Raw genomic sequence first — 144,179 nt, 5'->3', positions numbered from 1 at the left:
CACCTGTCAGAAGCATTCTCCCTTAAAAAATGAGTGCCTCAAAACCCACAGAGCTCAGTGTTTGGAGGATTCTCCAAGTAGGTCATTGGGAGTGATGGCTGGCAGAGACACTCCCATTTCCACTCCTTGGTTCCTGGACTCATGTACTTTACCCGTGTGAACACAGTGCCATATAAAGGTCTTTGCTTTAAGATGTATTCTGCCTGCTGGAGAATGGTGCTCCATCCTGACAAAGCATCACTTTTGAGCTGGTATATTGGCTAAGCCCCAACAGTTCTGTCAATACCATTGCTTTATGTGGCTTGAAGCCCCTGGGTGTCGTAGCATGTGCTAGAACCATTCAGTGGAGTCCATGGGCATGCGCCCATTCTAACAACTCCTTTGCTGAGAAGTGGGCTCCTTGCCCTGATGTGATATTATACAGATCCCATGAAAGTGGATTTAACACTATAGAAGCCCTTGAATAGTGGTGCTGGCCAAAGTGCTAAGGGCAGGAAATGTGAACCCATGCCCAGGATATGGATATGTGCCCGTTCAGGTTAAAATGAATTGCTGTCTTCCAGGGTGGAAGGTATCCAGTGTAGTGAATTTGCCAGAGTGTCCGGTTGGTCTCCTTGAGGGATAGGCTCTACTGGGACCCCAGTATCACTCTCTGCTGCTAGAATGTTAGATATTTGGCAGTAGCAGTGGCTAGTAAAGCTTTGGTAAGTGGGAGCCAATACTGGTGGGCCTATGCATAGCTTCCATACCTGCCACCATGGCTATTCTATTCAGCGCCAGCCCTGGAGTGGATGATGACAGAGACTGCTGTCAACTGGTTAATCATTTTGTCTACCTGTATGTTTAGTGCCTCTCTCGTGGGTGTTAACATGTGATACAAAGACCTTCAACACTCCTGTAGTCCATGCACGTGTCTCTACTTCAGACCTCCTTGTGGCCAATCTGCCAATCTGTCTCCTTCTAGGCCCCTGCCCATTCGGTCAAGCCATTTGGTACTGCCCATGAGTCTGCATATATCATGACCCCAGGCCACTTCTCTTTCAAAACAAAGTGTATGACCAGGGACACCACCATCCACTGTCTTTTAAGACCACCCTTGAATGGGGCTGTAGCACAGTTCCCATTCAGTTTCAGCTTGCATGGATGTACAGAGCTGGCCCATCCATGAAGCAAGCTTGAGCTCCTTCCTCTTCAATCAGCTAATCATAAGGGTCTTACATATGGCCGTGGGTGTGAGCTGAGAGGGAAGTGCTGGCATAGTAATAGTGGATGGCTATTGTGCAGCTTGACTGTGCCCTCTGGTCCTGCTTAGGTCTAATCCCAGACGTACCAGTCCAGTCTTAAAATGGATTGTTCCAGGGCCTATCCGATGACATGACATAGTGGTTCTGACAGAACCCAGCTCCTGATGGGCTGCTTTGGCCACATGGTCACTTTGTGTCCCATGGTCAGACACTGTGTCTCTACGAGGTCCCCATAGCATGCCAGAACTGTTGTTCAAAGTTGTATAATTCTCTGCTGTGGATGGCATAGTCTTGTTCCAGGCTTGTTAGTGATTAAACAAATTCAATAAATCATCTCCAAATGACAACAGTAAAGTTTTTTCACTTTTATTTTTCAAAACCACAATTTTCTCATCATTTTAAAAAAGCTACATCATATATTAAGAGTATTCAATGTGACTTTGGGACTTTTAGACATGATTTTTTAAAAAGGTCTACTCACACCAGTCTTTGCTTATCTATATCAAATCCACAAATACAGTAGGATGAAATGAACAAATAAAAAAACTTAGCAGGAAGTTAAAAATATGGCTTGGAAAAATAACACAGGGCCAAGTTAAAGTTAGCAGACAGAAGCACAGGGTCAGAGTTCCCAACCAATTGCTGGATCTGCACTGTAAACTCCATTCTGGGTCCTGCTGTGACTGTTGCCAAGACATCATGACTCAGCACTCTCCCTGAGACCCACCACATGAAATGCAAGGAGACAGGTTACCCCATCACCCATTTCACGCACACACCAGGATACAGATGCACTCGGTGAAAAGAGGGCTGAGCTTTCTGCATTTGGAAAACTGCCTGAGATGGTGGAGGTGTGTGAAGATAGCCTAGACAGTGTAACTCAATTTAGTTAAAAAAAAAAAAAAAAAAATGGCAACTGGGCGCAGTGGCTCACGCCTGTAATCCCAGCACTTTGGGAGGCCGAGGCGGGCAGATCACGAGGTCAGGAGTTTGAGACCAGCCTGACCAACGTGGTGAAACCCTATCTCTACTAAAAATACAAAAATTAGCTGGGTGTGGTGGCGTGCACCTGTAATCCCAGCTACTCATGAGGCTGAGGCAGGAGAATCACTTGAACCCAGGAGGCGGACGTTGCAGTGAGTCAAAATCATGCCACTGCACTCCAACCTGGGCAACAGAATGAGATTCCATCTCAAAAAAAAAAAAAAATGACTTGAACTTAGTCTTGGTCCTCCGGACAGCAGATCCTGAGACAAAGGCTTGAGTGCAAAAATTTATTGGGATGTGTGATCCAGCAAGTAGGAGTAAAAGACAAGACGGATGAAGGACAGAGGATGGAAACCAATACAAGGATGAATAATTAAGTTGGCCACAGCTCCTGGCGAATGGTTCCTGGCTGTTTCTGGGCTGCCTGAGGAGTTGCATGAAAGATGTTTCAGGGCTGTCCATCTGGGGGAAGAAAGGAAAACATTTATCCACTAGCACTTAGACTCCATTGGTCACTCCTGGGTTGGGCAAAATGCATGGGCCCCCGATGGCTTAGAGAAGCTCCAGGGCAGACTCTGGAAGCTCCAGCAGAGGTGTGAGGCAAAGGCATGAGGCAAGGCCCCAGCAGGAAGCTGCTCAGAACCTGCATCAGTAGCTGGAATGAGGGACAAGGGACACCAAAGGCACTGAGGTCATACCCAAGAGGTGCATGATTGCACAGTCCAATTTAAAATAGGTTGTTGCTTGAAAATCATCTTCTTAGAATCTGTTCATCTTTAGCAAATTGCTGATCCCTAAGTAATGACCCCTGTAAGAGTTAAGTAATGTCAGCAGGATACTTGTTTCAAGCACCATTCCATCCATGAACAGAGCCAGCATTTGCAAGTATGTTCTTTGCTTCCTGTGTCAAAATATGAAGTTTTCATGAATTCTCCAGAGATTATATCTGAAAACAGATTTCCTCCAGACGTCTAGTCTAGCACATGCGGCCCAACTTAATGTCCTACAGAGATAATAAAGAGTTGAAAGAATAAAACTGTTCATTTTATACACATGGGTAAGAAACCATATCTCTACTCATTTTCAGAGCATCTTTGACTTTCCAGAAGCAACTTCCTTTTAGGCTGGGTAGTTTAAATACAGTTTAAAAATAATGTGAATTTTCACACTGTGTTCTCATATATGGCCCCTGAAAATTTTTCTTCTCCGAAAATACAGTATTGATTCTTTTATGGCCAAATTAAGCTACAACAAATAAGGTATGATTCTATTTTCTTTTTCATTGTAAACAGTCTCTATTGTTTAAAATAATATGGTCCTCTGGAGGCCAAGGTGGGAGGGTTGCTTGAGGCCAAGAGTTTAAACCCAGCCAGGGCAACATAGCAAGACCCCTGTCTCTATAAAATGTTAAAAAATTAGCCAAGCGTGGTGGTGTACACCTGTAGTCCCAGCTAATCAGGAGGCTGAGGAAGAAGAATCACTTGAGCCCAGGAGTTCAAGGCTGCACTGAGTTATGATTGCACCACTGCACTCCAGCCTGGGCAACACAGCCAGAACCTGTGTCCAAAAAAAAAAAAAAAAATGCTTCTCTGGCTCATAAACCTATGGCTAAGAAACTTGCCACTGGCTACTAAGCCAATCCTTGGAAAACTGATTGTAAACAAAGTGTTTTGGATCTTGCTACACAGCTGCTCAACTCTTCTATTTGAGAATGAAGTGTAATGAAATTACAACTTAAACTTATTGAGAGGAAGAGCTCAGTAATGCTGTTGAAGACTTGGAATCCTTCTAGCTGGAAAAGCAACAAATGGCCAAGGCGCAGAAGGCTTCACTCAAGCTCAAAAGCAGCAAGCAGAGAAAACCTAGTCCCTCGGGCTATCAGCCACTGTGATCCCTCTCCATTAATACACCAGGCTTAATTAGTTAAATTAACCTATTAGTGGTTGGATATTTATTTTTTAATTAACCAATTATTAGCAATTTAAATAAAATTTATATCTACCATGAGAATTCTACATGCCTATAAGAGCTTTTAACGTCTTAACAAGACTGTAAATTAGCAACTATTATCTCTATGTACAAATAAAGTACCTGGGCACAGAGATGCTAAGGAAGTCCTCCAAAGTCATACAGCTAAGTAGTGCCAGAGCTGGATTTAAACTCAGGTGACACTATAGAGTACCCTCTATGCCTCTTTAATCTACATCTTCAATGCTCTTTTTTTTTTTTTTTTTTTTTTGAGATGGAATCTGGCTCTGTTGCCCAGGCTGGAGTGCAATGGTGTAATCTTGGCTCACTGCAGCCTCTACATCCCAGGTTAAAGTGATTCTCCTTCCTCAGTCTCCCAAGCAGCTGGGACTATAGACTCATGCCACCATGCCTGGCTAATTTTTGTATTTTTAGTAGAGATGGGATTTCACCATGTTGGCCAGGCTGGACTCGAACTCCTGACCTCAGCTGATCTGTCCACCTCAGCCTCCCTTGATGCTCTGTTTGTCAAAAACAACAATTTGTCACAGGGCATAACAAAGAAATCAAGGGGAAGGAGTAGACCTTCATTATGGCAAATTAATCTTGTGCAGATCCCTTGATCCCAGCTCCTTCCATCTCTCAGAGCCTAGGAGGAGTTGGGGGGAAACGGTGCCGCAAAGTTAAGATTGAGCTTCATCAATATCCCCCAGCTGCAAATGTTACTAGATGCTTCTTCAACAAACTATCTGCCTGAGGACAGTGCACATGAGCGCATCACGGGCTCTGTGAAATCCTGTGGCAAAGAAACCTGTTTGCCCCAGGATCCCTTTTTAAGGAGCATCTACTTGACACTCATTTGGAAGAAGGCAGTTTCAAAATCACTGAGGTGCAGAATATCACTAAATAATAAATTTGAAACCACAGCCCCTTGGTACCAGGCAGTTCCCACTGGTACTGGGAGTGGAGCTGTCACAGCTTGTCCTGGCATCCCAAACAGAAAATGTATGTATGGATTTCTCACTAACTTAAGAGAAGTCTGACTATTCATTGGCTCAACAAGTATTTATGGGGCATGAGGAGCCAGGCCCAGTGCTGGCTCATGAAACTTACAGTCCAGTGGGGAGGGTGAACTTTGCCCAGTTGTACATTTGATGAGTATTACAAAAGAGAAGACGAAAGAGCTACAGGATCCTGTAACTGGAGGACCTGATCTGGCCCAGGCACCAGGGAAGTGACATTTCACCTGAGGCCTGAGGAATAAGTGGGAGGGGAATGGGTTGGGGGTGGGCTATGCAGGGAGACCTATGTGGGCAAAGGGCCTTTCTCCTGGTAAGTTTCTACTCACCCAGCCTCCACCTGGACATCCTCCCTCCCTCCCTCCCCAGGAGCTGGGCTGAGGGCTGCCCTACTGCTATCCACGGCACTTGTCACCCAGAGCCCTGGTGAACTGTTTGCTTGTATGCAGCACCCCTCACCACATGAAGAGCATGTCAAGGGCTAGGAGTCTCGTTTCTTGTATCCCTGGTCCACTGCCTGATCTCCAGCACACATGGGGCACCCATCAAAATGTTAGTGAAAGGAAAGAAGGAAGGGAGGGAGGGAGGGAGGAAAAGAGGGAACAAAGTAATTAACGAATCCCTAGCTGCAGGCACAGGTTGATTCTCTGCAATGTCTCCTTTTCTGTCAGAGAGAAAAAGAGCACAGTTAGAGTTCACAGGGACCGTGCCCCGCCACACATTAATTTATTCTCCAAACATTTGTGGAAGATGCTAGAGACACAGATGCAACGTGTTTTCAAGGAGCTTATGATCTAGCAGTGGAAGCGCAACAGAAGTGCGCTTCTTTCATCCTTTTGCCCACAAAAAGCAGCCAAGGCACGACGAATTTTCATGTCAACTGCCCAGGCAGGACTTTGTCCCAGCCCAGGGACCCTCACGAGGCCAAGGGCAGAGACGAATCCCCCTCTCCACTGTAGTTGCAATATACTCTTCTGTCCATTCCCTTTATCTTCTCCTCAAGGGGCGGGGGGCGCCTGAAATCCATCTGCCCCGAGGAGAAGGGCCTCCCGGGCCAGCGCAGCTTGCTCCTCCGCAGACCCAGATGCATTTGTGCGTGCCAGGCGTGGAAGGCCCGGCGCCCACTCCGCCCTCCCGCCCCTCCCCCGCACCACGTCACCCGGGTCACGTGAGTGACCAGGCTCCGCACCCCAACCCCCCTCCCTACTCCCGCCAGACTCAGCTGCTCTCCCCGGGAGCTAGGGAGCCGGGGGCGGGCAGCCGTGTCTGTCCTGCCCCTCCTCGCCCCCTCCCCCGCAGCCTGAGGAGGGCGTTAAGCAAGGGGCTTCGGAGAAATTAGAACCGGTGTTCTAAATTAAGGGGAGCAGATGTCCCTGTTTTGCTCGCGAGGCCTGGGTGGCCTGCTGTTCAGACAGAAATCGTTGAGGCGCTGACCTTCCGGGGCTGCTGTCAATCTCCGCGTGCAGATGGCCAGCCCGGAGCCTCGCCGCTCCCCTGCATTGGAAATGCGGCAGCCGGGGGTGCCGGCAGCTTGAGAGAAAAGTCTGCGTGGAGGGGGGGTGGGGGTGGTGAGGGGAGGCCCGGGGAGACAGAGGGCAGGAGAAAAAGGCCGGCCCCGCTCACAATGGAGCCCCTGTGGCGGCCCCTTCGAGACAATGCCGTCCCCCGGGACCCGCGGTGGGTTGCGCCAGGCCAGTCCGCGCTCCAGCTGCCTCTTCAGAACAAGGCAGTGCAAATGTGCCCACTTGATTCTAAATCCTCTTAGGCGCTGTCCATGTGAACAAGGAAAGGGGTGGCCCTACGATCCTTTACAATCTGAGGCCTGGGGAGGCCTGGGAGCCCTGGAGCTCCGGAAAATGTCTGCACCACGCATGCAAATGGGTCATTCGCTTGGAGAGAGGCATCTGGCGACATCGGCAGGAAGGCGCTCTGCCCCGTAGACGGTGAACAAAACCCACAAAACCAGCCAGCCAACAGCGTGCAGTAAAACACCCCTCTCTGGTCCTTCAATGCCACCCACCCGGAGTCCTGAAAAATTTTCAGGGTGTTTCCCCTGGAGAGATGTCCCATGAAATGTTCAGAAAAGCCAGCTGAGCTGTGCAAAGTCATTAGTCACCCAGATATTTACACTGTTTTTCCTATTTCCTTTCTCTTTTGGCCTCTGTGGTCAGTGGTATAAAATTCCTAGGAACTCCCACCTAAACACCAGCTTCCTGTTTATTCTCGCAGTGGCTTTAATGTTTCGCTGTTAAAAGCGGTTGACCAAGACTCTGAAACAATCAGTAGAGGTTCGCAGGTGAATGGAAAAAAAAGTTTTTAATTAAAAAATATATCTATTGGTCAGGTCAAAAGTCCAGGTTCATTTTTACTGCTTATGTCAGAATCGCAGAGGGGAAAAGGTAAAATTAAAATGTAACTTAATGCCTAAGATCTTGGTTCAGTTTCATTTGGCCCCTGTGTCTACATGAACCTATAAAATACGATACACTAAAGTATGAAAGTTTTCATTTCTAGCAGGGGAAGGCCTTTTTTTTTCAATGTGGCGTGACATTCTTTTGTTAGAGAAGGTTAAAGTTCACGCATTAGCACAATCTGTGTGCTCCTGCGTGTGCCTTACACCTCGCTATGCCTGTTCCGCCTTAAGTTCCTGCAGCAAAACCTTGCATTTACAGAGCTATCTGAATTGCAGCCTCCCTGGCGTGGAAAAGGACCCTTGAAGTCACTTCATTCAACCCTTTTCCAATACCGAATTCCCTGTATGGCCCCTAGGGAGTGCATAACTATTCTCTGATAGGATCCCTCTAGTGATGGGACCCTTTCTACCTTAGATTTAAAAATTTTTTTTTTAATTAATTTATTTTTTAGAGACAAGGATCCACTCTGTCTCCCAGGCTGGAGTGCAGTTGTACCATCACAGATCACTGCAGTCTCTAATTCCTCGGCTCAAGTGGATCCTCCCACCTCAGCCTCCTGAGTAGCTGGGACTACAGGCATGTGCCACCATACCTGGCTGATTTTTTAATTTTTTTTTGCAAAGACGGGTTCTTGCTATGTTGCCCAGGCTGTTTTTTGTTTGTTTGTTTGTTTTGTTTTTTGGTGTTTTGTTTTGTTTTGTTTTTTTGAGAGGGAGTCTTGCTCTGTCACCAAGGCTGGAGTGCAGTGATGAGATCTCAGCTCACTGAAAGCACTGCCTCCCGGGTTCGAGCTATTCTCCTGCCTCAGCCTTCCAATAGGTGGGACTACCAGTGTGTGCCACCACACCTGGCTAATTTTTGTATTTTTAGTAGAGATGAGATTTCACCACCTTGGCCAGGCTGGTCTCGAATTGATCCACCCGCTTAGGCCTCCCAAAGTGCTGAGATTACAGGCATGAGCCACTGCACCCAGCCCCAGGCTAGTTTTGAACTCCTGGCTTTCAGTGATTCTCCTGCCTCGGCCTCCCAAAGTGCTGGGATTACAGATGGGAGCCACCGTGCCTAGGTAACAATCTTATTTTTCATAAATGTCTTCTATCTATAAAACCAAAATATGTCTCCACTTATGGAATCATGCAGAATAAATCTAATTTCTTTTGCACATGATATTACCCTACAAATGTTTTGGAGATAGCTCTGCTGTCTCCACACAGTCTTCTCCCTGCTAAACATCCTGAGATCCTGCAGCAATTTCTCTCATGGGTATGAGTCTCTTGCATCGCCCTGTTATCTAGCGATGCTCTAGTTAGTGTAAATCCTTTAGAAACTAAAGACAGAAATTCAACTCATGCCTCAGCTTCTCAGGCAGCACGGGGGAACATGGGTTAAAACCTAAAGAAAGATCGGTCGGACCATGTTCGAGTTACTCAGACAAAACTACATTTCAGTTTCTCATTTTAGTCCTTTTCGCCTGTAGGTCAGTTATGCCACACTCAGTTATGAAGCCTAGGAAAGAAGAAAAGAGACCTACTGTGTGCTAGTTCATGTGCTTGCAATTTATCCTCACAGAGACCCTCCGAGCGGGTACTATGGTTATTCCCCTTTTATAGGCTCAAAGGTTAATTCATCCACTCAAGGCCACACAGCTAATAGGTAGGAGGGTTCATACATCTGACCTGCAACTTACTCTTTACATTATACAAAGCTGCTGCTGCAGACGTTTCCAGCTAAAACTTATATCCCAAATTTGTTTTTCAGCATATTCTATGGCATACAGTTTTTATTCAAGGCCAGCTTGTATATATCATATTTATACAGCGACAAGGACTTTTGAAATACAAGTTAAGAACTTTAAGGAGAAAAAAAAGTTCTTTCTGGAAGCAAATGAAACAGAAATTCCAAGTTAAAGCCAAAAGTCATCCTGAACATGCTTTTATTCCAATGGCATTACTTAACAGCAAAGCGTTATATTACCCTTGAATTTCCTGCCTAAGCTAAGGGTAGGCCAGGCCCTTGATGCTGTTTAAATTGTTCCATGTATCCCAACTATATCACAAGCAATGCCATCACACTTTGCTTGTGCCTGATCTCCAACTTGTCAGTTAGTCAAGAAGGAGGAAAGAATGTGTTTCCCGTGCACACACTGTAATTTTTTTTTCCAGTGTTGCTAAGCCTGCCAGAACAAAAGTAAAACCACAAAACAAGATTTAGATCAGTGTCTTGATCACCCTGCTGCTATGTTACAGTTTTAGGAGGGTTGGACATCAAACACTTGAAACTGTCATTTACATATTCCTTCTCAGAATAAAGAAGCACTGGCATGTACCCCTGCTAAATTATTCTCTACCCCCAAATGCTGGAAACTTTCTCTCCAGGAAAATGCTCTACAGAAGGCACGTTGAATTAATGGAGTTAGTTCTGAGAAAGGTTCTTACTGTCTAAGATGAACTGTCACATGCTGACTTCCGGCCAGGTGGACTCGACGCCTTAGCAGGAATGTTGCTTAGACATTCAGCTTTTTCTAATTTGTTTGCTATTATAAACAGTGCTTGAGAAACCTAAAGTACACCCCCACCTAAAATTACTATCACGTCAATCTGTTTATCTTCTTTATAATTGCTTATCCCAACTGAATGTCTCATTGCTGCATGCTTGTTTATGTTCTACTTTCTTTCTCGGGATCATGACTTGGGCATGACACAAGTGACCTCCTCTATCTTGTTTATTACCACGTAGTAAGGATTCGGGAAATATTTTTGAATGAACGAGTATATCTTTCATGCACACGTATTTTACTGTTGTACAATTATCTTCTTAAGATAAATCTTTTGAGTAGTCAAATTCATAGACACAGAAAGTAGGATGGTGGTTGACAGGGGCTCGGGTGGTGGGGGGAATGAGAAATTAGTTTTTGATTATTTAGTTTTATTTTATTACTATTGTTACTTTTGAGAGAGGGTCTCACTCTGTTGTCCAAGCTGGAATACAATGGTGTGATCATGGTTCACTGCAACCTCGAACTCCTGGACTCAAGCAATCCTCCTGTCTCAGTCTGCCAAGTAGCTGGGACTATAGATGCACACCACCACACCTGGCTAATATTTTTAAAATTATTTTTTGTAGAGACAGGGTCTCACTATGTTGCCCAGGCTGGTCTCAAACCTCTGGTCTCAAGGGATCCCCTGCCTTGGCCTCCCAAAGTACTGGGATCACAGGCATGAACCACTGCACCTGGCTGAGAGTTAGTGTTTAATAGGTGCAAAGTTTCAGTTGGGGAAGGTTAAATAAAAGTTCTGGAGATGGACGGTGATGATGATTGCACAATGTGAATCTACTTTATGCCACTGAGCTGCACACTTACAAATGGTTAAAATGTTAGTTGCCTCACAGCTTGAACAAGTAAAATTGAAGCTGTAATTAACCTTAAAAAATATATCTGTGTCCGAGATATAATTGTATATAAGTATATGTATACAGACATGTACACTATTTTTTAAAAAAGAAACTAGAACAAAAATATTTTACATTTACCTGTAAAATGGTTAAAATGGTAAATGTTATAGTATATATATTTTACTACAATAAAAATAAATAAATTTGTTGAATTGCCATTCTTGGGCTAAGGGTAAGTGTGCATATTTTAAGCTGTGGTATATATTTCCAGACTGCCCTTCAGAAGAATGATGCCAATTTACATAAAAAACAACTATAAGGGCATGAGAGTACCCATTTCAATGGCAGGGTTTCTCAGTCTCTTTATTCTTTGTATTTGATAGGGAAAGACAAAGACACACACACAGACACATACACACACACTTTACTGTTTTATTTATTATTTTATGTGTGAATATTAATATAGTTGAAACTTAAGGTTGAATATTGTTTTATATGTTTGGCATTTCTTCTTTTATAAGCAGCCTACATGTATCTTTTCCCATTTTTATTGGGCTCTTTAATTCTTTTTATTCATTTGTAGGAGTTCTGTGTATAGTAAAGGTATTAATTCGGTCCATCATATCATTTGCAAATAATTTTTCTCCAGTTCTTTATTTATGTTTAAATGTCATTTGTGATCTTTTGCCATAGGAAATTTAAAATTATATATTGTATCAAGATAATCTTTAGGTAAGAAAACTCCTCGTTCCAAGATTATAAAAATGTTCATCTGTGTTTTCACCTAGTACATTTCTGGCTGCTTTGTCTGATGCGTCTGTATGTTGATAATAAGGAATCAGGTAAAGATATAACTGAATTGTTCTTCTTGCAAATCCATTATTTTATCATAATTTGTTATATAATCCATGCTTTCTATCGGTTATTTGATATGTCATCTTTTCTTTATAACAAGTAACCATATTCTTAGGTCTATTTCACTGATCTGTCTATTCCAGCACCTAGGCCATGCTGTTTTACTTACAGTGAAAGCTATTATACCAATCTATCTAAATGGTATTTGTTGCCATAAATCCTCCATTAGTGAGTCACCTATGTGTTTGGGAATTAATGGATGATTGGAAAATTTTTGTTATAGTCATAAATTGGAAAGGCCAAGTGAGATCAAGAATTTTCTGTAAATGGGAATAGGCAAGCATGTTAGAGGTGGCTCCCTAGAAGGACCAGCAATGATAGGTAAGGAGAACCATCACTTCTTGGCAGATCAGGACACCTGGCACAATGTCAGGCTTCGTACTTAGATCCAACGTATTTCCCCCAGCTAGATTCACTTAGCAACCAGTGTGTTGGATGGCAAGCTGGTGGGCTTTGCCCTCTTGATAGTGAATGCTGTCTTTGCCACCTACTAGGTGTGCGATCTTAGGTAAGTCACTTAACCAATCTGCTAATTCCGAGACTAATAGCAGCTATCCAATATGATTGTTACAAAGATTAAACAATACATTTAAATGCACTCTGAAAGTGATCATATTGAAATATTGATCGTCATTATTTTTACTACTACTACTGTTGGGGAGGGATGCTTCCCTCCCATGTCTTCATGCTCGTGCCCATTCACCTGCCTCCTGGCCTTGCTGCTTCTCATGAGACAGAGTCCTCCAAGGAAGCACTGCTATCAGGACGGTCAGACTCAGAGGCCATCTGTTGGCCTCCTTTGATGATGGATGGGATTGCTCCTTGCAATGTGATGGACACTCCAGGAGTCTCTCTTGCGATCCGCCTCATTCGAGATACTGCGGGCTTCCACAGTTAGGTCAGGGTTGTGCTCTACCTAACAAGACTTCCTTCATCCTCTCTTTTTCCTCTAAAAACATTCTTCATGTGTTAGTACCATGATTTTTATTTTCTTGCAAGGGATGTCTTGGTGGTGGATTAGTAGGTCTGTTTGGCCTTAAGTCTCAACCACAGGCTCCAACGCAGCTTAACCAGTGAGCATCTGTTGGGGGCAATTGGGAAATAACAATACAGTGATAATTTGATTGCTATTCCTTGTGTTTTTAGACTCATTCCCCTTGTGTGTTATTACACACAATCAAACCTCATGGGAGGAGGACTGATTGACAGGGGATTTGGGCATTCCTAGTTCTCCAGCACAAATACCATCCTGACCTTCAAACTCTCACCTCTTTAACCTCTGACCTCTATCAATGACCAATCCTTAGCACGGATCAGTTACTCCCATAAGGAGGATATTCTGCACATTACCCATAGTAAGAGTTCATAATAACAAACATGGGTTTGTTATTATGATTTCTACTGCTTTTAGTTACTACTGCCCATACAGAAAGCATAGAAGTGGTGTGCTCTGTGAAAGAGGGTAGCTCAGTGCCCAGGTCTCTGTCACTGTAACCTTGGCCTTCTGCCTGACTCCTTGCCCTTCATATGGTCTTCTGTCTGGCCTCTCAGGCCTGGGACTGCATACCTGGCTCTCCCTTGATCATCTGCCCTCTAAATCCAGCCCATTTTTAAACCAGTCCCTGCCTTTCCTTCTTGGATTTGCCTGTGTGCCTCTGCCTTTTATCTCCATTTCTCAGGCAGCTTGCTCTGGTCAATAAAAGAAAGCTGAATGACTGTTCAAGGCATCCTGGGTCAGAACAGAAAGGTGAGAGCTTCAAGCCATCAGGGAGTTCTGTGAGGTGCAGGCATGCTATAAACGGTAGGCCTGGGGACACTGAAAACTCCGTGGCCTGCTCTTATTATAGGAAGGCTGCCACAATCCTCAGGCAATGTCCAATCATTAGTTTAATGAGCATTTACATTTATTGAATATATGTGCCACATACTGGGAATAAGAGGTGGGCAAGACAGACATGATTCTTTCTTTCTTTCTTTCTTTTTTTTTTTTTGAGTCAGGGTCCTGCTGTGTCACCTAGGCTGGAGGGCCGTGGCATGCTCTTGCGGCTCACTGCAGCCTCAACCTCCTGGGCTCAAGCGATCCTCCCACCTCAGCCTCCCAAGTAGCTGGGACTACAGGCCTTTACCACCATGCCCAGGTATGTTTTGTATTTTTTGTAGAGACGGGGTTTTGCCATGTTGTCCAGGATGGTCTTGAACTCCTAGGCTCAAGCAATCTGCTCGTATCTGCCTCCCAAAGTGCTGGGAATATAGGTGTGAGCCACTGTGCCCAGCCCAGACATGATTCTTAGGAACTTAAGAATGATTCAAGGAACTTGCAGTCCAATGAGAGAGACAAATGCCATCAAAACTCATGAATGAAATGGCCCACTGTGGCCACTCCCGTCCAGGTAAAACAGAGTGCTGAGATCAAGACCCGAGGGGCTGGCATGGAAGCCCACTTTAGATTCGATATCAGGGATGGCCTGAATCTGAATCTCTTAATCCAACTTTCAATATGAACAGTTTTTTCTCATCTCATAAATATTTGCAAAGATTCCCACCAGCTTTTCCTACATTTGTGAGTTTTCTCATGACAAAAGAAAAAAAAATCACGAGTCGGAGAAACCTGAAAAATAAAGCGTCACTGCTCCCAGTCATATTTCCCTCTTCTTTTGCCCTTTGACACCTTTTACTTGATTGCTTTTAGGCCTAGATTAATTTTGTCTGGCCTGAGACCCATGCTAATTTGCATGGCTATTCTGTATACGGGTCAGATGCACGAAGACAGCAGGCCAGCCTGAATTCACAAACCGATTCACATCCATCAAGCGGCCCTGAGCTCAATGTACTCACTGCAGAAGAATGGAGGATAATGAAAAATCCTACCACGACCTAAAATCCTGACTCACCAGGGTTGCCCTGTGGTCAAGCTTATGGGTAAACCACTCCATCATCCTTATGTTCTACTTGTCAAACACTTGTGGGATTCCATTTTGGGCTGTGGACGTGTAATTATGGTTCCCATTGTCTCCAAAGCCAGACTTAAGCCTCAGATTATATAATTAATTGTGAATGGGTGGAGTGCCTTCTTGTATTTTACACTCTCGTCTATGATGTTAACACAAATCCTTGTTTCCTTCCTTAATAACACATATTGCTGAGCCACACGACTAGATAAAATGCACGTTAGTGTTGTCGTATTTGTTGATGTTGTGAATGGGTGACTGGAAGACTTGCACTGGAAAGTCTGTTTTTTCCCTGTATTTGTTGACATAGTCCACAATTCTTTTAGTCTCCAGAAGTGTCCGTTTATTCATTCATTCATTCATTCATTCATTCAACAAATATTTATTTTAGGCCTATCATGAATGAGGAACTACGCTAAGTGCAAGGTAAAAAAGTCCCTAGCCTCAAAATCACACAACAAAGATGGTGCCCATCTTGAGATGCGACGCGATGTGGTGGGTTGCTGTATCTGAATCACCTGGACAGCATTCTAAAGTCATTAGTAAGCCAGGCACAGTGGCTCACATCTGTAATCCCAATGCTTTGGAGGCCAAGGCACGAGGGTCACTTGAGGCCAGGAGTTTGAAATCAGCATGGGCAACATAGCAAGACCCTGTCTCTACAAAACATTTTATTTTAAAATTAGCCAGGCATGGTGGCATACACCTGTAGTCCCAGCTACTCAGGAGGCTGAGGCAGGAGGATAACTTGAACCCAGGAGTTTGAGGCTGCAGTGAGCTGTGACCATACCACTACACTCCAGCCTGGGTGACAAAGTGAGAACTTGTCTCTAAATAATAACAATAATAATAATAAAAGTCATATATGCCTGCCCATCCCACCCCAAACTCATCATCTGAGATTCTGATCTGACAGGTCCAGAGGGAAGTCCTGGCATGTGGATTTTGACAAAGCTGTAATCAGAATTACATCCTTGGGTTATGAACCACAGGTCTAGTCGTCTTCCCAGAACTCTGCAGAACTCAGCTGCTCGCTGGGGATGTACAGCCATGAGCTTCTTTGAACCAAGCTGGACAGTCAGAAGGCTGACAGTGCCTGAGTTGGGCTGGTGGTAATCCTGGGCTCCTGGCCTCGAGAACCTGCCCTGTGTGAGAGACTGGGCCCAGTCCTAGGGTCAGGCCTGCTCTGGTCACCTATTCTGATACAGTTTCGATCTTCATGCCCACCAAATCTCATGTTGAAATATGATCTCTGGTGTTGGAGGTGGGGCCTGGTGGGAGGTGTTTGGGTCATGGGAACAGATCCCTTATGAATGTCTTGGTACTCCCTTTGCGGTAATGAGTGAGTTCTTGCTTTGTTAGTTTCTGTGAAGTCTGATTGTTACAAAGGGCCTGGCAGCTCCCTCCCCTCTCTCTCTTGCTCTCTCTCTCACCATGTGACACACCAGCTCCCCTTTCTCTTCTGCCAGGATTGGATGCTCCACGAAGACCTCACCAGAACAGACGCTGGCGCCATGCTTCCTGTACAGCCCGCAAACTGCGAGCCAAATAAACTTCTTTTCCTTGTAAATTACCCAGCTTCAGTATTCCTTTATAGCAATGCAAACAGACTAGTACAATTCCCACACCAACTCTAGACAGGAGCATCTTTGCTGTTCTTCATCCTGGGCTGTTTTGGGCCCCCTGTGCTCAACTTACCTGACCTCTGAACTTAACTCATGACCTTTACTTTGGCCTCTAATACCCCACCTTCTGGTGTCGTCTCTGCAGTGACACCTCATGCCTGTCTTGTTCTCCTTCTTAGCTAAGTGAGCCCAGGCCATAGATGTCAGACATTGGGCTGAGCAGTTACTTTTCTGAGGGACCCAGTGTGGGGAGTTGACAAAGCAGTCAGAAAAGTAGCATTTAGGAAAGTGTTGAATCCCAAAGGAGGGGATGGATGGGAGGGCTCAGCTACCCCAAGGGGCTGGACAGAGCGGGAGAACTCAGCATGGTGTCCCAGACAAAGAGAAAGCATCTTCTCTGGCGACAGAGGAAGGCCAAAGTAGACAGTGGGGAGAGTAGGGGGTTCTTTGCATCAAGTGCCCACTGGGGGTGGGAGGGGGCGCGACAGGACAGTGAAAGCCCTGAGCAGAAAGCCCATCTCAGAAGGGATACAGCCCTGCCTGCAGCTGCCTCTCCAGCTTGCTCTCCATGAGAGCTGTGCCCTCGCTGCCATCCTCCTTCAAGTCCCTGTCCGGATCCATTCGGCTTGGCCCTGTCCTGGAGTGCACAGGAGGAAGATCTGGTGACCCCTGGAAGCATCCCCAGGAGCAGGGCCAAAAGACCACTATTTTTTCCTTTTTTTTTAAATTTACTTTAATTTCCAGGATACATGTGCAGAACGTGCAGGTTTGTTACATAGGTATACGTGTGCCATAGTGGTTTGCTGCACCTATTGACCCGTCCTCTAAGTTCCCTCCCCTTGCCCCCCACCCCCCAACAGACCCTATTTGTGTGTTGTTCCCCTCCCTGTGTCCACGTGTTCTCATTGTTTAACTCCCACTTATGAGTGAGAACATGTGGTGTTTGGTTTTCTGTTCCTGTGTTAGTTTGCTGAGAACGATGGCTTCCAGCTTCATCCATGTCCCTCCAAAAAATATGATCTCATTTCTTTTTATGGCTGTGTAGCATTCCATGGTGTATATGTACCACATTTTCTTTATCCAGTCTATCATTGATGGGCATTTGGGCTGGTTCCAAGTCTTTGCTATTGTAAATAGTGCTACAGTAAACATACATGTGCATGTGTCTTTATAGTAGAATGATTTATATTCCTTTGGGTATATACCCAGTAATGGGATGGCTGGGTCAAATGGTATGTCTGGTTCTAGATCCTTGAGGAATTGCCATACTGTCTTCCACAATGGTTGAACTAATTTACATTCCCACCAACAGTGTAAAAGCGTTCCTATTTTTCCAAAATAATTGCCATTCTGACTGGAGTGAGATGGTATCTCATTGTGGTTTTGATTTGCATTTCTCTAATGATCAGTGATGATGAGCTGTTTTCCATATGTTTGTTGACTGGCCCTGGTTTACCTCATGCAAAGGCCATCACCAGCTTGTGAATTCTGGTTCTTTTTTTAAAAATGTCTACTGTCAAGTCTATGATTTCAGATATGATATTCTGCCTGCACATGGCCCATATTGGTGACAAGTCAGAGAAGGTATTTTCAGCATTTTACAAATATGATCATTTTGCATGTATAGCATTTGGCCCAACCAACCCAGGTTTAGGTACCATCAGTCTCTTGAATGGATAAACAGAGTGAATTCATAAACTCTTACTGAAACTAACATGCTTTGTAAGTAGAAAACAAAATCAGGATCATGAATTGGCTAGTTTTATTTTTTTCTAGTGGCTATTTGCTGATGCTTGGTCTTAAATGATAACATCTTTTTGTTGCATGTCATTTGATCATTCATTCGTTCAGCTTTCACCGAACACTTGTTATGTGGGGTTTCCTGTGACGCTTTACAAGCTGGCCCCAAACTGTGCCTCCAGCCTGGTCTCCCACACATCCCTGTCATGTCCCTGCACCCACCTAGCACATTTAATCTCTGGCACACCTGCAGTATACAGATGAATAAGATATGGTCCCTGTCCCTCAACTTCTCCCAGTCCGGTGACAGCAACAGCCAGGCATCGGTCTTTTTGAGGTGATAAAGGGTATGGTGACATTTGACTTAGGTCTTGAAGGACACAGAGCAGGTAAGTGACAGGTGCAAAGCCCTGAGTTGGGTGAGCGGGGAGGTCAGGGAGATCAAGGAGGGAGTGCTTGCCTCATGGGGACTAACTGGCAAGAAGTGGGGCTGGAGAGATAGCTCCCTGCCCAGGCCTGCCTAAGTGCTCTGTGATCAGCTGTTAGAGGTCCTAGTTACTGCCTGTGACATTCCTGCCATGCTGCCTCTTCAATGTGCCCAGATTCCCAGGTCACGCTCCCTCAGCCACCTTTCATGACTTGCTGCTAAGGTGGAAGGGAAAACCCAGAACTTTGTTCTTGGGGGGTAGCGAGGGAGTTGCCAAAGGCTGTTTATTTCTCTTCCTTTTGACTTTCAATCAAACCACATGTAACTGCTCCCTGGATCCCTGCTCAGGTGTGCAGCAGACCTTGCAGTGCATGAGTCTCATGCCTGGCGTGGACTAGCCGCGCCGGAGACTCCTGTCTGAGCCCTCAGAAAAGTCTGCAGCACACATCTAAAAATAGGTAAGCGAAGAAGCCCAGACTCAGGGAGAAATGCTCTTACCAGGCCCCAGAAAAGCCAGCTGTATCAAGTTCAGGCCTCTTCCCCGCCAAGCCACAGGGTCGTGAGAGACTTCCCATCTTGGCTTTCGGAGTTGGGAAAGAAGGGGAGGAAGTGGAGAGGCAGGATGTGGTGGAGGGGCTGGTGCTGCCTGCAGGGCTGGAGTCTCAAAGCAGAAATCCTCTGAAGGACTTTTTGAACAGCCAGTTAGGCGCACATGCGCGTACACACACACACGCACGCACGCACACACACGCACGCACACACACACGCACGCGCACACCCACACGCACGCACACACACCCACATGCATGCACGCGTGCAGAGCCCCCAAACAGCCTATTGGCTTTGGTTTCCTTCAGTGAAAGCTGGGATCAAGAATAATCTCATCTGGGGTGGCCAGCCACTCTGGACTCATGGTTTCCAGGGTCTTCCGAGTATATACGACAATCCTTCAGACCGCAAAAACACGAGATTTACTCTGATAAAGCCACAAGAGCCCCAGGTTTATGTCCATGAAAGATCAGACAAAATCCAGAGCAGCAACTCATCAGTGGTGACTGACAAATAACCTGATGTGCAACTAATGTATGAGTCCCTTTTCTGACCCTCCTGTGTCAGTATGTCTTTCCTCTGCCCTTCCATCTGTTTAATGGGTCCACTGGGGGATGAGACATTTTTGTTGCAGGGGACTTGAGTCCAGGTGGCTGGAATTATCATAGGTTTCAATCCCGATTTGGTGTGTTCTAGGATGGAAAAGACACTTCCTCTTTGCTTCTGACCTCTTTCCAGAGCAAATAAAAAACGCACACCAAAAAGCCACTCCTGGGAAGATGAAACAACATAGTCACCCCTGGATCCCCAGGGGCAACTTCAGAGGGCTTCCATTAGCAGGGTGGATGAGCTATTTTCCCAGGATATTAAATGTGAGAAGCTTTGAGCATGTATCTGGTGAGTCACACTGAGGGGGATGACCAGTGTTTTAGAGTCTGACAAGGATCGTTACTGAAATACATAATGCAACCATCATCAGCATTTGGGGACTCATACATTGTAGAGATACTGATATGCTCTACCCTTTTAAGTCTTCATGCAACTAAAGGGGAAGATCCTCTCAAATAGGTTGTTCTCTTTCCTAACTCTAAGAAGAGTCTTTCTTTAAAATAAGTTCTCCTGTATGACTGCAAGATAGGATTGATGGAAAAGGAAGGGAAAAGGAATTAGTATTTTCTGAGTGACTACTGGATTCCAGCTCATGAATGGCTAGGGTAATGGCATTCTCACCTGAGCAGGGCTCCTCCATTAGATTAGTGTAGGAAGCCCAAGGGGAGGATGGCACATGGTTAGGACTCGCCAGAGACCAGGCACTGTGGCTCAGGTCTGTAATCATAACAACTATGGGAGGCTGAGGCAGAAGAATTATATGAGCCTAGGAGTTCGAGACCAGCCTGGGCAACATAGTGAGACCCTGCCTCTACAAAAAATAGAAAACTAGCTGGGCGTGGTGGCACGTGCCTGTAGTCCCGTTACTTGTGGGGCTGAAGTGGGAGGATCGTTTGAGCCCAGGAGGTAAAGACTGCAGTGAGCAGTGATAACACCATTGCACTCCAGCGTGGGTGACAGAGTGAGAACTTTTTTCAAAAGAAAAAAAAAGCTAGGGGTAGTGGTAGTGGCTCATGCCTGTAATCCCAGTACTTTGAGAGGCCAAGGCAGAAAGATCACTTGAGTTCAGGAGTTCGAGACCAGCCTGGGCATCATGGTGAGACCTCATCTCTAAAAAAAAAAAAAAAAAAAAAAAAGACAAGCCTAAAGTTACACCGCCCAGTTCATATTCTAGTTCTGTCACCTACAAGTAATGTGGCTTTGGGAAAATTGTTTAATCTCTTTGCAACTCAAAGTCTTCTCTAAAATGGGAGAATTGAATGGAGATTTCTCAAAACTAAAAATAGGACTACCATTCAATCCAGCAATCTCACTACTGGGTATCTACCCAGAGGAAAATAAATCAATATATCAAATAAATACCTGCACTCGCATGTTTATTGCAGCACTATTCAAAACTGCAAAGACATCAAATCAACCTAACAGCCCATCACTGGACAAATGGATAAAGAAAATGTGCTGTATATATATATATATATAATTGAATATTATTCAGCCATAAAAAAGAATGAAATCCTGACATTTGCAGCAACATGGCTGGAAGTGAAGGTCATTATCTTAAGTGAAATAAGCCAGTCACAAAAAGATTGATACCACATGTTCTCACTGACACGTGGGAGCTAAAAAATCTGATCACATGGAGATAGAGAATGAAAAGACGGAGAACAGAGACCAGGTGGGGTGAGTGGCAGGGTCAGGGAGAGGATGAAGATAAGTGGGTTAAAGGCTACAAGCCTACAGTTAGAGAGAAGGAGTAAATCCAGCCTTTGATAGCAGTAGAGTAGGGTGGCTATAGTTTAACAAAAGTATATTATACTTGGGCGATGGACGCCCTAAACACCCTGTCTTGATCACTCCACATTATATACATGTAACAAAATTTCACATGTACCCCGCAAATGTGTACAAATAATGTAAAAAATTAAAAAAAATAAAATAAAATGGGAGGACTGAATTCCCTGCCCCATGGGTTCCTGTGAATTGAATGAGCTCACACACTAGCACTTGGCACAGTGCCTGGCATAGAATAAGGGCTCAATGAACGCTAACTCCCCCTCCTACTGTCATCATCATTTACAACCAATAGACCTGAAAATGTCTGATGTTAAACACCTTGATTCATTTGGAAAGATTGATCTGGCATTAATCGGAACTACGGTACAAAAACGATGACTTCTTTGGATGCATATTTTTTGGGAAAAGCCCCAAAGTGTGGGCCGTAAAACAAACTGAGAGTTTGCCTTTTGGGAGCGTAGAAACATGTCACGAGTTCTAACACTTCTGCACTCACAGAACTAAAGCCTCCCAAGTAGAAAAAACTCCACTCCCAGAGGGTACTTAACTCTCTATTTGGACCAAGCTATTACTTGAAGCTTCCCCCTTTTGTTTCAGAAACTTCTTGCATTTATTCGATTTAGTTCTAAAGACGTGAAGTGTTATGGAATAAATTTGCTTACGGTGATGGATGGGCATTTTCACAACCCAGGGCCTTGCTTCTAAAGCATTTTTATGACCACTTGATATCACCAAACAGTGGACACCAATCAATGAGGTGCATATTCTTCTCAGGTGGCAGAGAGATTAGGTGGCCTGTTTAAAAGTGCCCAACAGGCTGGATGCAGTAATCCCAGCACTTTGGGAGGCCGAGGTGGGCGATCACCAGAGGTCAGGAGTTTGAGACCAGCCTGGCCAACATGGCAAAACCCCGTCTGTACTAAAAATACAAAAATTAGCTGGGTGTGTTGGCAGCTGCCTGTAATCCCAGCTACTTGAGAGGCTGAGGCATGAGAATCGCTTGAACCCGGGAGGCGGATGTTGCAGTGAGCCAAGATTGCGCAAGCCTGGGCAACAGAGCAAGACTCCATCTCAGAAAAAAAAAAAAAAAAACCTGCTCAGCAAACCAGTGACAGGCAAATTGAGATGCCACTGGGCCAAACTCCTTCACACAGAGGTCAAAGGAAGGAGCTGGCCATCTTCTGCCCATAGGTCTTTAATTAGAAACAGAGGAAGTCAGGATTTTTTAGCCACTTGAGAAAAACTTGAAACTTTACCAGCTAAATTGAAGAATCCCTGTTACTAAAAGTCTGCGTCATTGCACTTTCGGAGGGCGGGCCCAGGGGCAGACGTTTGTGACATGGCTGTCCAGTCACAGTGATTGTGAAGAGTAGGAGCTACTGGAGAACCATGATGCATGACCCAGAGGATCAGGAGCAGGGCCCTGGCCATGTCTTTCTCAGCCGTCCTGGGAGCTTTCAGGATGGTCATCCTTCTTCTGTTCTTTCCCCCTAAGGCAAAAATTTTATACCACTTTTATTTTCCCCAATCCAGATGCAAAACCAAAAACTCAAATCCAACTGTTCTCAGTCAAGTGAAAGCATCCCAAGACCTCAGAAATGCTCACTCACCAAAGACCATTTTCCTGACTTGTAATTTGGTCAGTTATCACTGGTTTTAGGAAGGTTCCGGGTGGTCCAGTTTCCTCTGGGAACTCCGTAGCTTTCATGGCTTCTGTTTCCAGAGTTTTCTGCTTGCCTAGGAGTTCCAGGGCAACTGAATTTGCGGAGAAGGTGAGCACCCACTGCTCAGCTGCGGAAGGTAGTTTGGAAAACCTAATTAGGGTTCCTCCCCTTTTTTTTAACACCAGGAGTTGGCCCTAGCAGGCCAGTGTGGAGGTGGAGGCAGTTACATTTTGATCCCTAGTATATCTGCCTTAGAAAGATGCTGGACTTAAAATTTCAAACCATTTCATAATGATTTATACATTTTTTAATAAGTGCCATTAGATCTCCTTCCACCTTTCAGGTGTCGGAACTGCTAAGCCTCATATAGCTTCTTCCCTAAGGGCCCAAGTAGGTTGTTAGTTGGGTGGGTTGAGTCTCCGATTCCTGCATACTTTAATGCATTCTTCTAATTTGAAGTATGCAAACTAGGTTTGCTCCCTTCAAAACGATTCCATGCAATTTGGTTGAGGAGCTGAGCACTTTTCACAGCAAGAAAATAGGGACCGTCCAAAAGGGATAGAAATTGCTCAAATGAACAATTTGCATTTACTGTCCTCCTGGGGAAAAATAAATTCAAAAACATCTGTTGTGAAAGTTAAGGTATAATCTTCAATTCCTCCAACTTTCTCCGTCCTTGTTTTGTACAGCACAGCACTAACTAAAGGCAGAGTTTTTTTTTTTTTTTTTTTTTTTTTAAAAAAGAAGCACACACAGAGAGGCTAATTCACCATAAATGGTCCAGGCCACCACTGTGGTGACTGAGAATGTGAAAGTGAAAAGCAGGCCAGTCAGCTTGTAGAACAAGTCAGTGGAAAGTTCCTCTGACAATGGAACTGGTTGAGAAGTGTCAGCGATCACACCTGGGCATCCCAGGGCTGTCCCCTACCCAGAGAAGGCCATTATCCTGCTGTCTGTAATAATAAACCTCAGAAAGCACAGCCTGGTTGTCTAAATGAGCAGGAATCTTTTCACACATTTCCACCCCAGTCTAATATTTCTCCTTTCAGAGGTAAGAAGAACCTGTATTCATTGAAGCTAAGAAGAAGATAGTTTTTTTTCAACTATATATACACATATATAATTTTTTTTTTTTTGAGATGGAGTTTCACTGCTGTTGCCCAGGTTGGAGTGCAATGGCGCTATCTCAGCTCACCACAATCTTTGCCTCCTGGGTTCAAGCAATTCTCCTGCCTCAGCCTCCCAAGTAGCCGGGACTACAGGCATGCACCACTATGCCTGGCTAATTTTGTACTTTTAGTAGAGACAGGATTTCTCCATGTTGGTCAGGCTAGTCTCGAACTCCCGACCTCAGGTGATCTGCCCGCCTCGGCCTCCCAAAGTGCTGGGATTATAGGCGTGAGCCACTGCACCCGGCCTAAAAAATATATATATTGAAGGAGCACAAGGCCAGATTTCTTACATTCATATATTGTGTAATGAAGTAATGAAGTCTGGACTTTTAGTGTATCCATTCCACCTGAATAGTGAACATTGTACCCAACAGGTAATTTGTCAACCAATAAGAAGACAGTTTGCGATGCCAAGTGGAAAGCCACCTCTTGGAGATTACTAGATTCCGTCTTTACTGTCAGTTCTTGGGGAGCCCAGGGAGCTCACGTGGGTATCAGATGGGATTTTACTCCACACAGCTGCATAGCAATTGTGAGAAGATCAGGCAATACCAGATCTAGAGCTCCGTATTCAATTAGGGCAGGTATTTTATCAAATGTCAGTGTACAAGTCAGTTTTCTTCCTTCCCTTCAGAATTGCTCTTTCTAATTTCATTATGTCCCCAGGCTTGGCATTAAGACCAATTAGAAGAGAATAAAGATAATGTCTGGCAGTGTGTGGGCTGAAGAGATAAAAGCTGTCACTTGCAGATCACAGTGGAGCTTTCCTGCAGGAGTGACTCTCCTGAATCCAAACCACTTGGAGCTTATCTATAGGCTGCCTTGACTTTCCAGGACAGCTGATAGACCTGCTTCAGTCTGATTTGCAAAAGTATGCAATGCTTTTCAGCTATGACCTTGACTTGTCTCTTCCTGTCTCTCCAAGCAGGCCACTCTCCAAATGCAGTTTAGTTCCATTGACCAAGGATGTTAGAAGCAAGCTCTGGATTCAGACCTGTCACTGGGTCCTGTCTCCTTGCCCCTCAGGATGGAGGAATTCTGTGCCAAGATTTTATCTTTGCTGATCTTGGCACATTCTGACATCCTGCATGTGTGGGCCCCAGACGAGCCCCAACTGTGTCCAGCTGGATAGATGTCACCAGGGAAAACCTCTCATCACAGCAGGTCACTTCCTTTCTCAGGCTACAGCCACCAGAGCTGGGTCAATTGGGGCTAGGGAAAGTAGGCCAACACAGAACTGGCTGGAGAAGGAAATCATGCAGGGTTTATTTAGAAGTGTCTATGATCCACAATGAGATTGATACCTCATCTCTGTGTAGGGAGATTTTGGAATGATCTCCATTTCCCTTCTAATTCTGAAAGCTGTGTACTGTGGTTCCAACCACGTAATTCACCCAAATTAGCACTGATGAACTAGCTTTTCACATACAAATATCTTTTCCAAGCATCAGCGTATTTTTATTTTGTGTCTCCAAATATTGCCAACGATGTGTGCCCAGGGTGTGGATATAGCAGGGCCGAACTTGGGTTGCCATCTGCACAAGGAGATGTTCCTCATATGTGCTCCTTCGCCAGTTTGCTGCCTGAAATCCCTAAACGGGAAACTCAATCTTTAATTCTACCATCTGATATAAGAACTCTATGCCAATGTGATGGGAGAAGACGCTCATTGAAAATTTCCCACCAAGATTTCAATGAATCATACAGATTCTTGCTTGAAGCTAAGCTTTTTAGGCAGTTGTTATTGGGGATGGGGAAGGATGGTTGAAGCAGGAGGTCCTGGGGTCCCTGAAACGGAAGAGGGTGCCTGGAAGGCACTAAAAGGAGCATATAGAGAAAAGGAGGACAATTTCACCCACTCCACAAAGTGCTGAGTCTCTCAGTTGATGATTCTCCTGTCAGCAGAGTCTGCCTGTGGGCCAGGCATCTTGGAAGGAGAGAGGCTGCTTTGCTCCTCTCAGGCCATGGTAACAGAGGCTTAGCCTCCCAAGCTTCCTTGGACACCAAGACCAGCAGCAGCCAGAGCTGGGTTTATGTTCGGTTCACCCTGAACTGTACTGACTCACCCCCAGCAGAACTGGGAGGAGCTGACCTCGTCGTGAGGCGTAGTTCTCATTCACCTGGTTATAGGCACAGTGACTCGGCCCTGTGGTTTTCAAGCCTTCGCCAATGATGCACCTTCATGGGCAGGAATCCATGGGCCCACCCGGGTCTCTGTCTTAGTTCATTTGTGTTGCTATAAAGGAATACATGAGGCTGGGGGGGTTTGTAAAGAAAAGAGGTTTATTTCACTTACAGTTCTTCTGGCTGTACAGAAAGCATGGTGCTGGCATCTGTATCTGGAGAGGGCCTTAGGCTGCTTCCACTCATGGCAGAGGGTGAAGGGGAGGTGAAAGGGACCTGGTGTGTAGAGACCATGTGGCAAGAGACAGGAAGAGGCCGGGCGTGGTGGCTCAAGCCTGTAATCCCAGCACTTTGGGAGGCCGAGATGGGCAGATCACGAGGTCAGGAGATCGAGACCATCCTGGCTAATGCAGTGAAACCCCATCTCTACTAAAAATACAAAAAAATTAGCCAGGCGTGGTGGTGGGCACCTGTAGTCCCAGCTACTTGGGAGGCTGAGGCAGGAGAATGGTGTGAACCCGGGAGGCGGAGCTTGCAGTGAGCCGAGATCGTGCCACTGTGCTCCAACCTGGGTGACAGAGTGAGACTCTGTCTCAAAAAAAAAAAGAAAGAGAGACAGGAAGAGAGAGAGGGGAGGAGATGCCAGGCTCTTTTAAACAACCACTTCTCACAGCAACTAAGAATAAGAATTCACTCACTCCTGCAAGAATGGCACCAAGCCATTCATGAGGGATCCACCCCCATGGCCCAAATGCCCCACACCAGGCCCCACCCCCAACATTGGAGATAAAATTTCAACATGAGACTTGGTGAAGGCAAACAAACCATACCTAAACCACCACAGTCTCCATTCAAGGAGACCTGATATTGAAGCACAGTCTGCTCTTGACCCAACCACCCTTTCCATCAGATCCTCCAAAGGCCAAACAAACATTTAGCTAGTTAGACAGTCCAGAAACAGGAATTTCTTATCAGAAAGGGCTCTGCAAGAAGACCAACCTGACTTTCCTCCTCCTTCTCTTCTTTACTACCTTCTTTGCCTGACTTAGCCAGGCAAGCTCTTACCGCAGTCTACTCTTCTTGATGGCACTGATGCAAAGGAAGTAGAAGAGACCCACATCTAAGTTTTCTCATAAAAACTTCTTGACCATTTTGGTCAAAAGTACAGTGAGCACATGGTGTGTATATAAATGTATCTAAACCATTGGAATAGCTGGGGATATACAGTCATAAGTCACTTAATGTGCTGTTAGCTGATTTCATCATTGTGCAAACATACCGGAGTGCACTTACACAAACCTACATGGTTGAACTTCCTACACACCTAGGCTACATGGTATAGCCTATTGTTCCCAGGCTGCAAACTTAACCCAGGGTCCCTAAGTTTTTGGGTAGGGACTGTGAAAAAGTACCCACTAGTACCTGTTGCACCTTAAGTTCTTGTTGTTTCCAAAAGTTCCAGGAAGAAGCTCAGCCCTGGAAAAGCAAAAACCCATTGGATCCAGAGGTGCCTGAGTTGGAAATGAACTTTTTGGTGAACTTCCCTCATTACCATACTAAAATCCCTGGCCAGAGAGTAACTTATTTGCCATTTTCTATGCATGCGGCATAGGTAGAAGCATGATCAATGACTGCACATGTGCTATTAATATCTTGCTCCATCTCGACATACAGTGACGCAGCTCACTAGCCCAATAAAAGGCCTGTTTTCACCTTTGACTGGAGGAGGCACTCCTTTGAGAATTATCCCTGTGTCCTCCTCATTTGTTGCCAGTAATAAAATCCCCTTAAGTCCCCATTGCTTAAGTCCCCATTGGTTGTGGTCATTGGACTACCACCTGCCATGTGATGGCACTCCCCTGTTGTATGGGTAACAAAACTTATACAGTGTATCACTGTCCTGGATACTGCAGGCAACTGGAATGCAATGCTAAGCATTTGCATAACTAAACATAGAAAAGGTACAGTAGGACTAGGTGTGATGGCTCACACCTGTAGTCCCAGCACTTTGGGAGGCTGAGGCAGGCTGATCAGTTGAGCCCAGGAATTTGAGATCAGCCTGGACAACATGGAGAAATGCAGTCTTTACAAAAAATACAAAAATTAGCTGGGAGTAATGGCCCGTGCCTGTAATCCCAGTTACTGAGGAGGCTAAAGTGGGAGGATCCCTTGAGCCCAGGAGTTTGAGGCTGCAGTGAGTCATGATCACGCCTGTGTGCTCCAGCCTGGGCAATAGAGTGAGACCCTGTCTCAAAAAAAAAAAAAGATACAGTAAAAATACAGTATTATAGGCCAGGTGTAGTGGCTCACACCTGTAATCTCAGCACTTTGGGAAACCAAGACAGGTGGATTGCTTGACGCCAGGAGTTCAAAACCAGCCTGACCAACATGATGAAACCCCATCTCTACTAAAAATACAAAAAATTAGCCAGGCGTGGTGGTGGGCACCTGCAATCCCAGCTACTAGGGAGGCTGAGGCAGGAGAATCGTTTGAACCCAGGAGGTGAGGGTTGCAGTGAGCCGGGATCACGCCACTGTACTCCAGCCTGGACAACAAGAGTAAAACTCTTGTCTCAAAAAAAATGGTATTATAATTTTATGGGATCAATATCCTTCATGTGTCTGTTATTAACTGGAATGTTGTTACGCAGTGCATGACTCTTCTTGGTCTGGACCACCTGGGACCTGGTTGAAGAGACTAGATACCAGCTAGTTCAGCCTTTATCTTGACAAAATCAGAAGAGTTGCCAGAAAGTCCTAGAATCACCAGTTATATTTTAAATATTGTGCATATAAATATAATGAGCAGTATTTGGTTTTACTACCATCATTTATTTCAGCATAATTAAAGCCATTTTTTCTTTAAAAATTGACTGTCATATGTATATTTATAATCTGAGTTCAAGATTCTAAATTTCACTAATTCTTTTACTATTTCATCTTTTAAAAAAATTATCTAACATATGAAAAGAAAATGGAAAGATTACCCACTTACCTGGAATCATGTTTGAAACAACTCTGAATATATTTCCTAACATTTCCTGATTGATTGCCTGGGAAATAAATACACCCAAACGGTAGCATTATATTTATAATTCTAAGTCAGGAACATTTCCCTTATTGCTCTGCCTCTGAAATAGAGTCCCAAGAAAGTGCATAAAATATCAAAATAGTATTTTCAATATCTGCCAAACCTGAACGTTTGCATCTCAGCAAGCAAATGTGCAACTAGTGGGCAAACTGCCTCTGTGTCAAACATAAATGTGGCAAATTCTAAGGCAACTCCTTTTCCACTGAATTGTCTCAGCATGCAGAGCAGCAGGGAGAATGTTTGCCATAGGACACAGGCAAAAAAACAATCTTTATATTATTTTTTCCAGGAGGGTATCACATTACGTTTCAGAGAGAAATGATGAGCTATTCATGATGAAATGGCACATTTTCTTGCAGAATCACCTAGTCCATTTAAATGTGTTCGATTCTTAAGAAGGTGTCCCTAATGTCCCACTGAGTCAGTCTCCTCCCTGCCTCCTCTCCAAGTTCTTCCTTCCCAGCAGAGGAGATGTTAATGAATTCTGAAACATGACTCCTCGCTCTGGATGTCCATGTAGCCTGACCGCTCTAGACTCACTCTGACAGCACATACATGCTTTTCAAGAGACACAATTTTGTCTTGTCTGGAGAGCAATGTAATTAGAAAGCAATTTGGCCCACACACGCAGCTTCCATGGTCACTTGGCACAGCCTCAGCCTCCTTCTGGCGGGGCTGGTTTTGTTCTGCTTTGGCTGGACTCCTAGATGTCTAGCGGCTCAGCGATCCTCGTCCTCGCTTGCTCGGAGCCCAGGCTTGGCCAGACTTAGAGAGTGTCAGGTGCTGTCTGCTGGGAAGCCGTGGGGGCTGCACTGGAGCCCCACGTCGGCCCCATGTCCCACATGGCCTCCGGACATGTGCGGTGACGCCTCTGCACAAAAGAGACTCAGAGACCTGACATGAGCGGCCCAGCCACTCTGGCTGGCTGGCTTCCTTGACTTTATTTGCTGAGCATCCAGAGTACAAAGAGAATCCGGTGGCACATCCAGCCCCCAGATCTCCCTTATTACATTGCTCACAAATTCTTCCTTATCCCCCAGGCTCCAAATTGGCAGTGATCTTTAATTCTGCTTCCTCCATTTCTCTCTGCGTCCAACAAGTTACCATATCCTACACATTTGGCCTTCTCATTTCTGCCCTCGATACTGTAATTCAGGCCTCTGATCCAACCATGGTAACAGCCTCCCAGCTGTTATTTCTACACGGAACTCCACTTCCTCCAATTCTATTATAGCATTTCCCGGTGGTCAGATTAGTTTTCCAATAGCATTGGCAATGTTATAATATCATCCTCCTGCTCACAAATCTTCAGTGGTTTCTCATGGTCTATAGTTTCTTTATTTGTGCCTTCTGGCCCACTGCCTGTTTTTATAAATAAAGTTTTATTGGAACATAGCCACATCCATTTGTTTACGTATTGCTTATGGCTGCATTTGTGCTATGATAGCTGAGTTGAGTCATTGTGACAGAGATTACATGGCTTTCAAAGCCTAAAATACTATTTGGCCTTTTACAGAAAACATTTGCTGGCCTCTACTCTAAACTATGTTCCAGTTTTCTATTCTGGTTTTCTTTCCTTCCTTTTTTTTTTTTTTTTTGAGATAGAGTCTCGCTCTGTCACCAGGCTCTGCACCGGGAGTGCAGTGGCATGATCTCAGCTCACTGCAACCTCCACCTCCCAGGTTCAAGCAATTCTCCTGCCTCAGCCTCCCGAGTAGCTGGGAAATAAGTACACCCAAACGGTAGCATTGGGAGTACAGGCACATGCCACCATGCCCAATTAATTTTTTGTATTTTTAGTAGAGATGGGGTTTCACCATGTTAGCCAGGATGGTCTCGATCTCCTGACCTCGTGATCCACCCGCCTCGGCCCCCCAAAGTGATTTTACTTCTTTATAGCCTGGGCTTTCATGTCGTCATGCCTTGGCTTTCATTAATACACTCTCTGCTTAGTGAAATGCACCCCTCCAGGCCTATTTCAGGGGGACCGTCTGCATGGAGGCTTTCCTAACTCCTGTTTCAATGTGACCTCCCCTCACTTTTTACTTCGCTATGGCATGTTGAGTGTTCTGGCTTTTACTACAAATATTAATCAGTATCCTATTGCTTCTCTCACTCCAGTCTCTAAGCTCCATAAGGGCAGAAGTTATGTCTTATCCATCTTTAAATCTCCCCAGGGTCACCTGAATACAGTTACTCAATAGATATTTGGAGATCTTCTTGACTCGGAAACTGGGAGTCTTTTCTTCCAGTGGCTTCCAGAATAGATAATCAACATTCCCCTACTGGGGAGAAACAAGGTGGGAGAATGAATATGACCTATGCTCCCCTAGGAAGGTTTTAAGAGTTTTATTTTGTGTTTCTTGTTTTGTTTTGTTCTTTTGCATAAGAGATTGAGGAAATAAATACACAGCTACTTTTTAAGAGACTCCTTAAGAAAGAGATAGAGTCAGGACCAAGGAATGCACAAAGGATGGGTTATTTTGCCATAAAAAGTAACTGCAATACACTGAATGTGTCCCCCCAAAATTCATGCTTTTAAAAAATTAAATAACTGCTTTTATTGAGATATAATTTGATGTTTTGATATGCATATGTATTGGGAAATGATTACTATAGTCAGGCTAATTAACATATCCATTACCTCACATAGTTACCTTATTTTTGTAATGAGAACACTTAAGATTCACTGTCTTAGCAAATTTCAAGTATACAATGCAGCATTATTAGCTATAGTCACCATGATGTACATTAGATTTCTAGAAGCTAATTCATCCCAAATAACTGAAAGTTTATACCTTTTGACTAACGTCTCCATTTCTCCCAGCTCTCCGCCTCTAGAAGCCGTAGAGATCCATGTTTTTGCAAATGACAGGATTTAGAATTTCCTTCTTTTTTAAAGCTGAATAATATTCCTGTGTGTGTGTATCACACACATGCATCTATGTATTATCTATCTATCTATCTATCATCTATCTATCATCTATCTATCTATCTATCTATCTATCTATCTATCCATCTATCTAATCTATCTATCTATCATCTATCTATCTATCTATCTATCTATCTATCATCTATCTATCATCTATCTATCTATATCTATCATCTATCTGTCATCTATCTACCTACCTATCCATCTATCTATTCTGTCTGTCTATCCATCTATCTATCTATCTATCTATCTAGCAATTTCTTTCCCCATTTACCTGTTGACAGACACAGATTGTTTCCACATCTTGGTTAGTGTGAATGATGCTGCAATAAACATGGGAGTGTAGCTATCTCTTCAGTATACTGATTTTATTTTCTATAACTTTGTAATATACTTTGGGATTGAGAAGTGTGATGCCTCCAGCTTCATTCTTTTTTTCTCAAGACTACTTTGGCTATTCAGGATCTTTTGTTGTTCCATACAAATTTTATGATTATATTTTCCATTTCTATGAAAATTACCACTAGAATTTTCATAGGGATTGTGTTGAATCTCTGGATAACTTTGGATTGTATGGACATTTTAACAATATTAATTCTTCCAGTCCACAAACACAGGATATCTTTCCATTTGTGTCTTCTTCAGTTCCTTTCATTGATATCTTATAGTTTTCTATGTAATCGGTCTTTCACCACCTTGTTTAAATATGCTTCTAAATACTTTATTATTTTTTATGCTATTATAAATGAGATTTTTATTGATTTCCTTTTCAGATAATTTGTTGCCAGTGTAAAGAAACACTACTGATTTCTGCATATTGATTTTGTATCCTGCAACTTTACTGAATTTATTAGTTCTAACAGCTTTTTATAGAGTCTTTAGGGTTCTCTACATATATAATCATATCATTTGCAAACAGATAATTTTACTTCTTTCTTTTTTATTTGGATGCCTTTTATTTCTTTTTCTTGTCTAATCACTCTGGTGAGAACTTTTAGTACTATGTTGAATAGAAGTCATAGTGTGGACATTCATGTAACAGACCTTACAGGAAACACTTTCAGATTTTCTTCAATGATTATGACATTTGCTGTGAGTTTTTCATAAATGGCCTTTAATGTGTTGAGGTAAGTTCATTCTATACCTATTTTTTGAGAGTTTTTAGCAAGAATGGATATTGAACTTTGTTAAGTGATTTGTGTGCATCTATTAGGATGATCAGGTGATTTTGTCTTTCATTCTGTTAATATGGTGTATCATGTTGATTGATTTGTATATGTTGAACCAACCTTGTATCCCAGGGATAAATCCCACTTAGTCGTGGTGTGTAATCTTTTTTATGTGCTGCTGGACTTTGTTTGCTAGTAATTTGGTTTGCTGGTATTGAGGGTTCTTGCTTTTTATTTGTCAGAGATATTTGCCTTTAGTTTTTATTTTTCTTCCTTGTGGTGTCTTTGTATGACTTTGGTGTCAGGGTAATGCTGGATTCACAAAATGAATTTGAAAGTATTTTCTCTTCTATTTTTTGGAAGAGTTTGAGAAGGATTGCTGTTAATTATTCTTTGACTGTTTGATAGAATTAATCAGTAAAGCCATCAGGTCCTGAGCTTTATTTGTTAGAAGGTTTTTGTTTACTGATTTAATTTTCTTATCTCTTATTGGTTTCTTCAGGCTTTCTATTTCTTCTTGATTAAGTCTTAATAGGTTACATATTTATTGCAGTGCATCCATTTCTGCTAAGCTATCCAATTTGTTGGTGTGCAATTGCTCATAAAAGTCCCTTATGATCCTTTTTATTTCTCGGGCATCCATCGTAATGTTTTCTCTTTCACTTCTGATTTTGTCTAGTTAAGGGTTTGCTAATTTTGTTTATTTTTTTCAAAAACTCAATTCAGCTTTGATGATTTTTCTGTTCTTTCTTTTAATTCTCTATTTGATTTATTCCCACTCTAATCTTAATTATTTCTAGCTAACTTTGGGCAAAGTTTGTTCTTCTTTCTAATTCCTTGAGCTATAAAATTAGGTTACTTGAGGTGTTCTTTTTGTAATGGAAACAAGCATTTATTGCTATAAACTTCCCTCTTAGTAGTCTTGTTGCATCTCATAAGTTTTGATATGTTGCATTTTCATTTCTGTTTATTTTGAGGTATTTAAAAAATTCTCTTTTGATTTCTTGACTCAATGATTATCAAAGAAATGCCATTTGGCTTCCATGTATTTGTGAGTTTTCTTGCTTTCTCACTGTTATTGATTTCTATTTCATTCCCTTATGGTCTTAAAGATACTTGGAATGATTTCAGTCTTCTTCAATATGTTAAGACTTGTTTTGGGACCTACATGTGATCCATCGTGGAGAATGTTCCATATATGCTTGAGGAGAATGTGTACTCTTTTGCTGTTGGGTAGAAAGTTCTAAATATGTCTGTTAGGTCCATTTAGTCTAGAGCATTATTCAGTCAGCTATTTCTTTATTGATTTTCTGTCTGGATGTTCTGTCCATTATTGAAAATGAGGCAGTGAATTCTCCTATCACTATTTTACTGCTGTCAATTTCTTCCTTCAGATCTATCAATATTTGCTTTATATATTTAGGTGCTCTGGTATTGGGTGTATATATTTTTATAATTGTTAGATTATTTGACCCTTTTATCATTTTGCAATGATTTTTTTGGCTTTAGAGAGTTTTTAACTGAAAGTCTATTTTGTCTGATACAAGTATAGCCAGCCCTGTTTTCTTTTGGTTACCATTTACATAGAATAATTTTTCCTTCCCTTCACTTTCAATCTACGTGTGTTTTTAAATCTAAAGTGAGTCTTTTATAGAAGAAAATTGATGGATCTTGTTTTTAAAATCCATTCAGCCACTCTAAGCCTTTTGATTAGAGAGTTTAATCCATTTATATTTAAAGTAATTATTAATAGGTGAGGACTTACTACTGCCATATTGTTAATAGTTTTCATCTATTTTGCTATTGTTTTGTTCCTCTCTTTCTTGCTGTCTTTCTTTGGTATTTGATAGTTTTTGGTAATGATATGTTTTTATTCCTTTCTTTTTATCTTTTGAGTATCTATTATGGACTTTTTCCTTGTGGTTACCATAGGGTTTGCGTAAATTATCTTATCGTTATAATCATCATATTTTAAGTTGATAACTTGACTTCAATTGCATTAAAAAACTCTACACTTTTACTCCCCTCCTCTCACACTTTGTTTTCTTGTAGTCAGAGTTTACTTCTTTTTATATTGGGTGGCCATTGACAAACTTTTGTGATTCTGGTTATTCTTTTTTTCTTTTTCTTTTTCTTTTCTTTTCTTGTTTTTTTTTTTTTTTTTTTTTTTTTTACTAGAGATGGGGTTTCACCATGTTAGCCAGGATGGTCTTGATCTCCTGACCTCATGATCCGCCCACCTCAGCCTCCCAAAGTGATGGAATTACAGGCATGAGTCACTGTGCCCAGTCGATTCTGGTTACTCTTAATATATTTCTTAACTTTTATATTAGGGTTAAAGGAAATTTATGCATTGCTATTACAGTATTACATTATTCTATATTTGACTCTATATTTACCTTCATTTATAAGATTTATGCTTTCATATGCTTTTACACTGCTGTTTAGCATAATTTCATTTCAACAAATAACTCCCTTAAGTATTTCTTCTAAGGCAGGTCCGGTGATTATGAACTTCCTCAGTTTTTGTTTGTCTAGGGAAGTGTATTAGTCAGGGTTCTCCTAGAGGGACAGAACTAATAGGATATATATATAATATATATCTATAATAGATATATATTATATCTATCTATATCTATCTATAATATATCTATCTATAATATCTATAATAGATATATATTATATATCTATAATGGATATATATAATAGATATATATATAATATATATCGATAATAGGTATATATAATATATAATTTATAATATATTTATAATAGGAGATATATATATATATATAAAGGGAAGTTTATTAAGTATTAACTTACACTACCACAAGGTCCCACAATAGGCTGTCTACAAGCTGATGAGCCAAGAGACCCAGTCCATGTCCCAAAACTGAAGAACTTGGAGTCCGATGTTTGAGGGCAGATAGCATCCAGCATGGGAGAAAGATGGAGGCTGGGAGGCTAGGCCTGTCTCACCTCTTCATGTTTTTCTGCCTGCTTTATAGTCGCTGGAAGCTGATTGTGCCCACCAGATGAAGGGTGGATCTGCCTTCCCAAGCCCACTGACTCAAATGTTAATCTCTTTTGGCAACATCCACACAGACATACCCAGGAACAATACTTTGTATTCTTCAATCCAATCAAATTGACACTCAGTATTAACCATCACAGGAAGAATTTATCTTTCCTTCATTCACAGAAGATAATTTTGCCAGGTGTAGAATTCTTGGCTGACAGTTTTTTTTTTTTTTTCTTTCAGAACTTTATATAATCCCACTCTCTCCTGGCTTGAAAAGTTTCTGGTTAGGAATCTACTGATAGCCTTGTTGAGGTTTTCTTACATGAGATAAGCCACTTTTCTGTTGCTGCTTGCAAAATTCTCTCCTGTCCTTGGCTTTGATAATTTAATTGTAATGTGTTTCATTATATGATGCACTTATAATCGTATATCTTAAAATGAGGTCCTCTTTTGGTTTATCCTATTTGGGAACTTTTGAGCTTTATGAATCTGGATGTTGATTTCCCTCTCAAGATTTTGGAAGTTTTCAGCCATAATTTCTTTATGTAAGCTTTTTGCCTCTTGTTTTCTCTCTCCTCTTCTGAAAATTGCGTGACTATATTGGTTCTCTTGGTGGTGTCTCTTAAATTCCATAAGATTTGTTCATTCTTTTCTCCTCCGTCTGCACAATTCAAATGATCTGTGCTCAAGTCCACTTATTCTTTCTTTTCCTTGACTGAGTCTACTGGTGAACCTCTCTATTTTTCATTTCATTGTATTCTTTAGCATCAGAATTTCTGGCTCTTTTTTGATTTCTATCTTTTTGTTGAAATTTTCACTTTGTTCATGCATTCTGTTCTGATTTAGCTGAGTTGTTTAGAGATCTGTGTTTAGAGATATGAGCTTCTTTAAACCAATTATTTTGAATTCTTTGTCTGGCAATACATAGATCTCTCTTTGGGATTGGTTACTGGAAAGTTATTGTGTTGTTTTGGTGGTGTCATGTTTCCCTGTTTGTGTGTGTGTGTGTGTGTTTCTTATAGCTTTTGTGTTGTCTTTGCATTTAGAGAGGCAGTCACCCATTCCAAACTTGAGGGACTGACCTAAGTAGAGAAAGAGCTCCTCTATGGGAGGGTACAAGGGCACCAACTGGGTAAGATGTGCAGTGGCTTCTGATCTGGGTCTATGTCTGGGTATGCTGGTTCCAGGAATGCACTCAGGGCTTGAGTCTGTTGGACACATGGGCATACACTCAGATACCTGGTCCATTAGATGTGGTATGCATGCACTGTGGCAACAGTGAGCATGCAGGAGCCCAGGCTAATGTGCAGTGGGTACAGCTTCAGGGGCATCTGGTCCCATGGTTGCGAGTGTGCAGCTGAAGTGGGTACCTGTTCTCATGTACATATGGATGCATATTCAGTGGCACCAGCAGGCACTGGGATTGCTGTGCAGGCATGTGCTTTGCAGCTGCTGCTGGTTCCCAGGCATGGGCACACATGGACTTACCAGGGTTAGGGTTGGGGATGAGTGGCAGCTCTGACTCTGTCAAGGGAGGGTCAGCACATGGTGGTTCCAGCTCCAGGAGATAAAGTGGCTCTAGCTCCAGGCAGTGCTGGCAGCTGGAATCTGCATCAAAAATGATCACTGGAGTCCTCTGTAGCTAGGGCTGTTGGGATCCTCAGTGGCAAAATTGTTGAGATTCCCTACTCTCACTCTCCTCCCATAAGGGGAACTCACGGACAAAAGGATTCTTTCTGGCCCTGTGCCAGCCTGGAGGATGGAGTGATGCAGGCAGAATGTTTTCTACCCGTTTCTATGCACCCATCCACAGTCTCTGAACTCCTCTGCATCACTTTAGGATTGTAGGATTCACACTCTAAATACACTTTGAGATTCTCCCCAATCTATCTTCATCCATACAAAGTTGACTTTATTATTGTTTTTGTGTGCAGGAGAGGTCTGGGATCTCCTAATCTGCCATCTTGCTGACATTACTCCCCAAATTTATATGTTGAGTCCCTAATCCCAAGTGTGATGGTATTAGAAAGCAGGGCCATTGGGAGGTAATTAGGTCATGAGGGTGGTGCCCTCAGGAGTGGGATTTGTGCCCTTTTAAAATGGTGCCCGAGAAAGTATTCTCACTCTATATCATGTGAAGATAAAATGAGAATTCAGCAGTTTGCAACTTGGAAGAGGACCTTCACTAGAACCTGGCCATGCGAGCACCCTGATCTCAGACTTCCAGCCTCTATAAATTTCTCTTGTTTATAAGTTCCTGCATTCCAGCTCCCTGCAATGTGTGATACTTTGTTATAGCAGCCTGAAATGACTAAGACAGTAGTATTCACAGATTCCAGAGATTGGGACCTAGATATCTTTGGGGGCCATTTAGCCTCCCACAGGAGCTAATTCACATGGGAGTGGAAGGCTTCTGTGAGGGGAACAGGCTATGGAAGCAGGAGACATTGGTGGCTGGTTAAATGTGGAGTGAAGGGATGAGGGAGGAAGAAAATTATTGAAAGGTTTCGTGGTACAGGGCAATGTTCTCAGAAGTAGGACTCTGAGTGCCAGAGAAGCCCAGAAAAAAATGTGGGTTGGCATAAAGGTGACTCATTAGCGACAAAACATTATGTAGACAGGCAGATCCAGATTTTGTAAGGACTGTAACTTAAGATTACCTTGAGAACGTCGTTAAGAACAGTAGTCCAAAGTTAATATACAAAATTGAGTAGGAATGTGAATTTTTTAAAGAACAGAAAATCACCATCAATCAAAAATTGTGCAGCCCGGGCAACATGGTGAAATGCTGTCTCTACAAAAAAATATATAAATACAAAAAATTAGCTGGGCATGGTGGCACATCCTGTAGTTCCAACTACTCAGGAGGCTGAGGTGGGAGGATGGCTTGATCCAGGAAGGCGAAGGTTGCAGTGAACCAAGATTGTACCACGGCACTCCAGCCTGGGTGACAGAGTGAGATCCCATCTAAAAAAAAAAAAAGAAATCATAAGTTGTGAAAAGCTGACAAATACCGCAAACATATATGCTCTAAAAAATAACATTCTTTTATTAACTGCCTGATGCCACTTTATGACGCTGTCATTCTAATTTCATGTCTGTATACTTTTTGAACACCTCTTTGTAAAACAATTTTATAGTATTTTCTACAGCATGAAGAGATGGCTAATTCAGTCACATCCTCTAGCATGATGGATCAAAATGTGGTTTCGTAATTGATAGTTTAGAGAGGTTTCTTTCATCTACGCAACTACTATTGGCAATATAGGCAATAATACTATGTACATTTTTAGGATAGGTGTCAAATTTGAAAAAAATCCTCTTTCAAGTCTCTTTCATATATGGACTATTAAAACTGTATTTTCTCCCTACTTACAGCACCATAATACTAAAACTAAAACTAGCCCTGAAACCACAGGAATTTTGATCATTTCTATTTTGTGCAATTCTCATTAAAAAAGAACAAAATGCGTGATGCACTTATCATTGTATATGCTTCATTATCAAGTATAAATCCTGACATGAGAGACCTTCCATTTGGGTTCAGCAATTAGGAAAAGCTAATTTTTCACTGACAATTTTATATATCTGATGTTTGAAATAATTTACCTGCACATGGCTCAGAACATTTCAAACCTTATTTATCCTGCTAGATAGTGTGGGACTCAGTTATATCTCCTTCATGTCATGATGGTGGTGAGTTTCTACGCTGGGTGGTAGAAGTATTCCCTGCAGTATTCTCATACGGGGATGACTAGTAGTAACTTAGCTGTACTCAAAAGAAACCACAATCTACATATATAAGCCCCTAAACCAAAATGAAATGTATCCCCAGTTCAACTTCCCCTTAACCAGATGCCCAAAATGTCCATGAGCTCTTTAAAGCCATCCAAAACAAGGGGAAGTATGATAGTAGAAAGAGGCAGTTGCCTTGACAGACTTTAGTTAAAATATCTTACTTTTGAAAAAAAAGTATGACCACATTGTGCGGATCCTTCTCAGGGCCTTGGAAGGAGCCAGGGTAAGTGAGGAGGAGCCAGGGTAAGCTCAAGGCTCATTAGCTTCTTGGTCAATTCACCCCTGTATCTAGGAGTCACTCAGATGTGAACCCTTTAAGGAGACTGCTCAGGAGAGAGAGCTGAGGGCAAAGAGAGACATGCTCTGGGCTAATGAGGTTTCCAGATCCAGAGCAAACTCTTACCACTCAGTCCTTGCTATTGCATAGCAAAAGCCCTCTTCTACATTTTTAATTTCATCTGTTTTTTAAAAAATCTTACAGGTTTGGCCAAGTGTGGTGGCTCACGCCTGTAATCCCAGCACTTTGGGAGGCCAAGGCAGGTGGATCACCTGAGGTCAGGAGTTCGAGACCAGCCTGGCCAACATGGTGAAACCCCATCTCTACTAAAAAAATACAAAAAATTAGCCAGGCTTGGTGGCGAATGCCTCTAGTCCCAGCTACTAGGGAGGCTGAGGCAGGAGAATTGCTTGAACTCGGGAGGTGGAGGTTGCAGTGAGCCGAGATCATGCCACTGTACTCCAGCCTGGGCAAAAAGAGCAAAACTCTGTCTCAAAAAAAAAAAAAAAAAAATCCTGCAGGTTTGCAATGGGAAACAGTTTGGTAGTTTCTCAAAAAGCTAAACAGAGAATTACTGTAGGGTCTGGCAATTTCACTCTTAGGTATATATACCCAAAGGAATTCAAAGCACAGACTCAAACAGATACTTGTAAGTGAATACTCATAGCTGTGTTATTCAGCATAACCAAAAGGTAAAAACAACCCACGTGTCCATCAACAGATGAATATATGAACAAACTGTGGTATATGCATGCCAAGAAATATTATTCAGCCATAAACAGAAAAGAGTTCTAAAACATGATACAATATGGGTGAACATTAAAAATATTACACTAAGTAAAATAAGCCAAATAGAAGAGGACAGATAGTTTATGATTCTACTCACATGAAATATCCATAATAGGCAAATTTATAGAGATAAAAAGTAGATTAGAGGTTACCAGGAACTGGGGAAAGGGAAGGGGGATGAGGAATTATTGCTTAATGATATCCAAGTTTCTATCTGGGATGATGAAACAGCTTTGGACATAAATACTGGTAATGGTTGTACAACATTGTGAATATAATTCATGCCACTGAATTGTACACTTAAAAATTGTTAAAATGGTAAGTTTATGTTCTGTATATTTTACCACAATCAAATAATAGAAAAAAAGAGCAAGGTAAGATTTGAGCATCAGAAATGAATTTGTCCAGATCAGGTTATTCATGCATAAAAATTTCTGACAGAAATTTTTGCATGAAAATATTTACTCAAGATGATCATAACAGCTGAGGGGTAGTGGCACGTGCCTGCAATCTCAGCTACTCAGGAGGTTGAGATGGGAGGACTGCTTAACTCCAGGAGTTCAAGATCAGCCTGGGCAACACAGTGAGAACCCATCTCTAAATTTAAAAACAGATATAAAATGATCACAATCTCTTGAATAAGAATTCTATAGACCTTACTTCACACCAACCACATGTATATCCAAAAAAATCTCGCAGATTACTGAGCCAATGAAAATGAGTATTAGGCTGGGCGCAGTGGCTCATGCTTGTAATCCCAGCACTTTGGGAGGCCGAGACGGGCGAATCACCTGAGGTCAGGAGTTCGAGATCAGTCTGACCAACATGGAGAAACCCCGTCTCTACTTAAAAAAAATACAAAATTAGCTGGGCTTGGTGGTGCATGCCTGTAATCCCAGCTACTTCGGAGGCTGAGGCAGGAGAATCCCTTGAACCTGGGAGGCAAAGGTAGTGGTGAGCCAAGATCACGTCATTACACTCCAGCTTGGACAACAAGAGCTAAACTCTGTCTCAAAAAAAAAAAAAAAAAAAAAGAAAGAAAGAAAAGAAAAAAGAAAGAAAGAAAATGAGTATTCATCTGGGGTATATTCACCAAACCTCCCTACACTTGTCAACAATCTATTATGGGTGGATTACATGGCAGTGAACATGTAGTTTGGAGAGATGGTGCGGGTTGTATTTACCACTGTTTGCCTTCTAAAAAAGAACAAACTTACTTGATGGTGATTCAGCTGGCCTGATTTCCTTCAGACCCTGAGGTGCCTAAGGTCTGTTTAATGTGCCTCAATGTCTGTCTGTTTAGACACCGACAGCCAGCTGGAAAAGCAGGGAGGACCCAGAACCTAATACCGAAGCCCAGGCAAGCTTGCAGTTTCACCCTGAGCATGAAAGCACTGATGATGAGAATCCTTAAGTGGATGGGAGATACGTGTGCTACTAGGACATTTTGAGTCATCTCTCTAAATGTATATTCATTCGCCATTCCTGCCTCCCATTCCTCCTTTCCCCCAGATCCCAGTTACCTCTCAGTTCCTTTATCTAAGACTCAGCAGTGTCCAAGGGAGAGAATATAGTCATGAGTTCTATATTAGTCCATTTTCACACTTCTATAAAGACATACCCAAGACTGGGTAATCTATAAAGTGAAGAGGTTTAATTGACTCATTGTTCCACATGGCTGGGGAGGCCTCAGGAAACTTATAATCATGGCAGAAGGGGGAACAAAGACCTTCCTCACATGGTGGCAGGAAAGAGAGAGCTAGCAGGAAAGAGAGAGCTAGCAGGAGCAGGGAAAACTGCCTTATAACACCAGCAGATCTCGTGAGAACTCACTCACTGTCACGAGAACAGCATGAGGGAAACCATCCCCTTACTCCAATGCTTCCCACCAGGTCACTCCTTAAACACCTGCAGATTACAATTCAAGATGAGATTTGGGTTGGGACACAAAGCCTAACCATATCAGTTTCTCAGTTTCTGTTTCTGGTTGGGTCAGTAAATCCCCTTCCTCGTCCCTCTTTTCTGCTCATCACTAGAGACAGAAACTAAAACCATGGATTCAGGCTGCTAAAAGCCTAAAACAAAACAGAACAGAACAGAACAACAACAACAAAATAAGGTCAGTTGGACAAGTTTGATAAAGACTATATTGGGTAGGGTGAGTTAAGTAATGTTTGATTCTGAAACAAATTCCAGAATGGCTTAGCACAATAAAAGTTTTATTTTCATTCAAGCGAAATCTGATGTGCTGGTTCCTATTAGGCAGGTGGCTTTCCATGTAGTCACTCAGGCATCTGCACTCCTTCCATCTTGTGGCTCCACCATCTTGTAGGGCTTTCAGGTTCTCTGTTAGATTCAGTGTATGTGACCAGTAGGCAGGAGAGACAGTTGGTGGAAAATGGCTGAGGTTGTTTCCTGGAGCCAGGCCTGGAAGGGATGCACATCACTTTTGCCTATATCTCATTGGCTGAGACCCAGTCACATGACCCCCACCTAGCTGCAAAGGAGTCTGGGAAATAGGTTCTGGTGAGTGCATAACACTGTCTCTGTACAGGGAGTTTAAAAGTCACGTGACCAAATGCCTTTTCCCACCTTCTGTGCTATTTTATCCTCACTCCACCATCATAAGACAGGAATAGTCTTGCCTTACAAGAGGAGGAAATGGAATCACAGAAACCTCGAATGGAGGACTGAAGCCTGGGTAAGGAAGCCTCGGATGTCTTGACTCTGTGTGTCCCTCCACCTTCCTGGCTGGGTGCCTGTGGTGTCTTCTTTCGTGACCTGCCCTGAGTTTCAGGGCAGGCTAGGGCAACCTCTTCCCAGAGGGAGATCAGCTTGGAACATCTGGGATCCATATGCTCCTGGCTTCCTTAATAGCTCTGAGTGCAATGCAAGGTATTGGTCTTAAGCCCTGAAATCCTGCCTGGTCTGCTTTTTGTCTCTGAGAGATCTTCTCTCCCCTTTTGCACGATTTGAAGGTGGATTTCAATGGACACTGCCTTCTATAACAGCTAACAGGGAATTCTCAGTGGAGGCCAGTTGATTTTGGAGCAATTCCTGCTGTCAGTCCTGCAAAGCCCAAGTTTCCTGACCTATGGGGCATGATGACAAACCCATCTGCTTTTGCAGTTTGTCATTTGAGGGGCTTAATTGTAAAACGTTTGTCTAACATTAAGCTGAGATGGTGCACAGAAAAGGATACATTTATTTGACCTATCATCCCACTCCCTGCCCTCTTGTGAGTCTGCTCCAGGACCAAGCAATGCAGGTTGCCAGGATATCCAGGACACATTTAGCAAGAAACGCCTTTTGCCCTCTGTCTGTGTAGATCTCCATCCAGCCATCTGTCTTGGTATTTTATTTTTCATGAAAGTGATCTTAGAGATGAAGTTGGCCTCCACCATGTGATCATAATTCATAAAGTGAAGAGCCATATTAAGAGTTGGGGAGATTAATAAATGGTCAATTCATAACGGATTTCTATGGGAAACCAAAGTGTATGGTGTGCAACTTTAACTTTCTGAGGTTGCAATCAAGAACTGCATGCCTCTGAATGTTCTTTCCAAAGTATCCTTTAGTCGCACATAGTCCTGACGTAGATGGATTGTATGCTGACTCCCAGAAAGATTCTTTATGTTTTTACATAGTTCTATTGCTAAAGTTGCCTTACAAATAACTGTGAGAAAGTAAATGTTACATCAACACAGCATATAAAAGCAAGAAAGCTAAAAAATACAAATGCTTTAAGGTTAGGGAATGTAGATTTCAAATGTTCAATGAAAGGGATAAGATCTGTATTCCTGTTTTCTATTTCACTATTTCTGAACATATGGGCATTTAGATTTTCTTTCTCTGTACCACAATGAAGAAGGAAGGGAGGTGCTTTGGGGGGGATGCTTTCAAATGTGCACATCTGACCAAAAATGGGGTTTATCTCCTCACATAGCCAGACATCCTGGAGGTAGGAGGGTGCCAAGTTTGGTTGATTCAGTGGTGCAAAGACATGATTTTTTTACTCTGCAGTCCTCAGGCATTCCCCCCTCATAGCCACAAGATAGCTGCTGCAGCCCCAGACATCACATCCTCACACAACTATTGCTAAAACTTCAATGTCTTTTCTCCTCTTATCAGAGAGAAAGATCTTTGTCAGAATCTCCCAGTAGACTTCCACTTGTATCTCATTGGCCTGAACAAGGTCAATTCTTATTCCTAATAAAATCATTGACTAAAGGGAATGAAATTATCATAACTGATTTAGACGAGTGATTTTCAAACTTCAGCACGATTTGGAATGTACTTGTGGGGTAGATTGCTAAAATATAGATTGCAATGCTCCACCACCAGGGTTTCTGAGTCAGTAGATTCTAGTAAGTTGTCCTGTAATTCTGCTGTGGCTAGTCTGGGAATTATACTTTGGGAACCACTGGTTTAGATTGATTTGATTCATTTTCTAGTGCTGGGGAAAAGTCACCTTTACTGAAATCTGCTCTGAAAGCAGAGTCAAGGTTGGGGGAACTAGGAAAAAGCATTAGGATAAATGAGTTAGTGAGAGAAAGCTTATTAGGCAGGCACCCAGCTTCATCTACAATATATATTTTTAAATGTTTTCCTCCATTTTTTTGCCTTCTTTTCAAGACCACTGCAGATTAGATGGTTTTCATGAAATATTTTCATTAATTTGATTCCTACAGCACGTCCTTTTCCTTTGGGACTAACACAAATCCTAAATCCATCACTGTGTACTGCACACACTAAATTATGTAGCGCTTAAATTATTTCTCTCAATATCTATTACCTTTTGCCCTTCTCTGTAAAATGTTATCAGTCTTAGTGTTTGTTCAGTCAGCCAGCTTTATTAGATCCATCTTAGGTTTCTCACCATCCTCCTTAGCTCTCCCCAACCTAAACGCTTCTGTGTCATCAGCAAATTTTTCCACATGGCCATTCACTGCATCCTCTAAGTCATTAGCAAGTATATTGCACTAAATCACCGGAACTGCTAACTTGAACTTCATGTATTAGCAGCATCTGAAACAACGATACCAAGACTGGCAGCATGCCTAGATCAGTGATTCAGTTTCTTGGGTGAAAAATAAAAAATATATAGCTCATATTTGATTCCATTCTTTCCTGTGCAGAGTTTGCAGTAGATTTATTGTGTTTGTGTTATTGTGATTGTAGTGTTATATGTAAGAAATCTTTGCCTAACCCAAGGCCAGAACTATTTTCTCCTATGTATTCTTTTAGAAATTTTCTAGTTTTTGTTTTTATATTTAGATCTCTGATCCATTTTGATTTAATTTTTGTATATGGTGCAAGGATTGAACCAGAATTAATTCTTTTGCATATGGATATCTATTTTTCTATCTCCACTTGTTCAAAACATTATACTTTCTTCCTTGAATGGTCTTCATACTTGCGTGGGTTTATTTCTGGATTCTCTCATTTTTGCTCTGTTGATCTTGTTGTCTGTCTTAACGCCAATATTGTACTTCTTTTAATTACTCTGTTCTTAATTACTCTACTCTGTTCTGCTAATCTATTTATCTCTCTTGATGCAATACTATAGTATCTTAATTACTGTAGCTTTATAATAAATATTAAAGTAAGATAATGTAAAATATTTCTTCCCTTTTTTTCCAAGTTGTGGTTTTCCTAGTTCCTTTACATTTTCAAATGAATTTTAGAATCAGCTTGTCAACTTCAACAAAAAATTTCTACAAAATGGATTTTGATTGTAAATTTATGTTTCTGTAGATTAATTTGGGGGAAATTGGACATGTCAGCTAGACTGGGCATCTGACACATCAAACTGGTAAATCTATTTATTTAGATGTTTCACTTCTCTCAGCATTGTTTTGTATTTTCAAGTGTACAGGCCTTCTACATATTTTGTCAGATTTATCTCTAAGCATTTCACATTTTTATGCTATTGTAAATTAAATGTTTAAAAATTTAATTGGTAGTATACAGAAATAACTGATCTTTGTATATTAATTTTATATCCTGTGATATTTCTAAAACTGCTCATTAGTTTGAGTAACTTTTTATAGCCTCCATAAGAGGTTTTACATAGTGTCATCAGGAAATAAAGACAGATTTACTTCTTTTTCTATCTGAATGCCCTTATTTCTTTTTCTTGCTTCATTTATCTAGTTAGAACCTCCAATAAAATACTGAAGAGAAGTGGTGAGAGTGAACATCCTTGTCTCGTTCCTGATATTCAAGGGAAAGTATTCATTCCTTCACCATAAATGTTAGCTATAGGCTTTTCATTGATAACCTCTTTCAGTTGAGGGCATTCTCTCTGATTCCCAGTTTGCTGAGACTAGGAACTCTAATTATACATGTATTAGGCCACTTAAAGATGCACTACAACTCATGGATGCTGGTGGAGGGGTTGTATTTTGGTTTTTGTTTGTTTGTTTGTTTTTTAGTGTTTTTCCTCTCTATCTACTTTTGTTTTGTTCCTACTGCTGTGTCTTTACTAATCTTTTCCTGCATAATGTCTCATCTGCTTTAATCCTATTCAGTGCATTTTTTAAAATCTCAGATATTGTAATCCTCATAGACTTTCACTTTTTGTGTTCTATTTTCCATGTCTCTACTTATCACATATGATCTTTCCTCCAATTTCTTGAACATAGCGAAACAGATGATAGTTTAAATACCTTTGTCTACTAATTCTGTTATCAATGTCATTTGTGGGTCAGTCACTTGGTTGATTTCTTCTTCTGATTGTGGGTCATATTTTCCTGTTTCTTGCCTAGTAATGCTGATTGGATGCCAGACATTGTGAATTCTACCTTTTTGGGTGCTATATATTTTTGTATGACTGGAACTACTCTTAAACTTTATTCTGAAGCACAGTGACATTACCTGGAAACAGTTTGAGCCTTTCAGATTTGCTTCTAAGGTTTTTTAGGCAGAACCAGAGCAATGTAGTCTGTGTCTAATTTTGCCATACCACTGAGGCAAAATACTTCTGAGTGTTCTACCTAGCACTTCATGAATTATGACGTGTTTTGTTCTGGCTGGTGGGAACAGGAACTGTTTCTGGCCCTGTGTGATCTCTGGAAAGTGTTCATTTTAATCCTTTTGGGTAGTTCTTTCACTGAACTTGGACATTTCCTCACATCCACGTGCTGATCAGTTGTCAGCTGAAGCCTCATGGGAGACCCTCCGCATGTTTCTGGAATTCTCTCTCCATATAGATCCCTTCTTTCCTGCCAAGTTAATCACCTTGGCCTCCCCAGACTCTCATCTCTGGCTCTTCAACTTGGAAAGAATACCAGGATCTGCCTAGGTACCCTGATCATAATGCTCAGTTGTTTGGTCAAACACTAGTCTAGATGTTGCTACAAAGGTATTTCATAAATATGAATAACATTTATAATCAGTTGACCTGAAAGAGATTACATTTGGCATTATAGGCGGGTCTCATCCAATCAGTTGAGGCCTTAACAGCAAAAACAGGTTTCTCAGAGAAGGAATTCTCCCTCAAGACTGTAACTTGGAAATTCTGTCTGAGTTTCCATCCTGCCAGCCGGTCCTATGAATTTTGGACTTGCCAACCCCCATAATCATTTGAATCAATTCCTGAAATGTATCTCCATGTGGATAAATCTAGATCTACCTTATAGATAAATAATTCTTACAAATATGTTGGCAGTTCATCCTACTATAAACTTGTAAGTTCTCCAAGGAAAAAGACTATGCCCATTCTACTCACTCCTCCTCTAACTCCAGCATCTAAGCAGAGCTGGATGCATAGTAGGGGCTCAATAAATAATTTTAAAATATTTATAGTGGGTGAATGAGGGCCCTCAGGCTCTAATTATCTCCTAATTAATAGAGATAATTAGGAGTGAATGACAGCCTGAGGTCCCTCATTCACTCACCATAAATATTTTCACAGAGGCCTTCTGGGGACAATATCTCAAACCAGGCATGGACAAGTTAAATGTGTGACAGCAGATTCCCTGCACTAAGCAGGACAATTGTTATTAACAGTTCTTTTGTTCTCTCTCAGTTACTTTCCTGTACTCCCTACCATGTATTTACTTTACAAGTAAGTGTCGCAAACTATGTGTGTGTGTATGATTTCTTTTAATCGCTTCCAGAAGGTTATCATTCATAAGCTGCAATGTACAAGTCCATCTTTTAAAATGAAGCACATCTTCTCCTAAAGTATGTTGGTGTTTATATTAAACAAATACATGCATGCAGCTTCAACAGTGGAGGCCATATGGACAAGTGACGGATATTATTTTCTCACCCACTTCAAGTTTGCACACTTCCTTTCTAAATAGGACTGCCCCTAAACCTTCTTCCCCTTCACCTTCTCCCTTTACTGAAGCAGACATTGGGCCTAGTGAAAAATTTAGGGGTCTGGGCCGGGAAAGTAAAGTTGGGAGACCAAAGCAGGGGCAGCATGAGGTTGGACTGATGATGAAGGAAAAATAAAGCCCCAATTTTGGGGGGAGGTTTTTGCTGGGTCTTTTTAGAGACAAAGTCTTACTTTGTCACTCAGGCTGGAATGCAGTCATGTGATCATAGCTTACTGCAGCCTCAGTCTCCTGGGCTCAAGCTATCCTCCTGCCTCAGCCTCTCCTGAGTACCTGGGACCACAAGCATGTGCCACCATTCCTGGCTAATCTTATTTTTTTAATGTTTTGTAGAGATGAGTTCTTGCTGTATTGTTCAGGCTGGTCTCAAACTCCTGGCCTCAAGCAGTTCTCCTGGCTCGTCTTCAAAAAGAGCTGAGATTACAGGCATGAGCCACTGTACTCAGTCCCAAATTTTTTAGACTGAAAATCCAGGGCAATCTATACCCACCAGCCTGATTTACACTTTGCAAAGTGGGATTTAATAGCTATGCCTTTTCACTCCAGGGCTTAGAAAATTAAGAGAGTAGGAAAGGAATCTTTTCAACAAGGAGACTATCCTTTCGCTAAAAAATATTTGAGTTTTTCTTTTTCTTGCAGTGCTATTTACACTATCACCATTAACAAACCCTGGTATTTGTGGCAATGTGTTTTCACTATTAAGCATCTAAACAGAGATTATGAAGCGGGACTTTCAGCAGAAAATCTATGTTCACCTTCATTCTACCAACCTATTTGCTTGAGTAGATGTATGTATTAATTCAGTTATAGAAATAGTAACAAATAATGGATGAGCTCTTATCACTTTCTGTAGACAAAGAGATTTAAGCAACAGGAGAAAAGGCAATTGTATTCATTCTAGTAAACATGTATAATTTATAGTAAAGAGAAAGAAATTGAGAATAACAATAGGAAAATATTAGATATTTTAATTTATCCACTGTTCTGTTTTCTTTTCACAGTGGATTTAGGAAATTGAAATGTGTAAGCCAAAGCAGCTGAAATTTTAAGTCCTCAGGTATTCTGACATATGATTATTTCAGTCATATAAAAATTTAAATTTCTTGCTTTGGAAAGAGGCAAGATAATGGGAATAAGAAAAAAGACACTCATAATCCAACGATGAATTTTAATATGGTGCTTGATTTACTCACCTAACCATCATGATTTGATTCATGCTATGAAACTGGCACAAATAAACACTAAATAAGGCATTTTAGAATAAATTTAAGATTGAAAGCTTTGGTAGAGAAGGACCTATACTGTATATCATTTGGTAAATCTCATTTCCCTGAAACTTTTTACTTTCTTTACAGTTTTATTGGCTTTTTCTGGCCAGTTTTTATTCTCCATAGTTGAATCATTATGACTGTTAAAAAGAAAGCCAAAATTCATGAAAAAACGTATAAAAGAAGACTAGATTAATTTTGAAATTATGGACACTCCAGGAAGCAGTAAAGTTAGCACACCTGGTATAAAACATACGTGGACTATTTTCATATTTAATGAAAAATATATTCCACTGAGTATTAACACCAAACAACACTACCTAGAAATCCATTAATAGTTTTCCAGTTTATTGGAAGATTGAGGTTTTACTATTCCCAGTATTCAGAGCATTATATAAAAATGCCTTTAAATTTCAACAACTAATCCTGAAGTCATGCCAAATTACTTCTTGCCCCCAATTAGTGGAGTGTACCATTAAATGAAAATATGAGAATTTCAAGAATATCCACAGAGACACTACAAATTACATAGATATTCAATCATCTAATATAAGATGGATCTATGACCAGAACAGGAAGATTCTCTAAAGAAAGTGAAATATTTATTTAAAGGGCCAGTGGATCACGGGACACATGATGGGTTTGTAATGTTCAGTGAAATGTTATGTTCTCACTTCAAGGAGTGTGAACTGTCCAATTTCGTCTAAACAGAATTTTCATTGTTCGACAAAACCAACTATTACACTATACCAAGAAATAACAACCTAATAAATAGCGATAAAGATGGATTTTCCCTCCTCCCTGTGAAACTTCGCTGGAATTTCTTGCTTCTCTTTTATGTAAGGGATTTCTTTTTTCCACCATTATTCTTCTTAGTGTGATTGGTTTGTATCATTTTTGAACATGCATTTTTTAAAGAAATATCAGATTAATAAATTCTCAGCCATACATTGTCTCACAAAGATTGCAGTATGATGAAAACCAGACCCAGACTGTAGGTCTGCTTTCTTTTTTTTTTTTTTTTTCCTGAAACACAAACAAGAACAATTTCAATAAAAACATTCCACTTCCCACCAGGGACACTGACGATGGTAATTCAGGTATTACCCTATCTGCAAATATGCATCTAACACACGGGGACTGCATGGAAGTATTTTAAAAGCTTAACCTAAGATTTTCGTATTAAGAATGGAATGTCGTATCTTTTGATTCCATAAAACCCTAATTTTGAAGAAAGGCACCTTTTAAAATGGTCTGGGTAATGACCTGGGACTGCTAACAGGTATCCTATTGAATAATAAGCTCACTTGTTCCATGTTTAGCAGTAGGGAGATGGTACTCAAAGATAAATGGAAAAGGCTGATCGCGGCAGCATTGTTTATAATAGCCACCAGCTGCATGCAGCTTGACTGTCCACTGGGGGAAACTGATGAAATAAGTTGCAGGATGAGGGGAGGCTGGTGGAGGGGTTAAGAGCACAGAGGGTGGAAACCAGCTGCCTCATCATGGATCCTGGTCCCACCACTTACGAGTCACACCTTAGGCAAGTTACTTGAACATCAGTTTTCTCATCTGTAAAACAGGGATAACAATAGTGGCAAACTTGGCCAGGTGTGGTGGCTCACGCCTGTAATCCCAGCACTTTGGGAGGCCAAGGTGGGTGGATCATGAGGTCAGGAGTTCAAGACAAGCCTGACCAATGTGGTGACACCGTGTTTCTACTAAAAATACAAAAATGAGCCGGGCATGGTGGCACGTGCCTGTAGTCGCAGCTACTTGGGAGGCTGAGGCAGGAGAATCACTTGAAACTGGGAGGTGGAGGTTGTAGTGAGCCAAGATCATGCCACTGCACTCCAGCCTGGGCAACATAGCAAGACTCTGTCTCAAAAAAAAAAATAGTGGCGAAGTCTTAAAGTTGAAGTGAAGTGTGAGATACAGTTTCTAGTGTCGCTAGTGTTCAGAATAGTGCCTGGCACATAATAGATACGTAATAGATATGTGGAACAGGTTTAGTGGCTCACACCTGTAATCCCAGCACTTTGGGAGGCAGAAGTGGGTGGATCACGAGGTCAAGAGATTGAGACTACCCTGGCCAACATGGTGAAACCCCATCTCTACTAAAAATACAAAAATTAGCTGGGCATGGTGGCAGATACCTGTAGTCCCAGCTACTCAGGAGGCTGAGGCAGGAGAATCACTTGAACCCAGGAGGCGGAGGTTGCAGTGAGCAGAGATTGTACCACTGCACTCCAGCCTGGCAACAGAATGAGACTCTGTCTCAGAAAAAAACAAAACAAAACAAAAGATATGTGTTGAATAAATATAAAGAGCTGTCCAGAGTGTCCAGCCTATAGATGTCATGCAGATGGTAGCTATTATTATGGTACATCCATGCAAAATGGAATAGTAGACAGTAATTGTAAAACTTTATGTATCACTATGTAAAAATAGGTTAAAATGAAAAATAAGATAGAAAAAAGCATGTATAAGGTGCTACAAACTTTATACAAAAATGGCCAAAATGGGTATAAAATGTACAAGTATTTTAATATACATGTATACACACACGCATGCACACACACACACAGCCTGGAAGCATCCATAGGTGCTGGTATGCCTATTTTCCTTTGCACACTCTTTTTACTGTTTGAATTTTGACCACTTGCGTATGTGGGAAGATCATCTTCTAGGAAGCAGATTCTGAGTTGAGACTAGTGTGTCAGAAAATTATTTGCTCTTGAAATCAAAACCTGTAGAGGGGAAGAAAAGGAAGCAGGATTGGGCAGATGGAGAAGTTGATCTACTATGGATTCCCAGCCAAGGCCTCAGGGAGCTCTGAAGCTGGGATAGCCCCTCGGAGTTGTCCCAAGATGGGACAAGGGGCCAAGCCCTCCTACCTCCAATTGATCAGTACTGGCTGCAAGCTGTCCCTGGAAGGGGGCAAATCCTCAGAGAGATTTTCTTTAGCTAAGGCAATGCCCAAAGAGGGTTGACCGTCCAGAGCCTGTTCCAGCAACACCCCCAGCAACTGGCAGGTAAACTCTTCCTTCCTAAAGGGAGACCATGTGGCACATTACAGAATCTACTACATCATTCATTCTTTCAATAAATGAACAACATAGCTGTCAATTTATTTATTTATTTTATTTATTTATTTTTTTTGACAGAGTCTCGCTCTGTCGCCCGGCTGGAGTGCAGTGGTGTGATCTTGGCTCACTGCAACCTCTGCTTCCCAGGTTCAAATGATTCTCCTGCCTCAGCCTCCTGAGTAGCTGGAATTACAGGCATGTGCCACAACACCCAGCTAATTTTTGTATTTTTAGTACAGACAGGGTTTCGCCAGGTTGGCCAGGCTGGTTTCGAACTCCTGACCTCAGGTGATCCACTTGCCTCGACTTCCCAAAGTGCTAGGATTACAGGTATGAGCCTCCACTCCCGGCGCTATCAAATATTTAATTTTCAGTGTCAATGGTGAAAACACAGAGGTAGCCCAATTATGGGGAGCAGGTAGCCTCTGTGATGTGATTTAAGGGGTGCCATAGGGCTATCTGCCCTTTCCCCAAGTTTTTTCTGCACTACCCTGCCAAAAGCACATGAAGTTTTAACAGTTTGTTAAGGGATGGCTTAAGGCAGTGCTTCCTGGAGAAATTTATTTGTGTTCATTAACTGCCTTAATAGGTTACTCAGTAATTGTTTCTTATCTATCAACAACTCAGAAAAACATGGACTTGGCTAGTAGAGAACAAAACATTGAAATTGTCCAGTTTTCCTAGCTTAGACGTTACTACTATTAGTAGGAGTTTAGGGTCGATTCTCTGGACAACCAAAGGAGCATGAATAGAATACAGAGAAATGTTCTACAAAATGGGTTGTGTGCACTTGATGGGGCGCAAAAGACATCTGCTGGCTCTTTCTTGGTAGTATAGACGTTTGCAATGGAAAAGAAATTTGAGACCCTCTACACACCACATTTTTGCCTTTAAAAAAAGAAAAGCAAGGAAGAAATAGATTTTCTAGTATCATATTTAATAAACATATGGAGGCTCCCTTATTTGGTCTGTAAGCCAGACAGTCTCATTTCAAGGACAGTACAGGAGAGCTGCAGTGAAAAGCCCTAACACCACAACAGAGATGGAGGGGACAAAGGCAGCTTCACTTTTAGCTTCTTGTAATATTTTGCCCTTCACTCATTCTTGGAGAACTACATTGCCAAAATTATTTAGTTTTTTAGATTTTTTTTTTTTGAGACAGAGTCTTGCTCTGTTGCCCAGGCTGGAGTACAGTGGTACCATTTCAGTTCACTGCAACCTCCATCTCCCGGGTTCAAGCAATCCTCATGACTCAGCCACCCTAGCAGCTAGGATTACAGGTGCACGCCACCATGCCCAGCCAGTTTTTGTACTTTTAGTAGAGATGGGGTTTCACCATGTTGGCCAGGCTGGTCTCAAACTCTTGACCTCAGGTGATCTGCCCCTGTCTTAGCCTCCCAAAGTGCTGGGATTACAGGTGTGAGCCACTGCGCCTGCCCCCCAATTTTTTTTTTTTTTTTTTTGAGATGAAGTCTTACTCTGTCATCCAGGCTGGAGTGCAGTGGCGCGATTTCAGCTTACTGCAGTCTCCACCTCCTGGGTTCAAGTGATTCTCCTGCCTCAGCCTCCCAAGTAGCTGGGACTACAGGCTTAGTCCCAACATGCCCGGCTAATTTTTTGTATTTTTAGTAGAGACGGGGTTTCTCCATGTTAGCCAGGATGGTCTCGATCTCTGGACCTCAGGTGATCTGCCTGCATTAGCCTTCCAAAGTGCTGGGATTGCAGGCGTGAGCCACCGCACCTGGCCTATTTAGTTTTAGCTAGACAAAATGATTATGTGGCATTGACTATTTGGTGACATGGTATCTTGGATTGGATCCTGGAACAGAAAAAATATATTGATGGAAGAACTGGAGAGATACAAATTAAATCTGTGGTTTAGTTAACAGTACTGTACTGGTGTCAATTTCTTAGTTTTGATGAATATACTATGGTTATGCAAGATGTTAGTATTCGAGGAAGCTGGGTGAAAGGTGTATGGGAATTCTCTGTTCTATCTTTGCAATCCTTTGGTAAACCTAAAATTCTTTTGAATTAAAATTTCTTTTAAAAATATATTTGAAATATAGCTTTTTAACATGCATTATTGTTACCAACAAACATTGAGCCATGGATCGTGTTGCTTTGCAATATCATAAACTAATTTGAAATGAAGAACCCACAATATTAAAATTAGCCTCTGGTGTTGTTTCAAGTGTAAAGTCGTGTGAGTCTCAGGCCAGTATTTTAAAACTTCTTATGAAATATTTATACATACTTAGCAACCACTTTTGAGATTTCTTATCTAATAGCAAAGCTACTGTTGAAGAAACTGCTGCAGTATAAACCAGTGAAATCATTTATATAAAAGCATAGTAAAAAATTAAAGTGCCCTCTTTAGTTAGAAAAATCTTTTGGACACAAAGCACAAAATGTTAGTAAAAATGATAAACCACAGGGTGGTTGCTGAATGGGTTGTTGCTGAATGAATAAAAGTTGAGATGCTTCCAACATGATTCCATAATTGAGCTGCTAGATTCTGTTTGAATAATGAAATACACGAAGAAATGCTTTTATATGGCTTGCCAAAGAAAAGATGTACCAGAAAAAGATATTCTCAACAGTAAATGAATTCCTTAATTTAAAAAATGGGGAAATGGGGAGGAGGGGTTTACTCATATGAGTCTACCCACTCAGGGAGTAGCTTCTTTGACGGAATTACAAAAGAAGAGACACCAGCTGGGCGCGGTGGCTCACACCTGTAATCCCAGCACTTTGAGATGCCCAGGCGGGCAGATCATGAGGTCAGGAGATCGAGACCATCTTGGCTAACACGGTGAAATCCCATCTCTACTAAAAATACAAAAAATCAGCCAGGCATGGTGGCAGGCGCCTGTAGTCCCTGCTACTCGGGAGACTAAGGCAGGAGAATGGTGTGAACCCGGGAGGCGGAGCTTGCAGTGAGCTGAGATCTTGCCACTGCACTGTAGCCTGGGTGACAGAGCAAGACTCCGTCTCAAAAAAAAAAAAAAAAAAAAAAAGACATCAAGGGGAAATCCACAGGCATGGCTCCTCCTGAAACATCCGTTTGCTGCATCATCAGCTATGTGGATATCATTGCTGCAAAAAGTTGAACCAGAAATCCACAAAATGTTACAGGGTGTCATCAGTGTGTTTACTTGATTGAAAAATAGAAGTAGAATCTTAACGAGATGGGGAATAATGGTGAAAATCTTTTGTGCCCTTGGAGAGTTAAAAGTTATTTCATGGCAAAGCACTTAAAAGTATTGTTAAACTTGAGACAGATACGCGTTATTCTTTTATATATACAAAGGTTCCAATTTGGCTGACTTTTTCTGAGGCCAATACACTATTCATCAGATATTTCCAAAACTATGTTTAATCTGTCCATTTGAGATAAAGGAGAGGAGAAAATAGTGTTACAATGAGGGAGAAAGTAATAATTGTTGAAAGAAATTCATGCTATGGAAAGAGCTCTTTGGAAATGGATGCTTGGAAATATTCTCAAATACATGCGGGTTTTGTTGCCAAAAACAATATAAAAACTCATATCTGTAGACATTAAAAACCCCGGAAATATAATTTTCTAACCTGCCCCAGTTTTTTTTCCATGTGAAGAATTTTATCATGTTTTGAAAATGTTTGTTGGAAATATTAAAAATGTCAAATCTTCCAATTAGTTTGCAACAACCACTCTTTGATATCTAGAGAAGCAGAAATTTACCAGCTCATAAGACACTTTGGCATAATTAGTGGATGGAATTTAGAAATCAGTCTTATAAGTTAGTAAGGAGAGTCTTCTAAAAAGATACTTCTTGTACGTGAATCTACATACAGTATTTTTGTGAAGCATATTTGAATCTATTATGACTATTAAAATATACTGAACTTGGCCAGGTGCCTCATGCCTGAAATCCCAGCACTTTGGAAGGCCGAGGTGGGCAGACGACTTGAGCCCAGGAATTTGAGATCAGCCTGGGCAACATGGTGAGACCCAGTCTCTACAAAAAATTCAAAAATTAGTCAGGCACCGGGGCATGCGCTTGTGGTCCCAGCTACTCGGGAAGCGGAGACAGGAGAAAGCAGAGGTTGCAGTGAGCCAATATCCTGCCACTGTACTCCAGCTTGGGTAACAGAGTGAGACCCTGTTCCAAAAAAAAAAAAAAAAAAAAAAAAAAAAAAAAATATATAGAGAGAGATAATTCAAAATCAAGATCACAAATTGTGTTTGATCTTGCTATGCCACAAAGTGCTACACCAAGATTTTCACTAATCAAAATTTTTAAATCTTATTTCAACTTTTTTCTTTAAAAATATTTATTTTTTATATTTTATAGTGTTCATAATACATTAATATTTAATATTTAACATAAAATAGTAGCTATTAAAGCCTGGTGACATATGTAAATAAATATAGATGTTAGATAAGAAATATTTTAAAAGTAAATATATTAGAAACACATGCTCAAAAGTTTTTTCTGATGGAGCACGTGATATGTAGTCTTTTATAGAGAATAGCCAATCAGAAACAGCAAAGAAAATGGGTTAGTTTAGTTCTTTATAAAATCTATTAGAGAAAATATACATAACACACCAACCCTAAAGTATGCATTGATCCTCTATTGCCAAGGAAGCCAAATCGGGAAGCTAATTACATAAACGTTTTTAGAACTGTTCAACAAAGTCGTCCATTTACCTTTGGTTAAAAGTCAAATTCTTGGAGCACAGCCCTAGAGACGCTGATTCAGCAAGATGAGTACAGACCCAAAAATCTGGATTTTTCACAGCACTGAAATATCTCCTCATTTTGAAGATGAGGAGAGTAAGATCTAGAGAGTTAACATGACTTGGCCAACGGTATGTGGGGAGTTCACCAACCAGAGCCAGGGCTAGAGCCTCCCCAGCCCTGTTATTTCCCTGTGCAGTGCCCCCCTTTGGCACATCCTGCTCCTCAAATGAAACTTTGGTGCCTGACTACTTAGATATTAGCAGATTGGAGGAAAGCAATCAAGGGACTCCAATTTCAGCGCTTCAGCTAGAAACCACTCGTCACTTGCAAAATATCCTTTGAATTTTCTGATGAGACTAATGGCCACAGCACTTTATAGAGCTAAAAACAAAAAGCTATTGTTAGGTCTGTTATTGTTGCCATGTTGCTAGGAGAGCCTCTGCGATGGAATGTGCCATTTAATACAAGCTTTGCTTCTCTGGTACAACCCTACCATGTTCAAGGGACATGGCCCAGGTGCAAGGGGAGTGAGACCATACATTGCAAGGCCAAGGCCAGAACAGCAAGAGAAAGGGGAGATTTCCTCTCGGGCTTTGTGGGAGAAGAATCAAAGACTAGCACACAAGTCCTGAAATCACAACAGAGTTCTTCAAATTTAAGAAATAAGCATACATGAAAATTCCAAATGTTATGCTGCTTTGCTTTTGTGGTCCCTAAACCTGCCCATTGCTCATTTGGTTATAGCAAACAGCAGTAAAATGGTCCTGAAATGTATAAGACCATATTTTGTTGGAAATAGGCCATGCCCTGGCCCCAAGTTTGATTTGCTGCTCTTGGAAATACTCCAAGCATGGTGGTGGTATGAGAGTGGGATATTCACCCAAACACCTAGTTGATCAGATCAGCAAATACAGGCAAAGAGGGTGGCAGATGAACAGAACTGGATACACGTGTGTAAGACAAGTGACAATGTCCTCAATTATATGCTGGAATGAAAAGCACATGTCCACCTCTTCAAGCACCTGAATTCCAAATGCCATCACTTTCCTTTGTTATTTGCATCCTAGAAAATACACCTCCAAGGATAATGTGTGCATATATATACATATATTTCCAGGGTGAGAGAAAGCATGAAGAATAAAGGGAGAATTGACATACCATTTAACATTTTTGAAATGTTTTAAAACTGCCATTGGGAAAATCGTATACCTCTTGCTTAAAAAATGACACATTTTATTTAAAAATATTCCTGCATTTTTTATTTCAGGGGAAGGGGAGGTAAGGGCTGTTGTTTTGTAAAACCTCCCAAGGCTGAGCATGGCTGTCATTTCTGGAGTCTTTCTGCTGAGGCCATTTCTCCTGTGACCGTGGGCGAAAGGGCACAGCCGCGTGCCCCCACACCTGCTTCTGAATTCTGAGCACAGGCCAGAGGAGGGGAAGGGCAGGTTGTTTGCAGAAGCAGAGCCGACTCTTGGGTAAAAATGGGAAAACAAAAAGTGGTCAAGATAGATTCCAGAGTAGTTGGAGTTATAGGGAAATCTTCACTGCCAGTGTTCTCTAGATCCTCAGCACTATGCCCTGGCCAGCCCCTAGGTCATGGAGCCCCCTCTCCTGCCCTGGGCTGGCCACCTCTCTCACTGGATGAGTGATGTGCTCTAGCTCAAAGGCTGAGGGGGCAGGTGGAGGATGCCTGCCGCGGAACGTGGGTGCTCCCTCCATCAGAATCTACTCACTGGGAGACGATCTGCGGCCGTCACCTCCAGCCCCGGTCCTGGTAGAGCTGTTGGAGAAAATGGTAATGTTTGCATGGTCACTGGGACCACAACTCAAGCGTGGAGGGAACTGGAACAGGATGGGGTGAGGGGTTCCAGGTTCCACTCAGCTGCCCAAGGGCTGGAGGGATCTATGGCCCTATCCCTAAGGGAGGAATGAAAGCCTTTGCCTTCCATGAAAGGATTCGAGGGGTCTTAGGACCTTCTTAGTGGCCCTGAGGTCATGATGCTAGTTTGTGCTGTGCTGTGTAGGCTGCCATTGTATTTTGCTATTGTGGGAAAACAGAGGCAGTGCAAGGACTGAGGAAGAAGAATGTAATTCTGTTGGGGGCTTGGAAATCCCCAGCAGGGGCCACCCCTGGAAGAGGACACCCCAAGTGCCTGCCCTGGGCCAGGGGAGAAGAAAACAGTGCCCAAGGCCTCGGCTTCTCCACTAAGCACCTGTTCCCTCTGCAAGGGGAGAGGGCCACCAGCCGAACCAGCGTCACCTTGCTCAGATCCCAGAACTTGGGCTCCAGAAGCAGCAGTCAGAAGCTTCTGGAGCAGCTCATAGACCCCTGGCCCAGGCCTCCTGCACTCTCTGGTGTCCTGTAGCAGCCTCCCGCTGAAACTGTCCTCTCACTGCTTCTGTAGAATTATGCCACAAGGGAGAAGCATCTGGCAATGCATGCGACTGGATTTTTCTTTTGTTTTGTTATAATGAGAAAGTGAAGGAATACTCATGGGCCAATTTGTAGAGAGACAGACACAGAGAGAGAGAGAGAGAACATATTAAATGAGAGAGAGAGAGAACATATTAAATATGCTATAAGGAAGGTGGTCTCTCATTTCACTGCACATTGTTTGGCAAAGATGATGTCATTTCATTCACATGTCGAAAGTAATTGGTCCCTTACCAACCACCTATCAAATTAAGAGCATTTCACATAGATAGCTGGAAGATTCAGGGAGCACGGTTTTCATTTACAATTATTTTCAAAGTGAAATGTTTGCCAGACTAAACAACAAAGTTCTTTGCTTGTTTCAAGAGTCCTTTGAGTGTGAATCATGCCTTGATAGACTATGTTTTTTCATTTGTAGTCTTCACTGAGTCTCCGAATGATGGTGCACCTAATTAGTCATCACCAGCACGTTATTACTGGAGATAGACAACCCAAATCCAAAGTCTTCATGCAGAGTTTTCTGATGGAGTTCCTCAGACACTCTTTATTTTTCCAGTTCAGCTCACAGTCTTGAGCATCAGATGCTTTTTCTCATCCTCTAATTTTGTCCCCATCTTTTCTAACAAAAACACAATTACTTTTTGCTCTCAATTCAAGATTCTGGGACTAGTAAGATGATACCAGGGTTGGGTATCCACTGAACAGGAATAGCCAGAAAGATCCAGGAACTGAAATTGGGTTAGCAGATTAGAGCTTCGGTGACCCTGAGAAGTTGAGCCCCCAAACCATGGCTGTACCCTAGGAGAGGCGGAGCCAAGGAGTTTGGCATCAGGCAGATATTGCAAGCCCGAGAAGGCAATACCCGCAATCCAGGAGCTCAGAAATGAGAGATGCAGCTAGGTAGCAAACACAGGGTGTGGGAGCCAGGAATAAGCCAGAAAGAGGCTGGGGAAAGGCCCCATGGCTGTCACATGCCTCCCACCAGAGCCAACTGGAATCCTACCTGTGGAGGCTGGGCCCACTGGGGACCCTAAGCAGCACCCACAGCCTGGAGTGTAAAAGTGTGTGGAAGCAGCAGGCACCTGACAGCAATTGCAAGGGAGCAACTATTCCACGTTTCTTGACACATGCAGCAGTTCCGAGGTGACGTGTGTAAGCATTCTCAGCCTCATTGGGTTCTTCTGTACATCAACTGTAGTGACGCTTGCATTTCACAAAACATGTGAAACTCAAGGTGGCTGTGTACAAACATGAAGAAGAAGGGATGCAATATTCAGCTCATGTAGACGAAGTATCGTTTCATGTGGTGACAGGGTAGCTGGCAGTGGTAAAGAGTCGTGAACTTTCGGGGAGGCATGACAAAAAATTATTGTACATAGAGCAGAAAGTCAGAAAGCAAAATGCAAAGATCCCAGGAGCTCTTTTAGAGCAATGCTTCCCAGCCTTTTTCTAACCCATGGCATTCAGAGAAATTATAATTTTTCTTTTTTTCTTTGACATTTATTTTAAATTCCGGGGTACATGTGCAGGATGTGCAGGTTTGTTACATAGGTAACTGTGTGCCAAGGTGGTTTGCTGCACAGATCATCCCATCACCTAGGTATTAAGCCCAGCACCCATTAGCTGTTCTTCCTGATTCTCTCCGTCTTCTCGTCCCCACTCACAGGCCCCAGTGTGTGTTGTTCCCCACCATGTGTCAGTGTGTTCGCATTGTTCAGCTCCTCCTTATAAGTGAGAACATGCCATGTTTGGTTTTCTGTTCCTGGGTTAGCTTGCTGAGGACAAAACGTGGCATGAGGATAACATGTAACAGAAGCATAACATGAGGCTTCTCGCTGCATCCATGTCTCTGCAAAGGACATGATCTTATTCCTTTTTACGGCTGCATAGTATCCATGGCGTATGTGTACCACATTTTCTTTATCCGGTCTATCATTGATAAACATGGCATGGGTTGATTCCATGGAGAAATGAATATTTTTCTAAGGCCCTCTTGGATAAAGATTTGCTTGCAGCCAAAGGCAAGAGGTTCTGGGTTTCAGCCCTTGGGCACTTGCCTGGATGCCCTAAGGGTTAAGTTGGGGGCTAAGGGCAGTCACTTTCTCCTCACACTTGGAACTCATTCAAGGCTCTAAGTTGAGAAGCTCAATTTTAGAAGACTGGGAATGAATAAACAGAAATGAAGCACGTCCCAACGGACTTTGGATCAATCTACAAAAACCCATACCTGCTGTGGGCTAAACTACACTTACACTAGGTGTAAGTTCCTGCTCTCAAGGAGCTCCCAGAAGAGGGAAAGAATGGAGACAGAAAAGCACTTGTTATGATGAACTAACCATGACCCACGGGGTGCGATGAGAAGGCGAGTTTATTCTTACCTCCACCTCCTTTTAGAGTATTTGCTAAGGTCCACCCTTTCGCAGTCCTGAGGGAAAACTCAGGGGCCCATAGCTTTTCTGGTCACCTTTAGACATTAAAAGTGTCCCAGTTGCTTAAATCTCAAAACATCAGCTCTTTCCAGTAATTAATACGTTGAATCAAGTGTAATAATCAAAAGCGTCATGCTTCATTTAAGGGTAAAACTTCTCCTGGCCCCCACCCCCATTGCATTGAGGTTGGAGTGCAGTGGTACAGTCACGGCTCACTGCAACCTCAAAGTCCCAGGCTCAAGCGATTCTCTGCCTCAGCCTCCACAGGCCTAATGGCTGCCACAGCCAGGTGCTCACTCCAGCTGGTTTCTGAGTTCCCCAGCATCAGATCAGGGAGGAGAGAAGGAGGATGAGCAAAGGCCTGGAGGCCAGGGTCACAGCAGCTAGAGGCCAGGGTTGCAGCAGCCCTTCTCTTTGCTTCTGTGAAGCAAAGCCTTCACAGGTTCTTCTGAGACCCTCCAACTCTCCATTCCCTACTGGGCCACGATCCTGGGGTTGTCTCCCCTGGAGCCCCTTGGGGCCCTGAATGCATCTCTTCTGGCTGCTTGCTTATGGCTCTTCCCCAGCCCAGGGGAATCTGAAGTCACTTCCTACTGGGGCTGCCTCACTCTCTGTTTGGCCCCTCTTACTCCCTCCTTCCCCCGAACGGCCCTCACCATTCATGGGAAGCATGACGAGTCCTTTGTACCCAACTGTGAGTGCAAGCTGACCCCAAAACCACAGAGCAACCAACAAGCCAGGCTCCCCACTTCTCAACCAGACACCAGCCCACTGCGTCCCCCGAGCGTCAGGAGGCACCCCTACACCTTGGCTTGAGGTAGGGCAAGTGACCTCATTCTTTCTTCCAGGTGAGGCCCACAGCAGAGCTTTCCTCCAAAAATTCCCTACTGTAAATTTCAATTCTTTTCTTGGCCTCCCTCTCATCTTTTATAGTCTGGAGGTGGGTGGTTGGCTGAGACTACAAAACTGGTTTCCATAAGCACTTTTTGCAAATCTTGCATCTCACTTTGGAATGTTCTATCTATTTCTTTGGGGCCTCACTTGAAACTGAGACTAAAATAATTCCAATTTAACACCTAGTACAGATAGAGCATCCCCCTTTTTTGTTTCAGAACATAGCACATATAGAAAATGATGATATTTGTGTGGTACTCTTGGGTAAATGGATGTGCTGTTCATGGTGAGAGCTAACTGGCCAGGAGCTCCACCTGCTCCAGTTGCCCAATGTGGACAACTCAAGGCCTAGGGGTGCAAGCACAACCTATTTACAACATGCCAAGTGCAGGGTCTTCACAGGTTCTTTCGAGACCTTCCTATTCCCCCTCCCCACTGGGCTATAATCCGGACCCACGGCTGTGTTGCTTGTTGTTGGTTGGGAAGCTGTGTGGCTAGGCTGTGGACGAGGCTGGAAGTGATGCAGAAGAATAAATGATTCATTCGAGCTGTAGCATCAGGCTACCTGGAGGTGGTGATGCCTGAGCTGGGTCTGGGTTTTGAAGTATGAATAGGAGTTCTCTAAGCAGCTGCCTTAGTCTGTTTTCTGTCACTTAAAACAGAATACCTGAAGCTGGGTAATTTATAAAGTAGAGAAATTCCTTCCTTCCCTCCCTCCTTCCCTCCCTTCCTTCCTTCCTTCCTTCCTTCCTTCCTTGCTTCCTCCCTTCCTTCCTTCCTTCCTTCCTTCCTCCCTTCCTTCCATCTTTCCTTCCTTTCTTCCTTCTTTCCCTCCTTCCTTCCTTCTTTTTCTTTCTTTTTTCGAGACAGGGTCTCACTCTGTTGCCCAGGCCAGAGTGCAGTGGTGCAATCATGGTTCACTGCAACCTCAAACTTGCAGGCTTAAGCAATCCTCCTTCCTCAGCCTCCCAAGTAGCTAGGACTACAGGTGTGTGCTACAATGCCAAGCTAATTTTTAATTTTTTGGCAGAGAATGGGTCTCCTTCTACTATCCAGGCTAGCCTTGAACTCAAAGCCTCAAGCAATCCTCCTGTCATGGCCTCCCAAAGTGCTGGGATTACAAGTGTGAGCCACCATACCCGGGCAGAAATATATTTCTTACAGTTATGGAAGCTGAGAAGTCCAAGGTCGAGGGGCCGCCCCTGGTGAGAGCCTTCTTGATGCTAGGGTCTCTGCAGAGTCCTGAGGTGGCACGGGACATCATGGCATGCTAGCCCAGGTCTCTTCCTCAGGGACCAAGGTCCCACATGAGTTTCGGAGGGCACAAACATTCAAACCATAGCAGTAGCCACCCAGAGCAAGGACATTCTGGGGAACACAGTGTTTGGTGCAGGGGGAGCACTCAAGCATGTGATGGGAAGGAGGGAAGTGGCTGGATGGGAGGCTGGAGGCTCCATCCTGGGCAGCCCTTTCTTTCAAGACCTCCTCACGGCTGTGCCCTGCAGCAATTTCACCTCAGCCTCATTCACAATTCTTTCTTCTTCTTCTCACATCTAATTAATTACCAGGTTCTTGTTTTCATCTTTTAACTATTTTCCCATCATCTCATTCCTTCCAGTCCCACACTCACTGCCATGGTCTTCATTGTCTTACTACTGTGAAGGCAAACATCACACACATGATCCACCTTGCCCCTGTTCCCCTCCGCCAATCCAATTTCTACGCTGCAGCAGCAGTGATGTTAAAATATCAGGCCAAGATTAACCACCCCCTCCAATCATTTTACTTCTCACTCAGTGAACTCTCCTTCCTTCCTGTAACCTGCCCAGGCCCATGCACTTTCCCCAATGACTTCATCGGATCTCCACTCAAATAGCACTCTATCAGAGACCCTCCTATAAACGACAGCACCCTACCTCCAAGACCCCGTTTCCTTACCTGGCAGCATTGATTGTCACTTGACATGTTGCATGTTTATTTCATTGTTTGCCCCAGAAGAATGTGAGCTCCTGCTGGAGGGAGCAGGGATTTGATCTTGTTGCTTGATGCCTCTCCCATGCCTCGTTGGTAGGAGGCCCTCAGTGATAGTTGTTAAATAAATGAGTGCGTAATCCCAGCGGTGAGGCCGAGACAGAGGATTGCTTGAGGCCAGAAGTTCAAAACCTGCCTGGGCAACATAGCAAGACTCCCGGCTCTACAAATAATTTTTAAATTAGCCAAGCATGATGGCTCACACCTGTAGTCTCAAGTACTTGGGAGGCTGAGGCAGGAGAATCACTTGAGCCCAGGAGATAGAGGCTGCAGTGAACCATAATCACGCCACTGCACTCCAGCCTGGGTGACAGAGTGAGACCCTGAGTCTATAAACAAACAAATAAATAAGTGAATAGAGTGAGGTGTGAGAAGACAAGCAAACTCCGGCTCACTTTATACTTACAGTTTCTTCGTGACATATAAAGCCATCCTTTTTAACAGCAACCATTCAATATTTATTGAAGATTCACTCTATGAGCAGTGCAGTGCTAGCTATTTTACGTGTATTATCTCAGTCTCCACAATAACCTATGAAATAGGTTCCATTTCTAGCACCCCTTTTCATGTAATGTGGGTCCTTATAGTAAATGAAAATATGTAATAATACATTAAAACATCAGTAATGTACACTTTACATTGCACACACTCTGGCAACTTGTTTATTTTTTCAGACCTTTTGCTGTGTACACATACACATACATATAGTTGACCTGGAGTTTGTGTATGTTTTTATTTGCTTCTTTCTTGTTTTTGCTATTTTACAAAAATGAGGTCTCATGATATATATTGTTCCACAAGGTGATCTGTCTCAGAGATTTTTTTTCATGAAATTTACTAACATGGACCTCATTGTTTTTCTTGACTTGCATATGTAGGATACACTATGGTGCATTTAATCTCTTCCTACTGATTGACATTCACATTGGTTTTTTGGTTTTGTTTTGGCTGTACTGTGTTACAAACAATTTTGCAATCAATCAGTCTTTCTATATTGTTGATTGGGGCCCAGGTATGTAAGGACGTCAGGAGGGAGATTCCTAAATGTGAAATTGCTAGGTCAGCAAACGTGCACGTTCTATTTACTTATTATAATCTGATACTAGGGTTGTGGTCTCTGTAGCAGACATGGCTTGCGGCCAACCCACATCCATTCCCAGCTCCTGTCTCCTGCGTCTGTCCCAGCTCTTTGCCTGAGGCTTTCTCGGGCCGCAGAGCTTGTTCTGTCTGTGTCTGAGCCATGGAGTTAAGGCCTCCCGAGCAGCCTTCAATCAATGACCCACAGGAATTGATGGCTAAATACCTCCTTGGCTGGGTGGGTTAACTCAGGTGCATGTTTCATGCTGGATCACAGTTTCCAGTTGCCCACAGTGGTAACTTGATTGACAGCACGCTCTTCATTCACTCCCTCTCCTGCCCAGTTTCCCTTCCTTAATACCCCACTGATATTTCTTAGGATGACCCCCCAAACAAATGCTTACACTCAAATCCTTGTCTCAGGGTCTGTTTCTGGGGAACCAAAACTAAGAAACTCTTATTTATTTATGAAAAAAGTAAAGTTTGTTCTTTAAATAAAATTGATGCATATACTTTGTTTTTTTAAGTTTATACTTAAAAAAGTCTTTGTTTTTATAAAGAAAGAAAATTAAAAGTAAACATCGTCTTCTAACCCAAAGGTTAATAGTGTCCTTAACAGTTAATAGTGTCCTTCATTTCTTCCCAGAGACATGATTATACAAATAAATATACACACATCCTTTTACATTTACATAAATGGAATAACGCTAAACACGACGCAGCTGGCCGAGGTGGCTCACGCCTGTAATCTCAGCACTTTGGGAGGCCGAAGCGGGCGGATCATGAGGTCAAGAGATTGAGACCATCCTAGCCAACATGGTGAAACCCCTGTCTCTACTAAAAATACAAAAATTAGCTGGGCGTGGTGGCGCTTGCCTGTAATCTCAGCCACTCGGGAGGCTGAGGCAGGAGAATCACTTGAACTCAGGAGGCGGAGGTTGCAGTGAACCGAGATCCAGCTACTGCACTGCAGCCTGGCAACAGAGTGAGACTCCATCCCAACAACAACAACAATAACAACAACCAAAACAAACACGATGTTTGGCACCTTTACCCACTTAATGATACATCTTGGAGAATGTTGATACTTACATAGACAGAGCTTTTAGTGGCCTTGCATTTTAGGGCCACACCACACGGTTTTTAATCAGTCCCCTATTAGAGAACATTCAATTGTTTCTAATATGCAGTTACCACCATGCTGTGACAAATATTTTTGTACATATATTTTAGGTCATTTAAAAAAATTTTAAATCATAACAGGATTGCTAGGTCAAGGTGTATGTGCATTTTGTTTTTGTCTTTTAGACATTACTGTCTTTTCCTCTTCAAGTAGGCTGCACTGATTCATACTTCCACCAACAGTGTCTGAATGCCTGTTTCCCCATACCTCCTCAACAATGGGTTCATCAAACATCTTAATATTTACTAATCTGTTAGGTGAAATAAGTATTTAATTATTTTATTGTGTGTTTCTTTGAGCATCTGTTCATATATTTATTGTCATTTATGGTTCATCCATGAATTATCTGTTTCTATCCTGGACCAATTTTTCTATGGGATTTTTTGGTCTTCTTCCGTTTGGTTTCCAAGAGCTTTTATATAGGGTAGGGCTATTAACCTGTTAGGTATGGTACTTATATGTCCTCCCATTCTATGACTTTTCTTTAAGTTTGTTTACTAATAATGAAATATTCTCTTATACAAGTGTTTAACATTATTAAATCAAGTCTATTCATTTATTTTCTTGGTTTCTGAATTTTATGTGATGCTTGAGAAGTCTCTTCTCCAATTTTATAAAAATATCCATCTGTATTTCTCTTAGTTCTTTCGTTTTTACATTTACATCATTAATTCATTTCGAGTTTATTGGTGTTTGTTGTGTTTGAAGAAACTACAAAGAAACGAGAGTGAAGCAAAGAAGATAAGCCTGGCTTAAAAGTGCTGAACAACAGTCAGTGGCTTATGCCTGTAATCCCAGTGTTTTGGGAGGCCAAGGCAGGAGGATCATTTGAGGCCAGGAATCCAAGACCAGCCTGGACAATAAACCAAGACCTCATTTCTTCAAAAAATTACAAAATTAGCTGAGTGTGGCTGAGGCGAGAGGATCCCTTAAGCCCAGGAGATTGAGGCTGCAGTGAGCTGTGATTGCGCCACTGCACTCCAGCCTGGGCAACACAGAGAGACCCTGTGTCTTAAAAGAAAAAAAATGTGCTGAATGCTTGGGTGGTGATATTGGGGAGTTGCCATTGATCAGGACCTGCTAAGGGGTTTTCTGTCATGGGGAAGGTGGTCCAGGGTCATTTTCCAGGGCTATTATCAGTGTGTGCCAGAGCTAGCATGTACTGGCTCATGAGTGCCAATTTATGATGTCTTATATGTTATACAGCCATTCTTATAAGTTAAATCCTATTACATTATAATTAAATAAATAATATTTTCCAAAAAGGTAAAAACATTTAAAATCTACCACTTCCAAATCATTTTACTATGTTGTCTTCTTACATATGCCTCTGAGGTTATTTACTGTCATTGTATCTATGCAGTGGAAATAGTACATAATGTTGATATAACATTGGTTGCTTGAATTGGCCATGGTGGGAGTATTTACACCTTGGATCTTGGCAAATGCTACCAGTCAGGGTCCTTTTTTTTCGTTGGAGATTAGCTGATAAGCATTTACCAGCACACCCCTGACTTCGCCTGTCTCCAGATATGCTTATTCAGGGAAGAGGCAGGTGTGCTGGAGAGGAAACCCCAGCATCCGTTAGAGAGTCAGACTTGAGAACAGTTAGGTTCTGCCCAGTCCTACCACTCTACGATTCCAGGATACTCGTGATTATTCTGCATGGCTACATTGCCAAGGGGAATTTAGCTCAGAAAAACCTGCTTTAGGGGATTTTTCCAGAGTCTCCACATTCTTAACCTGGATCTCATTTTGGTGTAATTCAGCCCTCCGATGAGTCGTGCACAGGATTTTCCCTGCAATGTCTCAGATTTAGATTCCAACATGGCAACTCAGACCTATAGATAGAATTATTTATCATCATTCATCTGTTTTCCATTTAATATTAAGTGTTCTTAAAACATTTGACTCTCTCTAAATGCTGTCCAAGTAGCTGCAATGTATTGACATTTTTACTTACTCTCTTCCACATGGCAGCTTACATTTTGCAGAGAGCAAAAGAAGGTTGGGAAAAACAGGGTTTGGGATCTCACACCCACTCTTGAAATAAGGGAAGCATTATTTATCCCAGTTGTGAAGAAGAGCCTTTGTTTTATCTTCGTAAGTCAGTTTTTTTAAAGAGCTAAAAACATGTAAAATACATAAAAATCACAGGAAAAAATGTATGGTTCAAGTAGCTGTTATATAATTGTATGAGAACCTTCTCACTGAGAATATGAGAAAGTTACTTTTTCTGCTTCAGTATTTTATTTTAAAGATAGAGAGACCTTGTAAGTGTTAGCATAAATTTAGAAATTCCTACTAAATCAATCATAATAATAATTTTATGCCTTGCTCATCCTGAAACAGACCCATGTACTATATTAATAATGTTTTGAGGGACACATTTCACCAAGAGCTTTAATTACTTTTTACAAATATACCTTGGAAGTCATTTTTGCCCACATTTCACAGATGGTTAAATTGGTCTATTCACTGGCTCTGAAACATTCCAAACTAATTTCCAGCTTCTCTCCATCTTCCTACCTTAGATGCCATCCCTCCTCTTTTCCATGGAATCATCTCCTGTCTTCAAGATTCTACAGTTTTTCCATAATTATTCCCAAGTTGTATGATGCATTACTTTTCTGGACTTATAACAATTTTCCATATCACCCATTTGGCACCTGATTATTATACTTTCTCTTGTAACTTACACTGTTAGGCAATTTCTACTGTCTTTACAGTTGACCCTTGAACAACATGGGTTTGAACTGCATGGATCCTATTATATGTAGATTTTCTTACATCTCTGGCACCCCTGAGACAGAAAGACCAACCCTTCCTCTTCCTTCTCCTTCTCAGCCTGCTCAACGTGAAGATCAAAAGGATATAGACCTTTATGATAATCCACTTCCACTTCATGAATAGTAAACGTATTATCTTCTCCTTATGATTTTCTTAATAACAATTTATTTTCTCTGGCTTCTATTATTGTAAGAATACAGTCTAGAATACATATAACCTATAAAATATGTGTTAATTGACTGTTTATCGGTAAGCCTTCCAGTCAACAGTAGGCTATTAGTAATTAAGTTTTTGAAGAGTCAAAAGTTATACATGGATTTTTTATTGCAGCGGGACTCAGTGCCCCAACCCCAGTGTTATTCAAGGGTCAACTGTAGTTTTACCTCAACATTCAGACAAGAGGTTCTGATTCTGAGATGTGTAGACTCCCTTGGGACTTTAGAGAAATTGGTGATATCATAAAGTTATATGTAAAATTTTGTGCGTGTGCTAATGTGCCTTTTTAGGGGCAAAATTCATTATTGTTATCAGATTCTCAAAGGGATTTTTGACCCAAGAGTCTAGTCTCCTGGAGGAATGTAATTATATGATATGCTTCATTATATTCTTCACAATATCTTCAATAACTCAGTTGAGTGATTAAATGGGCACAGGACAGATCTAATGTTTTCACTTATTTGCCATCAATTAACATCTTATTTTCCAAACCATGGAAGAGGGACAAAAACTTTTCTATTTCCATCTCACAGATGTAATGAACATATATGAAGATAATAGACGTGTCAAAGTTTTGAAAAGTTAAAAACAATACCTTATGGTTATGATAGCCCATGTCGAGAGATGCTCTTGGCCTTCTGCACTTCCAGAATTCCCCATGATTTTTATTACCTTTTCTGAATCTTCTTCTAGAGCAGCAGAACTTGGAAAATGTCTTCTCCCTTGACTCCGACTTCAGCAGCATTGATCTCCAATACCACCTCTCATCTAATAGCTTGTTAATAAAAATTTCTTTATCCCCTGTTCATTACTCTCCATTCTTTGACAACTTTAAGTCCTGATTAATTACCACTGTCCACAGTACTATTCATATTATAATTCTTGGCGGCTGCAATATTCTTGCAGATGCAGCTTCTAATATCCTGGCTCCTTATTCCTGGACCTTCACTTTTCCAGTGATGTCCTCCACTCCACTTTAGCCACCACCTCCCATGGTCAAACCTAGACCTTGTCTTTACCAATAACTACAATCCTTCTGTTGTAGGCAGAATAATGGACTCCCCGCCCCACCCCGCACCAAAAATGTCTACTTTCTAATCCCCAGAATCTGTGAAAATGTTACATTACATGGCAAAGGGAAATTGAAGTTGCAGATGGAATTAAAGTTGCTAATCAGCTGACCTTAAGTGAGGAGACTATGCTGGATTATTCAGGTGGCCCCAGTATAATCACAAAGGTCCTTAAATATGGAAGGCAGAAATGGAAGAGGTCAGAAGGGTGTTCTGGATAACTCTACCCGCTATCACTGGATTTGCAGATGGAGGAAGTCTGCCACAAGCCAAAGAATGTGGTTGGCTTCTATGTCCTGGAAAGGATCAGGAAATGGATTCTCCCTAGAATATCCAGAAAGGAACACAGCCATGTCAACACCTTCATTACAGCCCAGTGAAATCCATTTCAGAATTCTGATCTCTAGAACTACAAATCACACATTTGTGTTGTTTTAAGCCAATAAATTATGATAATCCATTACAGCAGCAGGAGGAAACACATACACCTTCCTTTCATTAGCAGATGAGGCCAAGGTTGCCTTCATGCAACCCACTCTATTTTTGTAATTTACTTCCTCTAGTACCCAACTCTGATAACATTTTGATCCCACTAAATCCTGCAATCCATTGATCCTATAACCTTTTTACTGCCTCTCATTCAACTCCCCTCTGTTTTTCCTACTTGAGCAGCTCAGATTCGATGACCAAGTGCTGGAATCACTCACCTGCGGCTCTCAACTGCAGAGTAATTCAATTAACTCCAACCCTCTTCCTATCTTGTACTTGAATCTGCTAGTTGAATATGGTTGGAAAAAAAACACACAGCCAATCTGATTGGTCTTTCAGTCAATGACTCTAATATCACTTGGGACCTTAGTGTGCCGGGAAGTCCTTGCTGGGAATTCATGATCCTTCCCTCTGTAACTTTCCTAGGAGACTATTTCACAAATTGTCTTCTCTCTGGAAATATCCAAATTCTTTTTCTCTATCTTCACTCTCTGCTAATTTTGTGTGTATGTAACCTTATTTCTTATTCCATTGAGAAAATAGATGATCAGAAGAAGACTTCCTTAAATCCCCACCACCCTACACACCCACTGACCCACATACACGTCTTCCCTCCCATAGCTGTGAACCATTGGTGAGGGCATCTATGGAAGCTCTGCGCCCCCCCCGCCCCATTGCAGGGAAGATTCACCAGTCACATCTCCTGCTTCTGTCTCCTTTGGTCCCACGAAATCACTTTTCTCACTCTCCACTGGATCACTCTCATTGGCATACAGACATCCTGCTATTTCTCCTGTCTTAGAAGAACCCTCTCTGGGCCCCACATCCCCCTCTGTCCCTGCCCTATTCCTCTGCCCCCTGAGAGATGTCTGCACCCCTCTCCTCCTCCCATTTTCTCTTGAACTCACTCCAGTAGGGTTTTTGTCCTCTCCTCTCCCCTGAAACTGCTGTTGTCCAAGTCACCAAGGCTCCCCCAAGGCTAAATCCAGTCATCAGTTTCCAGCCCTCATCTTACCTGACCTATCAGTAGCACCAGATACCATCTTTGGTCTGGATTCTTGCAAAACGTCTCTAACTGGGTTCCCATCTCCTGCCTTTGGGGCTGTGCAGTCTATTTTCTACTGGGCAGTGGAGGATTTCTGTTTCATTTTGGTTTTAGTGAGTCACATTAAGTTGCTCCTCAGCTAATCACACTCTAATCACTTCTCAGCTCCCTCAGGTAAAAGCCAGACTTCTCTCAGGGGCCTTCAAGTGCTGTATAAAATGGCCTGAGGCCCCTGCCCTCATCTGCAGACACGCCGTGGGCTCACTCTGCTCTAGCCTCGGACCTCCTGGTGGCTTCTCAAACTCACCAAGCACCTTTCTCCCTCAGAGCCTCTGTCCACTGACTGTGCCCTCTGCCTAGAACAGTCTTCCCCAGAGGCTGGTGTGGCTTGTTCGCTTCTCCTTCCAGATTTCTGATCAAGGTGGTGTTCCTGACATCCTCCAACACGAAGAAAAAGCACCTTCTGCTCTGCCCCACCCCTGCTTCTTCACTTTATCTTATATTTTTTCCATGGCATGTATCATTATCTGAGTTTTATATATATAATATTTATATATATAATATTATTCTGAGTTTTATATATATAATATTATTCATATAATACATTATATACTAGTACAGTCCTATGCCCCATAATGACATTCTGGTCAAGGACGGACACATATAGGACATTAGTTCCATAAGATTCTTATATCATTATTTTCCTGTACCTTGTCTATGTTTAGGTATGCCTAGATACACAAATATTTACCATCGTGTTCCAGTTGCCTAATGGTGTTTAGGACAGCTACATGCTGTGCAGGTGTGTAACCTGGAAGCTATGGGCTACACCACACAGCCTAGATGTGTAGTAAGCTAGACCATCTAGGTTTGTGTGCACTCTGTGATATTCGCACAATGACAAAATGGCCTAATGATGCATTTCTCAGAACATATCTTCATTAAGTGAGCCATGGCTGTATATAATATATTGATGTAATATATAATAATTATGTAACATATATGTATATTAAATGTATGTATGGATACATACAGTATATATATATATATGTATGTGTGTATTTGTATGTGTGTCTGTCTACATACGCATGCATAATTATTTCCCTCACCAACTAAAATATAAATGCCATTGAGGCAGGGAGTTTGTTTTGTTCCTGGCTATACCTCCAGCACCTAGGAAAGTGCCCTGTGTAGCATTTAATAAGTTTGTTGAACCAATAAAAGAAAGAATAATGAATGAATGAATTTAAGTAAAGTTGAACACACACTCAAATGGATCATAGCTTGACTGTAGATCTTCGCTGTCATTGTTTTGCAGCCAGGCAGGCAAGATGAGCTTCTCCTAGCTTTGTGTGTGTCAGCTTCAGCACTTATCAAATATTGATAAGTTTGATCTTGGGAGTTAGTCTATCTAACTAATGTGTTTCAAACCTCAAGAGGCATCTTCTCTAGGGAAGTCCTAGAGTCCTGTGATGTCACCACTACCTAGATTTCTTTGTTGTCTTTTGACAATCTTCCCTTAAATGCACCCTTCTCAGGGGATAAAAATAAGGAATAGAAGTTAATTATTTATGTTGTCAGTGAATGTTTTCTTGGATATATGTGAAAATCATTGCCTTTTTTCAGGAGAAGCTTACCAGGGTAAAGAAGCACTGTATTCTCCACAGTGAAAGCGAGAAGCTCAATTCTAAAACACCATTTGAAAATCACGTCTGTCCAATAAACAGTGTATAATGATTGGGATACCCTAATACCATTCTTATATTTACTAATGGATGTGCAGAAATACACACTCCTAGAAAAATGAATCCAGTTAAATTTTTCTCTTTCATTTTTAACTTCTTTAAGCCTCAAAAACCCAAGAGTGTAGGATACATTTATAGCTGGGTTATTATAGCTATTTTCAGTTTTAACTATTCCATGTTTCCATCCTCTCACAAGGAAATGTTAGCAATTCATGGTTAATCTGGGCCATGAGCAGAAAGAATTTTTTCCCTTTCTCTTATTTTGAGGTAAAGGAAAAATTTCTGTAGAACCATATGTTTTTGGAAACACTGGACTTAGAGAACACTTTGCAGTGCAGAACTATGGAAGCTTGAACAGACCAAACACTGCACTACTTATATCCATCCCTCCGAATCAAAGAGTAGATACAGCACACGTAATAGTGGGAAACTGAGGTTTGCCAGGGCTTGGACAATGTGTTTATGACCAATTCAAGGGATCTTAAATGGTGGATAAGTTATTTTCAATGTTTCTGTAACTCTTAAGTGCAGGAATGATGCTGCATGATAGTTGACCAACAATGGTGAGTGTTAAGAATTCCATTCATTGGGTATTAATAGCATCAGGATTATAACTGTCTTACACCCTTGCTTATTTCATAATCTATTTCTGGAACTGGAGATTTGGAGGTTCGCCAGGTCTGCAATCCTGTCAAATTTGACTTGATCAGTGGGAGCCAAGCGCATTAACCCAAAAGATTCAACTGAGAGGCAGGGGTGGAAAAGGAAAACTTTAAGTCTAAGTTTGTTGGAACCCTGCACAAAAGGAATTGTACAGTCTAGACAACTATCAGGGAGAGTTGCTAACAACTTGAGAATAGCTGAATGGCCTGATATCGGAATTCAGAGAAGTTTATGGCAAAGTGAGTGTTAACTAAAACTATATCATTCATTCATTTATTCATTCACTAACAAAGCTATAATAAGCACCTACCTTGTGTTTGGCAAATGGCAGAGAGCAGGTGTGTATGTCAAAATTATTTTGGGGTATAGAGATTTAAGAGGGCCACAAGTGTGATGAAAATGTTATCCAAAAGGGCCTGATTCCACTTTTTAGCTGCTTGACCTTGGATAAGTTGCTTAACTTTTCTGAGTCTATAGAATGGGAATAATAACTCCCAGGTTAAAAGACTTCCGAGGATTTAGTGAGACAATTCTATGAACAGTAAGACAATGACTTGGAAAGCATCTCACATGGTTCATGGTCCATGAAAGGCATTCAACAATGTAGGTTTCTGTCCTCTTCTCCCAAGAAAGGTGTGTTAGTCTGTTCTGCATTGCTATAAAGGAATACTTGAGACTGGGTAGTTTATTTTAAAAAAGAGGTTTATTTGGCTCTCAGTTCTGCAGACTGTACAAGAAGCATGGTGCCAGCATCTGCTTCTGGTGAGGGCCTCAGGAAGCTTCCAATTATGGCAGAAGGTGAAGGGGGAGCAGGTACATCACCTGGTAAGAGAAGGAGCAAGAGAGATGCCACGTGCTTTTAAACAACTAGCTCTTGGGTGAACTAACTCATTAGCACAGGGAGGGCACCAAGCCATTCATGAGGGATCCGCCCCCATAACCCAAACATCTCCCACTAGGCCTCATCTCCAAAACTGGAGGTCACATTTCAACATGGGATTTGGGGGCAGGACAAAAGATCCAAACTATATGAAAAGGAAATGGCTCTGAGCAATTCCCAAGGGAGGTAGGAAAGAGTCCTGGGAAGCAGGTCTGGCTCTGAGAAATGGCACTCCTGGATTCTGTATGGTATATGTAGAGAAACACCCCATGCTCCCCATGAAATGCACAACTCAGTGTTTGGGTTGAGGTCCTTGGACCTTATAGGTTGGCAGTGGTGCCCAAATGCTTCCCTTTGCTCACAGCTGAAGAGGAAAAATTTGAATTGTGACTGAAGAAAATGTCAACTGTAAATGCAGCCTTTAAAATTGAGTCATATGAAAGAAGTCATTATTTGAAAAAGATACTTGCACACGCGTGTTTATAGCAGCACAATTCACAATAGCAAAATCGTGGAACCAACCCAAATGCCCATCAGTCAATGAGTGGATAAAGAAACTCTGATATACATATCAGTATATATATATATATATACATACATATATATATACACATAAGTATACACATACATATATATACACATAAGTATATATATACATATATATACACATAAGTATATATATACATATATACATATAAGTATATATATACACATAAGTATATATATATACATATATACACATAAGTATATATATAAGTATATATATACACATAAGTATATATATACATAAGTATATATATACATAAGTGTATATATATACATAAGTATATATACATATACACATAAGTATATATATACATAAGTATATATATACACATAAGTATATATATCAGTATATATATCATATATATCAGTATATATATCAGTATATATATATCATATATATCAGTATATATATCATATATATCAGTATATATATCATATATATATCAGTATATACATATATTGTATATATATCATATATATTATACATATATCATATATATCAGTATATATATGATATATATCAGTATATATATCATATATATCAGTATATATGATATATATCAGTATATATATATCATATATGTATCAGTATATATATCATATATGTATCAGTATATATATCATATATATCAGTATATATATATATATCATATATATATGATGGAATACTACTCAGCCATAAAAAGGAATAGATTGACAGCATTTGCAATGACCTGGATGAGATTAAAGACTATTATCCTAAGTGAAGTAACTCAGGAATGGAAAACCAAGCATCGTATGCTTGTTATGCATCGTATGATATGTGGGAGCTAAGCTATGAGGACCCAAAAGCTAAGCTATGAGGATGCAAAAGCGTAAGAACAATACAATGGGCTTTGGGGACTTGGGGGAAGATTGGGGAGGGGGGCGAGAGATAAAAGACAACAAATATGGTGCAGTGTATACTGCTCAGGTGATGAGTGCACCAGGTTCTCACAAACCTCCACTAAAGAACTTACTCATGCAACTAAATACAACTTGTACCCCCAATAACTTATGGAAAAATAAAATTAAAAAAATTGTGTTGTATGTAAAGTGACATGCTGGAGAAGGATGTGCTTTGGTCATTTCCGAAAGTCTCCACCAACTGCAGGTTCAGGAAACATTTTTTATTGGCATCGGGGAACTCCCGGTCTCAATAGGACGACATTACCAAAGCTGGAGTCTCTGTTTTGTCCCGCAGTATAGCACAAAAGGCGCTAGAAACAGCAGGCGGGGCCGCCAGCAGCTGGGGCTGCCAGCAGCACTATCAGCAAAGCAGGTGTTTATATTGCCCTCTTGCCCAGTTCCATAAGCAGCTTCCCAGTGGCTTCTGGGGCTGGATCAAGTAGATTCTCTTTCAAGTTCCTGCCAGAAGGAACCAGGACCTCAAAAAATAACCAAAAAAAAAAAAGAAAAGAAAAAGCAATCCAAATAATGTCTTGTTTCTAAACTGCTAGGTATTTTTTTTCTCTTTTTGGAGACAGAGTCTTGCTCTGTTGCCCAGGCTGGAGTGCAGTGGCACAATCATAGCTCACTGCAGCCTCAAATCCCTGGGCTCAAGCCATCCTCCTACCTCAGCCTCTCAAGTAGCTAGGCCTACAGGTGCACACCATCACATTTGGCTAATTTAAAATTTTTTCTGTTAGATGCAGAGTCTTGCTGTGTTGCCCAGACTGATCTTGGACTCCTGATCTCAAGCGATCCTCCCACCTTGGCCTTCCAAAGTGCTGGTATTATAGGCATGAGCCACTATACTTGGACCCAAACAGGTATCTGTTAAACTGGCTTTACCTTCACTCACCTTTTGAGCCTGAGAGTGAAAGAACTGTTACCTGCCAAGTCTGCAGCAGAAGGAGTGAGTGTGGTAGCTGGATCACCAGCTCTGGGCTCCAGCCCACCCTTGTGGCTGGTACACTGGGGCAGGTTACACAGACTCTGCAGGTAACGAGGCTGAGCCTGAGGCTGAGGCTCAGCCTGAGGCTGTCTGCCTATATGATGGGGGAGAAACGATAATCGCTCGTGGTTCATTGAGCTGTTGAGGGCTAAATGAGCTAATATGTGAAAGGGATCAGGACAGTCCTCGGCGCCTCTTTGGCCTTCCTAAGTTAACTCTCACTGCTCCATTGGCTGAGGAGTTCACTTATCACAGCCTGAGAAGAGGTGGCTGCCTGTATGGAGCGACTTAGATGCCTGAGGCCCTTTATGCCATGAATGGGACACAGCAAAGGGTGGGGTGAGAAGTGCCCTGGTGAGATTGGCCACCTTTTGGCTTTGGGACCTTGGGCTTGGTAATTAACCAGGCGTTAGCTTTTGTATCTGTGAATGGGGATGATGATATTACTTAAATCATAAGATTGTTGAAAGGCTTTGAAAAAGTGCTTACAACTTGCTTATCTTTGTAACTTGGCACATGCTCAGTGAGTATGCATTCTTTGCACTCTTCATCATCTTATCATCATCATCATCATCTTTCCCATCTGGAAATCACTCCGCACATTAGAACCACCTTGGATAAGACAGCCTACATAGGGACAAGTGAGGGGGAACACCCTTCCTTTTCCTATTAATATGTGATGACGGGTTTGTACTTTAAGATAGTTGTTTCTCAGACGACCCCATGAAAAACTGGGCAAAGGATATCAACAGACACTTCCCAAAAGAAAAAATACAAGTGGTCAATAAACACATGAAAAAATGCTCAACATCACTAGTCATCACAGAAATGCAAATTAAAACCACAACGAGATATCCTCTTACACCAGTCAGAATGGCTATTATCAAAAAGTCAAAAAGCAACAGAGGCTGGCATGAATGTAGAGAAAAGGGAACGTTTACACACTGTTGATAGGAATGCAAAGTAGTTCCATCTCTTTGGAAAACAGTGTGGAGATTTCTCATGGAATTTAAAAAACAGAGCTACCATTTGACCCAGCAATCCCACTGCTGGGTATCTACCCAAAGGAAAATAAATCATTATATAAAAAAGACACCTGCACTCATGTGTTCATTACAGCACTATTCATAATAGCAAAGTCATGGTGCCAACCTAAGTGTCCATCAATGGATGGCTGGATGAAGAAAATGTGGTCTATATACATCATGGGATACGATACAGCAGTAAAAAAAAAAAAAAAAAAAAATGAAATATGGACCGGGCATGCACGGTGGCTCATGCCTGTAATCCCAGCACTTTTGGAGGCCAAGGGGAGTGGATCATGAGGTCAAGAGACCGAGACTACTCCGGCCAACATGGTGAAACCCCATCTCTACTAAAAATACAAAAATTAGCTGGGCATGGTGGCACGCGCCTGTGGCACTCAGGAGGCTGAGGCAGGAGAATGGCTTGGACCTGGGAGGCAGAGGTTGCAGTGAGCTGAGATTGCACCACTGCACCCCAGCTTGGTGACAGAGTGAGACTCCATCTCAAAAAAAAAAAAAAAAAAAAAAAGAAAGAAAGAAAAAAAGAGAAATCATGTCCTTTGGAACAACATGGATGGAGCCGGAGGCCATCGTCCTAAGAGAACTAACTCTGAAACAGAAAATTAAAAATTAAATACCACATGTGCTTACTTGTAAGTGGGAGCTAAACGATGGGTAAACATGGACATAAAAATAAAATAATGGACATTGGGAACTCCAAAGACAGGGAGAGTAGGAGGAAGGCGATGGTTGAAAAATTAACTATCATGTACAGTGTTCACTGTTTGGGTGATGGGTGCACCAGAAGCCCAATCCCCATCACTATGCAATATATCCACGTAACAAACACGCACACGTACTCCCTGAATCTAAAATTAAATTAATTTTAGAAATATAAATTTAAACAGACACAAAAATAAACATAGAAATACAGTGGTTTCTGTGGAAGACCTGGAGCAGGGCGCTAGGGTGAAATGGGAAGAGCCCTAGGTTTGGAGACAAAAGCCTTGACCTTGGATCTTGGCCTTGCCCCTGCCGGCTTCCCCTGAACAGCTCACAACCTCTCTGTCACCAGCGAGATGTCTGAATGCACGGGAAAGGAGAAGGAGCAGGCAAGCTTTCACGATGGGGCAATAACAAGGCCCAAGACATCAGCAGAGATGGGAAAGCCCAGCCCAGGCCAAAGAGGTGCCCTGGGTGTGGCTGCCTGGAGGGAAAATGCCTCCTGAACGCCCTGAACCCCGGCCTGGGAAGCGGTGCTGAGGCGACTGTCCTCAGCAGTGGCATCCCTTTGCCATTCTTTTTGGGGAAACCCCATTTTGTTCCAGCATCAGCTGTGGAAGGAGTGGAGTGGCTTCTGGGTAGCTCCAGATAAAGGACTCTGCAGACAGGAGGGAAATCCCTGGGCACAGCCTCACAGAGGGTCCAAGAGAAAGACAAAAAATGTTGCTTTTCCTTTCTCCCTCTCTGCTGCTAGATTAAGTAAATGGTCCTAATTATCAACTCATTCACTGAATTCCTAAACAAGGAACATAAAGAATCCCTTTACACACCACTCTCTTGAAAGGTTAGAGGGGCAAAACTAAACTCTATGGTAACAGCCCCAAGACAATCAAAATGTGCTGCCTGCCCCGCCCCCGCCCCCGCCCCAGCAGCTGTTGAAATGCCTCAGCCTCCTACTTCCCCAGCCTGGCTGGCTTCCCCTGCCCCGCATTCCTGGCAGGTCTAGGAGTTGAGAGAAAAATACACCAGAACAAGAAGTGCCTGGGTGTTCTCCAGTTCCTAGCAGGTGGAAGGTGGGGCTGTTCGGATGAAAATGGTTTTTACAGACGTGCAGAATTCAAGGGTGTTTCCCATTCAGCAGGCAGGGCTCTGCCAGGCAGTTCCTCAGAAACCCTGTGTTATGTTCTCGTGGGGACGTGTTTCTCTTTTTTTATGAAGTCCTCACTCTTTTCACCTGTGTTGGCCTCTGCCAACACCCTTGGCCGCCATGGCGGTAGAAAGCCTTGTGTGTAGCCCTCTCTTTTAATTTGCTCTGGAATGATTCCATAGAGAAGCCCGGAGTCGAGGGCATTTCTCTCCCCATGTAATGCTGTTCTAGGCCTTGGGAGCTTACTTTCGTCTTCTTCAAAATGTACTGTGAGGCACGAGGCACATGACTTTTGCTTTAGATTTTTACCCAGAAATTATGGCATCGAATTTAGATACCAAATGACAAGTGCCATTTACCCTTGTAAATGAATTGGGCCATGGCTTATGTTTTACTTTTTCGCCCCGCATTCAGTCTCCATGGGGGAGAATATTTTTTAAAGGCTTGATGGTACTGATACTGAGTTGTAGAGTCATTCGCAGGAACGATCAGTAAGCGACTCAACTACAGTGGCGGCGATCAGCAGCTTCCATGAGTCCACTTTACTAGATGCGACAGCTGTCTTCATGTCTTTACAAAGTATTACAAGAATTAGGAAGTAGGTTTTGTAGGAATTCTAAATTGGGCAAGGCATTGTGGTGGTGCAAAAAGAATTCTTACTCCCCTCTATTAAAAAAAAAATCATGCTTATGGTTTCCACAGCTTACCTTTCTACTTGCTATAAAATGGATGAACTGCAGGGTGCCGATGCTTTTGTGCTGGCCTTCAGCCTCTAGATGCTTGTTGTTCCTAATCACACCTGAGGTCCCTCCTTGTCACCTGCAGCTGTCGGTCCCATGGCTGTCTCTTGGGCCCTGAACGGGGCAGGCTAGAGATAAGAGGGAGCTGATGCCCCATAGCTCAGCAGCTCTTTGCAAATGATAATGGAGTTCAGGGAGACAACTCTGAGGTTGTTCCACGCCATTTCCCACAGGCCCCTGCCAGACTAGCCCAGTGCCTGCAGTGTTTTCCCCCTCATTTATGCACCAATGTCAGCTTTCTCCCCTTCCCTGTCTCATTTCCCGCCCCTTGCTGCTCCCTGGGATGATCCCAATGTGTCATCAGGCTCAAACCCTTGGTCTCAGGTGTGCTCCCAGGGAATGCAAACTAAGACATGAAGCTCCGCCTAGGACAAGTAGGGGAGGCCCCTGAGAGCCAGCAAACCCTCCACTGCTTGACCCACCCATGCTTTGAGACCCTGCTCCAGAGCTCCCCAGGGCCTCCCTCACCTGCCTCTGGAGGAAGCACTCTCGGTACTGGCTCCTCCTGTCTCCCCACTGCCCAGCCAAGCCAGCCCCTCTCCTCCTCCAGAATGCCCTCCCAGACTACTACTGGGAACACTTCCTTTCTGGAACTTACATTGCATTTACAGAAGGTACCAAGAATTTAGCACCCGATGCTATGGTAATCCCCTCTATGTTGGTTCTACTTCCCTAACTAAACTGTCAGGTTCTGAAGGGCTGGGGATTATGGCAAATAATTTTTAATTCCATTTAGTTTGGGGTTTGTATTATCCCATTCCATGCCTAGCATAGTTCTCATGGCAGAATAGTTACTTAATTAGTATATAGATTCACTCAACATTCAGCAAATATGTATTGAGTACCTGCTATGTGCTAGAGGCTGGGGATATATTTCTCCCAGATTAACTGCTAGTTGGAATACAGACAATTAGCAAAAATAAATGACTAATGACATGGTATGTTAGGAAGTATTAGAAAATATCAAGAAAATACAGTAGGAAGACTAAAGAGATCCTCGGCTTGGAGGCATAGGGACATTGTGATTTTATTTTTATGTATGTGTCTATATTAACAAAAATTGTTTATATTTCAGGTGTACAATGTGATTTTTGGTATGTTGATACATAGTGAAATGATTACTACAATCATGCAAATTAACATATTCATGTCCTCACAGTTTCCTTTTTGTGTGTAGGCAAGAATGCCTAAAATCTCTCTTTGCAAATTTCCAGTACATAATATAGTATTATTAACTATCATCATCACAATGAGCATTAGGTCTTTAGACTTATTCATCCTATATAACTGCAACTTCGTACCCTTTAAACAACTTCTCCGCATTTCCCCCACTCCCCCACCTCTGATAGCCATCATTCTACTCTTTGTTTCTCTTTGTTTCTATGTATTAGACTTTTAAAGATTCCACATATAACTGAGATCACACAGTATTTTTTTTCCTGTGTCTGGTGTATTTCACTTAGCATAATATCCGTCCTGTTCATCCATGTTGTCAAAAATGGCTGAATCTCCTTTTTAAAGATGTAACAACATTCCATTACGTGTGTTTATATATATAATCACAATTCTGTTATAATATAAAGGATAACAAGTGTTGGCGAGAACGTGGAGAAAAGGGAAGCCTTGTGTACTGTTGGTGGGAATGTAAATTGGTACAGCTATTACGGAAAACATTATGGATGTTCCTCAAAAAATTAAAAATAGAACAACCATATGATCCAGCAATCCCACTTCTCGGTATATATCCAAAGGAAATGAAATTGGTATGTGGGAGAGAGATCTGCATTCCCATGTTTATTACAGCATTCACAATAGCCAAGATATGGAAACGACTGAAGTTGTGATTTTAAACAGTTTCTGCAAAAAGCTGCATTGAAGAGATTACCTCTGAACAAAGACTCAAAGGAGAAGAGAGAACCAGCTCTACAAATATCTGGAGGGGCCAGGCAGCATGAACAGCAAGTACCAAGACCCTGAGATGCGAGCATGTCAGATACATTAAGGGGACAGCAAGGAGGGCAATGTAGAGTCCACAAGGGCCATGGTAATGGGAGGCTGGAGATGCAGGAGCCAGACCCTGGGGGCCTGAGACCATTGCAAGGACTTGGGCTTTGCCTCTCAGTGCGATGGGGCAGGAGCAGGTTTTGCTGAGAAGTGACACCACCTGACTCACATATTAACAAGATCTCTCTGGCTGCTGTGCTGACAATAGATTCTAGATCCACAAGGGGAAGCAGGGACACCCTTGACAGGGGTGAACTGCGACCTCTTCTTGAGAGGTGAGGGCAGTTTGGCTGGATATGTTTTGAAGATGGAGCCTACAGGATTTTCTATCGAATTGACGTGGAGTGTGTTAACTTAAATGCCTTGGTTTAGGTGGTATCTGTCAGGCTTTTCCATGGTAAATGATTGCTTTTCCTTCTGTAATTAATAAGTAATTTGGCGGGAGGCATGTTTAGATGATATAAATATCCTTTTCTTCATCAAACTTTTACTTGCTATCCTAAGCATACATGGAAACTTTTGCTTGAATCAATTATTACTATGATAGTTGTCAAACGGGGATTTTACGGACCCTGTCACTCATTCCACATTCATTAATTGGTACTCCATTGTAAGGAAGATTTGTCCTCGCCCTTGATATTTATTTATGTGAATGTGGACTCATGTGTTCCTGTTTTGTTCACTGGGTTATCATCTATTAATGTCATTGTATATTTTGATGCTCAAAAATGTCCCAGATTTTTGGTCAGTGGGACCCATTTCAAGCTGGTTCCTGTGTCCTTTTTGACATACCTCCATCATTCTTTAAACACAATACTATGTTCCAGGCTCATGATGGGCTCTTTTTGTCCTATACCTGGAATCAACTGTTTCTCCAAGGAGCCCTAGTTCCTTTTAGTGGAGAATGGTATTTAGAAGCCAAGATCTGGGCATATTATGTATTTTTAAATTATGGAGTCTTTTTAGTCCTCCTTGCTACTGCTAAAGTAAGAATTCTTATATCTTCATTTTAACAGTTAAACTTTACCTGAGCCCAAAAGAAAAAACATGAAATGTTAGAAGCTGTCAGCTTTAAGATGTTCTTCATATTGAGACACAAAGTGATGACCATTGTAAAATCTTAAGTGAAGCCTCTTGACACACCTGAACACATTTTGTGATATTTAACTATGGCAAGATACCGTGGTGTTAACACTCTGTACTTATCCTAGGGTCATTCACTATCTAGAAACAATAGAATATGTTTAAAATCCTCTCCACAAAGGGGATCTAACTGTTCTCGGTTTTATTTTCTCCATGCATACATTACGTTTTATACTTCCACTGGTGTGCAAAAATGAAAGAAAGAGGCCTGAACAAGGCCACTTTTGCTCCATGATACCCTTTTTCATCACAATGATTACTTAACTTTCTTTGTGATTTTCTCTCTCTTTCTAGGTACCAAGAAATACATAATCATTATAATAATTGCATGATGCAATCCACGAATGACTTTGACCTACGCTTTCTCAGCTGACCTCATGACAAAACCTTTTAAAATAGGCAAGGTCATTGTTCTTATTCAATTTACCAACGGAGAAAGTAAGAGAAAGCCTCATTGACTTTCCTAAAGTTGCATAAATGGCAAATATGATCTGGACCACTTTTTCTGACTAACACCCAGCTTGCTTTCCTCTGTGTCTCCAACCCTGACGGCATATTCGAATTAAAAGACTGGGGCCCAAGCCCCACCTTGAGAGGTTCTGCGTCAACGTATGGGGTGGCAGGCCAGCCTCGGCAGTTTTCACAAGCTTGCCACCATGCCCATGGGCAGCCGGAGGTAAGTAGAGGTGAACTGTGTGGTGCACAGGTCCCCCACTGGGTCACAGAACAGGCAAGTCCAAAACCTCACACGTGTGACAGGTTGAACAAAGGGAGTGACTGTGACAGGGCCAAGGCTGGGCGGGTCTCAAAAGAAAAGGCTCCAAGCCTGGAGAGGCATAAAAAGGGTTCTGGGGACCTGGCTGTGGCCCAGGCCCATGTGCCAGGGGCCTTCTCACCTGCTTCACTCATCCTCAGACACCACCCAGGTGCCTGGTTAGAGCAGAGCGTGGAGGTGGGTGCCACACTGCAACTCTTGTGCTCCCGGAAAAAGGAGCCATTGCTGAGTGGGGGCTTGCTATGTCCTTTCCTATTTTAGGCCTCATCCTGCTTGACGATGTGGGATTCTATTCTCCACACTAGATGTGGAGAATATTCTCCTAAGTGTAAAGAGGGAAGTAAAACAGGAATGGGCACTTCCATCTGTATCTGCTTTCTATATCTTCTGTTACTCTTACTCCTAGCCACAAGCAAAGAATCCAACCCTTTGTTATTTTTCTTGCTGTTATGGCTTTAAATGCCTTTGTCATACCTTTGGGATCTTTGCAGGTCTGAATTCACACCGAACCTTTGCCTTTCTTTGACTTTTGTAGGTTTAGGCCACTCTGTCATATTCATTTTTGGTCAGGTTCCCTTGCTTCCATCCTTTACGCCTGCCCACTGAAACTATGAACTTGTAGATGAGCTACGTCTCTAATCACATGGTTTCTTTAGATCTCTTCCCTCTTTTGTCCTTTACAGGTTCATTTGTGGTTATATTGTTGGCTAAGTCCTTCCACTTCTCCTTTTAGAACTTCTAGTCTTGGCATGGAGCATCTTTGTATTCAATCTTTGAACTTTCTTTTCCTAAATCTTGGGCCCAGTGGAAACTGGGTATTGTGAACTGTGGCCCACAGCCCCAGTCTGGGCTCAGCTTACACACATTTGATTTGGCAGATGTGTTATTTACAAAACTTTGAATCTGAGCTCCCTGTTTGCTCCCACCTCTTCCTACCATTGCATACATCTGCCTGCTTCATGCATTTTCTGTACCTGCCTGGCCGCTGTAGACATTTGAGTTTCTGATCTCTGCCTTAGGCAGTGACTGGTGTTCTTCCCTCTGTAATGATGTGCCTGATTTTCTGACCCTACTAAAGGCCCACTTCAGCAGCGAAGGTTGCAGAGGTCGCAGCGAAGGTTGCAGAGATCACACCGAGCCTTTGCAACACTGGCAGGGAGCATTTCAGACAACAGCACAATGTGGCACAAGCCTCTACCCCAAGGCAGGCCTGACTCTTCACTGTCCTGGAAACTGACTGTATTCATGATCACTCGTTCATCTGCTCCCACTGGGTACCTTCCTAGGAATGTACTCACTCCCTGGCACTTCGTATCAAGCTGGTTGACCCCGGCAGTGCCCCTTCCACCAACCGTACTCCTTTCCCAGGGTTGCCTCATGCTTGCATCTGTGTCCCAAAACCTGGCCAAGTGTCTCTGCTCCTGTCCTCCCCTCTCCTGTCTGGGAGGCTGGAGCCTCCAGGGTCTGGAGCCTGGCTCTTAGATGGGCCCCACTAAATATCCAAATTTCCACGTTTCTCCTTGTAGGATGCTCCTGGGGCCCTGACTGCTCTTCCACTTCTTCCACATCCTTTCCCTGGGAGCCCCCTGGCATTCCTGCTCCCCTCCTGCTGTGCAGCTTCCAGGCCCTGACTTCCCATCCCAGTCTCTGGAATGGCTTGTTCCTTTGCAAACTGCATCCTGTTCTTGCTATTATGAAATCTAAGATGACTAGATGACTGATTGCTTTTCTCCAAGATTCCCAAAATGTCTCCCTCATCAAATAATAGTTTCTTGATGACCTCACTAAGTTCTGAACAGTCATGTACCTTCTTGCATTGGCCGACTCCCCACCTATTCTCATGTGCAATGACAGCTGCTTTTCACAGCAAGCTCCTCAAACACTTCTTGATTTTATCCACAAATGGTTGCATGGTTTTTGACACAATTTTGCTATGTTTGGAACCCTGATTCTTTGAAAATTGGTTCAAACGACGTTGCCAAACTTATTTTCTATCAGCCTTTCCCAAACCATTGCTTGTTGCCAAATCCTTGTGTTATTATCTTTGGCAAATAATTTACAAATTAGGGTATCCCAAAGAAAAACTCTGGCACCTTTTCCTAAATGGAAGGTAAAGCTATCATCAAGGGACACCATCGTGTGCAGACAGAACTTAATTAATAAACCTGGGATAATGATACTGGTAAATGGAAAGAGAACATTCTATGGAACCCCTAGCCTTAGCACATCTCAGCAGCAGAGCTTTGCTCAGTGGTGAGAGAAGCTTTCTAGAGGTACAACTTCCAGTTTACATTTCAGAGAGAACCCGCACACCATGCCAAAAGCAGTAAACTTGACATATTCAAAATGTTACATCCTTTAAGGTAAACCAGTTCTAAGTGGAGACCTTGGCCTCCTGGCTGCTGGTTGCTACAGGAAATCTTATTCACAGTGGAAAATGATGATACCTAAAGGACTAATAAAAAGAGGAATGAAAGTGAGAGGTTTTTTCATGCCTTTAATCAAGGTTATTTTCATTTTCCTCTTCATGATTATTACCTTTCAGTAAATCTGCTCAGTGCCCAAGCCCTCAAAATGACACAGCATATCTGAGAGTGCCTGGGTGACAGCGCCTGAGAAAAATCGAACACAGAGAGGACTGCAGCTCCCTGCAGGGTGCTCACGGGCCGCTATGCAGCTTCTGTGCAGGGTCCACTGCATTTCAGGGGCTGCTTCACTCCCTATGGGCCCCAACCAGGGGGCAGGGTGGACAATGAGGTGGCCAGGGCCAGCCCCTCTTGGCCAGGTGGTTATTCATTCTTGGCCAGGTGGTCAGGCTGAAAGGAGGCAGGGAAAGGGCTCAGTCAATTAGTGCTTCAGAAAATGTTGCAGTGAATCAGTGCCAATTCCAGACTGATTACGGTTACCCAAAACTTTTCCTCCCTGCCCAATCATTACGTCCTCCCTGGGGGTGAGCTCACAAGGTCCAGAGTTCTTTCAGTGCCTGGTTGAATGGAGCTTAAAACAAATAAACAAGCAACAGTACTTGGTCCATTTCATCTTTGGAGGGGTGGATGAGGGTGGGTGGGATGCAGGGAGTCAGGAATTGGGGCTTCATCCTGTCCTCAGGGTCCCCTGAGCCTGCCCGCTGGTGTATTAGACACCCACTGCCCACAGCAGCACCCAGCTGGGATGCCATCACTTGCCCCCATGATATTCCTACATCTGTCAAAGCTCCTCGTCTCTAAAGGTTTTCAGGCTGAGTCCAAAGGCTTGTCAGGGAGATTGTAAAATGACTTCCTTCAATGGGGATGGGGGTCTCTTCCACATTTTCTTTTTTTGGAGACAGGGTCTCTCTCTGTTGCCCAGGCTGCAGTGCAGTGGTGCAATCACAGTTCACTGCAGCCTCAAACTCCTGGGCTCAAGAAATCCTCCCACCTCAGCCTCCTGAGTAGCTGGGACTACAGACACATGCCACCAAGCCCGACTAATTCTTAGTATGTTTTGTAGAGACAGGGTCTTGCTATGTTGCCCAGGCTGGTCTCGAACTCATGTCCTTGAGTGATCTGATCTGCCTGCCTCGGCCTCCCAAAGTGCTGGGATTACAGGCATGAGCCACCACGCCCAGCCCCCGCCCTCCAACCTTAAGATTACAAACTGAACAACCTGAACCTCTCTGGCCCCAGCTCCTCCTTTGTAAGATGAGGATAATAGCAGCTGCCTTTTCTGGTTGTTGCGAATAGAAAGAGAGAACACTTAGGAAGCGAGGTAAATGCTCAGCAAGTGTCGATCATTAGTATGATTCTCACTCAGCAGAGAGCCAGGCATTGCTATTTACCTCTAAACTGTTAGGAAATCAAGCCAAATGTGGAAAATTCACTGATACCCAGGATCCCTAAGGGGCATTGTCTTTTAGTTGCAAGAGTGGATATTCAAATAGCAAACGCTAAGAGGACATATCTCCTACAGAATAACTTTGTGATCATTTCCAAAGGAAAGAGAAAATCTAAGATTCCTCGTCTTCCAGGCCCAGAATTTAGGTCATAAGTTTATCTCATTCAAGTGCAGGAAGGCACATCTTCAACAGGGAGGAAGAAGTCCGATCCCAGAGACTTCACGAAGCTTGTCTGTGGGAGTGCAACAATAAAGGTGCTTATGTGAGACTTTTCATCATCAACTGGAGAATTTTCAGCAGCCAAACATTGAAGCCGTACTCAGAGTATTAGGCTGAATTTACTGAAGATTATTTGTTTTCTTTTTTGATGTTGCCCATGCAGCATTGCAAATAATAAAATCTCACTGTTAAACACAGCTCATTATTTTCTTCAATGAGCTAGAATCCAAATTATGAGTAATGGGTTAGTAGTGATTTCACAGGCAGGCAGAAGAATAAAAAAGAAAAAAGGATCTAAAAGAATACTATTAGCATTAATTATGTCTGTGCATTTCCCATTTGCAGAGACTTACTATAAAATATTTCTTTTTTTCATTTTTCCTAATCGGATTGCCTACTAGATTTATAATCATAGAAGAGCTATTTAGAAACCAATTCTTTATACAAGAGAAAATTCTAATTCTGAAAAATATCTGGGATGTGTTATTTTATCTTTCTTGACTTATGAATGTGGTTATTGATCTCTAAATGGAATTTCCAAATCAGTGCCTTTTATAAAAATATGATATACTGTGGAAAGAGGTAGGAAATAAGCAGGAGGGAGGGAAAGGAAAGACAATTTGCAGAACAAACTCGAACAATAACTTTAATGGTCTTCATCCGTCCCTATAAACCAACAAATCATTTTCCCACAAGTCAGACTGTTACAGTAGAATTTGGACTCATTCTGCTCATTTTGGAGATGGTTACAAGTGCTCGGACTGGTGCCATGTTATGCATTTGGAAGAATGATTGCATTATAAAACCCATTCCAAGCTTCCCACTGTTTCAGCAATGGAAATAGTGAAGAACGTTTGGACTGATTTAAAATGTGAAGATCCAATTCCAGCATTGTAGAAGCTTTCTGCCACTCAAACATTCCCCCAAATAAGTCTCAGTTGTGTGCCTAATTAAATTCTGATGTTAGGTTAAAAAAAAAAAAGAAGGGATCATTTTTTCTAATTGTAAGTAGTAACTTGCATATAGCTTGTAGAACTAGTCAATATTTAAATTACACCATTATTAAAACGCTAGGCTTAGCACCTAGCAGAAACTAACTAACTTCTATGGAATAGATTTGGGGACTCCATTTCCAGAAGTGTGGCTGTAAGATACCCTAAGCGACCTCATGACTAAAAATAAACAAATACCAGATTAAATGTTGAAAGAACATTAATTAAAATGCATTACTGAGCTGGCACCAAATTAAGAAATGTGCAGAGCCCCAAAGGGAATGAACACATGAATCTTGGAAGGTAGGCTAGTGTAAGAGTCCACTTATGTCCCCAAAGTGTGGCTGAACCCTGGAGATGCTAAGTGTCTTCTTTGATAACTACATAGAGTTCAGAGGACAAAAGATTAACCTTAGGGTCTGCCCAAAGGGGGATCTCATAGGAGACCCCATAATTATCTGGACTGCTAAAGGCCCTAGTCCTAAAGCAAGGATGAACGAGCAGTAAACCACAATATTCAGAAGGAGGCAGAAAGAAAACTTGCTTGTCTCTACGCTGAACTGGAGGTGGGGAAAAATAAATCCCTTTCCTCCTTCTGAGGATTCGAAAGCACAAGCCAGCAGTCTAAATTCACGCTTCTTGAGTGGCACAGAAAAACTCAACCTGGAAGGCTCACACCTGTAACCCCAGCGCTTCGGGAGGTGGAGGCAGGAGGATCGCTTGAGACCAGGAGTTCAAGACCAGCCTGGACAAGATAGCAAAACTCGTCTCTACAAAAATAAAAAGTAAAATAAAGTAAAATGGTTCCAGGTTGGTGACTGAGAAGCAGGGGCAAATCCTCTCTAGAAGAACACCACTTCAACTTAGGCCTCAATGAATTCCCATATAGAAAATATTCCAGAACAATCAGGCAAAATTCACTAACATTCAAGGAAAACAGACATCATTGATGAAATTCATCAGGAAAAAAAAACAGGAAACAAACTCACAAATACTTTATATATTGGACATATCAGGCACAGAATAACTTGTTTAATATGTTTAAAGTTAATATAATAATTGAAATTGAAAATTCAGTGGACTTTATAACAGATTAGACATGACTGTTAAGAAAAAAGGTAATGGGAGACAAATCCAAAAGAATGAATAAAATCTGGAGAATAAAGGATGGGAAACATGAAAGAGAGGCTAAGATGCAAGAGGGATAAAGTTAGAAGGTTCAGGCCAGGCACGGTGGCTCACGCCTGTAATCCCAGCACTTTGGGAGGCCGAGGCCGGTGGGTCACTTGAGGTCAAGAGTTTGAGACCAGCCTGGCCAACATGGTGAAACCCTGCCTCTACTAAAAATACAGAAAATTAGCCAGGCATGGTGGTGGGCACCTGTAATCCCACCTACTTGGGAGGCTGAGGCGAGAGAATTGTTTGAACCCGGGAAGCAGAGGTTGCAGTGAGCAGAGATCGCACCATTGCACTCCAACCTGGGCAACAAGAGCGAAACACTGTCTCCAAAAAAAAAAAAAAAGTTAGAAGGTTTACTATAAACCTAATTTCAGTTCCAGAGTGAGAGAATACAGAGAATGTGAACTCTTCAAGGATAGACTTTTTTGGGTTGTGGAAAGACAATCCTTGGATGCAGTAAGCCCAATGAATTCCAGCTAGGATACATTTTTGTAAAATCACACTAAAACCAAAGAAAAACAGAAGATCCTAATGGCAGCCAGAGAAAAAGACAGATCACTTACAAAGAAGTGCAATTACATTAGCTGATGATTTCTAAACAGTGATAGCTGGAGGAAAGGTGGAAGTCTATGACTTTCATCAGTATAAATTGTTTTTGCCTGTGATTGAACTCCATGTAAATGAGATGACACACTATGTAATTTTTTCTGTTTATTTCTCTCAACATTGTGTCTGTGAAATTCATCCCTGTGGTTACATCTAACAGTAGTTGGTATTTTCTTTTCTTTCTATGGAGTATCCCATTTCATGAATATACTATAATTTATGTATTTTTATCAAACTGCTGATGGGCATTTGAGTTATTTCCAGAATTTTGCTATTGTTAATACTATTATTCTATGACTCTGTTTTTTTTTTTTTAAGTGTGTCTTACACATCCTGCAATGTCGTGAACTTTTTCTCCATAGAAAACTAATAAAGAGGGCAGCCGAGGCAGGCGGATCACCTGAGGTCAGGAGTTCGAGACCAGCCTGACCAACATGGAGAAACCCCGTCTCTATTAAAAATACAAAATTATCCCAGCATGGTGGCACATGCTTGTAATCCCAGCTACTTGGGAGGCTGAGGCAGGAGAATCGCTTGAACCCGGGAGGCAGAGGTTGCGGTGAGCCGAGATTGTGCTATTGTACTCCAGCCTGGGCAACAAGAGTGAAACTCCGTCAGAAAGAAAAGAAAAAAGAAAAGAAAAGATTAGATTTAAATGTTAACAAAACACCATTCTTATAACATTGACTTGATTTCACATCCAGGAAGTTCAAACCCTTAATAACATACCTCACTGCATTCTTGCTGTGGTTTAATGATTACTTTTTTCAACTCTTATTCCCTTGAAATTTTTTAGCAAAAGCTAATGTAGGGTTTTGTGTGTGATTCCCACTCCAGTTTGCTAGAGTGTGTGATAAACCACACCTTGTCCACATTAAGAAAGTAAAAGGCAGTCAAATTTAGATCCTAATCGAAGCAAACTTAAAAGCATATACAGTGCATGGAAAGCAAGTAGTGAGTACCTGCTGATTAAGAGAAGACAAAGAAGAAAAAACATGTGCACAATACTTCTAAGTTTAGGTCTTTTCTAAATAGCCATAGTTTGGTAGAATCCCTATGTATGCTTTGCTACATTTGCAAATCCCTTCTGGCTGCATGACACGTTTTCCCATCATGATCTCAAAACCAGCGTTATCATTCTTGCATGCCCTTTCCATAGCCTTCAGTGCTAGGCTGTGCTTGACCTGCTTGCAGCTGGAGTGTTTCATACTGTCCTATCACCTTTCTTCAGTTGTTGTCTGCATGTGTACTAACTCCCTAACTAGAGTGTAAATGTAATGATTATCCCTACAGACTCTTGAGTCCCTCCCAAAGTACCTATCATTTCTCACAATAACCAGATAACCTGCATGTGATAAGGTAAAAGGTAAACGAACGTTGATCAGAGTCAAGAATTTCCAGGATGAGACATAATCCACATCATTAAGTTCTCATGATAAGCAAAAGTCTCAAGGAACTAGTTGAGGTAGAGAGAAGAGTGATTCTACTTCATATATGTTATATATACAAGCAATCTCAAGGCAATAGTCTAATCATTGTAATTTAGGAAAGGCCCCCACCTACAGCATGTTTAATGGCAAGTTTCTGCCAAGCATGTGATTTTATGGTTGCTTAACGGAGCATTAAAAATTGAGGTTTATGTACCAAGTCTGACATAGTATTGTCTACACTATAGAAAGAATAGCACCATAAGTAAAAGTAGCCTGGAAAATGGCAATGATATACTCATGCCATTAAAGATCAGCACACCTCCTGGCTTTTATTTAGGAGGCTAAAGCTGGAGATTTTTAGCATTAATAAAGACAGTGTAGTAACCATAGAAACATAGCATTTATTAATTTCCATAGTAAAGAAAGCAATTCTTTCCATGGAATGATTTGAGGTGCTCTAGCAAGTACTTCTGCCTAAAGAGATCTCCTGTAGGTCTGAACTATTTAAAGCAATGGGAATTCTCTAAAATAATACACAACCCATTTAATAAGAGGCATGGCAATTTTGATTGAAAGTTAAAATATACCTACTATAAATAAATGTAGAAATATGATGGCAATGGGCTAAACAATCCATAGTAAAAAGGGAAAACAGCGAAGGACAAAATCAATCTTCAGATTGCAAGGAAAAGGAAAACTGACATTTATTGAAAGTCTACCCTTTGTCAGGCACTTGTTTTACTTCATTTCATTTAATCCTCATGACGATCCTTTAAGTATATATACATTTATTTCCATCCTTTTCTAATTGCTAAAGTAATACGTGCACATGGTGGAAAACTTGGAAAATACTAAAGAAGTACCAGCAATAAACACTACACATCTTACCATGTAAAGTGACACTGGTAACAGTTTGATGTATTTCTCTTCTCTTTGCATACTCTTTCACGTAATTGAGATTGTAACAGATTCCTGTTTAGCTTATTGTTAAATATTCTTAGCATGTAAGCTGAATAAATGCATAATTTTTTGTTTTTGCTGACTGTTTAATAATCATTGCTTCACACATAGTAAAACTCAATAAATACTTATTGAATGTGTAAATGCGATGGTTATGTTGTACTAACCATCCCTCTCTTATTCTAAACATTTTGATTTTTTTTAAAAAAAGTATAAACCTTTATCAGAATTTCTGATTTTTTCCTTAAGACTGACTTTCAGACATGAAATTCATAGGTTAAAAATTATAGATCTTCTTGAGTTCAAAACACATATTGACAATTTGCTTTCTTAAAAGTTTCTAGCTGAGCTTACCAGCATTACATGAAAGTCTCTATTTTATTCAGTCCTCATAGGCACTGCATAGTTTCTATTTTAAATATTCTCTTAAATTTTACAGACAAAGTAATTTCTTTATATATTTTTATTATTAATACACATTAGTATATTATCAAGGTAGTAAACTTTTTCCTTACTATTGCAACTGTTTCTGCACAATTAATTATTTCCTTTAATCCAATTTAGGCTTATTTTTCCAATAGCAAGGCTTTCAAACTTTATGTTGTCAATTATTTCCCTTGAATTATTTTTCATTGCTTCTATGCTTGCAAATTCCTTCTCCAAGAAGGAGAAAACAATCACTTTGTTTTCATCTAGCTTTTCATGGTTTCATTGTCACCTTTATTTCATTAATCACCTGAAATTATTTGGGATCATGGTGTGAACTGAGCATATTCAGTTGATAAAAATTGTTCCAGCCTCATTTATTTTAAAATTCCTTCTCTTCTTCTTTGTGATTTTTCTTCATATACTAGATTTTGACATAAACTAGCATTATTTTAGTGTATTTACCCATTTATTCTCATGCAAGTCTGGCTGTGTTTTTTTAATTAAAAACATTTTATTGTAATATAGGTGCACATTTTAAAAAATCAAATAGTAGAGACTATGTTCATAATAAAAATTAACACCCCTCTCCTTCCAATATTTCCTTTTCTACCCATAGTCCTGTTCACCGGAAACAATTTTAACCATTTCTGGGTTTTTTTTCTGATATTAACTCTATGTAGTTAAACAATAAAATATGGCCTTAGTCATTATCTATTGAATTCCTGCCAATGAATTCAATATATAAATTCAATTTATGACTAGTAAAGACTTAGCACATTTGTACTATTTTATCTCCTTTTCTTCATCCCTCAATATTTGATAGTTTTATTGCTGTTTTTGTTCCTCTTTTGGTTATCTTTGTGATTTAAAACACTACACAGTATCTAAACTTCTTTTTCCTGTTCCATCTGTTTTTAACAGTGTATCTTGATTCCCTATTTTGCAATATGAGAATATTACTGCCACTACCCTTTGCTATGAATTTTAACCTTCTACCTTTTATAGATCTTATTTTATATTGTCAAAACATGTTATGTGCATTTTGCCTCTATGCACAGTTAAGTATTTTAAGGCTTGCCTATAGATTGATGCTAATATAGGAAGTCAATGAACAGTGTTAGTATTATCATGGCTATATAATTCTTCTTCATTCTAGGGTTAAATTTCTTCTCTCTTGTTCCAAAAACGCAATACCATTTTCCTTAAAAGAGAATGTGCTAGGACCAAGTAAGATCAAGTGGATTCTTTCTTAATTCTATCAATTGCTCAAAATAATAATAAATGCTTGATTGAATATATTGTTGACGCCATATGGACATGATTTTATTTATGGGAAAAATTTAAATTACTGTTTCAATATCTTTAGAAACTACAAGACTATTCTGATTTTCTGTTTCTTCTCAGGTGAGATTTGAAAAGTTGCGGTTTTCTAGAAATCTTTTTTTTTTTTTTTTTTTTTTTGAGACAGAGCCTTTCTCTGTTGCCCAGGCTGGAGTGCAATGGTGCAATCTCAGCTCACTGCAACCTCCACCTCCTGGGTTCAAGCAATTCTCCCTCCTCAGCCTCCTGAGTAGCTGGGATTACAGGCATGCGCCACCATGCCCAGCTAATTTTTGTATTTTTAGTAGAGACGGGGTTTCATCATGTTGGCCAGGCTGGTCTTGAACCCCTGACCTCAGGTGATCTGCCTGCCTCGGCCTCCCAAAGTGCTGAGATATCTCTATTATCAAAATTTTGGGGACAAGTTTTTTCACAATGAAATACTAATTTTAATGTCTGGAATATCTGTAGCAATGTCTCCTTTTTCATATGGCAATGGCTAATGTCTATTTTTTAAATCAATCTTGCTAGATATTTATCAATTTAATTAATCTTTTCAAGAGGCAAAATGCTGGTGGATAGACAATGGTATCGTATGATTTAAATTTGCATTTACCTAACAACTAATAATTTGGGGCATCTGTTCACATATTTACTTGCCATTTGGATCTCTTTTTTGAAGCCTGTGTTTACATATTTTGTCCATTTCTCTATTGGTTATGTCTCTTTTATTGTGTGAGTTCTTTACACATTTTAGTTATGTGTCCTTAATAGGTTATAGTATTACAAAAATTATCTTCTACCTTCTTGGCTTGCCTTTTCATTCTCTTCATGTTGTCATTAGATCAACTTTCTTAATTTTTTATAGTCTTATTTATCAATGATGATTTGTTTGTGTTTGTTTGCTTGCTTGTGTTCTATTTATCACTACATTTAGAGCTTTTAAAGTCTTTCCATGCCCCAAAAACATGAGGATTTTTCTTCTGTTTTATTCCAGAAGTTTATTGGTTTTGCCTTTTATGTTTAGATATATAATCTGTCTGTAATTCATTTTGAGTATAATTTCTTTTTACAATATGGATATTCAATTGATCCAGTACCACTAAATGAAAAGATCTTTTCCTCATTGCACTTCAGTGTCATCTTTGTCATAAATCAAATTACTGTATGTTTGTTTGGGTCTGTTTCTGGACTTTCTATTATGCTTCATTGATCAGTATGTCTCTCCTTGTGCAAATAGCACACTGACTTCATTACTGTAATCTTATAATTAGTCTTGACATATAGTAGTGTAAATATTTCAAATTAGCTTTTCTTCAAGATCATCTTGAGCATTTCTGGAATTTTATATCCCATAAAAATTTTAGAATCAGCTTACTTATTTTCACATCCTCCCCAAAAAATGTTTGTTGAGATCTTAATTGAGATGCATTTACTCTATAGATCAACTTGTGGAGATGTCACATTTTAATAATATTAGTCTTTCAATCTAGGCTGTGGCAAACTTTATTTAGTTTTCTTTAATTTGCTTCCATAGTATTTTTAAATTTTCTCTATCGAAGTCTTGCATATTTTTTGTTAGATGTATTCCTTGATATTTGATTTTTTGATGCCATTATAAGCAGTATACTTAAATTTTTATTTTAAGATTCTTTGTCACTAGTATATAGAAATACAAAAAAAATTCATATTGATTTTTTAATCTAATGTCCTTACTATGTTCACAACAAATAACAGTGTGTAGATTATTTTGAATATTCTAAGTCTAATGGCAGTTTTATTTCTTCCTTTCTAATCATTCTATCTTTTGGCTTTATTGTGCTGGCTAAGACCCCATTACAATGTTAAATAAAAGTAGAGATATTAAGTACCTTTGTCTCATTTTTGATCTGAAAAGGAAAACTTTTGATATGCCAAACTTAGGTGTAATGCTTGCTCTAAGTTTTTTGTACATGCTTGTACATCCAACTAAGGAACTTCCCTTCTATATCTACTTTGCTAAATTATTTCCCTTTTTAACCATTATTGAGGTTTAAATTTTATCCAATGCTTTTACTGCATCTATTGAGATGATAGTAATTTTTCTCTTATATTCAATTACAGTGATGAATTGCATTTTACTGATTTTTATAATGTTCAATCAACCTTGCATTCCTGGAATAAATCCAACTTTTACTATAATGTAACATGCAGGGGTGGAATGGGGTTGGAGGATGGGTGGGTAAATGTTTATCCTACTTAAAGCTTTTAGTATTTCTTAAATTTGTGGCTTATTTTGTTGGCTTTGGAAACATGTTTATTATTATTTCAATATTGCATTTCTCTCATTTCCCCGCCCCCTGTCATTCTGGAAGGACCTTCTGAACATGCTCCATATGGTTTTTACACTGCATTTCTACTCTTCTTGTTCTCTGTGCTCAAATCTGGTTATTTTCTATTAATATGACTTCCAATTTACTAATTCCTTCTTCAGTTGTATTTATGATAAAGTACCTCTAGTTACAGCTTATCATACTTTTTAGTTTTTGAATTTTTATTTGATTTTCTTTTAGATTTAATAGTCCAATACATTTTTCCATATTGATTTTAAATTTTTTTTTTGAGAAGGAGTCTTGCTTTTGTCACCCAGGCTGGAGTGCAGTGGTGTGATCTCGGCTCACTGCAACCTCCGCCTCTCTTGTTCAAGTTATTCTCCTGCCTCAGCCTCCCAAGTAGCTGGGATTACAAGCACCTGCCACCATGCCTGGATAATTTTTGTATTTTTAATAGAGACATGGTTTCACCATGTTGCCCAGGCTGGTCTGGAACTCCTGACCTCAGGTGATCTGCCCGCCTTGGCCTCCCAAAGTGCTGGGATTACAGGTATGAGCCACCGTGCCTGGCCAATTTCATAATACATTATTTTAAAGTACACGTCTGATAACCCTGATATCTAAGTCATGAATGTGTCCTATTTTTTTGGTATGCCTGGTATTATTACCATTTTTTTATTTTTAGCTATTCCTTTTTTATTTATTTTTATTTCATTTTACTTTAAATTCTAGGATACATGTGCAGAATACGCAGCTTTGTTACATAGGTATACATGTGCCCTGGTGGTTTGCTGCATCTATTGACCTATCCTCTAAGTTACCTCCCTTCGCCCCCCTACCCCACAATGGGCCCTGGTGTGTGATGTTCCCTTCCCTGTGTCCCTGTGTTCTCATTGTTCAACTACCACCTACGAGTAAGAACATGCAGTGTCTGGTTTTCTGTTTCTGTGTTAGTTTGCTGAGGATGGTGGCCTCTAGCTACATCCATGTCCCTTCAAAGGACATGATCTCATTCCTTTTCATGGCTGCATAGTATTCCATGGTGTATATTTACCACATTTTCTTTATCCAGTCTGTCATTGATGGGCATTTAGATTGGTTTCATGTCTTTGCTATTGTAAATAGTGCCACAATAAACATATGTGTTCATGTGTCTTTATAGTAGAATGATTTATATTCCTTTGGGTATATACCCCCAGTAATAGGATTGTTGGGAGAAATGGTGTTTCTGTTTCTAGATCCTTAAGGAATCACTATACTGTCTTCCACAGTGGTTGAACTAATTTACATTCCCACCAACGGTGTAAAAGCATTCCTGTTTCTCCACAGACTTGCCAGCATCTATTGTTTCTTGACTTTTTAATAATTGCCATTCTGACTGGCATGGTATTCTCATGGTATCTCACGGTATCTCATTCTGATGGTATCTCATTGTGGTTTTGATCTGCATTTCTCTAATGATCAGTGATGTTGAGCATTTTTTCATGTTTGTTGGTCATGTGAATGTCTTCTTTTGAGGAGTGTCTGTTCATATTCTTTGCCCACTTTTTGATGAGGTTGTTTATTTTTTTTCTTGTAAATTTGTTTAAGTTCCTTGTAGATTCTGGATATTAGACCTTTGTCAGATGGGTAGATTGCAAAAATTTTCTCCCATTCTGTAGGTTACCTGATCACCCTGATGATAGTTTCTTTTGCTGTGCAGAAGCTCTTTAGTTTAATTAGATCCCATTTGTCAATTTTGGCTTTTGTTGCAATTGCTTTCAGTGTTTTCGTCATGAGGTCTTTGCCCATGCCTATTTCCTGAATAGTATTGCCTAGGTTTTCTTCTGGAGTTTTTATGGTTTTGGGTTACATTTAAGACTTTAATCCATCTTGAGTTAATTTTTATATAAGGTATAAGGAAGGGGTCCAGTTTCAGGTTTCTGCATATGGCTAACCAGTTTTCCCAGCACCACTTATTGAATAGGAGATCCTTTTCCCATTGCTTGTTTTTGTCAGGTTTGTCAAAGGTCAGATGGTTGTAGATGTGTGGTGCTATTTCTGTGGTCTCTGCTCTGTTCCATTGATCTATATATCTGTTTTGGTATCAGTACTATGCTGTTTTGGTTACTGTAGCCTTGTAGTATAGTTTGAAGTCAGGTAGCATGATGCCTCCCACTTTGTTCTTTTTGCTTAGGATTGTCTTGGCTATACGGGGTCGTCTTTGATTCCACATGAAATTTCAAGTTTTTTTTTTCTAATTCTGTCAAGAATGTCAATGGTAGTTTGGTGAGAATAGCATTGAATTTATAAATTACTTTGGGCAGTATGGCCATTTTTAGGATATTGAGTCCTCCTATCCATGAGGATAGAATGTTTTTTCATTTGTTTGTGTCCTCTCTTATTTCCTTTAGCAGTGGTTTGTAGTTCTCCTTGAAGAGGTCCTTCACATCCTGTGTTAGCTGAATTCCTAGGTATTTTATTCTCTTTGTGGCAATTGTGAATGGGAGTTCATGCATAATTTGGCTCTCTGCTTGTTTATTGTTTGTGTAAAGGAATGCTTGTGATTTTTGCACATTGATTTTGTATCCTGAGACTTTGCTGAAGTTGCTTCCCAGCTTAAGGAGTTTCTGGGCTGAAAGGATGGGGTTTTCTAAATATAGAATCATGTCATCTGCAAACAGACAATTTTACTTTCTCTCTTCCTATTTGAATACTTTTTATTTCTTTCTCTTGCCTGATTGCCCTGGCCAGAACTTCCAATACTACGTTGAATAGGAGTGGTGAGAGAGGGCATCCTTGTCTTGTACTAGTTTTCAAAGGGAATGCTTCCAGAAATCAAGAAGTTCTTTGAAAGCAATGAGAACAAAGAGACAATGTACCAGAATCTCTGGGACACAGCAAAAGCAGTGTTAAGAGGGAAATTTATTGCACTAAATGCCCACATAAAGCTAGAAGGATTTCAAACTGATGTCCTAACATCACAATTAAACAAGCCAGAGAAGCAAGAGCAAACTAATCCAAAAACTAACAGAAGACAAGAAATAACTAAAATCAGAGCAGAATTGAAGGAGATAGAGACATGAAAAACCCTCAAAAAAAATGAATGAATCCAGGAGCTGGTTTTTTGAAAACATTAACAAAATAGATAGACTTCTAGCTAGACAAATAAAGAAGAAAAGAGAGAAAAATCAAATAGGCACAATAAAAAATGATAAAGGGGATATTACCTCTGATCCCAAATAAATATAAACTACCATCAGAGAACACTGTAAACACATCTACGCAAATAAACTAGAAAATCTAGAAGAAACAGATAAATATCTAGACACATACACCCTCCCAAGACTAAACCAGGAAGAAATCAAATCCCTCAATAGACCAATAACAAGTTCTGAAATTGAGGCAGTAATTAATAGCCTACAATAAAAAAACGCCCAGGACCAAATGGATTCACAGCCAAATTCTACCAGAGGTACAAAGAGGAGCTGGTACCATTCCTTCTGAAACTATTCCAAACAATTGAAAAGAAGAGACTCCTTCCTAACTCATTTTATGAAGCCAGCATCATCCTGATACCAAAACCCAGCAGAAATTCAACAAAAAAGAAAACTTCAGGCCAATATCCCTGATGAACATAGATATGAAAATCTTCAATAAATTACTGGCAAACTGAATCCAGCGGCACATCAAAAAACTTATCCACCATGATCAAGTCAGATTCATCCCTGGGGTGCAGGGCTGGTTCAACATATGCAAATCAATAAACATAATCCATCACATAAACAAAACCACAGGGATTATCTCAATAGATGCTGAAAAAGCCTTTGACAAAATTCAACATCCCTTCATGTTGAAAACACTCAATAAACTAGGTATTGATTGAACATATCTCAAAATAATAAGAACTATTTATGACAAACCCACAGCCAATATCATATTGAATGGACAAAAGCTGGAAGCATTCATGTTGAAAAATGGCATTATTTTTTAATGAGGACATCTTGATGTTAAAAACTGATGGCTTTGGATGCTGTCATTATTTCCTAGTGAGAATTTATTGATCTTCTGTGAGGCATCCAGAATGGAGTCAGATTGGTTGGAGCCAATAACAAATTCAGTTAACTTAAGGTAGAGTTGTAATCTTTTTGTAAATTGACATATAGTAACTGTGCACATTTATGGGGTACAGTGTGATGTTTCGGTACACATATACACTGGTAATAATCAAGTCATGGTAATTAGCATATCCATAAAAAAGGACAAAATCCTGTTATTTGTCACAACATGGTGAGCCTGGAGGACATTATGTTAAGTGAAATAAGCCAGGCAGAGAAAGACAAATATTACATGATCTCACTCATACATGGAATCTTAAAAAATTGATCTCATAGAAGTAGAGAGTAGAACAGTAGTTACCAGGGTCATAATGTTTATAAAGCTTAGTTTGTCTCCATGGTGATGTAGCCTCCAGGGTGTTATAGCCTCCAGGGATCTCAAGTGACAGCATCAGTATTCACTACCTCCCCTGACTCCTTTGAGAGTTTCTGAAACCCAACTTTTGTCCCCCAAGGACCAAGAGACTGCCGAAAATTCCATTCTGCATTTCAGTTGCCTCTGCTTAGCTTCCTAAATTTGCTCTGTATTCCTTAAGATTCATTAAATGACTTACAGGAAGCAGATAACCACACGTTAAATAGAATATATAAGGACGAACACTGGAATTCAGAAGAGAAATGAGAGAGACTCTTTGAGGCAAAGAAACTCAAGATGGCAGCACAGAGAGGGAAGTGAAGCTGGCTAGGATCAGCTTGGAGCATCAGAGCATGGACAGATTCCCCATTGTGGGGAAACAATAAGCTAGAGATCCCCAACAGTCCACATTCCCACCACAGATACCTGCAATCCTAGCTACAGGAGAGCCCCTAGGCCCTCACAGGCCCTAAGCCTAGTATGGTGAGTTTCCTGGAGTTCACACAACTACATTGTCCCAGAGAGGGAACTGATGCTGGGTCCCACCCACCCACTAGGATTCAAGCTGCTGCTGCACAGCATCATTTTGATAATGGAGCCAACATCATACTGCATCTCATCCTGATGCAAAAATATCTACACTTCCACATCCCTGGGATCCCACTGACATCACCCTACAATCACTCAGAGGGCTACAGTGTCATAAAGCCAGCTAGAACCAGTGATGCGGCCATATCCCCAGTACCCAAGCACATGCAGTATTCCATACATGGAGGAACAGGCAGTTCAGCACATAACGGAGCCTGTCCACAGGACACAGAGAACTGAAGCATGCACTCTCTGGAGCCTGAGAGTCACTGTCCCTGGACTGCCACCAGTGACAGCGACCCCTCCGTTTCCAGTAACAGGGCCACTATATGCCTGCATGTGCTACCCAGGAAGCCAAAACTTAATTTGCTCAGGCCATGACCACTAATGCAGGTGCCTCCAACCACTTGGGGCCCCAAGTATTAGCCCTACTAGTTCAGCGAGCCTGCTGCCAATGCCAATGCATGCCACCCAGGGGCTTACAGATTGGCCACTCAGCCTGGGGAGGCTGTTGTTGCCACCAGCAGTGCTGGTGTGTACCATCCAAAGTCCCAAGGATCATCCTTCACAGACAGCCATCACCATAGATGAAGCCCATGTGCCCTACACAGGGAAAAGAGGACTGGCCCATCCAGGGCGCACTGCTGCCACCGCTGAGGTCCATGTGAGGCACTTAGGGCCCTGAGGACTGGTCCACCTAGCATCCCAGTCCCCAGTAAAGCTACACCGCAGCCTGCACAAAATACTGCAGCCTAAGTCACTGGGAAACTTGCACACACTACTGATGTTGATTATAGCTGAAGAAATCACATGCATGGAGGTTATACCACAGTGCCACTCAAAACCAGAGACAGGGTAACCTACCCAGCCAACACTATAGATACATCTATGGGAAATTCTTTATGAATGCTGCTCCATAAAATTCAGTCAATCAATTGTTAATACCAGATGCACAGATATCAACATAAGGACACAACATGAAAAAGGAGAGAAACACAACACCTCCACATAAACAAAATAATTCTCCGGTAACAGATCCCAAAGTAAAGGAAATCTATGTGGTATATGAAAAGGGATTCAAAATGATGATTTTAATGAAATTCAGTGAGATACAAAGAATGTAGGTAGACAATACAAAGAAAGAAAGAAGCCAATTCCTGATCTGAATGAGAAATTCAACAAAGCAATAGACATCATAAAAAAGAACCAAACAGAAATGTGGCAACTAAAGGATTTAATGAATGAAGTAAAAACTACAACTGAGAGCTTTAACAATAGACTTGATCAAGCACAAGAAAGAATTTCTGAAGTTGAAGACATGTCTTTTGAGATAACCCAATCAGAAAGACACAAAAAGAAAAAAGAATAAAAAAGAATGGGAAAAAGTCTATGTGACATATGGGACACCATAAGTGAATACATATTCAAACTTGGGGAGTTCCAGAAGAAAAAGAGATGGAAAAAGTCACAGAAACTCTATTTAACAAAATAATAGCTGAAAACTTGCCAAGTCTTGGAAAAAATATGCCATATCCAGATGCAGGAAGCCCAAAGATCCCCAAATAGATTCAACTCCCAAGACGTCATCTCTGAGGGACATTGCATTCCAATTATCAAGAGTCAAAAACAAAAACAGAATTTTAAAAACTGTGGAAGAAAAGTGTCATGTCACACATAAGGGAATCTCCATCAGACTAACAACAGACTTCTCAGCAGAAACCTTAGAGGCCAGGAGAGATTAGAATGATGCACTCAGAGTGCTGAAGGAAAAAAAACCTGCCAGCCAAGAATATTACCCCCAACAAAACTATCCTTCAGAAATAAAAGAAATATAGTCTTTACCAGACAAACAAAGACTGATGAGTTACATCATCACTAGACCAGCCCTACAAGAAATGCTCAAGGGATTTCTACATCTAGAAGCAAAAGAATAATATCTACCATTGTGAAAATACTCAAAAGTATAAAACTCACTGATAGAGCAGATACACAAATGGGAAAGAGAAAAGAATCAAATTTCATCACTACAGAAAACCACCAAATTGCAAAGATAAACAATAAGAGAGGAAGAAAAGAAACACAAAACAATCACAAACCAATTGACAAAATGACAGGAGTAAGTTCTCATCTATCAATAAAAATTTTGAATGTAAATAATTTAAATTCTTCAATTAAGTTATATAGACTAGTTGAATGGCTGAAAAACAAGGCCCAACTATATTCCACCTAAAGAAACTGTTTAACCAGTAAGAACACAAATAGATTGAAAGTAAAGAGATAGAAAAGGAAAATCCACACAAATAAAAACTATGAAGGAGCAGCCATACTTATATCAGCCAAAATAAACTTTAAGTCAGTAAGCATAAAAAGAGGTAAAGAGGGGTCATTATATAATTACAAAAGGATCAATTTAGCAAGAGGATATAACAATTTTAAATATGTATGCACGCAACACCAGAGCACTTAGATATATAAAGCAAATATTTTAGAGCTAAAGAGAGAGATCGATCCCAATACAATAATAGTTGGGGACTTTAGTACCACACTTTCAGTATTAAACAGAATCATCTAGACAGAAAATCAACAAAGAAACATCAAACTTAAACTGCATTATAGACCTAACAGACATTTACAGAACATTTTACTAAACAGCTGCAGAATGCACATTGAAACTATAGTCTTCTTTTTTCTTGTCAGCAAATGGAACATTCTCCAGGACAGATCATATACTGGGACACAAAAGAAATATCGGCAAATATCTAAAAATTGAAATTATATCCAGTATCTTCTCAGACCATAATGGAATGAAACTAGATTTCAATAACAAAAGAAACATTTGGAAACTTTACAAATACAAAAAAAATTGAATAACATGCTCCTGAATGATCATTGAGTCAGTAGATAAATTAAAAAGGAAATATAAAAAGTCTTAAAACAAGTGAAAATGGAAATGCAACAAACAAAAACCTGTAAACAGCAAAAACAGTACCAAGAGGGAAGTTTATAGCCATAAATGTCTATATCAAAAAAAGAAAATATTATTTTTAAAAACAACCTAATGATATAACTCAAGGAACTAGAAAAGCAAGAACAAAACAAATCCAAAATTAGTAGACGAAAATAAATGATAAAGATCAGAGCAGAACTAAATGAAATAGAGACTAAAAAATATAAAACATCAATGAAAATTTGGTTTTTTGAAAAGATGAACAAAATTGACAAACCATTAGCTAGACTAAGAAAAAGAGAGAAGATTTAAATAAATAAAATCAGCAATGAAAAAAGGAGATATTACAACGGATATCACAGAAATACAAAGAATCATTAGAGACTATTATGACTACCTATGCACCAACAAATTAGAAAACCTAGAGGAAATGGATTAATTCCTGAACACATATAACCTACCAAGATTGAACCACGAAGAAACAGAAAACCTGAACAGACCAATAGTAAGGAATGAGATTAAATCAGCAATAAAAATTTCCCAACCGAAAAAAAAAGCCCAAGAGCAGATGGCTTTACTGTCAAATTCTACCACACATTTAGAGAATAAACTCCAATTGTTTTTAAGCTATTCCCAAAAATTGAAGAGAAAAGGATTTTTTCTAACTCACTCTATGAGGCCAGCCTTATACCAAAAAAGGACAAGGACAAAACAAAAATAGAAAACTATAGGTCAGTATCTCTGTTGAACATAGATGCAAATATTGTCAACAAAATAATAGCAAACTAAATCCAACAACACATCAATGAGAAATACATGATAATAAAGTGAGATGTACTTCAGAAATGTAAGGATGATTCAAAATATGCAAATCAATAAAGGAGATACGTCATATCAATGAATAGACACAGAAAAGAAATTTGATAAAATTCAACATCTCTTTATGATAAAAACTCTCAACAAGTTAGGTATAGAAAGAAAGTATCTGAACATAATAAAGGCCATATATGACAAACTCACAGCTAACATCATACCGAATGGAGGAAAGCTGAAAGTCTTTCTTCTAAGAACTGGAATATGACAAGAATACCCATTTTCACCAGTCTTATTTTCAACATAGTACTGGGAGTTTTTACCAGAGCAATGAAGGACATCCAATTTGGAAAAGAATAAGTCAAATTATCCCTCTTTGCAAATGACCTGATCTTGCAGACAGAAAAACCTAAAGACTGCACAAAAGAAAAAAAAAAAACCTCTTAGAGCTAATAAGTGAATTCAGTAAATTTGCAGGATATGAAATCAATATGCAAAAACGGGTAGTGTCTCTACATAACAATAACAAACTAGCTGAAAAAGAAATCAAGAAAACAAGCCCATTTACATTATCTATAAGAATGAAACAAGGCCAGTCACAGTGGCTCACACCTGTAATCCCAGCACTTTGGGACGCCGAGGAGGGTGGATCACAAGGTCAAGAGATCAAGACCATCCTGGCCAACACAGTGAAACCCCGTCTCTACTAAAAATACAAAAATTAGCTGGGTGTGGTGGCACATGCCTGTAGTCCCAGCTACTCAGGAGGCTGAGGCAGGAGAATCGCTTGAACCCAGGAGGCAGAGGTTGCAGTGAGCTGAGATCGTGCCACTGCACTCCAGCCTGGCAACAGAGAGAGACTCCATTGCAAAAAAAAAATAAAATAAAATAAAATAAAATAAAATAAAATAAAATAAAATAAAATACTTAAAAATAAATTTAACCAAAAAGATGTAAGATCACTACAATGAAAACTACAAAAAAAAAACTGATGAAAAAAATTGAAGAGGACAAATAAAATGGAAAGACATTCCATGTACATGAATTGGAAGAATTAATATTGTTAAAATGACCATACTACCCAAAGAAATCTACAAATTCAATACAACTTCTACCAAAATACCAATGACATTCTTCATAGAAATAGGAAAAACAATTCTAAATTCTTCATTAAACCAGAAAAGTCTCCAAATAGCCAAAGCCGTACTGAGCAAAAAGAATAAAGCTGAAAGCATCACACCACCTGATTTCAAAATACACTACAAAGCTCTAGTAACCCAAACAACACAGTATTGGAATAAAACACATAGGCCAATGGAACAGAAGAGAGAACCAAAAATAAGTTCATGTATTTATAGCCAACCGATTGTTGACAAAGGTGCCAAGAATATACATTGGGGAAAGGACACCCTCATCAATAAATGGTGTTGAGAAAACTGGATATTCATATGATGTAGAATGAAACTTGACCTCTATCTCTCACCATATACAAAAATCAACTCAAGATGGATTGAAGACTCAAATGTTAAGACCTGAAACTATAAAACTATTAAAAGAAAACATAGCCAAAACACTTCAGAATGTAGGTCTAGGCAAAGATTTTATGGGTAAGACTTAAAGGCACAGGCAAGAAAAACAAAAATAGAATATACCAAACTAAAAAGGTGCAGAGCAAAGTAAGCAATCAACAGAATAAAGAAACAACCTGTGGAATTGGAGAAAATATTTGCATAGTATTCATCCAATAAGGGAGTAATACCCAGAATGTAAAAGAAACTCTAAAAACTCAACAGCAAAAAAACCCAAATATTTCAATTAATAAATAAGCAAAGGATCTGAATAGACATTTTTCAAAAGAATATATACAAATGGCCAATAAATGTATGAGAAAATGATCAACATCACTCATCATAAGGGGAATGCAAATCAAAACCACAATAAGATAACACCCCAACCTAGTCAGAATGGCTATCATCAAAAAGACACACACACAAAAAAACAAATATTGATTAAGATGTAGAGAAAAGGGAACTCTTATACTCTCTTATTTGGAATATAAATTAGTACAGCCATTATGGAAAACAGCATGGAGATTTCTCAAGAAACTAAAAACAGAGCTACTGTTCCTGCAATCTTGCCACTGGGTATTTATCCAAAGAAAAGAAAATCAGTATATCAAAGTGATACCTACACCTCATATTTATTACAGCTCTATTAACAATAGTCAAGGTATGGAATCAACTTAAATGTCCATCAACATATGAATACATAAAGAAAATGTGGTCTATACCCAATAGAATACTATTCGGCCATAAAAATGAAATCCTGTCATTCACAGCAACACAGTTGAGCCTGGAGGACATTCTATTAAGTGAAATAAGTCAGATGCAGAAAGATAAATACTGAATATTCCCACTCAGATGTTTGAATTTTTAAAAATCCTGGGCTCATAGAAGTAAGGAATAGAATTGTGGTTATTAGAGGCTGGGAAGAGTAGGGGTAGGAGAGGATAGGGAGAGGTTGGTTAATAGACACAAAATTATAGCTAGACTGGAGGAATGAGTTCTAGTGTTCTGTAACACTGAAGGGTGAATTTGATTGATAATAGTTTACTGTACATTTTTCAAAAAGCTAGAACAGAAGACTGAATATTCACAACACAAACAAATGATAAATATTTGAGGTAGAGGATGTGCTGATTACCCTTATTTGATTGCTACACATTGTGTACATGTATTGAAATATCACTCTGAATCCCATAAATACTGCACATCAACTAAATGAAAATAAGTATTGAAGTCAATCAGAGGTTGTGACTCTCCACCTAAAGAGTTGGTGGTATTTGTTAAAAATTGGTATATATATATATATATATATGATTCGTATTTTTAAAAAATCAACACATTCTGAAACGTAGATCATCAGGGAGAAAATACACATAAGAATCCGAGCTAGGATTTTTTTAACGCTTCAAGATAAGAATTTTAAGGTTTATACAAAGCCCCTTTTAAAAAGGTAAGATTTCATCAACACCCTCTTTTAGTAAATTTCAATGTATTATTTATCAATTGATAAGTCATGGGCTATTTTGTTCTTCTGTGTCCTATCATATAAGATTGTTTTAGAAGGAAATTTGATAAAAATCAAATGTGGCTGGACAACAAATGAATTCATTATATTGAAGGTGAATACATGTCTATATTTTAGAATAGATGATTTAAACCAAACATGACAGTATGGAAATTAACATTTTTTTTCTCACTACAGAGAATACTGCACAGTGATATTCTCAAGTCTTATTTCCCAGCTACAATAACATGAATAGATATTGATATAGCCTATTATCTCAGCAATAATGCATATTACAACAAGCGATTACTTATTAGCAGGAAAATGTTTCTCCAGGGCTTAATTTAGAATGCCTGAAATGAAATAACAAAATCTCAGTCTTGGAAGTATCCTCTGTATAGTTATTGTTTAGGGAAATTTTTATTGCTTCACAGCAGTTTAAGATCCTTAATTGGCCAGGTCTTTGAAATGAAAGCATGTGGCGAAGGACCAAGGTCTTGGACAGCTAATGTGAATGAACATATGCAATACTGTAAACCAGGTTTCTTGGAATTATTGGCAGGTTTTGATTCAGATGTAGAAGAAGATGTAGCTATCTCTTTCATGCTCAGTGATTGCCCTAAGACTTCTGGATAGCCTGCTGCCTTAGCAACTTTCACCCATGCCTCAGGATTCTATGTGCAGATGGAAGTTTGGACATGGATGGGTTAATCCACTAAACTCTACTCTTGCATGATCAGGATGCAGTCAAACATCAATTTAGGCAGACTGAGTTGAGGCTGGGTTGAGATGCAAAACCTGGCTGATTCAATGCCTGAGAGCAAGTTGTCCCAGAAAATTTCAGTACCGGGGGAGCTAAATCTACTTTACATTTGACAAGCACCAAAGGAGTGTGATTCTGCAAGTTCTTGTGATACAAAGGTAAGCTTCCAATTTTGAAAATACAGAGGCAAGGAGGAGTTCAGGTGTTCAGGAGTAAGATAAGGATGCAGGTCTGGAACTTCTGAGTCCCAAGGGAAAACCTGATCAAAAAGCATAAGGTAAGAATACATTTACCAGATATAGGCATGCTAGGTCAGAGTAGGTGCTAGCACAGGGATGACTTGATGCTAAGTCCCCAAACTAATACCTAAAGATTTCCTATATTTTCCCTGACCAGAAATGCAATTGATCATGGAGTCTGGGACACAGCTGAATCTCCAGGTAGTCACTATATGGTTCCAGCTGTGGGACAGGAGAGCTTTAGGAGCAGGGAATTTCCAGGTCATTATACCCTTCTATACTTTAGGGCCATTTTTGTGGACTTATTTATCCTTTTCCAAGCAGCTTAATTTTTAGAAATTGATCATAATCTGGAGGCAGTTTTTGCCTTGATTACCAGGTATCTTTTTTGTGATCACTAATGGATGCCCAGAGCTGGAGCGGAGACCTAGGCATCCTCTTCCTGGAACGGCTGCAGCTGTGCTTAGGTCTTACAGATGGCCCAGGGCCCTGGGTTTTTCCTTCTGAGCTTCCTTTAAATCTGCTGACTGAGGACTGAGTAATGGCTGGATATGTCCACGACTGAACTAAATCTCCACCCTTCCAAAACACGAAAATAAATTTCCTTAATGGAACTGCTGGCTAAAGGAAAAGCATCTATAGACTTTTGACTTGTACTTCTCTTCAAAGCTTTTTTCTATGATTCCAAACTCCAGGCTCTCAGTAAATTGCTTAATTATTTGGAAAGGTGCTGAGCCAGCAGCAGGTAGCCTTACTCAGCCCAGATCTAACCACACTGCGGTAGTATGTTGCCCCCATTTCCTAAGCAAGTCTACTGAAATGTAGACCACTCACTCAGATAAACACATCTCTCATGTTCAGCCTCCTTAGTGCAGAATATCAGGATTTTACTTAGAAAGTAAAGGTACAGGCAAGCGAGGAGAGCCTGGAACTCAATGACTAGACACATGAAACACAAAAAGAATGATCTGGTGGGCAGGTGAGGATAAGCATCTTCCACTGCAGGTGAAGAGAAATCCAGCAGAAGAGTGGATCTGATGTTCAGTTGATAGACGCAAATAGCAGGAAGTCAAGAGTAGCACAGTGTAGGGGGAAAAGAGTGATCTTTAGGTTTTTGCAAACTCTAAATAAAATTTTAATACTTCCATTGATTATCCATTCATTCATCCATCATATATGTGTGTGTGTGTGTGTATATAGATACACACACACATATATATGTATATACACACACCACCATGCCCAACTAATTTCATTCATCCAATATTTACTACAACCTACTATGCGTTCCAGTGCTGTCCCAGACATATACCAAGTTCAACTTCTGTTAGAGGAGCCTGGTTTTCTAGGCAGAGGTCAGAATAGGATGAAATAAAGAAACTGCCATTTGTTAAGTATCTACTACGTGCTAGGCACTTTCATATTGATGATTTAATTTAACCATCAAAATAATCCTGTGGATATTATTATCTCCAGTTCTGAAGAATGGCAAGAAAAACTTGTTTCATGAATGTAGAATAAAGAGGAATCAAACCAGAGAAAAGACAGGCATTCATGTGACCTACACAAGGAACAACTTCTCAGTCTCTGTTTACTTATCTGTGAAACCTGTCTTGGAGGATTAGTTGTAAAGAGGAGATTGCATTAAGGAGCAAATATGCCAGTCTTTCCATGGGCTTTCACACCTGGGGAGGGTTGGTAAGTGTGTGTATTCCAAATGCCCATCAGAAGTCTTACAGGAGGATGCCTAGGGAGATTGGCAGAGGGCCCGAATGACAGCCTTGGCAGGATGACATACAGCAATCCTGGCTGGGAAGTGCTGATACTGGACACCCTAGCCATAGGCAACATGGCTTAAGAAATCTAGAGCTCAGCCCCCAATCCGGAGGGACCTGGAAAGCCAAGGCTGGAGTGAATGGAAACCGGGACATTAGTCATAAGCACAAAGCAGAAGCCGGTCACTCTATCTGAGGTTAGGGAAGAACTGGTCAGATGACAAGAGCACTGCTGCATTTCAGCAGGGCCTGTAGCATCAGCCCCCTGCACGGAGAAAGTCATTGTCAGAAGTCATTGCTCCCCTATTCCAATCTCTAGGAGTTATTACTCTCAGTTCTTCCTTCCATGACTCAGCAACTACTCAGCTCTTTCCACCTGTCTCAGACTTGCTTCTCAGATCCCAAGGGCTGACCCTCTGTGTCCCTGATACTGTCTTCTCCCAGCTGATGTGAGCTTGGTTCATAGTAAGCTCACTGGGTGCTGAGTCATCCAATGTCAAGGGCCCTTTGATCTGCCCACCAGACCTGGGGAAGGCTGAGTCACCAGACCTGGGGAAGGCTGAGTCTGCCAGTGGAATAAGTGGTCCCAGATGGGGAAGGAAATGACTGCAGACACAGAGCACCAGGCACTTCCTTCAGGGACCTCCACCCTTCACAGAACATGGTCAGTCCCTGTTGCTGTCCTCTCTCTCTCTCTCTCTTACACACACACACACACACACACACACACACACACACACACACCATTCTTTCTCTCTCTGTCTCTCTCTCTCTCTCTCCAAACAAGTTATAGATATGGTGTAAAGGTACCTTGACAATATTGCTCCATAGGAGAAACCATGCTTGGCTTCTGAATATTATGACTGTTTCTTTCTCACGAGTGAATGAAGGTGAGTGCAGCATAGAACTTAAAAATAGGACTTTCTCTGACTCTTGCTCACTAATTACACGATAATTGAAGAGCAGTGAAGAAAGTTTGTTTTGTTGCCACATAATTCATGTAATAGGTTCTGGATTACATGACAGAATTGTCACATTTCTCCTGGTTTGAACCCCTACCCAGAATCCATCCTGGGAAATTCTCTTCCTTGAACACCCAGCAGGTTTGCACTAATTTGTTGCTTGAACCCATGGCCACAAAACTTCAGCAGAAAAGGTTTTTAGCTATGAGAACAGAAAGAAATATGCATGTAGAGATGAGAATGTGTCAATAATAGAGTATTTGAGTGAGTAGATTCAGGGACAGAAATTATTAAAATGTTATGAAGAATTCCATTTTTCATTGAGAGCATCATTTGCCATATCTCTGAATTCAAGTTCTTCCACTCAATCATAACTTAGATAAACCTTTCCCTGATCATCTCTGTAACTAATAATTTCTTCCTTCTCAGAACTCCCAAAAGCCCTATTACATTTCTCTCGTATCACAGTCATTACTTCGTACTGGGGTAAATCCAAGTTATATGGGGCTTGAAGCTTAAACAATTTGGGGGGACCTCTTTAGGGAAAATAATTGAAAGTGATTAATACAAAATTAGGCATGCAAATGAATATTTATTTAGAATTTGAAAAGTATCTGTAGTTCTAGCTTGTAAGGAGGCTGAGGTGGGAGGATCACTTGAGCCCAGGAGTTCAAGGCTGAAGTGAGTTGTGATTACACCACTGCAGTTTAGCCTGGGCGACAGAGTGAGACTCTGTTTCTAAACAACAACAACAATGACAACAACAAAGAAATTACAACGAAGTCAAATTTTGAAAAAGTTAACAGATACAACAGACATTCCACAATCTAAACAAATAACATTTGTATTAGTCAACTACCTACCACAGTTACTTAACTGTAATATTTTCTGTACAGGACATGGAAAGATAGTTCAGTCTTCCATAATGGTCATAATTTTTTACTGTCGATAATTGGAATGAATAAAACATACAACTTCACACACAGATGCACTTATTCTTTGAAATACTGCTACAGGTTTGTGCCCTAGAAATCCACACATTCTATTATTTTGTGTAATTACCAACAAAAAGAAAACAAACGGATAGTGCATGTATAATTGGAACTGCTTATGCTGTGTTATTGAAAGTATTCCTGAAGTCAGAGAATTCTGGGGTTTTTTTCAGAGAATTGTTTTGACCAGGCACTGATGGGAACAAAATCCACTGTTCAGTTTTATATGTCTGATTAGAAGCATTCTTCCATAGACTAGTTCCTGGCTCCATGCACTTCAAACCTTGTGTCTCCTCCAGCATTCACCTACTTCCTGTGCTGGTTGCAATAACTTTTTGTTTGGCAGCAAAATATCTGTGAGCCCCAGACATGTATTTCAATAAACTCAACTGAATGTGTCTTCAATACTTTGCCTCTTTTGGACCTGAAAAATGTCCTTGGCCATTCTAACAGTAGGGAAAGTCAGAGGAAAAAGAGACAGTAGTTTAATTGAAGATTTTTAAAAAAATTTCACTTTTGCAAATTTTACCAGAATATATGACCACATAAGTATATGTATAGGGTCTCTCCCAGAGTGTTGGAAAGGGCCCATGTAAGTGAGGGGCACCGATGCTCGAGTTTCATTTGCTTCATGGAAAATCTGCCTCTGCATTTACTTTCTATTATAATAATTTATGTACTCATATAATTATGCCTACTATATTTGAGAGCATTTTTACATTTCCAGTTCCAGAGAAAGTTCTTTTTACGTAGAAGCTGCTCAGTAAATTTTGTTGAATTAACTAAGAAATTCATATACATTCAGGGGCAAGTGCAGTTACACGATCTCTCTCCCCACATGACTGAGTGTGCAGAGGAATTCCATGCTGTCCACCTCAAGGAAAATTACAGTTGTGTTTCTCCTTAGAGAGGGCACCAGTCAGTAGCTTTGGTCTTGAGTTTTTCTGGAATCCCAGGGGTTTTTTCCCACCAGTCTCAAGAAAGGCAGAGACTTCTTGGTGAGGATTTCTGAAAGGATCATAAATTTATTAGTTTAAATAAGACTAACAGTATTTTGTCACTATGATTTAAAATAATTATAGGAAGAGATTGGTTAAATTATGTTACATCTATAAAATGGAATACATTATTAAAATGCATGCAATGGAATATTTCTTTTGAAATGGAAAAGCATTCGTAGTATCCCATCAAGTGGATAATAATGCTCCACTTCAAAACCCTCACCAGTTCAAACCTCTACAACCAGTTTTTTGTTGTTGTTCTCCCAGCGTGCCTGCTCAAGAACCCCATGGCACTCTCTCTTCTGCAATTTCAGTGGTACTTCCACCCACTCATCTCCCCACTTTCTACTTCCCTCCTATCCAGGTTGGATTCCATGGTCCATTACTCCAACTACTCTCTTGCAAATACTCTAAACTCCCTTGGCCCCTCCTTGTATCTTTACTCTTTTGAAAATATTTACTTTAGGCCGGGTGCGGTGGCTCATGCCTGTAATCCCAGCGCTTTGGGAGGCCAAGGCGGGAGGATCTCGAGGTCAGGAGATCGAGACCATCCTGGCAAACACAGTGAAACCCCATCTTTACTAAAAATACAAAAAAAATTAGCCAGGCATGGTGGCGAGCGCCTGTAGTCCTGGCTACTCAGGAGGCTGAGGTAGGAGAATGGCGTGAACCCAGGAGGCAGAGCTTGCAGTGAGCCGAAATCACGCCAGCCTGGGCAACAGAACGAGACTCCGTCTCAAAAAAAAGAAAGAAAGAAAATATTTACTTTATTGTGGTAAAATACACATAAAAAATTTGCCATCATAACCATTTTCTAGTGCACAGTTTAGTGGTATGAAGTACATCCATGTTGTACTTGGTGGCAATCATCACTACCGTCTACCTCCCAAACTCTTTGCATCTTGCAAAACTGAAACTCTATACCTATTATTTATTTAAAATTTCAATTTGTATTTTAGATTCAGGGAGTTCATGTGCAGGATTGCTACAAGGGTATATTTCATAATGATGAGGTTTGGGGTAGGACTAAACCCATCACCCAGGTAATGAGCACAGTACCCAATAAGTAGCTTGGCCTCCCTTGCCTCTCTCCTTCCTCCTCTTTCCTGTAGTGACCAATATCTATCATTCCCACCTTTATGTCCATGTGCACCCAATATTCAGCTCCCACTTATAAGTGAGAACATGTGGTATTTGGTTTTCTGTTTGTGTTTTAATTTGCTTAGGATAATGGCCCCTGGCTACATCCACGTTGCTGGAAAGGATATGATTTCATTCCTTTTTATGGCTGTGTAGTATCCCATGATGTATATGTAACTTTATGTAAATATGTCAACTTATGTAAATTTGTAAATTTTCTTTATTGAATCAACCTAGGTTGATTTCTTGCCTTTGATATTGTGAATAGTGCCTCGATAAACATAGGAGTGCATTTGCCCTTTTGGTAGAACAATTTATTTTCCTTTACGTATATACCCAGTAATGGGATTGCTGGTGTGAAATGGTATTTTATTGTAGTTTTGATTTCATATTTCTGATGATTAGTATGTTGAGCATTTTTTTGTGTTTGTTGGCTGCTTGTGTGTCTTTTGAGAAGTGTCCATTCATGTGCTTTGCCCACTTTTTAATGGGGTTTTATTTTTTGCTTAATTGTTTACGTTCCTTATCATTTCTGGATATTAGACCTTTGTTGGATGTGTAGTTTGCAAATATTTTCTCCCATTCTGTAGTTTGTCCATTTACTCTGTTGATAGTTTATTTTGCTGTTCAGAAGCTCTTTAGTTTAATTTGGTCCCATTTGTCAAATTTTGTTTTTATTGCAATTGCTTTTGAGGACTTAATCATTAATTCTTGCAAAGGCTGATGCCCAGAAGGATATTTCCTAGGTTTTCTTCTAGTATTTTTATAGTTTTAGGTCTTAAATTTAAGTCTTTAATCCATCTTGAGTTAATTTTTGCATATAGTGATAGGTAGGAGTCCAGTGAAACTCTGTACCTGTTACACAATAACTCCTCATTCCTTCCTCCTGCTAGCCCCTGACAACCACTATTCTTCTTTCTGTGTTTATAATTTTGACTACTGTAGGTACCTCATATAAGTAGAATCATGCAGTATTTGTCTTTTTTGTGACTGCCTTATTTCACATAGTGTAATAACCTCAAAATGTACCTGTGTTGTAGCATGTGTTAGAGCTTTCTAACTTTTTAAGGTTCTGTGATATTCCACTGTACGTACGTATATACCATATTTTGCTTATTCATTCATTCGTTGTTGGACATGTGGTTTGTTTCCATGTTTTAGCTATTGCAAATAATGCTGCAATGAAAATGCATATACAAATATTTCTTTGAGACCCTGGTTTCTTTTTTAAAAAATCTTTTAAGTTTAGGGGTACATATGCAGGTTATATAGGTAAACTTGTGTCATGGGTTTGTTGTACAGATTATTTCATCACCCGGCTATTAAGCCTAGTACCCATTAGCTATTTGTACAGATCCTCTCCCTCCTCCCACCCTCCACCCTCCATTCTCAGATAGGTCCCAGTGCTGTTGTTTCTCTCTATGTGTCCATGTGTTCTCATCATTTAACTCCCACTTGTAAGTGAAAACATGCAGTATTTGGTTTTATGTTACTGTATTAGTTTGCTAAGGATAATAGCCTCCAGCTCCATCCATGTTCCTGCAAAGGACATGATCTAATTCTTTTTTATGTCTGCATGGTATTCCATGGTGTATATATACCATATTTTATTTATCCATTCTACAATTGATGGGCATTTAGGTTTATTCTATGTCTTTGCTATTGTGAATAATGCTGCAATGAACATACACATGCATGTGTCTTTGTGATAGAATGACTTATATTCCTTTGTGTATATACCCAGTAATGGGATTGCTGGGTCAAATGGTATTTCTTTTTTCAGGTCTTTGAGGAATCACCACACTGTTTTCAACAATGGCTGAACTAATTCGCACTCCCACCAACAGTGTGTAAGCATTCATTTTTCTCCACAACCTCACCAGTATCTGTTATTTTTTTGCCTTTTTAGTAATAGCCATTCTGACAGGTGTGAGATGATATATCGTTGTGGTTTTGATTTGCATTTCTGTAATGATCAATGATGTTGAGCTTTTTTTCTTATGTGTGTTGACCTCATGTATGCCATCTTTTGAAAAGTGTCTGTTCATGCCCTTTGCCCACGTTTTAATGGAGACCTTGCCTTCAGTTCTTTGGGGTATATACTAACAGGTGGAATTTCTGAATCCTATGGTAATTCTATTTTTATTTTTTTTAGAAACAATCACTTTTTTTTACAGTGACTATAGTATTTTGCATTCTCATCAACAGTGCACAGTGTTCCAGTTTCTCCAAATCCTTACCAACACTTGATATTTTTGGGGTTTTTATACTTTTAAGTTCAGGGATACGAGTGCAGGTTTATTACACAGGTAAACTTGTGTCATGGGGGTTTGTTGTGCAGATTATTTAATCATCCAGGCATTAAGCCTATTTTTAATAGATGTCATCTAAATGAGTGTGAGGTGGCACCTCATTGTGGTTTTGATTTGCATTTCCCTAATGATGAGTATGTTGAGCATCTTTTCATGTGCTTATTGATCACTTGCATATCTTCATGGGAATAATGTCTATTTAAGTCTTTTGCCCTTTTGGAATCAGGTTATTTTTTAGATTGGGTTTCAGAAGTTCTTTGTATGTTCTGAATATTAATCTCTTTTCAGATATATGATTTGAAAATATTTTCTCCAATTGCCTGTGTTGCCTTGTCACTCTGTTGATAGTGTCCTTTGATGCACAAAAGTTTTTAGTTTTTATGAAGTCCAGTTGGTTTTCATTTTATTGCCTTGCCTTTGATGTCACATGCAAGAAATTCTTGCCAAATCCAAGACTGTGGAGTTTTACCTAATGTTTTCTTCTAAGAGTTTCACAGATTTATCTCTTAGCTTTAAGTCTTTGATCCATTTTGATTTAATTTTTGTATAAGGTAGATAAGGGTCTAACTTCATTCCTTTGCATAAGCATATCCAGTTTTCAAAAATTTGTTGAAAAAATTCTTCTTTCTCTGCTGAATGGTCTTGACAACCTTATTGAAATCATTTGACCATATAAGCAAGAGGTTATTTCTGGGCTCTCTGTTATGTTTAATTTGTCTATGTGTCTGTTTTCAGGCCAGTATCATGCTATTTTGATTGCTATAGCTTTGTACTAAGTTTTGAAATCAGGAAGTGTGAATCCTTCAGGGATTTTTTTTCTTTTTTAAGATTGTTTTGGCTATTTGGGGTCCCTTGAGATTCCACATGAATTTTAGGATGGATTTTCTATTGCAGACAAAATGATCACTGGAATTTTTATAAGGATTGCATGAATCTCTAGATGGCTTTGGATAATATTGACATTTTAATAAAATTTTCTTCTTATCCATGAACATGGAATGTGTTCCATTTATTTATGTCTTTTTAAACTTTTTTTGGCAATATTTTGCAGTCTTCATCATACAAGTCTTTCATTTCCTTTGTTAAGTTAATCTCTAAGTATTTTATTGTTTTTCATGCTATTATAAATGGAAGTGTTTCCTGACTTTTTAATGATTGCCATTCTAAGTGGTGTGAGATGGTATCTCATTGTGGTTTTGATTTGCATTTCTCTGATGGCCAGTGATGATAAGCATTTTTTCATGTGTCTTTTGGCTGCATAAATGTCTTCTTTTGAGAAGTGTCTGTTCATATCCTTTGCCCACTTTTTGATGGGGTTGTTTTTTTCTTGTAAATTTGTTGGAGTTCTTTGTAGATTCTGGACATTAGCCCTTTGTCAGATGAGTAGATTGCAAAAATTTTCTCCCATTCTGTAGGTTGCCTCTTCACACTGATGGTAGTTTCTTTTGCTGTGCAGAAGCTCTTTAGTTTAATTAGATCCCATTTGTCAATTTTGGCCTTTGTTGCCATTGCTTTTGGTGTTTTAGACATGAAGTCCTTGCCAATGCCTATGTCCTGAATGGTATTGCCTAGGTTTTCTTCTAGGGATTTTATGGTTTTAGGTCTAACATTGAAGTCTTTAATCCATCTTGAATTAATTTTTGTATAAGGTGTAAGGAAGGGATCCAGTTTCAGCTTTGCACATATGGCTAGCCAGTTTTCCCAGCACTATTTATTAAATAGGGAATCCTTTCCCCATTTCTTGTTTTTGTCAGGTTTGTCAAAGATCAGATGGTTGTAGTTATGCGGCATTATTTCTGAGGGCTCTGTTCTGTTCCATTGGTCTATATCTCTGTTTTGGTACTAGTACCATGCTGTTTTGGTTACTGTAGCCTTGTAGTATAGTTTGAAGTCAGGTAGCATGATGCCTCCAGCTTTGTTCTTTTGGCTTAGGATTGACTTGGCAATGCAGGCTCTTTTTTGGTTCCATATGAACTCTAAAATAGTTTTTTCCAATTCTAGGAACACTTTTACACTGTTGGTGGGACTGTAAACTAGTTCAACCATTGTGGAATTCAATGTGGTGACTCCTCAGGGATCTAGAACTAGAAATACCATTTGACCCAGCCATCCCATTACTGGGTATATACCCAAAGGATTATAAATCATGCTGCTATAAAGATGCATGCCCATGTATGTTCATTGTGGCACTATTCACAATAGCAAAGACTTGGAACCAACCCAAATGTCCAACAATGATAGACTGGATTAAGAAAATGTGGCACATATACACCATGGAATACTATGCAGCCATAAAAAATGATGAGTTCATGTCCTTTGTAGGGACATGGATGAATCTGGAAACCATCATTCTCAGCAAACTATCGCAAGGACAAAAAACCAAACACCGCATGTTCTCATTCATAGGTGGGAATGGAAAAATGAGAACACATGGACACAAGAAGGGGAACATCACACACCAGGGCCTGTTGTGGGGTGAGGGGAGGGGGGAGGGATAGCATTTGGAGATATACCTAATGTTAAATGACGAGTTACTGGGTGCAGCACACCAACATGTCACATGTATACATATGTAACTAACGTGCATGTTGTGCACATGTACCCTAAAACTTAAAGTATAATTAAAAAAAGATAAATAAACAACAAATTTTATTTGGATTTTAAAAAATAAATAAATAAATGGAATTGTTTTCAAAAACTTCCCTTTCAGATTGTTCTTTTTTAGTGTATAAAGATGAAATTTATGTTTGTATGTTAACTTTGTATCCTACTTTGTATTCTGCTACTTTGCAGAATTCCTTTATTAGTTCTAACAGGGTTTTTTTTTTTGTGGTGTGGAATCTTTAGAGTTTTCTACATATAAGAGCATATTACCTGCAACAGAGGTAATTTTACTTCTTTCTTCCCAATTTAGATGCTTTTGATATTTTTTCTTCCCTAATTGTTTTGGCTGTGGCTTCCAGTACTATATTGAATTATTGAATAAAAGTGGTAAAAGTGGGCATCCTTGTCTTGTCTTTGATCTTAGAGAAACAGCTTTCAGTCTTTCACCACTGAGTATGATGTTTTCAGTGGGGTTTTCATATATGGTCTTTGTTATGTTGAGGTAGTTTTCTTCTATTTTTTGTTTCTTGGGTGTTTTCATCATATAATTGTGTATAATCTTGTCAAATGCTTATTCTGTTTTAATTAAAATATCCATGTTTTCCTCCTTCTTGTAATATACCATTGTAATATGGTATATTACAATGATTGATTTTTTATATGTAGAGCCATCCTAGCATTCCAGGAATAAATCCCACATAGTTGTGATATATAATCCTTTTAATATGCTGCCAAATTCAATTTGCTAATATCTTTTTGAGGATTTTTGAAACAATGTTCATAAGGGGTATTGTTCTGTAGTTTTGTTTTCTTGTAGTGCCTTTTCCTGTCATTGGTGTCAGGGTAATGCTGGTGCCAGAATGAGTTATGAAGTGTTTTCTCCTCTTCAATTTTCTGGAAGAGTTTGAGAAGGATTGGTATTAGTTCTTTAAATGTTTGGTAGAATTCACCAGTGAAGCCATCAAGTCAAGGACATTTCTTTGTTGAGAGATTTGGATTACTGATTCAATTTCCTTACTAACCACAAGTGTTTTTTGATTGTCTAACTCTCTGTGATACAGTCTTGGTAAGTTTTGTGTTTCTAGGTTTTTTTATCTAGGTTTTTATCTAGGAATTTTATCTAGGTTGTCTAATTTGTTGGCATATATTGCTCATAGAATTCTCTTATAATCTTTTTTTTTTTCACAGAATCAGTAATAATGTTCCTATTTTCTTTCCGATTTGAGCAAATTGAGTCTGCTTTCTCTTTTTTTCTTAGCCTAGCTAAAGGTTTGTCAATTTTGTTGATCTTCTTAATCATTTTTTGGTTTCATTGATTTTCTCTATTATTTTTCTATTTACTTATTATTACTATTTTCTATTCATTTATCTCTGCTCTAATATTTATTATTTTATTCCTTCTGATAGCTCTGGGTTTAATTTGTTCTTTTTCTTCTAGTTACTTAAGTTGCAAAGTTAGATTGTTTATTTGGGATCATTCCTGCTTTTTAATGTAAGCACTTATAGTTATAAATTTCTCCCATAGCACTGCCTTCCCTGTATCCCATATGTTTTGGAATGTTGTGTTTTGTTTTCATTTGTCTCTAAGTATTTTCTTTTTTTTCTTGTGATTTCTTCTTTGATCCATTGGTTGTTTAATAGTGTATTAATTTTCACAAATTGGTGAATTTTCTGGTTTTCTTTCTCTAATTGATTTCTATCCTCATCCTGTTTCGGTCATAAAAAATACATCGTATGATATCATCTTTTAAACATCTGTTAATACTTAATTTGTGACCTAACTAACCTATGGTTTGTCCTGGAGAATGTCCCATGTGCACTTGAGAAGAATGTGTATTCAGTGATTATTGAGTAGAGTGTTCTGTATATGTCTGTCATAACATTTTGCTTTATTGTGTTGTTCAAATCCTCTATTTCTTTACTTTATCTTCTGTCTGATTCTATCCATTATTGACGATGCTAAAATCTCTTTATTGTGGAACTGAATTATTTCCTTGTGTCCACTTATTTGTCTTTCTTTTATTCTTTTTTCCCTTTTCAAAAAATGTGAAGTTTTTAAAATACCCACTAGAATATAAGCTCCATGTAGCTGAAGACTTTTGTCTATTGTTCAGTGCTCTATTTGTAGTTCAGTGCTCTATCTTTGGTGCTAGTAGTTTGGGATATACTAGATACTCATTTTGAATGAATGGACATGGGAAAGTACAAAATTAATATAGAAAACACATTGTACCCAATGCTTTATCAAAATTTGAGATATTACCATATTTGTCCCAGATTTGTCTTTTAAAAAATTAAATATTACAGATAAAGTTGAAGCCCCCTAGATAACCTTCCTGGATCTTATTCACCTCTCTCCATCCCCAGTGATAGCTGCTGTCAGTAATTTGGTGTTTATCTTTATCATGTAAATTTTTTTACTTTTCTACATATTTAGAAATCTCCATAATAATGTATAGCATTGTTTTGAAGGATTACAAACTTTATATAAATAAATGACATATTTTACATATTGTGATTTTCTATATTATGTTTTATGAAATTTTTTCTTCTATGTTATATTTATGAAATTAATCCATGTTGATACATGTGGCTCCAGTTCATTCATTTAAGTGGTATTTGCTTTTTGGAGTTTTTTACTTGCTTGTATCAAAATTTGTTTATCTATTCTCCTACTGATGAACATTTAAGTGGTTTCCTGATTTTTGCCATTTCTAGCACTGCTACAATGAACATTCGTATAAAAGTGTCCTTGCACAGCAATCTTCAAATGTTCCTCTGTGAAGGATCTTTGTTTAGGGCTGGAAAGCTGGTGCACAGGGTATGCAGAGTTTCATCTCTAGTAGATATTGTCAAATTATTCTCCAAATATTTTGTGCAAATTAACATTCCCAACAGAAATATTTGAGAGTTCACCTTGCTTCACATCCAAGCCACCATTTGGTATCATCAGGCTTAAAGTAATTTTTTTCATCTTTTTTTTTTTTTTTTTTTTTTTTTTTGAGACGGAGTCTCGCTCTGTCGCCCAGGCTGGAGTGCAGTGGCGCAATCTCGGCTCACTGCAAGCTCCGCCTCCCGGGTTCACGCCATTCTCCTGCCTCAGCCTCTCCGAGTAGCTGGGACTACAGGCACCCGCCACCACGCCCGGCTAATTTTTTGTATTTTTAGTAGAGACGGGGTTTCACCGTGGTCTCGATCTCCTGACCTCGTGATCCGCCCGCCTCGGCCTCCCAAAGTGCTGGGATTACAAGCGTGAGCCACCGCGCCCGGCCATTTTTTTCATCTTATGATGTGAAGTGGCAACTTACTTTTATTTTGCATTTCTCTGTTTACTAGAAAAAGTTTAACAATGTTTTGTATGTTCATTGGTCATTAGGCAATCCTCTTCTATAGACTGCTATCTAATATAACTGTCTATTTTTTATTGAGTGATTTCTCTCTCTCTCTTTTTAATTTGCAGGCAATCATATACGCTGGCAACTAATCCTTTGTCAGCCATATGCATTGTAAATACCTCCTTTTGGTCTATGTTTTATCTTAACATTATTTATAGTATCTTTTTTATAAAGAAGTTTTATAGTTTAATGAAGCTAAATTTATCAGTTTTTTTTCTTAATTGCTTAGTATATTGTTCAAGAACTCTCTCTCCACCCTCAGGTCTTAAAGATATTCTCGTATGCTATTATCTAAATTTTTAAAATGCTGCTCTACACATTTAGTTTTTAATTCAGTCTGGGGAATGAGGTAAGAATTAAATTTCATCTTTTTCCATATGGACAACTAATTGCTCCACCACCATTTTATTACCCCACTGATTTGTAATGTAGCTCTTATTACATTTCTCTGTATGCATGGTACTGGGCTCTATATTCTATTCCACTTGTCATCTTGTCTGTCTCTGTGCCAAAATCACATTGTAGTAATCACTATAATTTTACAAAAGTTATTCATCTCTTTCTCACCTTGTTTGTCTTCAATTTTTTTTTTGGGGGGGGCTATTGTTGTCCTTTTCTCTACCATTTAAATATTAGGGACACTTGTCAAGTTAAATATAAAACTCTGATGGAATTGCATTGGATTTATAAATAAATTTGGAGAGAACTGCCATCTTTATTATAGTGAATCTTCCCATCCGAAAACATGGTTTTTACTCGGGATTCTCCATTTATTTAGGACTTCCTTTACTTCAATAATGCTATATATTTTTTCATTATCTTATACATCTTTATTAGATTTCTTCTTAGGTAAATTATAGTCTTTGTTGTGATTGTGAAAAGTATGTTTTTTGTATTGCTTTTCTGGTTACTAGAGTGTCATTGATTATGCTACGCTTTGTATCCAAAAATCTAGATCAACTCTCTACTTTTAGAATCATATATTGGTTAATCATTAGAAATAATACCTCTTAGATTTTATGTGTATGCAAATATGCTTCATATTTCTTTCCAATTCTATACCCTTATGTTTTTATTTGTCTTACTGGATCAACTATAACCTTTAGTACATTACTGAATAGAAGTGGTGACATAAAATATCCTTATCTTGTCTCTGACTTTAATGGTAATGCTTCTAAATTCTCATCAATAGGCAGGATTACATAGATTTTGGATATTAGGTAAATAAAATTCACTTCTATTCCTAGTTTAATTTTTTTAAATTATGATGAATATTAATTTTTCGTCAAATGCTTTTTCTGGAGTTACTGAGATAATCATAAGGCTTTTCTTAATGTCTAAATATGGTATACCATATCAAAAGATTTTGGAATCTCTTCTTGAAACCACCCTTCCATTCCTGATATGAACCCAACTGGAACATAAACACTGCTGATTTTGGTTTGCTACCATTTGAATTAGAATGTTTTATCTCTCTGCTGATAAATGAAATGAATCTATAGTTTTCTTCTCTTATATTTTTTTCTGATCTCAAGATTACACTAGGTTTGAAAATGAGCTCTGTGGCTTTTCCTCTTTTCCAGCTCCCTGAAATAATGTACATAAGTTAGAGACTATCCATACTTTGAAGATGTAACACCCAGCTGTAAAATCATCAGTACCCGGTGGCTTTTTGGTGGGGAAGAGTTTTGGTTACTGACTTCACTTCTTTAACAGCGATTAGACTATTCATATTGTCAAATTTTTCATTCGATTAATTTTTGTAATTTATTTTTAAAGAAATTATTTCATCTAAAATTTTAAATTTGTTACTAGTAGTATTTTGTGGTTTTAAAAAAATCTCTATCTGGAAAAATAGTGGTTCCCATGGTGGGGTGGGGAGAGGAAGTGAGGAGATGTAGGTCAAAGGATATAAAATAGCAAATATGTAGGACGGACAAGTCTAGAGATTTAATGTGCAACATGAGCACTACAGTTAATAAAATTGTATTAGGATTTTTGTTAAGTAGATTTTAGTAGCTATGTGAGATGACAAGTATGTTAATCTGCTTCACTATAGTAACCACTTGACTATATGTATCCTACAATATCCTGTCGCAAATCTCAAATATACACAATAAAATGTATTTTTGAAAAACACATAGATCTATAGGAAAGTCCCCTATTTAGATGCTAATATTATACATTTGTGCCTTTTGTATTTTTTCTTGATTGTTCTCTTGTTGTTTTTTTCACATAAAAAGCTTTTGGTTTTATTTATCCTCTCTATTGCTCCTTTGTTTAATTAATTTCTATTCTTTATTATTTCTTTTCTTCTACATTTCTTGTGTTTATTTTGCTTTTCTTTTTCTAACTTTTTAATCCAATTGCTAATTTATTTTAACATATCTTCTTTCCTTCCCTCCCACCAAGACGGAGTCTTGCTCTGTCGCCCAGGCTGGAATGCAGTGGTGCGATCTGGGCTCACTGCAACCTCCGCACTCCCGGGTTCAGGCGAGTCTCCTGCCTCAGCCTCCAGAGTAGCTGGGATTACAAGTGCATGCCACCGCACCTGGCTAATTGTATTTTTAGTAGAGATGGGGTTTCACCATGTTGGCCAGGATGGTCTCGAACTCCTTGACCTCGTGATCTGCCCACCTTGGCCTCCCAAAGTGCTGAGACTACAGGCGTGATCTACTGCGCCGGGCCAATATATCTTATTTCCTAAAGATGTCATTTTGTGCTATAAATTCACCTCTGACTACTATAACTTTAGCCATTTGCTATGTAGTACATTCATTACTGTTTAATGCTACATGTAATTTCTATTGTGATTTCCCTCTTTAACCTGTGTTATTTAAGTTTCCAGGCATATGTTTTCCTGCTGCATCAAATGGCGGTTCTACTTTTAGTTCTTAGGGAATCTCCACACTGTTTTCCATAATGTTTGTACTAGTTACATTCCCCTCAGCAGTGCAGAAGTGTTCCCTTTCACCGCATCCTCGCCAACATCTATTTTTTTATTATTATTATAGCATTCTTGCTGGAGTAAGGTGTTATTGCATTGTGGTTGTGATTTGCATTTCCCTGATCATCAGTGATGTTGAACATTTCTTCGTATGTTTGTTGGCCATTTGTACATCTTCTTTTGAGAATTGTCTATTAATGTCCTTAGCCCACTTTTTGATGGGATTGTTTGTTATTTTCTTGCTAATTTGTCTGAGTTCCTTTTAGATTCTGGGCGTTAGTCCTTTGTTGGATGTATAGATTGTGAAGATTTTCTCCCACTCTGTGGGTTGTATGTTTACTCTGCTGACTGTTCCTTTTGCCATGCAGAAGCTCTTTACATTCATTTTTAAAAGAATATCCTGTAATGACAGTTTATGATTGGTTACTTCTCTAAGTCTTTGTGATCACAAAAATGTCCTAATTTTATGCATTTTAATAGTTTTGCTTGGTATAAAATCCTCGATTGAAAGTTAATTTCTCTCAGCCCAGGAAGATAATCACTGTCTTCTTACATCTTAAGTCCACTGTCCATCTATTGAGTGTTCCTTTGCATGGAATCTGTTCTTTATTTCTGATAGCTTTTAATATTTGCCTCTTTTTTGTTGTTGTTCTTCAATTTTACTATGTTGTACATTTATTTTTATTTATCCTGCTTGCTACTAGTGTGCTTTTAATCAGAGTACTCCTGCCATCTTACAATTCTGGAAATTCTCTGCTTTTATTTTATCACATATTGCTCCTCCATCCCCCTTTGCTGTCACTCCTATTAGGCACATGTTATAGAACTTACATCACTCTATCAAAATCCCTACTCTTGCCCACAAGGTTGTACCAATAATGTTTTGCCATCATTCTAAATGGAAAATTAAAATAAAATGTAATGAAATGTTTATATTTTCTTAACGAAAAATGCTAATTCAGAAATACAATGTGTCACATTTGTATTCCAAACCAAGGAAACACTATAAGATTACTGCAAAATCCTGTGTACTATATTACACTACAAGGCTAAAAATATAATTACACATTGAATTTGATAAACAAAAAATCAGAAAGATTCTTGAGACCTGAAATTTATAAGTGACAATAACATCACTTATCTCTAACTTCAAACTAGTTATACGACATTTTTAATTGTTGAAACCTGAAGTCACTAAAAATTTGTTGGTACATATTTATAGAAGCATGTATTAATTCTATTTGTGTTTGTCTATGGGTATATGTATATATATTTGTGTGTACATATATATATATAAATCTTATATAAAATAACACACTCCAGTTAGGACACTCCAGCAGTCCTAACTTAAGTTTTCTTTATAACCATCATTATTTCATACCAATTTTTAAATAACAATGTTAAAAAACAATATATTGCCATCTGATATATTGTTTGTCTATTTTCTTCCTCTAAAATGTCAACTCCATGAGGGTAGGAACTTAATCTTTTTTGGTCATTACTGTATTGCCTGGAACACTTCCTAACATGTAGTACTAATTCCTTAAATATTTATTGAGTGAATGGTAACATTTTTATATGTTCCAGACCTGAATTTGAGTTAAAATTGAGCAAGAGAGAGACTTTCATGAAATATGTTAACTAGAAGGGTTACAGGTAAACTGTGGGTCCAGATGGATCGTAAAGCTGAGGAGTGTGGAGTGTGTGGCTGAGAGAGGTGGAACAAATTAGGCAATGCCACAAGTCAGAGGACTCAAAGAGTGTGTAGTTCTGGCCACGACCGAGGTCAATTGAGGAAAGCTAGGAGAGGAAAGCCGGCCAAATGTTTGGGGGTGTACAAACTTGTTCAAGATTAAGCCTGCAAGCTTAGATGCAAGTATATAAAGAATCTGATGGATGGCTGCTCCAATAGAAACACCCTACATGGGGTCTGCAGCCATACCACCCTGAACGCAGCGAGTCTCATCTGATCTGGGAGGCTTAGCAGGGTCAGGCCTCAGTAGTACCTGGAAGGAAAATGAAGCACACAGGATGTGTCCTTCAATAGGTCCCATTGACATTCAAACTCCTTAGTGTGGCACACAAGGCCCTTCACATTCTGGTCTCCCTGTCCAGCCTCCTCTATCATCACTCTATTATTGATCTAAAGTCGGCTCCATCCAATTTGGACTAATCACACGTCCCTGAACTGCACATTCACGTTTTTCACAGGCTTTGGCCTCTTCCTTTCCTCCTGCACAGAATATTACACCTGGTCTCTTTACCTTTGTTTTCCCCTTAAGTCCCCTGCCTATCCTCTCTTTTCTTTCAGGTCTTCGCTGAAACATGGGCACTCATGGGAAGTGCTTTCTGCTCCCCAGGCTCAGGTATGGTGCCTTTCTGATGTGTCTCCATAACACCACTCACTCTTATGTAACAATCGTCATGCAGTTCGGAAATTGCCACTCTTGAGGTCTGTCTTTCCAACCAGTCAATATGCTCCTCAAAGACAGGGATTGGGTTATGTTCCGGCACCTGACACAACAATTTTTTTTTTTTTTTTTTTGAGACAGAGTTTCACTCTTGTTGCCTAGGCTGGAGTGCAATGGTGCGATCTCGGCTCACTGCAACCTCCGCCTCCCAGGTTCAAGCTATTCTCCTGCCTCAGCCTCCCAAGTAGCTGGGATTAAAGGAACCCACCACCATACCCAGCTAATTTTTTTTTTTTGTATTTTTAGTAGAAATGGGGTTTTGCCATGTTGGCCAAGCTAGTCTTGAACTCTTGGCCTCAGGTGATCTGCCTTGGCCTCCCAAAGTGCTGGGATTACAGGCGTGAACCACCATGCCTGGCCTGGCACAACAATTGACACATAGAGGGCACTCGGTCAATAGTATTGAATAAATGATGAGTGAAACAGTATGAATGAATGAACGTGGACAGTCCAATAAGGCTGTTGGATCATAGGCAGTGTGAAGAGGCATGGTTATTTAGTTGGTTAAGTCTCAAGCCCACCAAAGAAGAGTATGTGTTTGTTGCAGGAGTCAAGGGAGCTTTAGGGAAGACTGGGTGGCCTTGGTATCCCAGTGGAGTTGCTTTGAGCAAGGTTAAGTCAAAGGTAGGTTAAGGATAAGGCAGGGCAAAAACATCAGGTAGCCAGAGTTTGTCTTTGGAAATTCCAGCCTTTCTTTTCTGGTGATTTCCCCAACCCCTGCTGCAGCAGTCTCTTATTTACTTTTGACTCAAACACCAAATTCCCTCCTACTACTCTTTCTCCTTTCTACAACACCAGCTCTCTAGATATCTTTGTTCCTAATTTAATTTTTTTTTTTTTTTTGTAGAGACTGAGGTCTCCCTATGGTGTTGCCCAGGCTGGTCTTGAACTCCTAGCCTCAAGTGATCCTCCTGCTTCAGCCTGCCAAAGTGCTGGATTACAGGTGTAAGCCACCTCCGGACATCTTATCTGTGAAATTTTAGGCACTGATCAGTGCAGAAAGAGCCATGAACTGCAGGATGTTCTCAGAGACTCTGACATTATGGCCCACAAGAAGCTGCCCACTCAGCTTCTAGTCAGTTAGGCGTGGACTTCTCAATCACAAAATGAAGACTCAGAGAGCCTCCCAGGAGGACACAAAGTCAGCCTCAGAGAGGCAGGGAGGTGTTACAGAGGGAAGTGCCTGCTAGAATTTCAGTGGGTTAGGTATGCTCTTTAACGATGCACAAATTCATAGGTATACATTTTCTGACAATTGGACTCTATTATTACTCTCGAACCAGCTGTTCTCCAGGCTGTTTCCTATAATGGAAGGGATACTTTGAGTTTATATCCTTTCAATCCTACATCCTCAGAAATCTACACTGATACTAATAAAGGGACTCATTTCTCCTACAAGAACCCCTATGCGAGAAAAGTATGTTTGGCTATTGCCTAATGCACTCATAATAAATATACACGGCCATTAAACAGAGCAAAAGTCCTGGTAAGCCTGCTATTTGGAGTAATTGTAGATTGTGAGTGGACATTTTAAAGAGAAGCTTACAAGTTAGTTGTACTTTCTGGTAGTAATTACCTCCCACAAACATGACTCACTTCGGCAGTTTAAATGCAAGAGTTGGGTGTCCCAAAATCAACAGTTTTATAAATAAATCTCTGAATCATGAACTGAATGCATAAATGTTTAAATATTTCTCCTCCTTAATTTCAAAGATAGCTTTAGATTTAAGATATTGCGCATATTTTAAATACCTTAGGGAAAAAATAAAAACAAAAAAAGCAAAAAAGGTGATGGATGTCTCTCTACACTGTAGAAAGGCTTTAACTTGGAAGTTGATATCCTCTTTGCAGGAATGAACCTCCAGCAACCAGAGTGTTAAGTGGATGTTTTCTTCAATCCAAAAGGGGAGGCTGCTATCAATCTGTTCTAATGTGGCCCATTTGTTTGTTTTTTTAAGTAATACTCGCAGGGCAGACTTTTATGGTAATGTAGCAACATTAATGCTTTTAGGTGGGACTCTCCTGCAGTCTCATGGGTAATAGAACATATAACGGAAGAAATGTGGCTGTGTCAGCTTGGAATGCTGCAGAAAGAACAATTCATGCCAGAAGGAGACATTCGGTTTTTTGGAATGCTCACTCAAAGACATTGTGTATCTCAATGAACTTGAGCCTTCCAATCAGTGAAAGTTTTTTTTTTTAAACCTGAAAAAAAGCACACTCCAAAATTATTAACAGAAACATCATCCACCCCACTAGACTCATTTTTTTGTGAAGTTCTAAAGTTTTATTTATGTCTGGTTAAAAAGGGAACTGTATTAGAAGTCTGTTCTATTCTTGTATCCATGTTTTTCAGAATTTACGATTAATCACCCACATGGATCTAAGAGTAAAATCTGGAGTCAGAATTCTATATCTGTGTTTAAAATATAAAATCACATGTCGATCTACCTATGTTTTTCCCTCTGTCTAAAATAGCAATGTGACAGCCAACTTAGCACTGAATCCTATAGAATTTTCAGTGTCGAAAAAGAACTGCTTCTGCTGGTTTTTTTCTTTCAGTCCTTTTTTGAATTTGATGTCTATTTTGTTCCCAGTTATTTTCATATGCTCAGCTGCTGTTATTACATTCCCATCTCTTGGAAGGAGCCAGAGCCAGAGAAATACAGGGTTCCTCTGTGGCCAAGGGAAAAATGCTTGCCAAGAATGCTGAACTTCTGGTGAAGGTCACTAAATACTACAAAACGGACTAAGTACAGTAAATAATAACGTTGGTGCACACAAATGAATAGCCAATTGCATTGGCATTTTGTGGGGAAATCTGATATTGTATAATAACACTAGTACATCTAGACATGGAGAAGCTAGTAAAATACCTCCGAAGGGCATGCAGCAATTCTGTGGTTAGACAAGGACCAACCCAAAGCTCAGCGTGTCCCAGAATAATCATCCTGACAAATAACTGGTATCTTTGGTTGCACATATTAGACCCCTCAGTATAATAGGCCAGAAACTTTTCACCTGGATCTCATTAAAAGTTTTTTGTACAGGACGGAAAAACCAGGCTCATGGAGACCATTCTCTTGAGTGCAAAACGATCACCTGTAACTGACTTTCAGACTCCTAGCATGTCAAAAGATGGGGCAAGTTCCTTCCATATAGCTCACTGGAGGTACTTACAGTGCCCAGGATCTTATATATGGTCTAGGAAGAGTTTGAGTTTTTGGTGGCAGGCAGGGGAGTATAGTTTGAGGGAGATGCATCACATGTCTTTTTCGACACTGAACATTCTATAGGATTCAGTGCTAAGTTGGCTATCACGTGGTTCTCAAGCCACGTTTTGAACAAGAGTAATTTACTGCTAAGTACAAAACTGTAGGGTACCTTAATAAGCATCTGGGGAGGATATAAGTTGCCTTGATGATGATCAGAAGTGGCTTGGGAGAGGCAGGAGAATGCTAACTGATCCTCTAATCCCCAGGCTCCTATGCCAAGGAATGAGTGAAGTCTTTCCCCCAAAGGCAATAGCAAATCCCTTTGACTTTCAAAACATATCATACTGTCTGCATTTTCTCTTTAATTAAGTTAGGTTACCTCACAGGACTGGTGGTTACATCAGGAGATGGCATTTCTTCATTAAGTTAAGGGGTCCCACCCTCTCCCTTTTATAACAAAGCTTTTTGTTAATCTGATCCTAATGGAAGCAAATCCAAGAGAACATAAGGAACATACCTTTAGGAGTAAATGGGAGAACTTCCTTTTCAAATATTATTGCTATGTTCTAGAATGGGAAAACTGGATAACAGAAAGAAGGGAACTTATTCCATATTTACGTTCCCTCGGCATCACTTACATTGCTCTGCCAACTGTCCTGCGCTGGCTCTGCCTGGGATCTGACCAGGACCCCGTTTGACACCTGGGCATTACACACCATGGAACACTAGGCTCTGAGTCATGTTCAACCCTGAGGTGTGTGGAGTGAACTCCCTATGGGGTGAAACTTAAATATAATGAGATATAAGGGCCAGTGAGTGAAACTTAAACCAATGAGTTATGAGGGCCCCCTCTTCCTTGTGGATTGACTGGCTTGAGACACTGTTCAAATTCTCAGAGGACAGCCCTGTAGAAAGAAACAATCAGGTGCACAGAGAAGCAGCCAGTGAGCTAGCACATTCTTGTATAGGCTCTTCTTTCCCTGCTTCATTCTCTGGGACCCTCCTGGGTGTCTCCTGGGGTTGCACTTCCTAATAACATTAAGCCTTTTGTCTTGGCCTCTACCTTCTGGAGAAGCCAGGCTGAGACACACTTTCAGAAGGCGAAAAAAATTGCATAGTAGTTCACCTGGAAGAAAAAGCCATCTCAAAATGTGTTTATTTTATTAAAAGAAGACTGGATAATGTTGTGTCAATGTAGGTTCACAGAGGTAACAGATGCATCATTCTGGTGGGAGATGTTGTGGGAGATGTTGGCAGTAGGGGACGCTGGGTATATATGGGGACGGGGATATGGGAAATCTCTGTGCCTACCACTCAAATTTTCTTTCAACCTAAAACTGCTCTGAAAAAATAAGGTACATTAAAACAAACAAATGAACAAACAAAAAAGAAAATTGGTAAAAGGCTAGCCCAATCAAATATTAAAGTATATTATAAAACCACAGTGATTAAATCAGTCTGCTCCTCATGCAAGGAGAATCAGGCAGGAAATTCGATGTGCCTGCTGTGTGTTAGGCCCTCTATTATGCACTCTACATGAATAATCTCATTTCGTTCGCATAACAGCCCTGCTTGGTAAATATCATTTATACCATTATTTTATAAATAAAAACAAACCAAACAACCTGAGGCCTAGGCACTTTCCCAAATTCAATCAACTATTATGTTGCAAAGACAGGATTTGAACTTTTTAATGAGAGACGTAGCCACAAGGCAATATATTCACCAACCATTTCCCTCTCACCCTGGGCACGTAAGAAGACTACATTTCCAGGTGCACCTCTAGGTGTAGTCATGCGACTCACTCAGGCCATTCAAATATGGTAGAGGTGTGTGTGCTGCATCGAGACCTGACCCCTAAATCTCATGAGACCCTCTGTTCCCCCACCCTCCTCACTGGCTGCAGAAGATCTAGCAGATGATTCCAAGATCCCAGACAACTCTAAGGTCCCAGAAGGCAGTGGATCTGCTAGATGGAAGAAGCTAGAACTCTAATTGCTGTGGAAGGACAGCAACCCAACCTACCACCCAGAGAGGCTGTCACAGATGTGAGAAATACATCTTTTATTCTGTTTATTTCTCAGTTAATCTACTGAGCTTTGGAGTTGTTTGTATAACAGTCATTGTAAATTATCTTAATTGAAACATATACTTGCCAAGTTTTTAAAGAAATAAAAAGGACTCTAAATAAAATAAAGCTATGTTAGACTTTTTTGGGGGGCTCAAGAATTCCAAATTTAATCAGTGATTTTTTAACCCCCTTGAAATTCTGTGAACCCCACTCAAGACAATAATAACAACAGCAGCCACAGTGATAATAACTAACTCACTGTAAGTGTTTTCAATGAGTTTTGATAATTGTATAGTCACGTAACCACAATCAAGATGTCGAACATTTCCATCACCCCAAAAAGAGTTTCCTTGTGCTCCTCAAGACCTAGGTCTCAGGCAATCATGTTCCTGCTACGCTGGAGTTTTGCCTTGCCTTGAGTTTCATACATATGGAATCCCACAGGATTAGGGTTTTTTAAGTTTTTTAAAAACTTTAAAAAGCAATTCTTATTATATAGGTATCATTTTTACAAATTATTCCATTTTCTGTACTTTTTACATTACCAAGGGCTTTAATTTTAGGCATATTATGGTATGCCAACACCAAACCAAGTAGGGCCTCTTTTGTTCGATGCTATTTAAAAAATAAAAGTTCTATGGGATTCTAAGTTTTAAAATATTTCTCTCAGGGCTAACATTACATATATATGAATTTGTTCATTCATTTATTTGATATTCATCCCAATAAACAGCCACTGAAAGTGGCTGACTTTCAACTTCTTGTGACTGACTTCTGCTTAGCATAATGTTTTTGAGATTCTTCCATGTTGCTACATCTGTTAATAATTCAATCTCTTTAATTGCTGTGTTCTTCTTCTTTTCGGTAATGAAATCCCTAAATTCTAGCTGGGTACCTGGCTACCCAGTTAGAGATTACATTCCCAGGATAGCTGTAGTACAAAATTCATTCCAATGAGATGTGGGCAGAAATGATATACCCAATTTCCAGGTCACTTTGTTATTGGCAAGTTGCTGGCCCTAGGGATTGCTATAATGAGAAGAGACATGTATCTGTTAGGTTGGTGCAAAAGTAATTGCCATTTAAGAGTAAGGGCAAAAACCGCAATTACTTTTGCACCAAGCTATTATCTTATTTAAGCCATTGTATTTTGAATCTCTGCAAAGTAGTTAGCTCAATGAGTGCACTCCCCATGGAGCAGGGCTATATTTTATTCATCTTTGTAACCTCATCACGACTTAGCTCAGTGGTTTATAGTGAATAAGCTTTCAGTGGCTGTTTGTTGGGATGAATACCAAATAAATTAATGAACAAATCCTATGTATGTGTAATGTTAGCCCTGAGAGGAATATTTTAAAATTTAGAATACCATAGAACTTTTATTTTTTAAATAGCATCGAACAAAAGAGGTCCTACTTGGTTTGGTGTTGACATACCATAATATGCCTAAAATTAAAGTTGGTAATGTAAAAAGTGCAGAAAATGGAATGATTTGTAAAAATTGTACCTACATAATAAGTAATGCTTTTTTAAGTTTTTAAGCAGTATAGAATAATAAAATATCAAGGATGAATTATAGATTAACTATTTAAACTAATTTGACATTCAAATTTATACTTTTATACTTTCAAAAAGAAAACTTATCAACTTCCAAATTAGCTAAAACATACCTATAACAATTAACTGGAAATATGTGTTTCATAAAAAGTAAGCAATATGAAACAAAGAGTACAGCTTGATCCTCCATTGAAAGAAGCCCAATTTATTGCTGACAAACCTGGTCAAAACAATTTGTAAATCTATCCTGCATCCCTTGGAAAAATTAGCTGTGTGAAAAAATATAATTACTTTAAAAATGTTATTTAACTCATCATCTGGTTGCTGCAATTAACTTAAAGACCTAGGTCAATCTTTTTTTTTTTTTTTGAGACGGAGTCTTGCTCTGTCACCCAGGCTGGAGTGCAGTGGCGCAATCTCGGCTCACTGCAAGCTCCGCCTCCCGGGTTCACGCCATTCTCCTGCCTCAGCCTCTCCGAGTAGCTGGGACTACAGGCACCCGCTACCACGCCCGGCTAATTTTTTGTATTTTTTTTTAGTAGAGACGGGGTTTCACCATGGTCTCGATCTCCTGACCTCGTGATCCGCCCGCCTCGGCCTCCCAAAGTGCTGGGATTACAAGCGTGAGCCACCGCGCCCGGCCTGGTCAATCTTTTTACAGCAGAAAAATCAACAGAATTTCATGCCGCCTCACAAATATGATTTCTAACAAGTTGTGTGGCTGCTCATGGCTAGCCGACTTCTACTTTGATGTCATTCTTTCTGCTGTCAAAGCTTCAGTGAAAAGTCTTCTGTTTTGCAAGTCCAAAGAAATATAGAGTCTAGATGTCAGTAGATAAACTTTGCGTTTCAGGGCTTACACTGTGATACAGCATCATTGTCTTTGCTTGTTTGTTTGTTTAACAGAGGCAGGGACTTGCTTTGTCACACAGGCTAGAGTGCAGTGGTGCATTCACAGGTTACTGCAGCTTCAATCTCCTGGGCTCAAGCAATCCTCCTGCCTCAGCCTCCCAAGTAGCTGGGACTGCAGGCCCATGCAACTACACTGGAATAATTTTTTAAAATTTATTTTGTAGAGACAGGGGTCTCGTTATGTTGTCCAGCCTGGTTTTGAACTCCTGGCCTCAAGTGATCCTCCTTCCTTGGCCTCCCAAAGTGCTGAAACTACAGGTGTGAGCCACCATGCCTGCCTGGCCCATTGTCTTGTGTATACCAATGGAGTTAAACAATTGCCAGCCCATCTATAGGGAACTTCTACAAAGAGTTCTCAGCAGGTCCCACTCCACTCAGCAATAAGGGTACAGTTATTTCCTGAAGTCAAATTCGATCAACTATAATTGTGTATTCTTACCACTAATTTGCTTACATTCTAACTCTAAAAAATAATTTTTTATCTCAGCAAATCAGTTTCCTTCCCCAGTGGGTATTATTTTCAATATAATAACTAATTAGCATCCTTTTAGTTTAATAAAGTATGAATGGGATGCCTGCATTGCACTTACATTGATATTTCAAACTACTTACCACTTAGGATAATGAAAAATCACTCCAGCCATTTACATAGCTGGCATGCAAATTTAAAGTAGCTATCCATCACAAAAATATTATATGAAATTATGAAAATGGCATTTCATTGTACTTAAAGTAGTTGGTCTAGTGTAAATTTTAGGTACAGTGAGTTAAATACATTCCCCAAACAATTTCTCTTAAAAAGCCTTTACATACTGTTATTTGCAGAAGAATTTCAACAAATAACAATTATTTGCCCTACAATAAAAACTAGAATGGCCATTTGACATTTAGAATTGAAAATGGAAAGTTTTTTTTATCCCCCCCTTGCCTACCTTTGGGATTGCATTTTTCTTAGTATTTTATTTTCCTGTGAGGGACTCAGCCAGTTTTCCTGACTGGGTCACAGGGACTTGGAAAACAATTGTGTAATTTAATAAATCACAGTAGGAAAGGATTTGCCAGAGAATCTGTCTTGATTTGCTTTTGATTCTACTGCCCCTTGGATGGGGAAGAGGAAGAGGAGTAAAAGTTGGAAAGAATGGGAATGAAGAAGATATGCCGGGAAGGGAGGTGTGACATCAAGGTGAAAACATCCATCTTCCCTGTCCTCCAAGCCAGGGCTGCTCTGGAGCGGCCTGAGAGGGACAGATCATCTCAGGGGTAGGACACACCACCTGGAACTGACAAAAGGGATTCAGAGCAATGATAGGTGGCTCTTGGCTCTCAGACTCTTGCCTGTATATCTTTGTAGGACCAGATGATTTCTTGGATTGGCCAGATTAATTCCAGGCCTAAGGAGCAAAAAAATCCTAAAACAGAGACAGAGGCTGTGAGAAGCGAAAGGCACTGTGGATGTTGCTGCCCTGGCGTTTGGAAGCCCGAACATTCACATGACTTGCTTCAATCTCATAGAGAGCCAGCAGCTGAGCTGTGGGTCCAAGTGTCAGGACACCTCGCCCATATCTCTGTGTGCGACAGGATGTGCATGATGTGGTCCCAATCCTCAGGCCCAGTGCTACTTCTCTATTCATGCCGAGAGCAGCTGGCTGGGGAGGTGAGAGGGACACATAAGCATGGCATTTTTTGCTCCCTGGCTCTGGCCTTCTTAGGAAGGTTGTTGTGGACTTTGTTTTGTTTTGCTTTTATTGACGGACTCTCACTCTGTTGCCCAGGCTGAAATGCAATGGTGCAATCTCAGCTCACTGCAATCTCCACCTCCCGGGTTCAAGCAATTCTCCTGCCTCAGCCTCCCAAGTAGCTGGGATTACAGGCGGACGCCACCATGCCTGGCTAATTTTTGCATTTTTGGTAGAGATGGGGTTTCACCTTGTTGGCCAGGCTGGTCTCAAACTGCTGACCTCAAGTGATCCACCCACCTCGGCCTCCCAAAGTGCTGGGTTTACAGGGTTTACAAGAGTGAGCCACTGTGCCCGGCCATTCTGGACCTTTGAGCATTCATCTCCCCTTCCCCAAGTCTCCTACCTCCTTCCCTCTTTATAGTCCCTCCCCTAGGCCAGAAAGCAGGTGAGACAGAGAAATCTTCAGGCCCATGAAAAGATGATGTGTAGAGATTACAGCCACCAAATGGCTTCAGAATTATTCACTGAGGTGTGTTATGATCAATGTTATAATGAAATAAATCAATCAAGCCGGGGGATTTTGTTCAAAATGTTCTTGCAGTTGGGAGGGTAAAATCTCACAGCACCACTACAGCAGGTCCTCATAAATGGGGCGCTGCAGGGGCCCTTTATTTATTTATTTCTTGTTTTTACAGCTTCCACTGTAGTAGTGCTGCCTTGCTGAGACCTGCCCACATTTACCAGCTTGGAAATTCTTTGAAACGGGTATCTTTTCTTATGAATAAACGTACATAGTAACCAGTCATATTAAAAATGAGATTATTGG

At 40.4% G+C, this 144,179-nt stretch overlaps 1 long non-coding RNA gene across 1 annotated transcript; it reads left to right on the top strand.

Moving 5' to 3' along the window:
* The first annotated feature begins 60,581 nt into the window (after positions 1 to 60,581).
* Positions 60,582 to 135,326, top strand: LOC116462030 (uncharacterized). The gene is made up of 3 exons (XR_004246231.1): positions 60,582 to 60,899; positions 133,760 to 133,814; positions 134,767 to 135,326. It is a non-coding gene; the product is annotated as an uncharacterized LOC116462030 (long non-coding RNA).
* Positions 135,327 to 144,179: the final 8,853 nt, after the last annotated feature.

Source organism: Hylobates moloch, unplaced genomic scaffold, assembly GCF_009828535.3.
Source record: "Hylobates moloch isolate HMO894 unplaced genomic scaffold, HMol_V3 SCAFFOLD_3, whole genome shotgun sequence".
Classification (NCBI taxonomy): domain Eukaryota; kingdom Metazoa; phylum Chordata; class Mammalia; order Primates; family Hylobatidae; genus Hylobates; species Hylobates moloch.
Note: the sequence above shows the minus strand (reverse complement) of the source record. Positions and strands in the feature narration are given on the sequence as shown.